The sequence below is a fragment of the Schistocerca nitens genome, chromosome 3 (genome assembly GCF_023898315.1).
Source record: "Schistocerca nitens isolate TAMUIC-IGC-003100 chromosome 3, iqSchNite1.1, whole genome shotgun sequence".
Classification (NCBI taxonomy): Eukaryota; Metazoa; Arthropoda; class Insecta; order Orthoptera; family Acrididae; genus Schistocerca; species Schistocerca nitens.
Genome location: NC_064616.1, coordinates 199,650,024 through 199,794,202, shown reverse-complemented (window position 1 = coordinate 199,794,202; position 144,179 = coordinate 199,650,024).

Here is a 144,179-nt window from a genome sequence, read left to right as displayed (position 1 = left end):
GGTCATAAGTCCCCTAGAACTACTTAAACCTAACTAACCTAAGTACAGCACACAACACCCAGCCATCACGAGGCAGAGAAAATCCCTGACCCCGCCGGGAATCGAACCCGGGAACCCGGGCGTGGGAAGCGAGAACGCTACCGCACGACCACGAGATGCGGGCTGTATCATCAAGAGCGATGTTCTACAATTATGAATTAAAGATAAGTATTCCAGAAGCTACGTACTTTTCTTTATAGCATTCATTACGTAACCTGTTTCAGACCTCACGCCATCCTGCGTGAGCTTATAGCGTGCATTTCGGTCTCCTCAAACCACACGGTGTCGGCACTTCTGCCGACACATCATATTGGCGACGAGGATGCGAACGCGCCTTTCGCCAGTTGAAATCGGCGTTGCTTTCTAATACTTGCCTTACGCCATTCGATCCCCGGAAACCCCTTTTGTTGATGGTAGATGCATCGAATTTCGGGATCGGTGCTGTGCTTGGGCACAAAGATGGATCGCATGATCGCCCTATTGCCTTTGCGTCAAACTTGCTCTCGTCTGCGCAAAGAAATTATTCACAGATCGAGAAAGAAGCTTTGGCTCTCGTCTTTGGTGTTACAAAGTTTCATGATATCTTGTATGGTCGTCCCTTTACCATCATCACAGACCACAAACCTTTGACGTCGCTTTTTCATCCGAACAAGCCTGTACCTCCACGTACAGCGCAGATATTCATTCGCTGGTCTATTTTCCTCTCGCTGTACCGCTACGATATCTTGTATCGGTCCACTGCTAAGCACGGAAACGCCGATGCGTTGTCCCGTTTGCCTGTTGCTGAGGATAGAGCATTTGATTCTTCCGAACTTGCTTGCATGTTCATTGATTCGGAAACCGATGACGTGGCCGAATCGTTTCCGATTGATTTTCGTCGTGTAGCTGCAGCCACAGCTGCTGACCCTGTCCTTGCTACTGTTTTGCGTTTTGTTGCTACGCAATGGCCCTTGTCCAAGTCACGGATCGAGGATCCGTTGGTTCGCCGATTTTTTGCTCACAAGGAGAGACTTTTTGTACGACGTGGTGTTTTGCTGTTGCGTTCTGATAATGATCAGTCCAGAGTCGTGGTCCCACGTTCGTTACCGTCCTCTGTCTTACGGCTTCTCCACCAAGGACATTGGAGTATAGTGCGAACGAAACGACTTGCTCGTCAGCACTGTACTTGGTTCGGAATCAATGCTGCGATTACGCATATGTTCTCTTCTTGCATGGCGTGTGCCGAACAACACACCGCACCGCCGCGGAAATTCTTTGCATGGCCACAAGCCACTTCCCCTTAGCAACGCTTACACATCGATTTTGCTGGTCCATACTGGAATGCTCGATGGTTGGTTGTGGTAGATTCATTCAGTAATTTCCCTTTTGTTGTCCGGATGTCTTCCACGACATCTTCTGCCACCATCCAAGCGTTATCGGCTATCTTTTGCATTGAATGTCTTCCACAGACTATTGTTTCCGACAATGGCCCACAATTCATGTCCGCAGAATTTCAGTCATTCTGCAAGGCCAATGGTATTCAACATCTGACATCCGCGCCGTTTTCGCCTCAGTCAAACGGTGCCGCTGAACGATTGGTCCGGACTTTCAAGTCACAGATGTTGAAGTTGAAACAGTCGCATTCTCAGGAGGACGCGTAATTGATCTTTTTGTCTTCGTATCGCTCTCAGCCCCGCGATGGTCGCTCGCCGGCTGAGTTGTTGCACGGTCGTCCTCATCGAACCTGGATGTCTTTGCTGCATCCGCCGCATCAGGTTCCTGTGTAGCGGCAGCCACCTGCTTTTGCTCCAGGCGACGTTGTATTCTATCGCAACTATCGAGGTTCACGGCGTTGGCTCGCAGGGCGCTTTCTTCGCTGCCTCGGCCGCGCTATGTATCTGGTTTTGGGGGCCTCGGGTGAGGTGCGTCGGCATCTCAATCAGCTGCGCCTCTGTCGTCGCACGGGTTCTGCCGCTCCCCGTCTGCTTTCAGCGACGGTGCCGTCCGGTCAGCGCCCTGGGGACCCATCTACTGGCTCGCCTTATCCCCAGGTGTTACCGACGCTGCCTTCCATTTTGCCCCATGGCGACGCGCCGCCGCCGCCGCCGCCGCCGCCGCCTGTTCTCCCGCCGGCGCCGCCTGCAGTGGACGCTTCGCTGCAGCCGCCGGGCGCCTCCCTGGGTCACGCGCCGCCGATCGCTTCCCGTGACCAGCTGTCCTCCGACATGGAACTCTTGCCCGCTCCGGACCAGATGTCGTCTTCGCCTGTCGGCTGCCCCGCCCCGATGGAGGTCGAATCTTCGGCCCCTCCTGTCTCTTTACGGGCGCATACACCGAATGTTGACGTGCACCCTGGACTAGGTTTTCAGGCGTTTCCTAGCTCCCCTCGGACCGAATGGCCGGGTGCGGGTGGCACAGCCTCGCCTGTTGTTAGGCTCCCCACCTCGTCGCATACGTCAACATGGGGTCCTCCCCACGGCGGGCGGAAGCCTTATAACACAACCGTCCGCCGATTTGCGGGGGAGGAATGTGGTGTCACCGCCAGACACCACACTTGCTAGGTGGTAGCCTTTAAATCGGCCGCGGTCCATTAGTATACGTCGGAGCCGTGTGTCGCCACTGTCAGTAATTGCAGACCGAGCGCCACCATACGGCAGGTCTAGAGAGACGTCCTGGCACTCGCCCCAGTTGTACAGCCGACGTAGCTAGCCACAGACACTGACGAAGACTTTCTCATTTGCCGAGAAGATAGTTAGCATAGCCTTCCGCTAAGTCAATTGCTACGACCTAGCAAGGCGCCGTATTCAATTGCTATAATACTTCTGTATCATCAAGAGCGATGTTCTACAATTATGAATTAAAGTTAAGTATTCCAGAAGCTACGTACTTTTCTCTATAGCATTCATTACGTATCCTGTTTCAGACCTCACGCCATCCTGCGTGAGCTTATAGCGTGCATTTCGGTCTTCTCAAACCACACGGTGTCGGCACTTCTGCCGACACATCAATTACTACATGGACAATATGTAATATACTCTGATTCAGTCTGGAACAAATGAGAGCTTAAGAAAATAGTGTAATATAAAACCTTGCAAAAGAAAAACCTTTAATCTGATGTCTTAAATAAATCTAGTCGCCGAGAAGCGTGGTTTCTTTACTAGTAAATGGTTCGTTTTAGCTATTTTAATTTATTTAACGAAACTCGTTTCAGAAATCTGGAGTTTGTCCCACAGCTCTGATTTTTCCTCGTAGAAACGACGTTTTCAACATAATAGCGGTTACTTACCTTTTCCTGCTGCTGTTAATGAAGATTCGAGATGATCAGTTGTAAGCTACTCACTTAACAGTAGTTATTTGACCCAGCTGTCATAACGGGAACTGTGAAATCAATCCATGCCGACGTTAATAAATGAAGAGTGGAAATGGAAAACATTCTACATGCCATTATTTCACACAACGCTTTTTCTTTGCTACCGTGTTCGCGGGACTCTGCATTTCTCTAGACTTGATGCAGGTGCCAAACCATGGGGACAGTCTTTCAAATATGCTTTAGTAGGTGGTGCAATGTCTTTCTGACAAACTGGCCTTCTCTCAGGAATTTCAAAATGTGAAGCATATGAGAAGTGGTTTTTACTGGCTGCAGTTCTACCAGCTAAAATCTTAATGCTGTGTATCTGCATTTGTGTTACAGCAGATAAAACGTAGGGCTTCAGCATTAAGGGCACCTGAACAAATACTTTCTTCCCACTATTTTGTCGAAAAATGACAGTATTGAGACAGTGGTTGTGAACAGAATACAAGTTGATTCATGCAGTGAGCAGAATGGTAACCAGCTACTTTCCATGTCCGCAGCTCGTGGTCGTGAGGTAGCGTTCTCGCTTCCCGCGATCGCGTTCCCGGGGTTCGATTCCCGACGGGGTCAGGGATTTTTCTCTGCCTCGTGATGACTGGGTGTTGTGTGATGTCCTTAGGTTGGTTAGGTTTAAGTAGTTCTAAGTTCTAGGGGACTGATGACCTCAGATGTTAAGTCCCATAGTGGTCAGAGCCATTTGAACCAAGCTACTTTCCATGTACGCAAATAGCGCCTTATCGTTTTAGAATCGACAGGTTCACCTTCCGACGGCTGCTCACTTTTATATTACATTGGTTGTTGTTTACATTAGCTGTTGAAAAAAAACCTAATGTAAACAACACCAAATTTAATATAATCGGGAACCGCCGTGTGATGATGAATCCGTCGGTTCCAAACCGGTAACAACGCCACATGCGTAAATAGTGCTTGCTGTTTTCTGCTTTGCAAGAATCAACTTGTTGGCACTTATAATTGTCTCCTTTTTGCAATGATGCGGTGAACAGTATAATTCAGTACAATCAGAATACATTCTCAAATTTTTGGCACTTAGAAAATTTTCTATTTCCACTCTCCAAATGCTTGTTGAGTGAAAATTAGGGATTATCGTCAACACAAAAGATATTTTTCGAAACATTTTGCTCACATTTCTAACGCCGAAGTTTCAAAACGTTGCTCTACCTTAGGAACATGTGCGCTTGTGGAGCACACTTCTTCAATAGAAACCTCTAAATATACTGTAGTGGTTAATGCATGACCAGCAGCACGATAGTCCCAAAACAGCAGCAGCCGGAAAGCTGGCCACACTTTCCCATTATAAATTTTCTATGAACCCCTCGTTGGTCCTGGTCCGTCCCCAGGCCTGTACAGTCCTTAAGCGACCGTCAGGTTTACTGAGGACGGAACAGTTAAGCCCCCCCACCTCGGCAAGGTCTGGGGTCCATAGGGGGGGACCAGTAAGCCGCCCAAAATCCAAGAGCCCACGTCCCTACCTTATGCTCCAAGCATATGTAGAGACGTATGCTCTTTGGACCATTCGCAGTTTACTGGCGACCAAATGCCAAACTCTAACTAAAGTGTGCAAATACATGTTGACGACACCAGCAATTACTGGCTACCAAATGAATGAACCTACAAACAGAAACTTGAAGGAGGAGAAGTGTTTAATGCCTTTTGGGTGAGGTGTGTGCATCTTTCTGTGCCTCCCAGTCTGATAATAAAAGAACCGTGAAGCATGGAGATATCTACAATACAGTATGTACACTAGGAAGGAATGTCTGATGAATCGCATATAAGCGACACTATCGAGATGTGAAATGCAAAATAAATCGACAACATTTAAACGACGAAGTTATTAACAAGGCATTTGGTCTTTATGACCTCTTACATTTATTTTAAATTCTCTCTTCGCTGTACCATGTCGGCACTTATCGATAGTCACATCACAGAGCAATGACCTATCTTCGGGCTGGGAGGCTGTGGGAGGCTCTCTGGTACGATGGTCGGCGGCGAGAGAGGTGGTTGTCTGGAGTGGGGCAAGCCGGAAGCGTGGCTGGTAGGTTCGGAGAACTGACCGGGGAAAATGGTGTACCTGGAGCCATGCTCAGACAGTGTTAATGCAGAAGTATCATCGCTTGATCGTAAAACGTGACAGCTGAATTTTGTGCTGATTTAAGAACGTACGAAGCTGACGTTTGAATTAAGGTTAATGAAACCAGTGTTTAAGTACTATGTATATGAGGGCACAGTCTGTGCCGATGAACGCCATGTGATGTTACTTCTGTAAAAGGAAAAAAACGCTATATACACGTCCTATGCTGCTGAATTATTGGATAGGATAGAGGCAGCTCTTCTGGCGTGTTGCAACAGAAGGGAAGCCTCAGGTTGTATTCACTATAGATTTCTTACTTCTGAAAAGGGTGTTCACCTACTGGGTTCTAACCTGGATAGAAAAACTCATGTATTCCATGATTATGATTTGTTCAGGGACAAATCTAGATGGTTGTTCGGTGGTTTCATTAAAATAATAATTTTGGATTTTGTGTTTGCTGTTTTTAAAAACTCTGATCTTAACATCTTGTTGTCTTAGATTATTAGAAACTATACAAAGTATTACGGAAGGTAAAGGCTCGAAACAGTGTTTTGATAAGATTTTGCTGCAGCAGTTCACTTTTTAGTAGCTTCATCCTGTTAGTCATTCTTATATTAACTCACAGTCGTTACGTTGTATGCTATTTATACATGAGATCACTATTGTGTAATTTGATGAAAAAATGTGACCTTGTATTGTATATTCAATCAGTCGACTCCACGAGTAATTGTTTTGGGCCACAACTCCCTGCTTCCAAAACACTTTAATAGCGGACTGTGGATGACTGATTGAGGTGTAATTATTGTAGTTACAGTAATATATTTATTCCGCGTACTGTTGCTTGTAGAAATAAGATCGACCGTAGTGATTTCAGTATGTCCGTGGATGGGACTTGTTTGTGGGGGGTGAGCTGATCTGTGAGTTGCAAAGAACGAGTATTCAAGCGGAAGGTACTGTTCGGGAACTGATGGAAGCATTACGTCAAAATACCATATACCACCCGCACGTATGATTTCGGACCCCAAGAAGGTATGTCTCACAGCCGAATTTAAACAAGACCTTGATGAATCATTAGCAGAACATGTGGAAGGCGTTAGAAAGTGTGTGGTAACCTTTGCTCTCCAGTATATGGAGGATCAGATGGGAACGCATATGTTAGGGGGATTAAACCCCGATACCATGCAACGAGCTGTATTTTTTGTAATTCCGAAAAGGTTGACTTAATTAGAAGAGATGTTAAGACAAGTACAGGCCAGCGAATTTCTCTACACCCAGGGGTAGGCATAGGCTCACAGGGTAGACACGGAACAGAGAGTGTGAATCAGAACAGGCGTGTGAAACGAAGCGCTATGGTAGCGCACGGAATCGCTGACCACGCTCTAGAATTGGGTTAAGGAGTGCGTAATGGGGTCTGCTGGGGTTGTGGTAAGCAGGGACACACAAAGAAAGAGTGCACAGAGACGCAAAGGGCGCAGCAAGTATTTTGAAAGATTATGAGTGCGATTCGCGAAAAGACGGGTTCGCGGTTACTGTTTATATGTGCCGCCCTTAACGGAACGGGGAAACTATGTGTGGACTGTTGCACATACACTTTGTCATTTCGTGGTAATTAAGACTGTTTTGTCAAATGTAAGTGTATATGCACATGGGGACGGTTAGGGCGAGAGCCAGGAGAGTACTGAACGGCAAATAAATTTAAGAGTGAATGGTTGTGTTAAATTAAAATCAGTGTTGGGAAATTGTCTGGAAGATGGGTATGAAGGCGATAGAAAATTTAGCTGCCAGTTATATCCTCGGAGCCGATTGGGTTGCTAAGGCAGGATTAATTCTCCACTGGTCTCGTGGCCATTCTTATTTTAAATTAATTGTTGTCCTTATGCGCACATGAACAGAAGTCCGTCGTGTTTGCCTCAATTGGGGCACAGAAGGGCGAAAAGGAAGACGAAGTTAAGGTCCAACTATTTGAAGAACAAATGGCTCACTTGGTTGAATCATTAAGGGAGCAAATCAAAGGACTGTGCTCAGAGTCCTCCTGCAGTACGGATAACGTGGGTGGTGGGGGGATGTACGGGCGCCGCAACTGGAGACAAACTCCAAAGTTGAAGTACGCTGGACTGTAAGATTCTTGTGAGCGAAAGTCTCAATTGCACAGATTGGCCGTGATATTATGGCGGTATTTGGACCAAATGAGAAATGGTGTCAACAATGTGACCCAGGTCCCTCTGACGTGGGTCATTCTCGTCGGGCAGGAAGGCCATCGACATCGACCATAGACGACAATGTCCAGGTATCGAGGGAGAACACCAGGAGGAAAGAGATTTTCAACAAGCAAGACGTTCAGACAGCAGTTCTCGAATGGTTTCGTCACCAAGGAGTGGATTTCTATTGTCGACCAACTACACAGTTGGAAAAACGTACTGCCCTTTATTTATAGAGACTTGGTGACTATGTTGAACGACAGCATCTAGGTCACTATGCACTGTAGTGCAGCGTTCAAGAAAACTTACTTGGTCTGTCATAATAATGTGTAACATAGTTTTTGAAGCTACCTCGTTTAATTTTGTCAACACAAGTAGCTATTGGTGGGAAACGGAGAGCGGGACGAATGTCATCCACGTCCCAAGGGATACAGTGGGAAACACTGAGTGGAGGCCACCCAAGCCCGCTCTAGCACGGTGAGCATCTCAAAAGATCTACTGCCGCCACTGCATTTGTTAGTAATTACATCGAGGAGTTCACAGAAGCAGGGTCTGTGACGTAGTCCGTACATCTGGGTAAGATTACCCATCAATACGGGCCCATCGCGTAATAGAAAGTGGTCGAAATTCGTTTGAAAGAAGAGTGGTCTTAAGGGCAGAGGGAAAAAGTACCAAGGCAAGTGTCAACGAAAAAAAAGAATGCACGAGAGTATGGATGACTAGTAAGAGCACTAGTGGGTTTCTTGCTGTCTACGACGTGTCATGCAAGGGTAGGTTGTGTTAGTAGTGGGTCTAAGTCGTCTTGTATCTTCCTACAATCACTCAATTTCGAAACCTTACCGTACATTACAGCAAACAATCGAAGACTGCTGCCAACCCTGTCTCCCAAATCATTTATGTCCATAGAGAACATCAGCAGTCCTATCACAGTTCCCTGGGGCACTCCTGACGATACCATTATCTCTGATAAACACTTGCAGTCGAGTTAGTTCTTCATCTCATAGTTTGCCTGCTTAGCAGGGTCTTCTGCTGCTGCTGTGTCTTTCCAGATCCCGGCAGCTGTTCCCGCCCTCCCACTGGCGGCTGGTCCTCCCCACAACTGATGGGACATTCCAGCCACTCAGGGGAAGGGGGTGCAGGGCAGCAGTTGCTGACAGCTGGCGTCGTCATCTTCCCTCCCTCCCGTGCAAGTGGGCCTGGGTTCGATTCACAGCCGAATTGGAGATTTTCTCCGTTCGTGGACTGGATGTTGTGTTGTCCTCATTATTTCATCCTCATCACTGACGTGCAAGTCACACAGTGTGGCGTCGAATGAAATAAGACTTGCACTTGGTGACCGAACTTCCCTGAATGGGGCCTCCTGTCCAACGATAGCATACACTCATTTCCATTTCATCTCATACTTTGAATACTGCAGGCTGTTCATCAGCGGCAGTCCAAGTGGCTTGGGGCATTTCCTGAGGAGTGGATGTCTGCCTGGAAGCGACCTTCACCTACGATGCTAATGGGGCAGTGGCAGGGGCAGGTACCCCTCTGCCTACTCGAAAGTCGCTAGCAAACTCTGGATGCAGTCCTTTCGTGTACCCAGGATGACTAAGAACGCAGTCCTCTCTGTGCCATGGCGGCTTGGTTGGCCGTAGTCGTTCCACAGACGTTAATGTGCATTGTCCCGAGCATGTGGATGGTCTTCTGCTGCTGCCGTGTCTTTCCAGATCCCGGCTGTTGTTCCCTCCCTCCCACTGGCGGCTGGTCCTCCCCACAACTGGTGGGACATTCCAGCCACTCAGGGGCAGGGGGAGGGGGGCAGCGATTGCTGATTGCTGGCGTCGTCTTCTTCTCCTGCCTCCCGTGCCAAGTGGGTGCGGGTTCGATTCCCGGTCGAATTCGATATTTTCTCCAATCAAGGACTGGGTGTTGTGTTCTCCTCTTCATTTCATCCTCATCAGCGGCGTGCGAGTCGCTCAGTGTGGCGTCGAATGAAATAAGTCTTGCACTTGATGGCCCAACTTCCCTAAATGGGGCCTCCTGTCCAACAATAGCATACACTCATTTCCATTTCATCTCGTACTTTGAATACTGGAGATTGTTCGTCAGGGGCAGTCCCAGTGGCTTGGAGCATTGCCTGAAAAGTGGATGTCTGTCAGACGGCGACCTTCTCCTACTGCTGGGGCAGTGATAGGTGCAGGTACCCCTCTGCCTGCTCGAAAGTCGCTAGCAAACTCTGGGCGCAATTCCTTCTGTGTAGCCAGGGTGGCCAAGAACGTAGTCCTCTCTGATGGGCAGAGGGTCATAGTTGTTCCACAGACATTCATGTGCATTGTTCCGAGCATGTGGATGGTCTTCTGCTGCTGCTGTTTGTTTCCAGATCCTGGCTGCTGTTCCCGCCCTCCCACTGGCGGCTGGTCCTCCCCAAAACTGGTTTGACATTCCAGCCACTCAGGGGTAGGGGTAGGGGGGCAGCGATTGCTGATTGCTGGCGTCGTCTTCTTCTCCTGCCTCCCATGCGAGTCGGCGCGGGTTCGATTCCCGGCCGAGCTGGAGATTTCCTCTGGTCGTGGACTGGGTGTTGTGTTGTCATCAACATTTTATCCTCATCACTGGCGCGCGAGTCGCCCAGTGCGGCGTCAAATGAAATAAAATTTGCACTTAGTGGCTAAACCTCCCTGAATGGGGTCTCCTGGCCGACGATAACATACACTCATTTCCATTTCATCTCATACTTTGAATATTGCAGACTGTTCGTCTGGGCCAGTCCCAGAGGCTTGGGGCATTGCCTGATGAGTGGATGTCCACCTGGCGGCGACCTTCACCTACGACGCTGCTGGGGAAGTGGCAGGAGCAGGTACCACTCTACCTGCTCCAGAGTCGCTAGCAAACTATGGACACAGTCCTTCTGTGTAGCCATGGTGGCTAAGAACGCAGTCCTCTCTGTGCCATGACGGCTTGGAGGGCTGTAGTCGTTCCTCAGACGTTAATGCGCATTGTCACGAGAATGTGGACGGTCTTCTGCTGCTGCTGTGTGTTTCCAGATCCCGGCTGCTGTTCACACCCGCCCACTGGAGGCTGGTACACCCCACAACCAGTGGGACATTACAGCCACTCAGGGGAAAGGGGGGGGGGGGGGTACAGTGGTTGCTGATGGCTGGTGTCGCCGTCTTTCCCTGCGTCTGCGTGTGCTGATTCCGGGGCCGCCACTTCGCATCGGCTTGGCTGCGGCCAGAGATGGCCGGGCATCAACAACATTTGGCGACACGGTGCATGGCACATCGAGCACCCGCGCCCTCCATGTGTCTCCTCGTAGCGGGGCTGTCATGGCCGCCTGAGCCTCCGACGCATCTCGGTGTGTTGCGACAGTACTTTGCCTCATGACCCTCTCCCCGGCAGCTGAAGCAACTTCGCTTAGGGTCCAAGACCGGATGGAAAGCTTCCGCCTTAACGGGGAAGACTTGGTCGTCTTCCCACATTGAATTGGCGGCGGCTTTGTCTTCTTTGCTAGTGTCTCGACATTTAGGCGACCACAGGCTCTTTAGCGCCCTGTGGTCGGCCATGCTCGCTGATCGCAGCTCGACAGTAGTGTCAGAATCAGCAGACTCGACACCCACATTGTGCTTGCAGCAGCAGAATATATCATTGTACAGCACTGTCCGTGCTCTACCTCTGAGACGGATGTGCAGAGGCAAGACAGGTGCGCGATCTTCTTCTTCTTAAAAAGTAAAGTCAGTTATCCGTTTTTTTTTCGAAAATAATCTTCTACTAAATTTCAAGCGCTTTAATTTGTTGGAACTGGTTCTCCTTTATTTTCCAGTTAATACAATGAATGCACATCCATAAAATTTTTCATCGTAGATTTAAGACAGTAGAGGGCGGCAGATCTACACTGATTCGTCTGCTGCCCCCTTTATCAATCTTCATTATTATCCGAGAACAAATATTTCTTTTAGGGCATGTAAAACTATTTAAATTATTGCAGTCCTGTTAAGAAATGTAAATGTATGTTATCACTTGACATATTTTCACGTAGTACTCTTGGACTTTGCAACACACGTAGATCAGCTGAGATTATCACACAATCCTTGGAACTTCCAACACGCACAGATCAGCCGAAAGAGTGTATCGTGACACGCGTTTCTTACAAGCATTCCATCCTTTGTCACTGTCTCTGATTTTGTGGTCAGGTAAACAGTCCATCCAGCATATTACGATGAATCAAAACCTTCTTGTATTCCGAATGGAATATATGCAAGAAACTCTTTCTGTTGCATTATTAAACTGGCTTCCTGTGGAATTATTCTTTGATATTTGTAAACTAAACGAATGGAAAAGCTTAATTACTTCGTGCTGTCTCTTGAATGTTCTTCTTATCGACTTCTTTTCTTGATGCATTCATTCTGCTTCCTGTTCAGTTGTCTGTCTTTCTTCAGTTGTTCTTACGAAGCAGTCTGTTACGCCATTCGTTGTGATACAATAATAGTTTTTTTGCTAAAATAGATGACTTTTATAAAATCAAACACATTCGTCAGGATCCATGCACCGCTTTTAGAAACATCACATTCAGCTTACATAACTTGCACATTTCGAGACGATACTGCAGACAATTTTTTCTGTTCAGCACAGATCACAAGTTCTGGTCGCGAAATGGGAAACAATGTGCAATACATCCCATTAATTGACACGCCATTCGTAGTTAAAAAAGAGACTGTATAACAGTACTTGACATTGGTGTGCAGATAGGTGAGCTTCAAACTGGCCCAGTTACTCAACCCACTCCTCTTTGTCCTCTTGAAATGGCGAAACGGAAGCGCTAAGGATGGCTGTCTAAGCTGTGGCGCTGCCGTTATTGGTGGCGCCTGACGGTGATTCTCATTGGCTGCCGTCTGCGTCTGAATGAAGCCCTTCATAAGCTCAGTAAGCTGCGTCATTTGTGGCATCTCTATCTGAAGAAGCTGTGTTAGATCGAGCGTTAGTGCCAAAGGCGCTTGCAATTGTGGCACCGCTAACTGCGAGGCAGGGTAGCTTGGGGCGATGCGGTAGCCATGGCAAAGCAAAAACTGCTAAAGCTAAATAAATATGTGGCAGCACATACAAATAAAATGAGAGCAAATGGTTAAAAAAATGGCTCCAAGCACTACGGGACTTAACAACTGATGTCATTAGTTGCCTAGAGTTAGAGCTACTTAAACCTAACTAACCTAAGGACATCACACACATCCATGCCCGAGGCAGGATTCGAACCTGCGACCGTAGCAGCAGCGCGATTCCGGAGTGAAGTGCCTAGAACCGCTCGGTCACAGCAGCCTGCAGAGCAAATGGCATGCACGTATCTGAAGCAGATATATCGAGAAGCACAAATGGTAAAAACGGAAGATAAAATATCCAGAAAGCGATAATAAAAGTAGGCGTCAAGGTAAGCTAAGTGATGCGTGCGTCTATGTACAGCGAATGTTTGCCCGTAGAGCTAGCTATCAACAGCTCGATCTAATGTTCAACACCATCTAGTAACACGGGACTAATCTCGAACTGGACGCCTGGTGCCGAGGTGGCAGCCGTTTGTAACACCGTCCTGGTAGTGTTCATTAGTCGGCGGCGTGGATGTTCTTCATTGGTCAGGTCGTCCTATTGGTGACAATATTCAAAGCGCCGCTCGCTGTGCCCGAAGCAATTTTCTTCGAGACGCCAGCTCTGGCAGTATCGATAAGTTGCGACACTACACTCCTCCCCTCAAACCTCCTCTCCATTGTGCAGTGTAGTGACGATTACTGCCCCAATTGCGGGGCGGGAGGCGTGGATGCAGGAAGAGACGAGGAGGCAGGAAGTTGTGGCTGGTGCCGAGCTCCTGTCCAAGCCCCAGCATTCGCATTGAGGCTGTCTGGAACGCCCGCCGAGAAACGAGACGGAATGTGCATCTCTGCATCCACCAAAAGTGTGAGTTCTTCTGGTGGTCGAACCGATACGGTGTCTTGAATTGGTGCGTCGACCCCCTGGCCGACCGTCAAGTGGAGAGGACCAACGCCTTTGGACGTCTACTGTCCGCTAGGCGCCAGATGACCTATAGGTTCCAGGACCATAGGTTCATGGCGAGGTGCTGGCGACGCAGAGCCCCAGGTAGCCAGAGGAGATACAGGTCGCATCACCCGGTCTGGCAATGAATCTGTGAACAAAGAGTCAATAGCAGGATAACGCAATTTACAGGAGCGAATTTGATTGAGGTGCCGCCGCTGCAATCCGCCTGGATCCTCTATCAAAAACATGCAATTGCTAAGCAACCTTAAAGCGAAGCCGCGTTCCCAGCACTTCCGATCGCTACATGACCTCAAAAAAACTAGGCTATTAGTTTGATCCATAGCTTGAGGGGGTGGAGTAGGCACCGGCCACCGCGGAGGGCGAAGCAACTGGAGCAAGCTGCGGTGGCGCCGTCTACATCTACATATACATTTATACTCCGCAAGTCACCCAACAGTGTATGGCGGAGGGCACTTTACGTGCCACTGTCATTACCTCCCTTTCCTGTTCCAGTCGTGTATGGTTCGCGGGAAGAACGACTGCCGGAAAGCCTCCGTGCGCGCTCGAATCTGTCTAATTTTACATTCGTGATCTCCACGGGAGGCACAAGTGGGGGAAGCAACATATTCGATACCTCATCCAGAAACGCACCCTCTCGAAACCTGGACAGCAAGCTACACCGCGATGCAGAGCGCCTCTCTTGCAGAGTCTGCCACTTAAGTTTGCTAAACATCTCCGTAATGCTATCACGCTTACCAAATAACCCTGTGACGAAACGCGCCGCTCTACTTTGGATCTTCTCTATCGCCCCTGTCAACCCGACCTGGTACGGATCCCACACTGATGAGCAATACTCAAGTATAGGTCGAACGAGTGTTTTGCAAGCCACCTCCTTTGTTGATGGACTACATTTTCTAAGGACTCTCCCAATGAATCTCAACCTGGCACCCGCCTTACTAACGATTAATTTTATATGATCATTCCACTTCAAATCGTCCCGCACGCATACTCCCAGATATTTTACAGAAGTAACTGCTACCAGTGTCTGTTCGACTATCATATAATCATACAATAAAGGATCCTTCTTTCTATGTATTCGCCATACATTACATTTGTCTATGTTAAGGGTCAGTTGCCACTCACTGCACCAAGTGCCTATCCGCTGTAGATCTTCCTGCATTCGCTGCAATTTTCGAATGCTGCAACCTCTCTGTATACTACAGCATCATCCCCGAAAAGCCGCATGGAACTTCCGACACTATCTACTAGGTCGTTTATATATATTGTAAAAAGCAATGGTCCCATAACACTCCCCTGTGGCACGCCAGAGGTTACTTTGACGTCTGTAGACGTCTCTCCATTGAGAACAACATGCTGTGTTCTGTTTGCTAAAAACTCTTCAATGCAGCCACACAGCTGGTCTGATATTCCGTCTGCTCTTACTTTGTTTATCAGGCGACAGTGCGGAACTGTATCGAACGCCTTCCGGAAGTCAAGGAAAATGGCATCTACCTGGGAGCCTGTATCTAATATTTTCTGGGTGTCATGAACAAATAAAGCGAGTTGGGTCTCACACGATCGCTGTTTCCGGAATCTATGTTGATTACTACAGAGTAGATTCTGGGTTTCCAGAAATTCTGCAACAGATCGATGTCAGAGATATAGGTCTATAGTTTTGCGCATCTGCTCGACGACCCTTCTTGAAGACTGGCACTACCTGTGCTCTTTTCCAATCATTTGGAATCTTCTGTTCCTCTAGAGACTTGCGGTACACGGCTGTTAGAAGGGGGGCAAGTTCTTTCGCGTACTTTGTGTGGAATCGAATTGGTATCCCGTCAGGTCCAGTGGACCTTCCTCTGTTGTGTGATTTCAGTTGCTTTTCTATTCCTTGGACACTTATTCCGATGTCAGCCATTTTTTCGTTCGTGCGGTGATTTAGAGAAGGAACTGCAGTGCGGTCTTCCTCTGTGAAACAGCTTTGGAAAAAGGTGTTTAGTATTTCAGCTTTACGCGTGTCATCCTCTGTTTCAATGCCATCATCATCCCAGAGTGTCTGGATATGCTCTTTCGAGGCACTTTCTGATTTAACGTAAGACCACAACTTCCTAGCATTTTCTGTCAAGTCGGTACATAGAATTTTACTTTCGAATTCACTGAACGCTTCACGCATAGCCCTCCTTACGCTAAATCTGACATCGTTTAGCTTCTGTTTGTCTGAGAGGTTTGGCTGCGTTTAAAGTTGCAGTGAAGCTCTCTTTGCTTTCGCAGTAGTTTCCTAACTTTGTTGTTGAACCACGGTGGGTTTTTGCCGTCCCTCGCAGTTTTATTCGGCACGTACCTGTCTAAAACGCATTTTACAATTGCCTTGAACTTTTTCCGTAAACACTCAACATTGTCAGTGTCGGAACAGAAATTTTCGTTTTGATCTGTTAGGTAGTCTGAAATCTGCCTTCTATTACTCTTGCTGAACAAATAAACCTTCCTCCCTTTTTTTTTTCCTATTTACTTCCATATACAGGGATGCTGCAACGGCCTTATAATCACTGATTCCCTGTACTGCGCTTACAGAGTCGACAATTTCGGGTCTGTTTGTAATCAGTATGTCTAAGATGTTATCTCCACGAGTCGGTTCTCTGTTTAATTGCTCAAGGTAATTTTCGGATAAAGCGATTTCACCAGTGATGCGCCGTTGCGACGCGGGGAATGGCAGGACAACAAGAAGAGCAACAAAGCTTCATCCCGCGTCTCGTGGGTGCGTAGTTCATCCATCAGCTGCTTCTATGCGCGCCGGCAGGTATCTTCATCGATGCACCAGCTCCGGCACAATCGGTTAGCTGACAGACTACAGATAATGTGGCATACGGTATCTTTCATGTATCGAAGCCATTGCTTCCTTCTTATGTTGAGGGATACTGATCATCAACTACTTCTTAAGAAATTGTATACCTACCGTAGCAAGAAACTCGAACATTTTTTCTTTCTAGAAGATGAAGCAACATAGCTAGAAGCTCTTTCACTTTATGGCATTACGATATACCTTCGGTATTAGAACTTATTTCTGAAGACCTAAGTCATGCTAGAGGCCAGCTAGGGCCCTCTTCGGCGATTTTTGTGGTCTCAAGATAGAGAGGATAGATGAAATCTTTATTTCTTAAATACGAAAGACACTCTTGCAAAAGTTATTCACCGATGTTTTGCGAAGCATTTCGGAAATTTAACGAGAAATAGCAACAAGAAATAATTTTGATCTAGTATAGCCTGTGAAACGTGGAGTTTATTAGAAATTGTTTTCGAATATTTTTGCTCAATTTCGAGATGAATAAAAGTTGCGAGAAGTGAAAAATTATCATTGTGTTCTCAGTTGTCTATCTTCCTCATACGTTTCCATTGATTTGCAGATCCGCTAAAAATTATAGATGCTATATTAATATTTTCCAGTGGTTTAAAATGATGACGCAAGTTGGTAAGCGTAGGATACAAGATGATGTTGCTTTGCTAAAACATATGTAATTTCTGTCGTATTCCATGGTTGACAAACAAGTACTGCGATCGCTTTCTTTAACGCTTTCATGCTCTGTGATTAATACCGTTTTTCGTTAGTGAAATTATAGTTCTTTTTCCACTGAACAGTATCATCAGTTGCACATCTTTTGAAGATAGAAGTTTTGCACTGTCAGTCACGCGAAAATTTAATTGAATGATAATGCATGTACATCGTCATCTCTTTTTTCACTTTGTCAGTAAATGAAATTCGTGTCATTATTGCTTGTTTGCAGTTTATCGGACGTATGATATACTGTGCCCTTTGATATCTGTCTAGTTGAAGCCATGTACATTGTTATCTCTTAGCTTGAAGTTTCTCTCTTCATTGGCAACTCTTCCGTTGATGTTCCTTTTCATTGGCAACTCTTGCGCTGGTGTCTCAGATTATGCTTAAACAGTCATTTGGTACTTCCGGTCGCTACTGCTGAAAGAAAATGCGTCATGTTATCTACGTGTACCATTTATCACAGTTTGCTGCAATATATGCTACGACAGTAAATTGACTTCAATGAAAAACCTCTCTCCTGTGCCAGCCGCCGTGGTCGAGCGGTTCTAGGCGCTACAGTCTGGAACCGCGCGACCACTACGGTCACAGGCTCGAGTACTGCCTCGGGCATGAATGTGTGTGATGTCCTTAGATTAGTTAGGTTTAAGTAGTTCTAAGTTCTAGGGGACTGATGATCTTGGAAGTTAAGTCCCATAATGCTCATAGCCATTTGAACCATTTTTCTCTTTCCTGTCTCTTTCATACTACCATTTTTTCTTTGACTGTAAATTTACCTCACGCTCGCATTTTATTAATCGTGTTTTCCTTAAGGCTTCCAATCTAGTACGGAATTTCATTACTATTTCATATCTACTTCCCATAGTCGACATTGTTGCACCATTATTCAATAACATGAGTGGCTATGTTAGCATTTTGAAGGTTTTGTTTCGTCCGAAAGCCCATGTTCACGTCTAATTTCACTTCTGTAATACCAACTTCTATACGCATACAGATATATCTTTGCAACATCATTAAAATATTTTCATCATTAAGCTGAATATTAAAATGTTTGAACTTTTTTCTGTTAATATGTATTTGTTTTTATCAACTACTTTCAAGGAATGTGGTTTCTATGAAACAGAGATGTGGCAGCTGAATGGAAAGCTTCCATTGTCGCTACCAAGAACCGACGGAAAATTCAGTTAACATGAAGTTTCTATTGTTGTAATTCTGACGTTATCCTCTTCTTCACTTTCCATGAGAGTAAATTCTTTTCACATATTATTTTGCAATCTTCAGTTAATTTAACTCTCCGTGGATGAGTGTCTGCGCCTCCGATTTTCACAGCTACTGAAGTTTCATCGTCTTGCATCAGAATTCCATCTTCTTCAGCTCGCGTACTTAAATGTTATCTGCCTTATGAAAGCATGAGACTCGCTCGAGGAGAAATGCGTGAACTGTATTGCAATCACACTGGCAAATACTCCTGTGCCTTCTCAAAGATGATAAAATGGAGAATCGTTACAAGATTCAGTACAATTCCGCTACATAGCATTCACTCGGTAATTTTGTTGTTAAATAGAAGCCTTTAGTCAACGCACTTCTTTTTTCTGGAAGTCGGAGGTTCTGTTTGTACGACAACGGGATAGTTCTGAGAATTATTCGTTATAAATTTATACTCCTTACTGGTTAATCCCCCCCACCCTCTCCATGAACCACTGAGCTTGCCGTTGGTGGGGAGGCTTGCGTGACTCAGTGATACAGATAACCGTACAGTAGGTGCAACCACAACGGAGGGGTATCTGATGAGAGGCCAGACAAACGTGTGGTTCCTGAAGAGGGGCAGCAGCCTTTTCAGTAGCTGCAGGGGCAACAGTCTGGATAATTGACTGGTCCCGTCTTGTAATATTAACGAAAACGGCCTTGCTGTGCTGCTCCTGCGAAAGGCTGAGAGCAAGGGAAAACTACAGCCGCAATTTTTCCCGTGGGCATGCAGCTCCACTGTATAGTTAAATGACGATGGCGTCCTCTTGGGTAAAATATTCCGGAGGTTAAATACTTCCACATTCGGATCTCCGGGCCGACACTACTCAGGAGAACGTCGTTATCAGGAGAAACAAAACTGGTGATCTGTGGATCGGAGCGTGGAATGTCAGATCCCTTAATCGGGGTTAAAGTTAGATATAGTGGGAATTAGAGAAGTTCGGTGGCAGGAGGAACAAGACTCCTAGTCAGGTGAATACAGGGCTATGAATACAAAATCAAATAGGTGTTGTGCAGGAGCAGGTTTAATAATAAATAAATAATAGGAGCGCGGGTAAGCTACTACGAACAGCATAGTGAACGCATTATTGTAGCCAAGATAGACACGAAGCCGACGCCTACCATAGTAGTACAAGTATATATGCCAACTAGGTCTGCAGATGACGAAGAGATTGAAGAAGGTATGATGAGATAAAAGAAATTATTAGGTAGTGAAGGGAGACGAAAATCTAATAGTCATGAGGGATTGCAATTCGATAGTAGGAAAAGGAAGAGAAGGAAAAGTAGTAGGTGAAAATGGAATGGGGGTAACGAATGAAAGAGGAATCCGCCTGGTAGAATTTTCCATAGAGCATAACTTAATAGTAGCTAACACTCCGTTTACGAATCATGAAAGATGGTTGTACACATGGAAGAAGCCTGGAGATACTGGAAGGTCTCACACAGATAATATAATGGTAAGACAGAGATTTATTAACCCGGTTTTAAATTCTAAGACATTTTCAGTGGCAGATGTGGACTCTGACCACAATCTATTGGTTATGAACTGTAGATGAAAACTGAAGAAACTGCAAAAAGGGGGCGATTTAGGGAGGTGGGACCCGGATAAACTGAAAGAACCACAGGTTGTAGAGAGTTTCAGAGAGAGCATTAGGGGACGATTGACAAGAACGGGGGGAAGAAGTACAGTAGAAGAAGAATGAGTAGCTTTGAGTGATGAAGTAGTGAAGGCAGCAGAGGATTAAGTAGGTAAAAAGACGAGGGCTAGTAGAAATCCTTGGGTAACAGAAGAGATGTTGAATTTAACTGACGGAAGGAGAAAGTATAAAAATGCAGAAAATGAAGCAGACAAAAAGGAATACAAACGTCTCAAAAATAAGATCGAGAGGAAGTGCAAAATGTCTAAGCAGGGGTGGCTAGAGGATATATGTAAGGATGTAGAGGCATATATCACTAAGGGTAAGATAGATACTGCCTACAGGAAAATAAAAGAGACTTTTGGAGAAAAGAGAACCACATGTATGAATATCAAGAGCTCAGAAGGAAACTCAGTTCTAAGCAAAGAAGGGACAGCAGACAGGTGGAAGGAGTATATAGAGGGTCGATACAAGGGTCGATGTTCTTGAGGGCAATATTATGGAAATTGAAGAGGATGTAGATGAAGATGAAATGGGAGATATGATACTGCGTGAAGAGTTTGACAGAGCACTGACAGACCTAAGTCGAAAAAAGGTCCTGGGAGTGGACAATATCCCATTTGAACCACTGATAGGCTTGGGAGAGCCAGCCCTGACAGAACTCTACCATCTGGTGAGCAAGATCTATGAGACAGGCGAAATATCCTCAGATTTAAAGAAGAACATAATAATTCCAATCCCAAAGACAGCAGGTGTTGACAAGCGTGAAAATTACCGAACTACAGTTTAATAAGTCACGGCTGCAAAATACTAACAGGAATTCTTTACAGACGAATGGAAAAACTGCTAATAAGTTACGAGGTTTGCTATTTGGGGAGCAAAACAACTAATGATGGTCGAATGGAGAGGATATAAAATGTAGACTGGCAATAGCAAGGAAAGCGTTTCTGAAGAAGTGAAATTTGTTAACATCGAGTATAGATTTTAGTGTCAGGAAGTCTCTTCTGAAAGTTTTCGTATGAAAGTGAAACATGGACAATAAATAGTTAACACAATAAATGAATAGAAGCTTTCGAAATGTGGTGCTACAGAAGCATGCTGAAGATTAGATGGGTAGAGCACGTAGCTAAGGACGAGGTACTGAATCGAATTTGGGTGAAGAGGAATTTCTGGCACAAGTTGACTAGAAGAAGGGATCGGTTGGTAGGAAGTGTTCTGAGGCATTAAGGGATTTTTTTTATGGGACTTAACTTCAAATGGCTCTGAGCACTATGGGACTTAACATCTATGGTCATCAGTCCCCTAGAACTTAGAACTACTTAAACCTAACTAACCTAAGGACAGCACACAACACCCAGCCATCACGAGGCAGAGGAAATCCCTGACCCCGCCGGGAATCGAACCCGAGAACCCGGGCGTGGGAAGCGAGAACGCTACCGCACGACCACGAGATGCGGGCATATGGGACTTATCTGCTAAGGTCATCAGTCTCTAAGCTTACACACTACTTAACCCAAATTATCCTAAGGACAAACACACACACCCATGCCCGAGGGAGGACTCGAACCTCCGCCGGGACCAGCCACACAGGTCATGACTGCAGAGTCTAAAACCGCTCGGCTAATCCCGCGCGGCGTTAAGGGATCACCTATTTAGTACTGGAGAGCAGTGTGGATGGTAAAAATCGTAGAGGGAGACGAAGGGATGAATACACTAAGCAGATTCAGAAGGATGTAGGTTTCAGTAGTACCTGGAACTGAAGAAGCTTTCACAGGATGGAGTAGTATAGAGAGCTGCATCAAACCAGTCTCTGGACTGCAGACCACAACAACAAAAACAAAAACAACTGGTCAATCTGAATTGTGAGGCTGAGTTATACTTTAATAGTTGCAATTTACGGTGATGAACCAAAACATTGTGACTACCTGTTTAATAGCGTGTTGGTCCACTTTTCAAACACATACAAGAGTACAGCAGCGATGGATTCTACAAGTCATTGATAGGTTTCCAGAAACATGTGACATCAGATGGCTACTCATAAGTCTCTAAATTTTCGCAAATTACGGGACCATAGTTTGTGGGCACGCAGGTGGCGCCCGATATACACTACTGGTCATTAAAATTGCAACACCACGAAGATGACGTGCTACAAACGCGAAATTTAACTGACAGGAAGAAGATGCTGTGATATGCAAATGATTACCTTTTTAGAGCATTGACACAAGGTAGGCGGCGGTGGTGACACCTACAACGTGACGACATGAGGAAACTTTCCAGCCGATTTCTCATACACAAACAGCAGTTGACCGGCGTTGCCTGGTGAAACGTTGTTGTGATGCCTCGTGTAAGGAGGAGAAATGCGTACCATCACGTTTCCGACTTTGATAAAGGTCGGATTGTAGCCTATCGCGATTGCGGGTTTATCGTATCGCGGCACTGCTGTTCGCGTTGGTCGATATTCAATGACTGTTAGCAGAATATGGATTCGGTGGGTTCAGGAGGGTAATACGGAACGCCGTGCTGGATCCCAACGGCCTCGTATCACTAGCAGTCGAGATGAATCCAGGTTCTGTCTACAGCATCATGATGGTCGCATCCGTGTCTGGCGACATCGCGGTGAACGCACATTGGAAGTGTGTATTCGTCATCGCCATACTGGCATATCACCCGGCATGATGGTATGGGGTGCCATTGGTTACATGTCTCGGTCACCTCTTGTTCGCATTGACGGCACTTTGAACAGTGGACGTTACATTTCAGATGTGTTACGGCCCGTGGCTCTACCCTTCATTCGATCCCTGCGAAACCCTACATTTCAGCAATATAATGCACGACCGCGTGTTGCAGGCCCTGTACGGGCCTTTCTGGATACAGAAAATGTTCGACTGGCGCCCTGGCCAGCACATTCTCCAGATCTCTCACCAATTGAAAACGTATGGTCAATTGTGGCCGAGCAACGGGCTCGTCACAATATGCCAGTCACTATTCTTGATGAACTGCGGTATCGTGTCGAAGCTGCATGGGCAGCTGTACCTGTACACGCCGTCCAAGCTGTTTGACTCAATGCCCAGGCGTATCAAGGCCGTTATTACGGGCAGGGGTGGTTGTTATAGGTACTGATTTCTCAGGATCTATGCACCCAAATTGCGTGAAAATGTAATCACATGTCAGTTCTAGTATAATACACTCCTGGAAATGGAAAAAAGAACACATTGACACCGGTGTGTCAGACCCACCATACGTGCTCCGGACACTGCGAGAGGGCTGTACAAGCAATGATCACACGCACGGCACAGCGGACACACCAGGAACCGCGGTGTTGGCCGTCGAATGGCGCTAGCTGCGCAGCATTTGTGCACCGCCGCCGTCAGTGTCAGCCAGTTTGCCGTGGCATACGGAGCTCCATCGCAGTCTTTAACACTGGTAGCATGCCGCGACAGCGTGGACGTGAACCGTATGTGCAGTTGACGGACTTTGAGCGAGGGCGTATAGTGGGCATGCGGGAGGCCGGGTGGACGTACCGCCGAATTGCCCAACACGTGGGGCGTGAGGTCTCCACAGTACATCGATGTTGTCGCCAGTGGTCGGCGGAAGGTGCACGTGCCCGTCGACCTGGGACCGGACCGCAGCGACGCACGGATGCACGCCAAGACCGTAGGATCCTACGCAGTGCCGTAGGGGACCGCACCGCCACTTCCCAGCAAATTAGGGACACTGTTGCTCCTGGGGTATCGGCGAGGACCATTCGCAACCGTCTCCATGAAGCTGGGCTACGGTCCCGCACACCGTTAGGCCGTCTTCCGCTCACGCCCCAACATCGTGCAGCCCGCCTCCAGTGGTGTCGCGACAGGCGTGAATGGAGGGACGAATGGAGACGTGTCGTCTTCAGCGATGAGAGTCGCTTCTGCCTTGGTGCCAATGATGGTCGTATGCGTGTTTGGCGCCGTGCAGGTGAGCGCCACAATCAGGACTGCATACGACCGAGGCACACAGGGCCAACACCCGGCATCATGGTGTGGGGAGCGATCTCCTACACTGGCCGTACACCACTGGTGATCGTCGAGGGGACACTGAATAGTGCACGGTACATCCAAACCGTCATCGAACCCATCGTTCTACCATTCCTAGACCGGCAAGGGAACTTGCTGTTCCAACAGGACAATGCACGTCCGCATGTATCCCGTGCCACCCAACGTGCTCTAGAAAGTGTAAGTCAACTACCCTGGCCAGCAAGATCTCCGGATCTGTCCCCCATTGAGCATGTTTGGGACTGGATGAAGCGTCGTCTCACGCGGTCTGCACGTCCAGCACGAACGCTGGTCCAACTGAGGCGCCAGGTGGAAATGGCATGGCAAGCCGTTCCACAGGACTACATCCAGCATCTCTACGATCGTCTCCATGGGAGAATAGCAGCCTGCATTGCTGCGAAAGGTGGATATACACTGTACTAGTGCCGACATTGTGCATGCTCTGTTGCCTGTGTCTATGTGCCTGTGGTTCTGCCAGTGTGATCATGTGATGTATCTGACCCCAGGAATGTGTCAATAAAGTTTCCCCTTCCTGGGACAATGAATTCACGGTGTTCTTACTTCAATTTCCAGGAGTGTATATTTGTCCAATGAATACCTGTTTATCATCTGCATTTTCTTCTTGGTGTAGCAATTTTAATGGCCAGTAGTGTATGTTCCGATGGGTACAGGTCAGGGGCATTTGCTAGCTAAGACATCAATGTGAGTTCACTATCATACTCGTCAAACCACTGCAGCATGATCTAGACCTTCTATCATGGAGAGTTATCCTGCTGAAAGATGTCATCGCCACTAGAGTAGACTTCAACCATGATAGGATGCAGGTGGTCCGCAATAATGTTCACATAGTTCACTGCTGCCATGGTCTCTTCGAGTACTACCATATGTCTCATAGAATCCCAGCTCAGTGTACCCCATAGCATAATTCTGCTCTCACCGGCCTACATCTGTGGCGCAATGCACGTTTGAAGCAGCCATTCACCTTTTCGACGCCGTGTAAGAACCCAGCCATCGAGCTGGCGTAACAAGAAATGCAACTCATTCGACAGGCGAAACCTATCTACTGATCCACTGTGAAAAGCCAGTGATGCTGTGCCCACTGCAGTCGTAACTGACGTAGGAGAAGTGTGATGTGGAGCTCGGTGTTCAACAATGGCCGTTGAACGGTGTGCTCCGAAACACTTGTGCCTGCACCAGCACTGTACTATGACGTCATATCTGCCACAGATCGTGGATGGCACAGTGGGGGATCCTCCGACCTCTACGTTTTGTACTGAGACGCGGACATCCAGTACCATACGGGCCACGCGCTGTTCCACCATCGTTCAACTATTTCCCTAGGTACTCACGACAGCAGTACGCAAACAGCCGACCACCTTCGTCGTTTCAGAGGTTCTCGTTTCCACTCGCAGCGTCACAACAATTTGCCCTTAGTCAAAACCGCTTATATCAGTGGATTTACGCATTTGCGGACCGCATCTTTGCTATAATGACTGCCCATTCGTCTCTTCGGCTTACATATTTTCCTTACTGTGTCACATGCCCACAACACCACCAGGACCCCTCCAACCCAGAATAGGCAGTAGTAATAATGTCCCGTAGATGAATGAATTTTCACTCTGCAGCGGAGCGTGCGCTGATATGAAGATTCCTTTCTTTCAGGAGTGCTAGTTCTACAAGGTTCGCAGGAGAGCTTCTGTAAAGTTTGGAAGGTAGGAGACGAGGTACTGGCAGAAGTAAAGTTGTGAGGACGGGGCGTGAGTCGTCCTTGGGTAGCTCAGTTGGTAGAGCACTTGCCCTCGAAAGGCAAAGGTCCCGAGTCCGTGTGTTGGTCCTGTACACAGTTTTAATCTGCCGGGAAGTTTCATCCCGTACATTTTTGCCATAGACTAACTTGCATTACGCCAAATACGGTGGATGATGTTTATCCTTGTGAGACTATTGTTTTACAAATGTGCTCCCAGTCTCAAATTTAGTTTCTTCCATTTAGTCTTACCGTTCTAAATGGGCTTAAACACCTCACCAATATCAGTTATGTGCATTTGCTGGCGGAAATTATACCGTATTTCGTGTTCTGATATAATAATCGGCACTGAACCTACTAAACATGCTACTTCTTTTTACATCGATGAAGTACGGAAACAGGATATTACTAGTAAACGAACTCTTCTGTTCTTCTTAAGTGATATTTACCGAACGGCGTCACGTTCTTTTCTCGAAAATCGTTTAGAACTCTAATTTAGAGTTTCTGTCACAATTTTGCAGTTAAAGTACTACGATTTTCCAAATGCATAACCCAGTTGTAACGCTTTTCTTATGTTTCATTTCAGTTAACAAATTCAGAATATGTAGGGAGGAAGACTGGGAGGCCGGCAGGAGTGGCCGAGCGGTTCTAGGCGCTACAGTCTGGAAACGCTTGACCGCTACGATCGCAGGTTCGAATCCTGCCTCGGGCATGGATGTGTGTGATGTCCTTAGTTTAGTTAGGTTTAAGTAGTTCTAAGTTCTAGGGGACTGATGACTTCAGAAGTTAAGTCCCATAGTGCTCAGAGCCATTTGAACCATTTGAAGCCAGACTGGAAAATTATTACGTGGCCGCCTGTTTTCATATCAAACATAGTCATGCTGTATGATTTTTCCTAATGCCACTCATCACTCACCCCCTGCAAGAGTTTTTTTACTTCGATACTGGAGTGTTGTTATCCCATTTGGAATTATTGCAACCTCCCTTCGTTGGAAAATGCTTTTTATTAATTTTGGGTATAAAAAAATGACACTCAGGAAACGGGTGAGGAATTATGGTTTATCGTGTACCTGTAACGAAGTAAGTGGTGAACCTCTTTTATTTTGGATAAGATGCAGGATTGTCGTCAGTACTGTACGCGTTCCTTTTCCAGAAGACACCGCATTATCGTAGCACTGCCCTTGTGCGCAGAGAGGTTTGCGTATTAATGTCAAGCTGAGGGCTATGCTGGTAGTAGCGTAACTACAGGTCGGGTCTCCCAAGCCGGTCAGGTCTCAGCGGATGAACCAGAGAAAGTATGTCTCACAACGCCCCATCCCCTTCCGCATCCCTTTCCATAGTGCTTTTCCCTAACATCCTAGAACTCAACAGCGAAGCGGATAGAAGAGGAAGATCTCACACCCGAGTTTCCCAATGGTCGTGTAGGCGGAAGAGGTCATGCCACACGAACTGGCTGTAAACGCGCTGCTCTACTGTCTTTGAGCTCGCTGCACTTCGCTGCAGTTCTGGTGTCTGAAATCACATGTCTCATACCCACGTGCCGCAATGAATTGTTCCAGAATCATAGTGAGCGGGTTACTTCCTCATAAGCTGAGATCTCCTTTAAACGAAGACACGCGATTGGCAGTTTCTCCTCCCATCTTCCTTAAAGGCCAGTGGCTATGGGATAAAGACGGTGGTAGGAGGCGTGAGTAAGGCCGAAAGCTACTGGTCTGGACCTGCATACTAGCGGTAGGTGTGTGATGGTCGCCTTCCTGAGAACTCATGTGACTACTCAGGCACCTGGTCATTCGTCTGCGACTGGGCAGGTCTATTTAGGATAACTGCTGCCCGCCCTGAATGGGCAAGGCCCTAGAAAAGGCTGATTAAACATCTGGCTGGGAATCCTCACCCAGATGGTTACTCCTAATTTGCAGACGAAAACCAAGGAGGAACAATATGATAATGACTACTGGAACATGGGATGTCAGGACTCTTCTGGATTTAAATGGTAACAGACCAGAAAGAAGAACAGCTCTTATCATCCACGAGCTAGCTAGATTAGATGTAGACGTTGCTGCCTCAAATGAAACCAGACTATCAGGAGAAGGAAACCTTAGTGAGGCTAGCTCAGGGTACACAATATTTTGGAAAGGAAACGATGCAGGAGAACCACGTACCCGTGGTGTAGGATTAGTAGTAAAAACAAAAAAAGAGAAAGAAAATCAATTAACCACTATTCGTGTCAATGAAATAGTTGTGACTCTTCGATTTCCCATTTCTGGAGACAGCTTTGTCACGCTCATCTCCGCCTATGCTCCCACATTAGGCGGTGAGAAGGACACAAAGAATCAGTTCTCCCATCAGCGGAGCAATGTTTTCATCAAGATATCAACCGCAAATAAACTCTTGTTACTAGGCGACTTCAGTTCTAGAGTGGAAAGAGAGAATCGTTTTTGGGGTAATAAGGGGTAATCAAAGTGTCGGAAACTTCACTGCAAATGGACTGCTACTCCTAGGTCTCTGAGGTGAGCATGAGTTTTGTATCACCAACGTGCATTTACGCTTACCTAATCATTATAAGACAACATGGATTCATCCATGCTCAAAACAATGGCATCTCAGTGACTATGTCAGCACTCTCCAGTATGTCAAGAAAGTCCTCCTGACCACAAAATCGCAAACAACGATCCTTCTTCTTAAATCCTTCCAGGAAGAAATTCAACATCAACGTCCTCCAGAATGAAATGGTTCGTGCTCCCTTGCAAGACACACTTTTGGAACGACTTAGCAATATCCCAGGTAACACAACAGATGTTGAACAGGAATGGTCCACTTAAAAAAAAAAAAAAAAAAATGCGTCATGATGGCTGCAGAGGTAATCAGGGTCTTGATTCGAAGAAGACAAATGACTGATTTTATGACAACAATGAAGTGAAGAGCCACGATGCCTTACAAGAGAATTCGTCGTCGTTCTAAACAGACAGTCTATAAAACTATCGAGAACTTCGAGTTCGCCAAAACAGCTGGGGACAAGAAGAACCGCATACCAGTTAAGAGTGTTGCTGCTACTGCACTTGTCGACGGACCTTGTGTTTTCTGTGGTTGTAGACTTAATTTTAGTATTGACATTAATGATACATTCTCATATGGTAATGGTTGGCTCACTGTAGCCATTGTACGTGGAGGTACCGGAGTTCCTAATGTACCTGGACTTGAAAGTTTTGTTGATAGAGACATTATAGCTTACCGTACCTACCATATGGCAGAACTTTCAAATAAAGACTTTGGTAAATCTGCATATATGTCACCTTCTGCATTGTCTTTGTATACTCGTAATAGGAGAAAAATATCTGTAAATGAGTCTGTATTCATTTGGGTTAAAGGTACCGGAGTTCCTAACGTACCTGGACTTGAAAGTTTTGTTGCTAGAGACATCATTGCCTCATATGTAAATAGTGGGATATATTCCTATGTATTGCTCAAGATCCATCCTACCTGGAAAAGAAAACACACTTTCAAGAGGTCAAGCAGAAACGTCAAAGTAAAATAAGAACAATCAAGAACCACTGGTGACAACATAAAGCCAAGAAATTCAAAGTCTGTCAGATGCCGGGGACTTGCCGAGTTTTTATGCTGGAATAAAAATGTATATTGGCCTGTTCGTTCCTCATCAGGAATCCTGAAAGCCACCGACAGCATGGCCATCCTCACTGACAATCACAGGACATCTTAAACCGCTGGAAAGAGCTTTACAACTCACTTTTAAACCGTAGTTCTACTGCTGCTGCCGACTTTCTCGGACATGTCCCACAACATCCAGTACAACCTTGCATAGCAGTCCCACCGATATCTCATCAACTCAACATGGCTCTAGATAGTATGAAACCGAGAAAGACACCTAGACCTGACAGCATCCCCCTGGAGACCATTCAAAATGGTGGCTTTCCTCTAAAAACCAGACTATTCTCCCTGATTCTTCTAATGTGAGAAACGCGTAAGGTACCAGCTGACATGAAAAACTCCACAATTGCCACCATTTTTAAAATAGGCGACGGAACCGTAAGTGACAGTTACCATGACATATCCTTGGTCTTCGTGACTGGTAAAATATTTTCTGCACTTTGTTGAATCACCTCCAGACTCTTTCTGAGACACTACTTCCTGGATCTCAGTACGGATTTCGCCTCTCTAGAGGATCAACTTATATGACAGCTCCAGGAGAGGGGCAGGGCATTACTTAGGCCTTTACTACTTGTGTTCTATGATCTAGAAAAGGCCTTTGATACAATGCTCAGATAAGCATTGTGGAAGATCTTAAAACCTTTCGGCTGCCCTCAACACTTTGGTCAAACGACTCAACCTTTCCATGATGACATATCTGAGCTGTGCTTTACGTGACGTCGTCTGTAAACAACTTTGGAGTAGAACTTAAATACAGATTTGACCCAGGGCTATTTAATCAGTCCAGACTGCACTCTAAAAGGTTCACAAGTCTCACTCAAACAACTCAACTGCAGTATGCCGACGACAATGTTTCTCCAGCTCACAAACCCACAGTGCCGCAACTGCCTGTAAATTGTTTCGATACCGCACATAAACGGTTTAGCCTTACCATCAGCATCCAGAAAACAAAGATTTAGCAGAGCCAGCTCCTGGAACGGCCTTTCAGGATTTCAATATCTCTATTTGCAGTACACCTTTGGAAAAAACAGAGCACTTCCTCTATCTAGGAAGTATATTATCAACTAACTGCTCATCGGAAAACGACGTGAAGAACAGACTACATGCTACGCATGTTGCTTTTGGACGTCTCCTACATCGGGTCTCTCTGAATGAAGATCTTTCATTATTGACAAAACTGATGGTGTATCGAGCAGTTGTTCTTTTTACCCTGCTCTATGGCTGCGAAACCTGGACACTATATCGTCGTGATCTTAAGAAACTAGAACACTTCAACAAACAGAAACTTAGGTACATCATTAACACCAAATGAAATGACTTCGTATCAGACACTATGGTTCTCGAGAAGGCCAAGGTGTATACAATAGAAGCCACCGCTACTAGTCACCAACTGAGATGGATTGGTCATGTTCAGCGGATGAGAAACAGCAGACTTTAAATGTGAACATTTTAGGCTAGGCTTTACCGTGACTGTTATTGACATTAAATGAAACAACAAGTTTACTGTTACCAGTCACTATTTATTTATCTCCACGACGCGTTTCAAAGGTTTAAACCTCCATCATCGGTGGTTAGTATGACACTTGCGTGTTACGATTTTCTGGAGGAACTTGTTGCACTGTCTAGTGGAGAAACAAAACACTATTTCGTAACATGGTTTTGGGTTTCTTTCGACAAAAAGCTAAACGTATATCTAACAGTAAAAATAAAATAGGTAAAGTAGAGTACCTACAGTGGTCACAGGTTCCTTTCACTATCATAACACATCACATGTATACTGTCATATTTTGTAAGGAAATATGTCGTCTGGAAACTATGAGGTGCAAGGATCGTATAGCAGAAGAGAAAGCATTAGCAGAGTACAAAGAATATACATCGTAGAACCGAAAACATTATTACAAAGAATATACATCGTAACAACATCATTACAGAATAAATTTTTAAGGGATTTTGGAGATGTTTGTTTTGAGGTGTCGAATGCATGCGTTGGAATAAATATTTCTGGTGGCATATACAAACATATTTTGACAAGTTAATACAGCTTAAACTCCATACTCGTTTATTCAATCCGGTGGCATGTTACAAACTTTAAATACAAAAATTATGTTGGCTACAGTGGAAAAATTATACACAAATAACAATTTTGGTTGGGATTCACAGTTAGGCTGGAGGCAGTGGGAGAGGAAGAGAAAGAGAAAGTGAGAGGGAGGGAGAGGATGGAACGTGTGATTGTTTGAGAGCAAACTTTACAAAGCATGGCTCTTAAGATTACATCTGTTACATGTAATAGCTGCCTAAAGGTTGGGGTAATACATTGGTTAATGCTTTAAAATTTTCAGGTGGATGTACAATTTTTGCCAGTAGTTGACGCACTTATAATTTCAAGCTGACAGGGGGTAAAAGAAAACCTTGGATTACTGAATATATACTAGATTTATTATATCACAGAAACCACTATAATACGGTAAATACAAAAGAAATCCAAATGCAATACAGAACAATACTGAATGTCATTGTGACAGAATGTAAATGGGACAAAGAAGAATGGATGAAGGAAGTTAGGCGAAGTACAGAGAATGATGTAGAGGAGGAAGAACAGATAAATCATGTAGCGCGATAAAGCCACTGCAGTACATACTTAAACAAGGAAGTACTACGATAAAAGATACGAATGGACAATTACTTGCCGGCCGGTGTGTGGCCGAGCGGTTCTAGGCGCTACAGTCTGGAACCGCGCGACTGCTGCGGTCGCAGGTTCGAATCCTGCCTCGGGCATGGATGTGTGTGATGTCCTTAGGTTAGTTAGGTTTAAGTAGTTCTAAGTTCTAGGGGACTGATGACCACAGATGTTAAGTCCCATAGTGCTCAGAGCCATTTGCACCATTTGACAATTACTTATTGACAGGGAAAATATGACATACCGTTGGAAGGTAGGTTTTGAAGACTTGTACTACAATGAGGAAGTGTTGGAAATTACAAACATCTCTAATCTGAACATATGGTGGAAGAAGATAATAAAAGAACGATAATCATACGAGAAGAATTTGTTCCAGTAGTTCAAGAACAAGAATGCAACTGGAGCAGACGACATCCCAACAGCACTTCTGAAGGGAAAGGGAGAAAAAGTGAAACAAAAACTGTACAACATCATTGTACGAAGTTATTACAATGGATAAATCCCGGAAGACTTTTGCTGAAAATAGGAAAAAATTTGGAAATTTGTCGTAAGGACTCTGGGACCAAACTGCTGAGGTCATCGATCCCTAGGCTTAAGCACTACTTAATCTAACTTAAACTAACTTACGCTAAGGACAACACTCACAACTATACCCGAGGGAGAGGCAGCCGTGCGAACCGTGACAAGACGCCCATGACCGCACGGCTACCCCCGCGGCTGAAAATATGAGTCACCTACTGAAGGAAGGAAATGTCAGTGAGTGTTCTGACTATAGAAAACTAATATTGTTGTCACATGCATCAAATAACATTGTTCAATGTAATTAAGAACAGGATTAATAAGGAAATTGAATTAAAATTTCTCGGGTTTCCAGCCGCGTCAAGTAATTAAAATCACACGATCTTTCCGCCAAGCACTTGTTGGTCATTGTCAAGTGGTATGCCTGCCTGTGGGATGCTGGTACGACCCTTACATACACCAGCTGCCGGCTGTGACGTCACTAGTGCCCGCGGCATCGCCATATACGGGCATATGTTGTCTCGGCGTCCGAAGGAACATTGCATCGTAATTCGCGAACTGCTACATCGTATTTATCGGCCGACATCGGGCAAGCGAGTTCCAAGTAAACTGTCTCCCTTGTACAGGAACATACATAATAAATGTACGGCTACAGGTTGTAGACACATGGCTGACGAGATATGGAAATTGGGATCTGGCTGTGAGTCGTGCTCGTATAGCCTATTGGTAAGGCGACTGTTCGCGATAAGCGGGAAATCCAGATTCAGATCACGGTCCGGCACAAATTTTCATAGTGATCATTCCATTAAATAGCTCATGGTTATCCATACTCACAACTGAAAATACATTTCATGTATAACATACAAGCTGGCGTAATACTTGGCCAATCCCCTAACTACAGATATGGGACACTCAAACATCATACTAAAGATTCAGCAGATTTTGACAAAAGAGTTAACCGTCTTCGACTTAGTGAGGGTGACATTATGGTTAGTACTGATGTGGTGTCGCTGTTTACGAATGTGCCTCTTAAAGACTGGTTTGACCTAATATCCCAGTGCTTTGTAAGTGAAGTGGTCGAGCTACAGGGTGGGACAATTAAAAGTGGCCCGGAGAACAGAGTTCCTGGGTACAAAGGAACACACCAGAGGAAAGGAAAGACACATGGTTGATAACATATGGATGTTTGAGTCGTGCTCTTATAGCCTTATCCATAGGCGACGGCTCGAGATAAGCGGGAAACCCATGTTCGAGTGTTGGTCAAGCACAAATTTTCATAGTCGTCATGCCATTATACAGCTGATGGTAGTCAGTATACGCAACTGCGAATATATTTCATGTGGATCTAAGGAATGTGCTGTGATGTGTAGCATTAGCACTAAAGGTAACAAAATTAAACATGAACACTTGAAAAACCAAAGTAATGACCATTAAAAAACCCAATGAAAAGACAAACAAATATCAAGATAGAACATGAACCTTTACAACAATGGATTCAGTTGTGCTAGACAGAAGGTTTTGTCACTCAAGACAGTAGGTACACCGCGGAAAAAACGGCCTTCAGTAACAAGAGTATTGGGACAATCTGTGTACGACCCCAAAGTACTGTTACCCAAGAGTGCGGCAATTACGTCATCCAAAATAGCGGCGATGACGTCATCCAAGATGACGGCTCTGACGTTAATCAAGATGGCGGATTTTGGGGCAAGTTTGAATTTTGGCGGGAAAGTGCCACGCCCCCTCCCCAACCCAGTAAAAATGGTGGGAAGTTCAAATTCCAACAGGATAATGCACCACAACCCGGTTATCTCTACTAAGCAAAGAAAATCGCGGGTAGATAGCTCATTTGGCCTACCTTTACTAACGTAAGTCACCCGACCTCCACCTCCTCCTACAAACTGGTGCCAAGTTTGAATTTTTGAGGGAAAACAAAGGTCACTTGTGGTTTCGCTGGTAAGGTAAGAACATGGCGCGAAAGAAAGGACCTCAGTCGCCCGACCGCCACCTCCCCCTAGGGAATCGTGGGAAAGAAGAACTTGTAGATAAGTCTTTATTATTTAACTAATTTCATGCTGATGTGCTCGCCATGAAGTCCAGAGCCCCACTGCCTTCACATCGCCACAAGCAGAGGGCGCTCTCATCTGAGACATAATCCAAGATGGCAGCACCCAATGTGTTCACCACGAGGTCCAGAGCCCAACAGACTTAGTACATTTTGTTGCCACTGGACAGTGCCACCATGACGTCAGATGATGACGCAAGTACAGTTATCCAAAATGGCGTCAAACAGTGTTCTCACCACAAGGTCTGGAGATAGTACTCAATACCACAAGCAGAGTTCGCTGTCGTCCATTTTGAGATATAATCCAATATGGTGGTGGGGAATGGTGGGAAAATGACTCTGGACACAAGTCTCTATTTTGCAAGCAATGTCTCCACCACGAGATCTAGACTCCAAATGACCTAGTACACATTACTGCCTCCAGAGGGTACTGTCATCCCTCCTGTGACCACATCCCAGATGGTGGTCTGTAGGGGGAAAATGGCGCAAAAAGACGCAGCCTGCTCTGGGCTGCTGTGTAGAGTAAGGAAGGAGTGCACTCTATTTATTTTGAAACAATTTATTTAGGGAATGAGTATATTTATCACACTAACGCAAAACACTAGCCTTTATGTGCTTGGGGTCACAATACACAGTCTGCAGACACGCAAACACCTCCTAAGTTAAAGAAATAATTAAAGTACAGACCTGTAAACTGCCCCTAAATAGCGCAGTACACAGATAGGAAAACACGAAATCAACTCCTCATTTACGAGAGTACAGTCACAGTTATACCAGTGTCACAGAACTCCAAGGCGCATTCACGTCTGTCTCATACTCGAGACACGTCAAGGCAGCACTTGTCTTTACCACTGATGACAGAATAGCACAGGCTGCTTTCACCTCAGCATTTGTAACGGACCATGCATGACATGTTCAGCCATGCCTACCCGCCCCCAGAGGGGCTCACACCTTGCCTCGCCATGAAAGGCCTGCCTGCCGACTCGCCATCTAAAATGTTCTCAATCTTATTCTTATGTCACATGGCTTTGTAAAAAATAACAGCCAAGTCGAGCCTTTGGAAATTTTATAGTGTTCCAGAAATAGTTAATGCTCGCTTTATTGATGTCTCAGCTTGTATGCACGGAAATTCATACCCTAAGAGAACCTGTATACGAAAATAATGCCAAATGCAGTCTTCCTCGCTGACCTAACGTGATAGTCTTCATACTCTCAATATAGCAAATGTTCTCAACGCTATGTAGAGGCTCCTATATCCCAGCACAAAGGTCGTCAATGAATCGAGCACCATGAATATCTCTTATCGAATTGATCCGCTGAATTACTGATTCCTCTAATATCGAAGCACTGACCGCCTTTTTCCTTCTGCAGATGCAGCTTTCAGCGGTTATTTTACACAGATCGCCATATTGGTCAGACAATTAAATCATACAAACTACCATTCATATCATCAAATGCTGAAAAACTCTTACGATAAGACACACAGTCATCCTCTCTACTCATGCCATAACATGAACCATACTAACTTTACAATGCAGTATATATATATATATATATATATATATATATATATATATATATATATATATATATATATATACATTTTACACAAGGTAAGCCACAGTAACTTTACAATGCAATAGATACACATTTTACACAAACAGTGCAGTTATCTTTTATATCTGTACAGCAACAGAAAAAATTATGGAATGCCTACACTCACACCGACAATATGTCACGATGCTCCCCAGTCCTAGGGACGCACCGTCAGCCTTTTCTTTCTTTCTACAGACGTGATATTCAGTGGCATACAAAATTATCACTTTTACATCAGAGCACCCTTATCGGACCGAATTCGATGTCACAGATCTTCTGCAAATTCGAGATCCTTTCCCCTCGGCACAAACGCGATACTGTTTCTGCTATGAAGTTGCTTGCTTTTCTACAGACATCTCTAGACTCGGCGATTACAAGAACACACGTATTTTCGGATTGTTCTTCATAATATTATACCATTTTCGCGGTACATCTCGATATCAAGCTCTAGGCAGAATCCTACCGATCACTAGCGCAACATAATTCCCAAGATATAGACTCGAAATTATTTCTCTACAAACCCCAAACTTTAGTGAGGTGCACTGTGCTGTAAACCACTCAGTACCTAGAAACAAATAGAGGGAACTCATATTTGCTCTCTCGAATACCGAAGTCGGTGATGTAACAATTTCCAAAACTTCCCTATAATTTACAAGCCTACTAAGGTCTTTCCCATGTCTAGAGAACAGACAAACGTTTCTCCCACATGCTATATGCACACACCACAATCCATCTTCCTTCAATTAAGTAAAAGCACGAAATGTGCACAAGCAGTCAACCGAACAATTTACATGGGAGGGAATAACGCTCCATCTCAGACGCACCTCCATACACAGTCCCCACAAATTTCCACTTGATCATGAAAGTCGCCCAACACATACTAAGTATTAGTTCACTATTAGGTCGTCTAGACGGTTCTAGGCGCTCCAGCCTGGAACCGCGCGACCGCTACGGTCGCAGGTTCGAATTCTGCCTCGGGCATGGATGTGTGTGATGTCCTTAGGTTGGTTAGGTTTAAGTAGTTCTAAGTTCTAGGGGACTGATGACTTCAGACGTTAAGTCCCATAGTGCTCAGAGCCATTTGAGCCATTTTTGAGACGAGGGCAAAGTTAACTCAAATACACTCCTACACTCCAACAGAACTCTGCATTCAGACGGCTGCTGCGGTTAACATCAAAACATGAATCATAACCACCACAGGCCATGCATACATGGAATCATTCTGGGAAACAGGTCACATATATCGTTTATCATTATACTTACAATTAAATGTTATGATCATGGGCTCAATAGAACGGCATTCAACAATGAGCGAAGTATCGGAAATACACCCTGGTGAAGGCTGTGGCTCTGGAAATGGAAATATCTGTACCTTCCTTACAACAGAACGTTCTCTTCCCTATGCTATCACAGTACTCCAAGTCAAATCCATACCCTCCTTACGAGTGGACATAGCCATTTCCTTTCCACAAACACATACTTTGTAAACCTGATGGTCAAATGCGAACATATCATGCTCCCACCACAACTAATAAGTATAATAATTGGTCAAAAACTGATTACCTACCATACGAAATAATACTGCTCAAAATTAGCTATTTGTGGACATGTCTCATAAGTTTTATTCTTTCGAATCCTACCACCGTGTCCTAGAAAGAGAGACGTAATCGACTAGATGTTAAAAAAACTCGAACGCAACAACTACTGCATGTTACTGTCACAAGCAGTTTTGGTTGTACAGCTGCACACAAGTTTCCATGTTAAAAGCTATACCCCCTTTACAAATGAAGATACGACATTATCTCTGAATGAGGTGTTTTTTTTTTTTTTTTTTTCCCTGGACAAATACCGTGACGGTGATCCTAGGAATGTGTATTATGAGCCCACTATGCAACCTCGCTATAAAGCCACTGAACTTTGAAAGTGATTCGGCTAAGGAACGTAGTATGTAAGCTATATTTGAGACTCCATCACACCACCCCAGCTAGATAATTGTTTAGAATTTGTAGCACATTCAGTCTCCAGAACATATCAGCGATTGAGCGATATATGCACTGACTTATATGCGATGACTGATTGGGAAGGAGCACAAACAGTAGTAGTAGATGATGTGTCGATTGAGGTCGTAAGAAAATGTAGACTAGCTTCTCAGATCTCTAGTATTATGCTATGCGCTTGAAATGATGGCCATGATTTGGAATCAGCACGTTCCATTCAAGTACATGCATGCATTGGACCCTATTGACAATTCATTTAATGATTACAACCACTACTCAGTCATACTTCTGGCACTCCCATATCTCGAAAAGAGTCACCTTTGCCGAGCCTAGTTGCTACAGTAAAATTCCAACGTGGTTTTAGTCACCCGCTGCGCATCTTCCAACTGGTCCCATTTACACAGCTTTCGGCATGTGATCGTTCCATTTTAAGTCGGAACTGAGCAGAAGTCGGAGAAAGAGATATTTACCACCTTCTGCAACCCGTGTAGAATCAGAACGACCTGCGTGCAACAGAACCGTGTATTGACCATTCGGCGGAAATGCGTGCAATGTGGTACGTCCCCAAACTAGATACAAGCAATTCAGATCCGTGTCCATTCAAATCAATGAGCCCAACATGCTATCATCATTATTCTCTACGCCCTCAACAGAGAAAAATTACCAACTATAAAAGCTCATCCCATTTAGAAGTCACCTAGGCACCGATGCGGGCCCAATGATCCATAGCTGTAGTGCGGTCCAGTGTGGAGAAAGAGATTACACAATACTTCACAGAATACCGCCGCGTGCAGCCATCCAAGCATTCCTAACGGTTTACCAAGTCCCTCACCGAATTTACACCTTAAACTGCTACTGCTACTGCCGCCTATTAATTATACAGGCGCTACAGAAACCACTTAATGTTTGATCACATATACTCCGTGTGAATGATCGTATCCCACAGACTATACTAAATCCCTCTGGTCCTGTTTAGATGTTTCAAACACTATTTTCTAACACGCTTTTGTACAATGCTAAACATGTCCTTTTTTTTCTGCCACGACGTCGAGGCCTGTGTCAGGTTCTAAACTGACATTAAGAAGTTCTGATCCATGGCCATTCACCGGAAACTAGACTTTGCACGGTGTAAATCATATTCTTCCGGTGGATAGCATAACACACTACACATCCGTTGGATTTAAATAAAAGACAATTAAAATATAAGCAAAATGGAAGAGTTTTACGGCGTTGGTGTACGTCTCCAAACTACTACGAGCTCTACATTTACACTCGTCTCTCACACTGATGGAATAGCCGACGACTCTGCGTTCCCTTTCGACTTATTCCTCATATTGCACTCATGTACGCGATCACTGTTTCGCTGCTAGCAATCCCCAGAAGTTGTCACACATAAACAGAACTCATTCTCCAACTCAAACAATCGTTGTCAGTCAATTATTATGTGGTAACCAACAGCATACCAAGGCATGGATGGGATGGAAAAGACACCATCGATGTGCTCTAATAATAAATATCACAGTTGATAGCGGGAACAATTTTAGCAGTTTTACAGTACCTTCAACACTGACCAGTGATGTGACAGCATATTTCCCTAATTTCAGTATCATAGCTAAACCACCCCTACTCCACTTTGCGAGTATCAGTGCGAACATGGATAGATGACTGCTCAGTACATCTATTCATTGTTAATTATCGAACACATAAATCATCAAAGTATATCAGACAGTGCTTCACATATTTCTATCAGCTCGAGCATAGTGCCTAGTTTACGATCTATCTCTCTGCGTATGGGAGTCACAGAGTATTCTCGATATCTTAGGATAAAAGACCCTCCTCACATTGTCATTGACCAACCCGCCCTGCAGCACCGTTACCGAATTAATCTGCAACCGACCAGAAGAAGACCGCTACACTCCACGTCTCGTGAATGCGGATCCACAATATGTTCTTCTTAACTGTCTGCTATTACATGACGGCACTTAGATATCTGTTACTATACGTCGAAAAGGAATGCTAAGCTCCTCGACATGGTCGCATCTCGAGAAATCTCGTGCACTTGGACGGCTTAGGACTTGGAAAGCTCAATTCGTTCAAGAGACGTGTGTCGTCTTCTGATCGGTTGCAGATTAATTCGGTAACGGTGCTGCAGGGCGGGTTGGTCAATGACAATATGAGGAGGGTCTTTTATCCTAAGAGAGCTAGAATGCTCTGTGACTCCCACACGCAGACCGTGTTATGCTATCCACCGTAAGATATGTTTTACACTGTGCAAAATCTAGTTGCCCTTGAAAGGCCGTGGATCAGAACTTCTTAGTGTCAATTTAGAACCTGACACAGGCCTCGAAGTCGTGGCAGAAAAAAAAGACATTTTTGGCATTGTACAAAAGCGTGTTAGAAAATAGTGTTGGAAACATCTAGACAGGACCAGAGGGATTTAGTATAGCATGTGGGATACGATCATTTTAAGTGGCTTCTGCAGCGCCTGTATATTTAATAGGCGGCAGTAGCAGTAGTAGTTTGAGGTGTAAATTCGGTGAGGGACTTGGTAAACCGTTAGGAATGCTTGGATGGCTGCACACTGCGGTATTCAGGGAAGTATTGTGTAATCTCTTTCTCCGCACTGGACCGCACTACAGCTATGGATCATTGGGCTCGTATCGGCGCCTAGGTAACTTCTAAATGGGATGAGCTTTTATAGTTGGTAATTTTTCTCTGTTGAGGGCGTAGAGAATAATGATGATAGCATGTTGGGCTCATTGATTTGAATGGACACGGATCTGTAGTACTTGTATCCAGTTTGGGGACGTACCACATTGCACGCAATTCCGCCGAATGGTCAAAACACGGTCCTGTTGCACTAACTCAGGTCGTTCAATTTCTAGACGGTTTGCAGAAGGTGATGAATATGTCCTTCTTCCACTTCTGCTCAGTTCCGACTTAAAATGGAACGATCACATGTGGAAAGCTGTATAAATGGAACCAGTTGCAAGGTGCGCAGGGGGTGATTAAAACCACGTTGGAATTTTACCGTAGCAACTAGGCTCGGTAAAGGTGATTCATTTCGAGATACGGGATTGCCAGAAATATGACTGAGTAGTGGTTGTAATCATTAAATGAATTGTCAATAGGGTCCAATGCATTAATGTACTTGAATGGAAAGAGCCGATTCCAACTCATGGACATCATTTATAGCAAATAGTGTATCTCTAGAGATCTGAGAAGCTAGGCTATGTTTTCCTACAACCTCAATCGACACACGATCTACTACTACAGTTTGTAATCCTTCTCAAGCAGTCATCGCCTATAACTCAGTGGATATATAGCGGAAGCCCTGATATGGTCTGGAGACAGAATGCGCTACAAATACTAAAGAATTATCTAGCTGGGATGGTGTGATGCAGCATATATTCCACGTTCCTTAGCTGAATCACTTTCAAAGTTCAGTGATTTTATAGCAAGGTTGCATCGCGGGCTCATAATACACATTCTTACGATCACTGTCATGGTATTTGTCCAGAGAAAAAACCTCATTCAGAGATAATGTCGTATCTCGATTCGTAAAGGGGCTATAGCTTTTAACATGGATACTTGTGTGCACCTGTAATACCAAAACCGCTTGTGACAGTAACCTGCAGTAGTTGTTGCGATCGAGTTTTTTTAACATCTGGTCGATTACGTCTCTCTTTCTAGGACACGGTAGTAGTATTCTAAAGAGTAAAACTTAGGAGACACGTCCACAAATAGCTAATTTCTGTAGTATTATTTCGTATGGTAGGTAATCAGTTGTTGACGAAGTATTATACTTAGAAGTAGTGGTTGGAGCAAATAGAAGAGTATGTCGAGCTGTAAGGAAGTTACAGATATTTCCATTTCCAGAGCCACAGCCTTCAGCAGGGTGTATTTCCGATACTTCGCTCACTGTTGAATGCCGTTCAAATGAGCCAACAATCATAAGATACTTAATATGTGTGGGGCGGCTTTCGTGATAAAGTGGAAATTTGAGAAGCCTGTGTATGGAGGTGTGTTTACGATGGAGTCTTATTCCCTCCCATGTTAATTGTTCGGTTGACTGCTTGTGCACAATTCGCGCTTTTATTTAGTTGAGGGAAGATGGATTGTGGTGTGTACATATATCATGTGGAAGACGCGTTTGTCTGTTCTCTAGACATGGGAAAGACCTTAGTTGGCTTGTAAATTATAGGGAAGATTAGGAAATTGTTACATCACCGACTTCGGTATTCGAGAGAGCAAATATGAGTTCCCTCTATTTGTTTCTAGTTATTCAGTGGTTTACAGCACACTGCACCTCGCTAAAGTTTGGGGTTTGTAGAGAAATAATTTCGAGTCTATATTTTGGAAATTTCGTTGCCCTAGCGATCGGTAGTTGCTGCCTAGTGCTTGATATCGAGAAGTACCGCGAAAATGGTATAATATTATGAAGAACAATGCGAAAATACGTGTGCTCTTGTAATCGCCGAGTCTGGAGATGTCTATAGAAAAGCGAGCAGGTTCGGAGCAGAAACAGTAACGCGTTTGTGCCGAGGGGAAAGAATCTCGAATTTGCAGAGGGGATCTGACATCGACTTCGGTCTGCTGAGGGTGCTCTAATATAAAAGGGGTCCTTTTGTATGGCACATCTTTAGAGAGAAAGATAAAGCTGACGGTGCTTCCCTAGGACTGGGGAATTTCGTGACATATAGCCGGTGTGAGTGTAGGTATACCATAATTTTTTTTGGGTGCTGTACAGATATAAAAGATAACTGCACTGTTAGTGTAAAATGTGTATATATTGTATTGTAAAGTTACTTTGGCTTACCTTGTGTAAAATGTGTATATATATTGCATTGTAAAGTTAGTATGGTTCATGTTATGGCATGAGTAGAGAGGATGACTGTGTGTCCTATCGTAAGAGTTTTTCAGTATTGGACGATATGAATGGTAGTTTGTATGATTTAATTGTCTGTGCGATATGGCGATCTGTGTAAAATAAACACTGAAATCCTTGTCTGCAGAAGGAAAACAGATGGACAGTGCTTCGATATCAGCGGTATCAGTAATTCGGGTGGTAAATTCGATAAGAGATAACCATAATGCTCGATTCATTGACGTCCTTTGTACTGGGATGCAGCAGCCTCTACATAGCGTTGAGAAGACTTCCGTATGTTGAGAGCAGGAAGGCTATCACGTTAGGTCAGCGAGGAAGACTGCATTTGGCGTTATTTTCGTATACAGGTTCTCTTAGGGTAAGCATTTTCTTGCATACAAGCTGAGACATCAAGAAAGCAAGCATTAACTATTTCTGGGACACTATATAATTCCCAAACGGTCGACTTGGCTGTTATTTTTTACAAAAGCCAGAGAACATTTTAAATGGCGACTCGCCACACAGACGTTTCGCGGTGAGGAGAGGTGTGAGCCATGCTGGGGTTGGTAGGCATGGCTGAACATGTCACGCATGGTACATTACAAACGTTAAGGGGAAAGAAACCTGTGCTATTCTGCCATCAGCGGTAAAGACAAGTGCTGCCTTGAGGTGTCTCGAGTATGAGACAGACGTAAACGCACCTTTGAGTTCTGTGACGTTGGTATAACTGTGACTGTATACTCGGAAATAAAGACAACTTTCCCCTGCGTCCAGCAGTGGTTCGTGGCTGTGACAGTGCGTGCAGTCATGAATGGACGTCTGTATGTGCTTTGACTGCTGATGGCTGCGTTACTTCGCGGGTGCTGTGGTGTGCGTTGAATGCAAGTCTGTAGCATTATTTTGGGAGCAGGCCTGTAGGCTGTGCTATGCGCTATTTCGACAGTGTAGGAGTTGATTTCATGTCTTCACATCTGTGTACTGCATTATTTAGGAGCAGTTTACAAGTCTGTACTGAAATTATTTCATTAATTTAGTAGTTGTTTGCATGCCTGCAGACTGTGTATTGTGACCCCAAGCACATCAGTGCTAGTGTTTTCTGTCACTGTGATAAATATACTCATTCCCTAAATAAATTGTTTCAAAATAAATATAGTGCACTCCTTCCTTAGTCTATACAGCAGCCCAGCGCAGGCTGAGTCATTTTCGCTCCATTTTCCCCCTACAGACCACCATCTGTGATTTGGTCACAGGAGGGATGTCAGTACCCTCTGGTGGCAGTAATGTGTACTAGGTCAGTTGGAGTCTAGATCTCGTGGTGCAGGCATTGCTCGAAAAATAAAGACTTGTATCCAGAATCGGTTTCCCGCCATTTACCCCCACCATCTTGGATTACATCACAAAATGGGCGACAGCGCCCTCTGCTGGTTGTATTGAGTACTAGCTCCAGAACTTGTGATGAACACACTGTTTGACGCCTTTTTGGATAACTCTACTTGCATCTTCACTAGACGTCATGGTGGCGCTCTGGTGGCAACGAAATGTACTAAGTCTGTTGGGCTCTGGACCTCGTGGTGAACACATTGGGTGCTGCCATCTTGGATTATGTCTCAGATGAGAGCGCCCTCTTCTTGTGGCGGTGTGAGGGCAGTTGGGCTCTGGACTTCATGGCGAGCACATCAGCATGAAATTAGTTAAATAATAAATACTTATCTACAAGTCCTTTTTCTGACGATGGCGGTCGGGCGACTGAGGTTAGTATAAGTGTCCTTTCTTTCGCGCCATTTTCTTACCCTACCAGCGAAACCACAAATGACCTTTGTTTTCCCTCAAATATTCAAACTTGGCACCAGTTCGTAGGAGGAGGTGGCGATCGGGTGACTTACGTTAGTGAAGGTAGGCCAAATGAGCAATCTCCGCGCGATTTTCTTTGCTTAATAGAGGTAACCGGGTTGTGGTGCATTATCCTATTGGAATTTGAAATTCCCATCATTTTTTTCTGGTTTGGGGGGGGGGGGGTCTTGGCACTTTCCCGCCAAAATTCAAACTTACCGCCAAAATCCGCCATCTTGATTAACGTCACAGCCTCCATCTCGAATGATGTCATCGCGCCATCTTGAATGACGTCACCTCCGACATCTTGAATAACTGTACTTTGGGGTCATACACAGGTTTTCCCAACACTAACAAGAAGTAGCTTCTGACTAGCAGGCAAACATGCATTAAAATTAGGAAAGTATTCGTGAAGAAGGTTGTCTGGAGTGTTTTGTTATATGACTATGAAAAATGGGTCCTAATGAATCGTAATATACGGCACTTGGATGGAATGGAAATATTACTCTGCAGATGGAGGCTGAAAACAAACTGGAGTGAGAAAAAACGGAACGAGTGGGCCCTCAAGGAAGTAAACTCGCCAGGAGAATTCATTGCTACCGTAGAAAAGAATTCTTGACCAAAAAAAAGGTAAGAAAGGAAGAGAAATATCGCAGAAGAATCATAAAAATTCTGTGTGATGGACCTAATTCGGTCAGTACACTGTGTTGCAGCGCTCAGCAGAGAAAAGACAAATAAGGTTGTAATGTGAAGGCTTAGCTTTTACAAGAAGAAGAAGAAGAAGAGAAGGTGGTGGTGATGGTGATGGTGATGATGGTGATAGTGATGGTGGTGATGCCGATGGTGATGGTGATGTTCGTGACGATGGTGATGACAGTGGTGGTGGTGGTGGTTGTGGCGATGATGCTCCCTTGCAGTGCTACTAGACAAGATACAACACAGAAGACATTGTTGAGTTAGAAACCATAATTGAGAAGTCGCAGCAGAGTTTAGCTGGTATTAAGTTCCTAGTGAATGAGTGGACATCTCGTGGTGTGAAATATTGTCTACAGAATGTAGAGCTCTAGGTCTGACTTCAGCCTCAGAGATCGGTTTAGTGGACAATGTAGTGCTAGCGTAACGCTGCATTCAAGATGAGTCGACGCGCTTTGATACTGAGCTTCTTACACTATTAATGTCTTAATACTCACAACGACCAACGGTCCTTCTTATTTCGCACAGGTGAACGACTTCGTACTTTCACATCGTCATAAGCGTGCAACTACACCAAACAATAGTGCCGATTCTGATTCCCAGATGACGATTTACCCCCGATGCCAACTGGACTAGAAGGGCCAACACCCTCCACCGAGGTGGCAAGATTGTCAGGCGTTGCAGATCTTGTGGTCAGGCAATTCATCGGACATCCAAGTTTCTGTATCGTCGCTACAAAGCCCAAAGCTACTGTAGCTCACCGTTAACACCGCGTTTGTTTCCCTGTGTCACTATAGCACTGTTATCCGTCTTCCGCTGCCCACCCCATCACCCTTCCCGTCGCTGGACTCAATCCGGAACCGCTGGGAGGTCAGACGGTGAACTACCGGCTGTCGCCACACAATGCCTAAGGTGGCGTCACAGTCCCGGACATCTGCACTGAGTGTTGATACTAGGCCACTGGATTCTTATCCACTTTATACAGGCAGAAGCAGCCGTCCTCCCCCGTTTCACCAGCAGTGCTCTCAGTCGACAAATAAAGGAGTGAAGTCAGTTCACGTTTATTCACCATAACCGATAAAAAAGTGATTTTATGTTTGCACTTTTTTGTTAAATATACCCCATACCGAGATTTGTTCCACTTTCTTTCATCAGAGTTCTGTGTATTTACACTGAGGAAAACGGAAAATTGAAAATGTTACACCATGAACATTTTGATCGAACGTTGCCATACTGCTTTTTCAGTGTTTACATGTTTGTGGGACATACTGATTACGATTTCGCCTTCATGAGGGCATAATTTCATTAATTTCAGCGTAGAAAAAAAAATTTTTTTTTACGGATGAAGCATGTTGTGAGCATAACAAGTCTATTTGGTGTGTCTAACGTTACTGAAACGTTACAGGTAGCAATCACAACACAGCATGCATAAAGGACGATACGCTCAGCTTACTTTCGGACTACATAACGAGGAGATCGTAGCACTGTATAACCGGCTCTGACTAATAGACGGATGACAACAGTTGAAATGAGAGCATTAATTACAGGCAGAATACCATCACGTGCTGTCTGGAACAGATTACTAAAAGCTGGGATTGAGATGTCTAGTTCTTGTGCGTGTCTAACCCTTGACAACCATATCAGAGACAATCGAGACTTTATAGTCTAGAGCGAGAGTCAAATGGGACATAAAGTGACATTCTGTGGTGGTGAGCAATGCGTCTCAATTCTATGGGCTGTCAGTAAGACGGCAATGTATCCTTAGACGATCTGGTGAGAGACCACAGGAGATGGCGATGCTCGAGACCCATACCACGCAGTCACAGAAAATCAAGGTGTGGATATCTATTGAATGACAACAGGAATGATTTTGTAATAATTAAAGGGAATTTACATGTTCGCCAGTATGTGGCAAGAATGTATAGCCAGTTGGCATACCCTTTATGACCAGGGTACCAAATGGCATTTTGCAGAAGGATAATGCAATACCCCAAATTGCAGTTCACCTGATAAACATCTTGACAAATGGTCTGTGTGGTCTTCTGATTAGTCGCTCTTGCAGAGTGTCTGGGATGCAATGGAAAGAAATATACTCTCATACCAGCATCTAGACAGCAACCTTTAGGAATCGACACAGCATGTGTTTCCTGCATGGCAAGAAATTGCTCACGATGACAATTGGAAGATGTTTGCTTCCATGCCTCAACGAATACAAGAGTGTATTCGTGCCCATGGAGGTCACACCTCATACTGATGTTGCTAAAATTACACTCTATTAAAGGAGGAAAAGAAAAGGAAAAGGAAAAGAAAATTGAAGATGTGTTAGATGAGGATCATTTTAGCTTTAGGAGAGGCAATTCTGACGTTGCGGTTGATGATGGAAGTAAGAATAAAGAAAAATCAAGAAACGTTCATAGGAATTGTCGACCTGGAAAAAGCGTTCGGCAAGTAAAATGGTGCAAGATGTTAGAAATTCTGAGAAAAATAGGGATAAGCTATAGGGAGAGACGGGTAATATAAAATATGTACAAGGGCCAAGAGGACGAGACCACGAACGAAGTGCTCGGATCGAGACAGGGACGTAGTCTTTTGTCCCTACTGCTCAATCTGTACATCGAAGAAGCAATGATGGAAATAAATGAAAGGTTCAGGAGTGGGATTAAAATTAAAGATGAAAGGATATCAATGATACGATTCGTTGATGACATTACTATACTGAGTGAAAGTGAAGAAGAATTACATGATCTGCTGAATGAATGAACAGTCTAATGAGTACAGAATATGGATTGAGAGTAAACCGAAGAAAGAAGAAAGTAATGAGAAGTAGCAGAAACGACAACAGCAAGAAACTTAACATCAGGCTTGATGTTCACGACATAGATAAAGTTAAGGAATTCTGCATCTTAGGCTGCAAAATAACCAATGACGAACGGAGCAAGGAGGACGTCAAAAACACACTAGCACTGGCAAAAAGGCATTCCTGGCAAACAGGATTCTACTAGTATCCGACATAGGCCTTAATTTGAGGAAGGAATTTCTGAGAATTTTCGTTTGGAGCACAGCGTTGTATGGTAGTGAAAACTGGACTGTAGGAAAACTGGAACAGAAGGGAGTCGAAGCATTTGAGATGTGGGTACTACATACTAATGTTGAAAATTAGGTGGACTGATAAGATAAGGAATGAGGAGGTTCTGCGCAGAATCTGAGAGGAAATGAATATGTGGAAAACACTTACAAGGAGACTGGGACAGGATGATAGGAGATCTGTTAAGACATCAGGGAGTGACTTCCATGGTACTAGAGAGAGCTGTAGAGGGCAAAAACTGTAGAAAAAGACAGATTGGAATACATCCAGCAAATAACTGAGGACATAGATTGCAAGTGCTATATCTGACTGATGCCTCATGCTCTAACAGTTTCCATTTCTATCAGCACGTGTCGTGAGGATGACTGATGAGTGCTTGTGCTGCTCATCTGAAAACTTTTTACTGCAGCCGGATGAACTGCTCCAAGGGTGGTGTGCACTGCCTGCTTAGATTCTAGGGAAACAGAGATTCAAAATGTGGTGTCACAGCCAGACACCACACGTGCTAGGTGGTAGCTTAAATCGGCCGCGGTCCTGTAGTACATGTCGCCACTGTGTGATCGCAAACCTAGCGCCACCACAAGGCCGGTCTCGAGAGACTGACTCGAACTCAGCCCAGTTGTACGGACGACAGAGCTAGCGACTAGACATACGAAGCCTTTCTCTCTCATTAGCCGAGAGACAGAATAGCCTTCAGCTAAGTTAATGGCTACGAACTAGCAAGGCGCCATTAGCCTTACAGTGATTGTAATTAGAGTCTCACTTGTGTTCACCATAGAGATGTACAAGAAGACATTAAAGATAAGTATATGAGAAGCTCCGTTCTTTTCTTCATAGCATTAATTACGTATCCTGTTCCAGTACTTCACGCCCGTCTGCGTTAGTCTCGCGTGCCCTTTAAGCCACCTCTATCTACAAGGTGTTGGCCCAGCTGCCGACACATCACATGGCGACGAGTCTACAAAGGCTCTTGTGTTTTCCTTTGCCCTAATTTCTTTGTGTCATGGCTTCGCCACAATCTCCAGATGTACTGTCCGAATTTTATCGCTTGCAGAATCAGCAGACGCAGGCGTTATTGGATGCTCTTGGACAGCTCGTCCAGGGTCAACGTGCGCTGCACACCGATGCGGCCGCCGCCGCTTCATCGCTACCGCCGCCACAACATGCTGTTGCACCTCAATTCAGACCCTTTGACGCAACCCACGAGTCATGGCACGAGTGGTCCCGTCAGTTCGACTTCCACCTAGCAGCCTACAGAATTCAAGGTAATGAGCGGCAGCCGTTTTTGCTTTCTTGTGTCGGTGTGTCCACCTACCGAGTGATAGTGAAGTTGTATCCCCGGCGCGACGTAGCAACTCTGTCCTACGAAGAACTTTTGTCTGCTTTAGATGCCTATTTCAAGGAAACAGTAAATGTCGTTGCAAAAAGGTATACGTTCTTTCGTACAAAACGTACGGCCGGTCAGACTAATAGGGAGTGGGTTGCGACATTGCAAGGACTTACTAGGGAGTGTGCGTTTGAATGCGAATGTGGACTTCCTTATTCAGATACTATGGTGCGTGATGCAATAGCACAGAACGTTTCTGATGTTCGCATACGGGAACAGATTTTGAAACTAGTTAATCCCTCCCTTCCACAAGTGATAGACATATTGGACAGGCAAGACACACTTGACTTTGCTCAGGACTCATTTGCAACTTCGCCGGCAGTGTGTCACATTAACCGGCCCGCCGGGCCCGCTGCACGGGACGCTAGGCGGCCCTCGCGCCCGTCAGTGCAGCGGCAGCCTAGCTCGCAAACACGTGCGCCGCGTAAGCAAGCTAATGCAGTGCAATCATGCCCGCGGTGTGCAACTAGACATTCGCGTGAAAATTGCCCGTCACGCCAAGCCATTTGCTTTTACTGTCATAGGAAAGGACATGTCCAAAGTGTTTGCCAGAAAAAGCTCAGATCAGACACTCACACCAATTCCAGGCCCTTTGCTTCGCGCCGGAATCGAACCAAGGAAACTCAGGCTCGTGAACCTTCGCCCATGGATATTCATGTAGTTCATTCCACCCCGTCCGGTGACAGTGTTCATTCCACAAAAAGTGTGCGTCGACGTCGACGGAAGTCCCGTCACGTCGCACGTGATTCTGTCCCAGTGTCTGTTCCAGTTGCGCAAAACAGTCGCTTTTGTCGTCAGCAGGACAATAAACTTTTTGTAGACTTCGACTTTGCAGGCAAAGTGATACCATTCCAGCTCGATACCGGAGCTGCAGTTTCATTGCTCAATCACGACACGTACAACCAACTGGGCAAACCTCCGTTGCGTGCCGCAAATGTTCAGCTCAATAGTTACTCAGGCCAGAACATACCAGTGTTAGGACAGTGCAGCCTTCTTGCAACATACAAGGGACAAACAAAACTTGTGTCATTTTACGTTCTTCGTTCTTCTACTGCAGTGAACTTGTTTGGTTTAGATTTATTTCAGTTGTTTAACATGTCAATCGTAAATCAGGTCCTATCAGTGAATCAGACTGTGCCTTCCGCCAGTGTTTCTAGTCTATGTGAGGAATTTGCAGACATTTTTGCACCGGGCCTTGGTTGCGCTAAGAACTATGCAGCACATTTGGAACTGAAAGGGAACGCGCAACCGAAATTTTTCAGAGCGCGCAATGTTCCCCACGCATTGCGTGATGAGGTCGCAAGAACATTACACGATTTAGAATCTCAAGGTGTAATTGAACGTGTGCAGGCTTCTCTCTGGGCCTCACCCTTAGTAATTTTGCCAAAACCTTCCGGAAAATTGAGACTTTGTGTGGACTTCAAAGCTACTGTGAATCCACAACTTGTGACTGCTACTTTTCCTTTGCCCCGCCCGGAAGATCTTTTTGACAAACTGCGCCCGGGAAAATATTTTTCAAAGTTGGACCTAGCAGATGCGTACTTGCAAATACCGGTGGACGACGAATCCCAGCGCGTCTTGGTGGTAAACACGCATCTTGGTTTGTATCGCTTCAAAAGACTGCCATTCGGGTGTGCATCCGCCCCTGCATTGTTTCAGCAATATTTACAAACTGTTTGTGCGTCGGTCCCTACTGCTGCGAACTATCTGGACGATATTGTGATCTCCGGAAAGACAGAAGCCGAACATTTGCAAAATCTCCGAACATTATTTCAGGTCTTGCGACAAAATGGTCTTCGCTTGAGGAAGGACAAATGTGTGTTTTTTGCTCGGGATTTACCCTACCTGGGCCATGAAATAAATGCCCAGGGAATACATCCGAGTCCAGAGCACCTCCGTGCCATACAGGATTTGCCGTCACCGCAGGACTTGAAACAGCTACAGAGTGTGCTGGGTAAAATAAATTATTATCATAAATTTCTGCGCAATGCTTCTTCCATTTCAGCTCCGCTTCATCGCTTACGCCGTAAAGGTGTTCCATTCGTCTGGACGACGGAATGCGAACGCGCCTTTCGCCAGTTGAAATCGGCGTTGCTTTCAAATACTTGCCTTACGCCGTTCGATCCCCAGAAACCCCTTTTGTTGATGGTAGATGCATCGGATTTCGGGATCGGTGCTGTGCTTGCGCACAAAGATGGATCGCATGATCGCCCTATTGCCTTTGCGTCAAAATTGCTCTCATCTGCGCAAAGAAATTATTCCCAGATAGAGAAAGAAGCTTTGGCTCTCGTATTTGGTGTTACAAAGTTTCATGATTTCTTGTATGGTCGTCACTTTACCATCATCACGGACCACAAACCTTTGACATCGCTTTTTCATCCGAACAAGCCGGTACCTCCGCGTACAGCGCAGAAATTCATTCGCTGGTCTATTTTTCTCTCGCAGTAACGCTACGATATCTTGTATCGGTCCACTGCTAAGCACGGAAACGCTGATGCGTTGTCCCGTTTGCCTGTTGCTGAGGATAAAGCATTCGATTCTTCCGAAGTTGCTTGCATGTTCATTGATGCGGAAACCGATGACGTGGTCGCATCGTTTCCGATTGATTTTCGTCGTGTAGCTACGGCCACAGCTGCTGACCCTGTCCTTGCTACTGTTTTGTTGCTACGCAATGGCCCTTGTCCAAGTCACGGATCGAGGATCCGCTGGTTCGCCGATTTTTTGCTCACAAGGAGAGACTTTTTGTACGACGTGGTGTTTTGTTGTTGCGTTCTGATAATGATCAGTCCCGAGTCGTGGTCCCACGTTCGTTACAGTCCTCTGTCTTACGGCTTCTTCACCACGGACATTGGGGTATAGTGCGTACGAAACAACTTGCTCGTCAGCACTGTACTTGGTTCGGAATCGATGCTGCGATTACGAATATGTGCTCCTCTTGCGTGGAGTGTGCCGAACAACACTCCGCACCGCCGCGGAAATTCTTTGCATGGCCGAAAGCCACTTCCCCTTGGCAACGCTTGCATATCGATTTTGCTGGTCCATTCTGGAATGCTCGTTGGTTGGTTGTGGTCGATGCTTTCAGTAATTTTCCTTTTGTTGTCCGGATGTCTTCCACGACGTCTTCTGCCACAATCCAAGCCTTGTCTGCTATCTTTTGCATTGAAGGTCTTCCGCAGACTCTTGTTTCCGACAATGGCCCACAATTCATGTCCGCAGAATTTCAGTCCTTCTGCAAGGCCAATGGTATTCAACATCTGACGTCCGCGCCGTTTTCGCCTCAATCAAACGATGCCGCGGAACGATTGGTCCGGACTTTCAAGTCACAGATGTTGAAATTGAAAGAGTCGCATTCTCGGGAGGACGCATTATTGCTCTTTTTGTCCTCGTATCGCTCTCAGCCCCGCGATGGTCGCTCGCCGGCTGAGTTGCTCCATGGTCGTTCTCATCACACCTTGATGTCTTTGCTGCATCCGCCGCATCAGGTTCCTGTGCAGCGGCAGACTCCTGCTTTTGCTCCTGGCGACGTTGTCTTCTATCGCACCTATCGCGGTTCGCGGCGTTGGCTCGCAGGGCGCATTCTTCGCTGCCTCGGCCGCGCGATGTATTTGGTTTTGGGGGTCTCTGGTGAGGTGCGTCGGCATCTCAATCAGCTGCGCCTCTGTCGTCGCACGGGTTCTGCCGCTCCCCGTCTGCTTTCAGCGACGGGGCCGTCAGGTCAGCACCCTGGGGACCCATCTACTGGCTCGCCTCATCCCCAGGTGTTACCGACGCTGCCTTCCATTTTGCCTCATGGCGTCGCGCCGCCGCCGCAGCCGCCGCAGCCGCCGCAGCCGCCGCAGCCGCCTCCGGCGCCGCCCGCAGTGGACGCTTCGCTGCAGCCGCCACGCGCCTCCCTGGGTCACGCGCCGCCGATCGCTTCCCGTGACCAGCTGTCCTCCGCCATGGAACTCTTGCCCACTCCGGACCAGATGTCGTCATCGCGCGTCGGATTCTCCGACCACATGGAGGTCGACCCTTCGGCCCCTCCTGTCTCTTTACGGGCGCATACACCGCATGTTTACGTGCACCCTGGACTAGGTTTTCAGGCGTTTCCTAGCTCCCCTCGGACCGAATGGCCGGGTGCGGGTGGCACAGCCTCGCCTGTTGTTAGGCTCCCCACCTCATCGCATACGTCAACATGGGGTCCTCCCCACGGCGGGCGGAAGCCTTATCTCACGACCGTTCGCCGATTTGCGAGGGAGGAATGTGGTGTCACAGCCAGACACCACACGTGCTAGGTGGTAGCTTAAATCGGCCGCGGTCCTGTAGTACATGTCGCACCCGCGTGTCGCCACTGTGTGATCGCAAACCTAGCGCCACCACAAGGCCGGTCTCGAGAGACTGACTCGAACTCAGCCCAGTTGTACGGACGACAGAGCTAGCGACTAGACGTACGAAGCCTTTCTCTCTCATTAGCCGAGAGACAGAATAGCCTTCAGCTAAGTTAATGGCTACGAACTAGCAAGGTGCCATTAGCCTTACAGTGATTGTAATTAGAGTCTCACTTGTGTTCACCATAGAGATGTACAAGAAGACATTAAAGATAAGTATATGAGAAGCTCCGTTCTTTTCTTCATAGCATTAATTACGTATCCTGTTCCAGTACTTCACGCCCGTCTGCGTTAGTCTCGCGTGCCCTTTAAGCCACCTCTATCTACAAGGTGTTGGCCCAGCTGCCGACACATCACAAAATATAGTAAATGCAGGTATGGTTTGTCGGGGGCACATCGGCTGTTATAATTGACATACAGATAAAACTGTTACAAGTCACCTAAAATTTGGTTTTATGACCGATTTCGACCGCCAGACTGGAGCATCATCAGACAATCGTTTCCCACAGATGCTTGCGTTTGAATGGCGAAACAGGGATAAAATCTGGTTGTATGTGACCTGTAGCTGGTTTATTTGTATATTAGGGAATGAAAACACAAGCCTTTTGAAACTGCGAAAAGTTCATTCGAATGTGCACTTCTGTGAAATCAATCTGTTGCTGGGTGAAACTTCAGTATCGTTTTCATCCGCCCCAATCATTGCAAAATGAGTATATCCTCCTTGAAATACTGTCCACAACGTGCACAGATGTTACTGCTCAACTATGTCCCATTCTTCGACACTCTTATGACGGTATACAGTGTGAGAGGAGGGTTCTTGCGAAGACACGCTGCGCGTTTTAAATGGTATCCTTCAAATTACCCTCGAAAGCGATGAGTGGCTTCCGACATCCGTACGTCTTACCGCCCAGAAAACGACTGACCCACCTCCATGCTGAACCTGATGGACAGGCATTGATACCTGTCCACCACCACAGTCTTCACTGACGGTCATCAAGTTCAAAAAATGGCTCTGAGCACTATGGGACTTAACATCTGAGGTCATCAGTCCCCTATAACTTAGAACTACTTAAACATGACTAACCTAAGGACATTCCGGGCGGGAAGGAGCGCCTGGTCCCCGGCACGAATCCGCCCGGCGGATTTGTGTCGAGGTCCCGTGAACCGGCCAGTCTGTGGATGGTTTTTAGGCGATTTTCCATCTGCCTCTGCGAATGCGGGCTGGTTCCCCTTATTCCACCTCAGTTACACTATGAAGGCATGAAGGCGATTGCTGCGCAAAAAAGTTCTACACGTACGCGTACACTGCCATTACTCTACCACGCAAACACAGGGGTTACACTCGTCTGGTGTGAGACGTTCCCTGGGGGAGTCCACCGGGGGCCGAATCGCACAATAACCCTGGGTTCGGTGTGGGGCGACGGAGGGGTGAATTGGACTGCAGTAGTCGTCGTGGGGTTGTGGACCACTGCAGTAGTCGTCGTAGGGTTGTGGACCACTGCGTCTGCGGCGGGGACGGAGCCTCTCCGTCGTTCCTAGGTCCCCGGTTAACATACAATACAATACAACCTAAGGACATCACACACATACATGCCCGAGGCAGGATTCGAACCTGCGACCGTTGCGGTCGCGTGGTTCCTGACTGAAACGCCTAGAACCGCTTGGCCACGCCGGCCGGCGGGTTATCAGGTGTCACACAAATACCGTACTCGTCGGTCAAGATAACTCGACGTCATTATTCCAGTTTTCATTCGAAATGTTCTCTTGCCGAAGTACTTCGTGTATCGCGGTGTTCGGGTGCTTGTACTATTTCTCGTAATGGACGTTTAGGGCAAAACAGATTGTGTGGAGACGATTTCGTGTTGTTTGAATCGCAAATTGTACGTAGTGGTTGTCACTGATCACTAAGAGGCAGAATTTTAATATTTTGAGTCTCAGGACAGTGGTGCAACTACAGAGTGACGTAGCTGCGATGAACACCAGTTTATGACCATCTGCCTTCCGTGAAGTGGCAATGGGCGCCTGAACTTAAGCGTGGTGTAATCCTTCGAGCCACGTTGACAAACCGAACAGTGTTCCCACTCACAATTGGAGGCCATCTGCTGAGTAAGATACTTTACATCTATCTCAGTAACACAGGTGGTTGACATTGTGATTTCCTAGAGTTAAGACAGTATTGAGGCAAGTTTCCTCTGTGAAAAAAACACAAACTATGAAAACCGTTATGTTGATTCAGAACTGGCATTGTGTAGTTTATTGGAACTATCTTCTTGAGCAGCCAAGGGACAGGAAATGGTGAAGTGACGTAATCCAGGGGTGTCCAAACTTTTTAGTCCGCGGGCCACATTGACTCCTCCACGAAGTCATAAGGACCAAGATCTACCTAGTGGGATTAAAGCACCCTAGCACTCCACGATCACAGTAATGTAAGGCTAAAGAAAAGATGAAATCGCAAAAATCTAAGGTTGTGGGAATAGCTAGCACTGAAACGAACTACGACTTTTATTTAATTACATAATTTTGATTGGTGGACCTACCTGACCGAAATTCTGGCGTATTTTATTCTGGCGAATTTCACCGACAAAAAAGTATGTCACTGCACATTCTTCACGAAAGCGTTCTGCAAAGTTAACGAAATCTCAAAATCATTGTTAGCAACACTATTACTGCAAGATGACCGAGCGAGGTGGCGCAGTGGTTAGACACTGGACTCGCATTCGGGAGGACGACGGTTCAATCCCGCGTCCGGCCATCCTGATTTAGGTTTTCCGTGATTTCCCTAAATCAGTCCAGGCAAATGCTGGGATGGTTCCTCTGAAAGGGCACGGCCGACTTGCTTCCCCATCCTTCCCTAATCCGATGAGACCGATGACCACGCAGTCTGGTCTCCTTCCCCAAACCAACCAACTGCAAGATGTATCAGTGGTAGAGTATGTCAACGCATTGTTATTTCAAGTGGTGCAACAATAAGTTTAGTTATGTAGTCTTGTAGCTAGTAGCAGAGCCAATGTCGCGTTGTATTGGTCTGGATAGGCCTGGAAACTCAATTGTAGGCAGTATAGGTATAGTCTGTAGCGCCGCTGTTGTTCATGTGCACTGCTGATTCTTGTCCGTTTTTATCCCTATATGTGTAGGAAGTAGATAACACAACAGAAATCGCCTCTAGTGACACGATCTCAAAGTAAAAACTCATTTACAAAATATAAACAGAAAGGTCTTACTATATTTTTTCAACAGGCTTACGTCCTGAACGTCAGTTAATCGTATTAACGGCAATCCCATAGCTGCCGTTATGGATGCATTGCTGAGCATGTCATTACTCCATATTACACATTTCAGATCAAAAGTATCCGGAGACACCTATGTTATGTGATACTGACCACTAGATACCACGAGAGGAGAACTAACCAACATAAACTCTGAGAAAATGGGACGGAAATGGCTGGAATTACTATTCCAAAAAAGTTGGACGATTTATTCAAGAGAAAGAGCTTCAGAAACTGAGCAAATCAGGAACGTGTTGGTCCACATCTGGGCCTTATGCAAGCAGTTGTTCGTCTTGGCATTGACTGATAGAATTGTTGGAAGTCCTCCTGAGGGATACCGTCTCATATTATGTCCAACTGGTGCGTAAGAGCGCCAAAATCCTGAGCAAGTTGGGAGGCCTTGCCCGTAATGCTCCAAACTTTCTTAACTGTGGAATTAAAAAAAAAATGTCGTGTGACGATGGCCCCCCGTCGGGTAGACCGTTCGCCTGGTGCAAGTCTTTCGATTTGACGCCACTTCGGCGACTTGCGCGTCGATGGGGATGAAATGATGATGATTAGGACAACACAACACCCAGTAGTGAGCGGAGAAAATCTCCGACCCAGCCGGGAATCGAAGCCGGGCACTTATGATTGACAGTCTATCGCGCTGACCACTTTTTTTTTTTTAATCTCATTTTGATGGATTTGTTCGTGGCGGACGTCCGATGACACCCGTTCAGGTTCTTTGTTGATCCGTTCACTCAGTTTTTTATTACAGAGGGTAGCTAACCCTCTGACCGAGCACGCTGAGCTACCGTGCCGGCTTTATTTTGTTCGTTTTCGTCCGAAGCAACTGCTCGGGGCGACGTCGCAAGACACCCGTTTCAGTTCGAAGTTGATCCATCAACTCAGTTTCTTTAATTACAGAGGGCGGGTAACCCTCTGACCGAACGCGCTGAACCACTCAGCTACCGGGGGTGGACTTATTTGTGGAGAGATCTGGTGACCTTACTGGCAAAGGTAATGTTTGGCAAGCATGAAGACAGGCAATAGACCCTCTCGCCGTGTGTGGGTGGGCATTAGCTTGCTGAAACGTAAGCCCAGGATCGCTTGCCATGAAGAGCAACAAAACAGGAAATACTATATCGTGACGGACCGCTGTGCTGTAAGAGTGGTGCAGATACCAACCGAAGATGTCATGCTGTGGAAAGAATGGCACGCCAGAGCGTCACTCATGGTTGTCGGACAGCACGGTGGGCTACAGTCTGGTTGGTATCTGACTTCCATCCGTGGGGTCTCGAGACATGTCTTCGGCCTGTAATCTCATCGACTGAGTGGCATTGTCTTCAATGATGAGTCCCGCTTCGAACTGAGCCTTGATGAACTGCGAGGACGCGTTTGGAGATGCCCCAGACAGCAGTGGGATACCGACCTGACTGTCGCCTTCCTTACAGCCCGACAGCCAGGAACGATGGTCTGGGGTCCTTTTCTTTTCATAGCAAGACTCCTTCAGTTGCCACCCGTGGTACTCTTACAGCACAGCGGTAAGCAGACGGTTTTATACGCCCCGTTTTGTTGCCCTTCATGGCAAGTGATCCTGGGCTTACATTTCAGCAAGCTAACACAGCGAGAGTTTCTGCTGCTGGTCTTCATACTTTCCAAACCCTACTGATTTCCGTCCCACTCGGATAATTCCTTCGGGGCTGTCTTTTTTTTCCCTTACTTAGGGTGTAAAAGGAGGCGGGGAGTATTGTATTGTCAGGAGAAAAGCACTGACAGCAGAATGGATTCTTCTGGAGAGCTCAGTGACTTCGAACATCGACTACTCATTGAATGTCACCTGAGTAACAAATCAAATGGTTCAAATGGCTCTGAGCACTATGCGACTTCTGAGGTCATCAGTCGCCTAGAACTTAGAACTAATTAAACGTAACTAACCTAAGGACATCACACACAACCATGCCCTAGGCAGGATTCCAACCGGCGACCGTAGTGTTCGCTCGGCTCCAGACTGTAGCGCCTAGAACTGCACGGCCACTCCGGCCGGCTAGTAACAAATCAATCAGGGACATTTTATCCCTGTTAAAGCTTTCCAAGTCGATTGACTGCGAAGTAGAAACGTGAAGGAACAATCACAACTAATCCATGACAAGGGAGACCTAATGCACTGACGGAAGTGATCGTTAAGAATTATGGAAGGTACTTGTAAAGAAACGCATGCAATCAGCGGGAGGAACCACTCGTCACTTGCAAAATGCTACAACCAGGGAAACTGGCACAATCACTGTGTGTTGTAAGTTAAAAAGAATGGGGTAAGATAGTCAGGCAGCTTCTCATAAGCCACTCATTCTTGCAATCAATGCCAACGGGTGTTAGATTGGTGCCAGTGGACAATGGATGGCGGGAAATCAGTAACTTGATGTTATGAATCACGCTGTATGTGACAATCCGATGAAACGGTTTCGGTTCGCGAGTGTCCGGAGAAAGTTACCTGGCAGCATGTGTAGTGGGAGCAGTGAAGGAAGGAGGATAGGGTGTTACGGTGTGGGGCTGTTTTTCGTGGTTATGGGATTGGTTTCCTTACTGGGCCTAAGAAAACCGTAAATGCGGAAGGGTATGAGCATATTTAACAGCACTGCGTTGCGCTTATAGTATTGGAACCGTTCTGAGACGATGATGATTGGTTTCAGCATGACAATCCAACCTGTCATAAAGCAGCATCTGTGAGGCGATGGTTTGTGGACAACAACCTTCCTGAAATGGACAGTGCTGCCCAGAGTTCAGACTTTAAGTCAATGAAACACCAATTCAATGAGTTAAAACGTTGACTTTGCTCCGGGCCCCAGTGCTCAGCAATACTACCTTCTCTAGTTTTTGACCTTGCGGAAGAAAAGGCTGCCATTCCCTACAGACGTTTAGTCGCTTCACTGAAAAGTGTCTTCAGCAGAGTTGAAGTTGTTGAAAGGGCGATGGACGGACACATCCCATCATGTCCATTAATAATACTTTAGATGAGACAGTTTACATCAGCAACGTTTATCTGCAAGTCTTTAGCTGAAAAACTTCGATATACCCGAAATTAGATAGAATAAAACCTAAGTTCTTTGCTGATTCTATACAAGAATCTTCAAACTGTTGACTAGACGACAGCTTACAGCGTCTGAGATTTCCACAAATTGTTCACCTTAGCTTCCGATCTATCTTGCGTCCTGTTTGTTTATTTCGAAGTTCATTTTACACCATATCAACTATAAACTGTTACGTGAATCAGTATCTATATGCTATGCAATCTAAAATCCATTTTGTTTTTAGTGAGAATCTAATAGTAACTAGGAAATATTTTAATGCATCATGCTTTACGCAGCCATCGAATATAAACTGAGCTAACAGCATGCGAACGAGTATGAACAACAATAATTGTTTCTTGTGCTCAGTATTAACAGCAATTAGAATTTTTAATTTATACAATCGTTCTCGCTATTGCTGGCTTCAGCCGTGAGTCCCATAAGTAACAAATCACTTTTTTTGTACTCGAATCAGTAATTAATGTTCAAACATCTGTGAATTCCTAAGGGACCAAACTGCTGAAGTTACCGGTCCCTAGACTTTGACACTACTTAAACTAACTTATGCTAAGAACAACACACACACCCATGCCCGAGGGAGGACTCGAACCTCCGTCGGGGGAGGGGGGGGGGTGCAATCCGTGACATGGCGCCTCAAACCACTCCGGCAGTAATTAATATATGAAGTGTTAGCTGTTTGCATTTGTTAAGAAGCAGAGTGATAACAGATATATTGTTTTCTTTTTTGCTTTAAACAAGGATTTATTATATGTAGTGTTTACTGTTTGCATTTCTTCGGGAAGAAATGAAAAAACGTAACAGCGACCCAATTTTTCTATATATAATGCTAGTCATTCCCCTAAGAGACAAGAAAGCTCCTGACACTGTGTATCTGGTGTGATACGAATGAAAATGATTCATTTTGCATGAATTACTTCACAGCACAAACAAGAGGAAAGTTCAACATAATTATTATCTGAAAGTTACCAAGTCGTGACCTCAAAAATTTTTCTAAAATGACACATTTTGATATATGGCGAGTCGAATGCCCCTGGCTGCTCTCTTTTTATTTGCACATAGTAGCCTCTAAACTTAAACTGACTTTTCGCAACTTGGCCATGCAAACAGCACACCTTTTGATACACTTGTCATAAACAGTATTCATTACCTTATAATGTTAATTATTTACTTCTATAATCTCATATTCGTTATTTAAATGTACCTGAAATCATTTCGTCGATTACTTTCTGTCAGTTTGAATGACTCACCCAGTAGTGGCAATTTTAAAACCCACAAAAACTCACACTTAGGGCAAGGAGAGACTCCAGACAGGACATTTTTTAAATACATATTATTATAAGAAAGACAGCATTTACCACAACTAGGAAACCGTCAGTCTAGCAAATGGCGAGTTATTTACAAAAAATCATGTAGCTGTGTAGATAAATAGCTCTTCCGTGATCTTAAGGGGGGTAGGACGTCAAATGGGCCGTCTTCGAGAAGGAGAGGCACCGCGAGACATTTTAATTTGCACTGTCTATACTTTTATAAATACATTCATAAAACTTTATCAGCATGACCAGGAAGGATTCAGGATTCACATTCGTAGTAGTGGAAGTTCAAAAACACGAAACAATAATATTTTTTAAATGTGAAATTTCATGATTTTTTTCACTTACTGTTGGCAGCATTTGTTGCTATAGGACACTTTTCTTCATAAGTAAGAGAGATTCTTCGATTAATTTTGCACAGCTTACAAACCATACTTACAGGTGTATGAAACTCTAGAATTTATTTAATCTATGGAAAAATGAATGGGCTGTTACGATTTAAGCTTCATGTTTAGAGATAACTCGAATTTTATAGTTAATTATCTCAATTTTTACCACAGTTTTTAACAGATTTGGGAAGTTCTAGAGTTTCATACACCTGTAAGTATGGTTTGTATGCTGTGCAAAATTTATCGAAGAATATCTCTTACTTATGAAGAAAAGAGTACCTACAGCAACAAATGCAGCTAATACCAAGTGAAAAAATGATGAAATTTCACATGTAAAAAAATTTGTTTTGTTATGTTTTTGAACTTCCTCTAGCATGAGTGTGAATCCTGAATCCCTCCTGGTCATTCTAACAAAGTTTTATGAATTTATTTGTAAATTTATAGACAGTGTAAATTAAAATCTCCGGTGGTGCCTCTCCTGCTCCAAGTCGGCCCGTTTCACGTCCTACCCCCCTTAATAAATCAAAAAATTGGTCACTTTTCCGCTCCGACAGTTCGATTAAGACTTCGAAGTGAAAAACTACGCAAAAATTATTTTTGAGATACGTTTTTGCATATCGAAAGTGAAAACATCATCCCTTCAATATGATTTCCTTGCCGACTATTTTCTTTTAGCTTTAAAGAGTTGCAATACATTGTTAAAGTGCCTGTCAAGTCATAAGTGCTACAAGTTCGGTCGAATTTGCTTCTAGCTTCTACGGTAAACGAAGACCGTACCACGGTTTTGCTGCTGCAAGCTAGAAGTCAGCCTAATTTTATGCACCAAATAGAAAATCTACCTGAAATCTTTAGCAACTATATTTCCACGAAAGAAACGACCTGAAGCTACGCAAAGATGAATTAGAATTGAATGTGAGAAGTGCGTTCTGTCGGGCAGACTTGTGAGCTGCGGGTGTGGCTTACCTGCAGAGCTGCGCGAGCAAGGCGTCTGGCCGCGGCTGCTGCTGGCTGCAGACTCCACCCCTTCGCAGGCTGCCGCGCCCTCAGTAGCCGTCCGCACCGGCGTAACCATGGAGACAGCCACCTGTTCCACCCACGCTCACCCCGCCGGCCGAGGCCAGCCATATGGGAGGTATTGATCGTTCTCGTCGTCCCTCCGACACCTCCCGCTCCGTGAAAAATTGTAGGAAACCCGGAGCGTCATTGGGCTGTAACGAGCCGATAGCAGAGCAGTGATAGAACAGGATCACGTTCTAAATACTTCTGTTCGTATGATAGCAGTTCCTCCCCAAGCACAGCTTTCTTAGTTTAAGGAGTCCGTATAACCAGGCTTTGCTAAGGTATACGAATACTTAGTATTATTTTTCTGGAGGTTGACACCTATTAACTGTGTTGCTCTCATAGGTTTCCGAAATAACACCGTAAACGATATTTTGTTTATAGAAGTCGATTTGTACGAAGTTCTTTCTCAGTGGTGAAGGAGGCTACTTGGTGTGGATGTATGTAACATAGATATGGCATCCAGTTAGTCTCCGTGGATCAGAACAGGATTGCTGCCTATGAAGCAAAGGTCGTGGGTTCAAGTTACGCGTTGGCCACGGCGATGAGTTTTTAAGGTTGTAACGTCCCCTTTGAAATTTTATAAATGACTGTGTTAATAAACGTCTTACGTTATTTGATTTTCAAACAGCTGAGCAAAAGTGAACGTACTCAGACATTTCTCACTTTACTTATTATGATCATCACTAAACTGACACACAATATTTTTTTTTTAGCGCAACGCAGTCTGACTTCCGTTAATCCCTACAAAAGAATGGCCCTAACTAACAATAACCTATACCTTTCGTGAATGACTGCCAGCTAAATTAAAGATTCTAACTACTGTAGGCACTAACTACTGATAGGCATAGTTAGCAAATGAAAGATTTTGATAGAGAACAAACAATGTATTTACCTTAATAGTGTTCAAAAGTCATAATATATATATATATCAGTTCATGACATCCAGTCTTACAAATTTCCTTTTTCTGACGGACACACGTCCAGATCGTCCGCTCTCAAAACTCTGCCATCACTTTCCCCACATCCACCACTTCTGGCGGCTCACTTCCAACTGCGCAACGCTACGCGCTGTTCCCATCCAGCTGCCCAACACTACAATAGTGAATATTCCAACAATGCCACCCAGCCACAGACTGCACACAGCACAGTCAGTGATTTTCATACAGAGCGCTACGTGGCGTTACCAACATAAAAACGTCAACAGCCTACTTAACAAGGTGTCGATACTGGACACATACTACGCACATGTGAAATCAAATGAAACAAAGATTACGTCGTACAAATTAAAAATGTTTTGTAAATAAATTTCATCATAATCTGTAACATGGTTAGGATTGAAAACTCACGTCTCGGAGCTGGCATAATAGATGAAAACAAATGACGGTGTGAAAAAAAAGAGGGAGGAGGGCATTAAACGATGACTTTACTCGCCCGGCTCTCTCTCTTTCTTCTTTTTTCCGAACGTACACGGCTACATTGGTCTTGCATGTCGGTTTCTCTAAAACTAATGTATATTAAACGTTAATCACAGCTTTACTCGAACTTTGTCTACCGAGACACGAACCCTCCCAGTTCTCCCCACAAATCGCTCTCAATGTACCCAGTTAATCTCTGCGGCGTGTTTGATTCCGGGCAGATTCGATCCGTACTAAGATAGCTCTTACTGAAGAGAGCAGAGACTTTACTGAGAATGGCAAATGTCTGCCACAAACGTATGATTGGTCGTAAATATCACGATATTTAACATGTTACAAAAGATTTTACTTGCTCGCCCATGTGTTACCAGGAGGGGAAGACAGGCAGACTATCGACGGCCAGTAGACTCTCAGAGTTGAATATGGCACTTACCCACCTCATTAGCCAAGGTCGCTGGTGCACTCCTCTGCGCTGTTTTTCGACTCGGCTCTGAGCGCTATGGGACTCAACTGCAGTGGTCATCAGTCCCCTAGAACTTAGAACTACTTAAACCTAACTAACCTAAGGACATCAGACACATCTATGCCCGAGGCAGGATTCGAACCTGCGACCGTAGCGGTCACGCGGTTCCAGACTGTAGCTCCTAGAACCGCACGGCCACCCCGGCCGGCTTTCGACTCGGAAATAATCTAGTTCGAATCCTGGTGGTAGATAAAATTTTTGCTGCAGTATTTGACAGGGGTGGTGCTGTAAAGTTCCTGATCACTAGACCTCGATTAAACTCCAAAGTTCTCTGCAGCATTTCATAAATATTATTGACTATGCGTATGAAGACACATTTTTGTAGAATATAATACGACTGCGCTATTAAAATGTTCAGTGCTTATTTGTATCTTTTGGCCATCGGACTTCGCTTACATTTTAATTGTAGCTGCAGGCGGCGGTCTCCGAAAACACCTGCGCTTGTCGCAATCAAGTGAATCCTCCTTATATGCCCTTCTCTTCACTTCAATAAATAAAAAAATATTTGATACTGTTGTTCAGTATATTATTCACGCACACATACGATACATGGAGCTCGCAATACTTCATATCTAAAATCGCACATCTTCATCGTCCTCCTACCTACGAGTGAGTGTAAAAGTAAAAAACAAAAAAAAAAACAAAAAAACAATAAAAACTGTACAAAAATTGAATTTTTTTTCTTTCATTTGTCTGCGCCTTACCGCGCATTCAAAATTAACGTCTTGAACAACTCTGTTGTCGTTCGGTGTTTCATTTTTTGTTTGTTTTTGTTTTTTAATAAATCTTAATTTTACGGCTTCTTGGGGCCTTTCATCATGTACCTATACAATTGCCCACACACTGTTCGTTGACATGGTATGAAGAGGTACAGTGTTTTTTTTTTGTATTTACATTTTCCGATAGGGGTCGGTGAACTTTATTGTCATCTTCCTTTTTTATTTAATGAATGTATCAGCTTATCCTATGTATGTTAGAATTCCACAAGAAGTTAAAAGATTATACACATAATATAACAGTCCACTACGTATTTGAATTTAGCGCACTAACAATAATGGTCAGTTTGCTTCATAGATATGATGCTAACAAGTACCGCCCAGTCTCACTTTTGACAGCTTTATCCAAAATTCTTGAAGAAGTAATGTATTCAAGAGTAGCATCACATATTTGTAAAAATGAAGTACTAACAAAATGTCAGTTTGGTTTTCAGAAAGGCTTTTCTACAGAAAATGCTATATATGCTTTCACTGATCAAACATTAAATGCACTGAATAACCGAACATCACCCATTGGGATTTTTTGTGATCTCTCAAAGGCTTTTGATTGTGTGAATCATGAAATTCTTCTAGATAAGCTTAAGTTTCGTGGTATGAGTGGAACAGTACACGAATGGTTTAATTTATACTTAACTGGAAGAATGCAGAAGGTTGAAATTAACAGTACAGATAGTCTGAAAAAACCAGCAGAGTCCCCTAACTGGGGAGATAACAAGTATGGTGTCCCACAGGTTTCAGTCTTGGGGTCCCTTATTGTTCTTAATATATATTAACAACTTGTCACTCTATATTCATGAAGATGCAAAGTTAGTTCCTTTTTGCTAATGATACAAGTAGAGTAATCACACCCAACAAGCAACAATCAGCTGAGAACATTGCAAATAATGTCTTTCAGAAACTTATTAAGTGGTTCTCTGCAAATGAACTCTCACTAAATTTTGAAAAAACCACAGTTTAAACAATTCTGTTCAGTAAATGTCATAACACCATTGATAAATATAGACTATGAACAGAAGTCTGTTGCTAAGGCGAAATACTCAAAATTTCTGGGTGTGTGCATTGATGAGAAATTGGATTGAATGAAACACATAGATAATCTGCTGAAACGGTTAGGTTCAGCTACTTATGCTATTAGGGTTATTACTTGGTGATAAACATATCGGTAAATTAGCCTACTATGCCTATTTTCATTCACTGCTTTCATATGGCATCATATTTGGGACAAATCGTCATTAAGAGAGAAAGCATTCATTGCACAAAAGCGTGTAATCAGAATAATAGCTGGAGCTCACCCAGTATCACCTTGCAGACATTTATTTAAGAAACTCCGGATATTCACAGTACCTTCGCAATACATCTATTCACTTATGAAATTTGTTATTAATAACCCATCAAAATTCAAAACTAAAAGCGAAGTGCATAGCTACAACACTAGAAGAAAGGACGATCTTCACTATTCTGCCTGCCACTGTGGCTGAGCGGTTCTAGGCGCTTCAGTCCGGAACCGCGCTGCTGCTATGGTCGCAGGTTCGAATCCTACCTCCGGCATGCATGTGTGTGATGTCCTTAGGTTAGTTAGTTTTAAGTAGTTCTAAGTATAGGGGACTGATGACCTCAGATGTTAAGTCCCATAGTGCTTAGAGCCATTTTCTTCACTATTCTGGATTAAATCTCAGTTTGGCACAGAAGGGGTGAATTATGCTGCCACAAAAATCTTTGGTCATTTGCCAAATAGTATTAAAAGTCTGACAATAGTCAACGAACATTTAAAAGCAAATTAAAAGAATTCCTGAATTGCAACTGCAACTCAATAGACGAATTCTTAGATATGAAGTACTAACTGTAAAAAAAAAAATTAATTATGTTGTGTGAAGAAAACTTATGTTAAAGTGACAGGTTCAACATCATTACGAAATGTCGTATTCATGATCTATGGAACAAGGATTAATGTATGTATGTATGTATTCTCGCTGCCTGGTTTCGCGCTGGCGCACTGGCCGATTTGGAGGCTAAGAGCTAGACGCTAACGGTCAACATGCTAGAAGCTACCGTCGCACTTGCGTACAATCGCTTTCTTAGTGTTGATTTCACAATGAGTACCACAGTTTCACCTGAGTCTCACCTATCGAAGAATTGCTGTGGCGGTTGTCTTCATGCATTGTGCAGCGTATGTGTGCTTATTGTTCAAAATCCGACTCTGTGGCAGAAGATCTCCATTTTTACGGCTCGGGCGTCATTATTATCCGTCGCACTCGCAAAAAAGTGGTTCAAATGGCTCTGAGCACGATGGGACTTAACATGTGAGGTTATCAGTCCCCTAGAACTTAGAACTACTTAAACCTAACTAACTCCTTTCTCAGCCAGGTAGCACACCCATGTATTGTTTCGTTCGTATTTTGACAAAACAATACCCATACTCTAGACTTATGTCTGTAATACAGGGTGATTCAAAAAGAATACCACAAATTTAAAAATGTGTATTTAATGAAAGAAACATAATATAACCTTCTGTTATACATCATTACAAAGAGTATTTAAAAAGGTTTTTTTTCACTCAAAAACAAGTTCAGAGATGTTCAATATGGCCCCCTCCAGACACACGAGCGATATCAACCAGATACTCCAACTCGTTCCACACTCTCTCCAGCATATCAGGCGTAACAGTTTGGATAGCTGATGTTATTTCTCGTTTCAAATCATCAATGGTGGCTGGGAGAGGTGGCCGAAACACCATATCCTTAACATACCCCCATAAGAAAAAATCGCAGGGGGTAAGAACAGGGCTTCTTGGAGGCCAGTGATGAAGTGCTCTGTCACGGGCTGCCTGGCGGCCGATCCATCGCCTGGGGTAGTTGACGTTCAGGTAGTTACGGACAGCTAAGTGCCAATGTGGTGGCGCTCCATCCTGCTGAAATATGAATTGTTGTGATTCTTGTTCGAGCTGAGGGAACAGCCAATTCTCTAACATCTCCAGATACTGTAGTCCAGTTACAGTACCACCTTCGAAGAAAAAGGGACCAAAAACTTTATTGGCTGAAATGGCACAGAAAACGTTCACCTTAGGCGAGTCACGTTCACTAAATGAAACTTTATAGCTCCCTTAATTCGCCGACAGATAGTGCTTTGCTCTGCCTTTTGTCGTTGCAGAGTTTTAAATTCCTAAAGTTGTGGTATTCTTTTTGAATCACCCTGTATAACGCTTATGCGATCTCTGTAGTAGTAGTAAACGACTCAGGAGGAAGAGATTAGTTTTTAATGTCTCGTAGACAACGAGGTGCCCGCATCTCGTGGTCGTGCGGTAGCGTTCTCGCTTCCCACGCCCTGGTTCCCGGGCTCGATTCCCGGCGGGGTCAGGGATTTTCTCTGCCTCGTGATGGCTGGGTGTTGTGTGCTGTCCTTAGGTTAGTTAGGTTTAAGTAGTTCTAAGTTCTAGGAGACTGATGACCATAGACGTTAAGTTCCATAGTGCTCAGAGACATTTGAACCATTTGAACAACGAGGTGATTAGAGACGGAGCACAAGCTAGGATTAGGGAAGGGTGGTGGAGGCAAGCGACTGTGCCCTTTCGAAGGAACCATCCCGGCGTTTGCTTAAGTGATTTTGGGAAACCACGAAAAACCTAAATCAGGATGGCCAGACCCAGGTATGAACTATCATCCTCCCGATGCGAGTCCAGAGCTTCTCACAGTCTTGGAGAGTGGTTGGTGGATGTTGCGTGACACAAACCCTCTCCCCAGTGCATCCCAGACATGCTCTATGGAATTCAAATCGGGAGAGCGAGCAGGCTGAGCCATGCGTGCAATATCTTCCGTTTCCAAGGAAACCTCAACCACCCGTCCTCTGTAATGTCGACCATTATCGTCCATCAGTGCGAAGTCTGGGCCCACAGTACCTAGCATCAACCGCAAATGGGGTCCTAAGATCATCACGATGCCTGACAACAGTTAAACCTTGCCGATTCATCATCATCATCATCATCAGTGTTCTGCCTAAAGGCAGGTTTTCACATGGTAGTTCTCCAGGCTGTCCGTCTTCTGCCATCCTCTTCAGGTCTGCATAATTTCCGCTTCTCTTTATGTCGTCTATCACCTTCTTCCTCTCAGTCTTCTCCCACAAACTAATCCTTCCAAAGCCGATTCACACGTACAATTTCATGAATAGGGTTTCGAGTGGTAAACATAATCCCTGCCAACACCATTAGGGACCCTCCTCGATATCGGTCTCTTTCCACATTGTTTGGGTCCCGAAATTGTGTTCCACGTTCCCTCCAGATGCAAAGCCATCCAGGTTCTCTGCCTACCAGACTCTCTGCGGTGGATGGCCATAGAAAGAACGGAAGCAGGGCAGTCGCAAACTGATGTGGCCCGATGGCTTGATGTGAATCGTTCTGTTGTTTCTCGGACGTGTAAATGCTGATATCTCCTGTATGAGCGTTTAATATCCAGATTATTTACCGAATTTTTGAGCCTTCCTGTATTTTTGACATTTATCCATTTTTCCGTGTGTATGGTTCAAATGGTTCAAATGGCTCTGAGCACTATGGGACTCAACATCTTAGGTCATCAGTCCCCTAGAACTTAGAACTACTTAAACCTAACTAAACTAAGGACATCACACACATCCATGCCCGAGGCAGGATTCGAACCTGCGTCCATAGTGGTCGCGCGGTTCCAGACTGAGCAGCCAGGGTGTATACTTAGTCTTCCGAAGTCCTCCAGATGGCAAATCTAAGTGCCATTACCAACAGTAGAAACACACACACACACACACACACACACACGTAAATGGGTTGTTTTTGCAGATAGTGCGTTGTAGTTATTCTGCTGTAAACACACAGTTATGCCAGTTTGCGTAGTGGTTTCCAGCAGGTATCGCCACTCCTTCCCTCCACCGACGACGAAGGCGTCTAGAGAAACAAGACGAAATTTTCATACTCCCATAGTTGTACGCGTGTGTGAGGGAACGGTAGTGTTACTTTAACTTGAACGCTGTGGCATTCTGCAAGCCAATACATGCTAGTTGCAGGCGGTATGTATTTTTTCCGCCCCCGGTAGCTGAGTGGTCAGCGCGACAGACTGTCAATCCAAAGGGCCCGGGTTCGGTTCCCGGCTGGGTCGGAGATTTTCTCCGCCCAGGGACTGGGTGTTGTGTCGTCCTAATCATCATCATTTCATCCCCATCGACGCGCAAGTCGCCGAAGTGGCGTCAAATCGAAAGACTTGCACCAGGCGAACGGTCTACCCGATGGGAGGCCTTCGTCACACGACTTAATTAATTAATCGGAAAAATAGTTGGATGCAGTATAAACTGGTGTCATTTCAGAATCAAAACACATTGATAGCGTGTTGACGTTACTATGGTCTAATCATGAGAAGTTTGCTAACAAAGGACAAAAGAAAGGCACTCTGTGGGCAACATGTATAGCATTAGTTTGATATATAATACATGACTTAGCTCCTAATATTACTGTTTGGCGTTTGTCTATTTTTTAAACCCATTTATCGTAAATTTAACCTTTTCATACAGTGTTCTCTCAGTTGTATCAACTGTGTCAAATTTACTGCTGTCGAGACATATACGATGAAGTGTCTTGGTGGAGAGCGGAAGTGTGTCGGCGAAGGATAGTTTAAGGCGCCGTCGGCGTCGATACTGCTTCATGTCTCATTGCTACAGCGCTGTGTGGCTGGATAGTCTGAATTTAATCGTTCGGGTCACCTCGATTGCTGTATATGTCTGCTTGTGACCTCCCGTGTCCATTCTGTCTCACATTTTACCGTCATGTGTTATTATAATTAAAATAAGCAATTACTCTCTTGCTATAAAGTGGGTAAAGTGTCTGTAAAGTGAATTTCCTCCTCTAGTATGCCGCTATGCACACTGAAAATAATCTCGCATCCACCCTGCCCTTAGCCGTGGTGTATTCTTGTAAAAGTGCTGTCATCTGGAGTCTCTACTCACATGTTTTTGTTATGAATATGGATAATCAATTAACTGAGTTTGACGTGTACAAGGTATTACCTATCTGTCTATAATTTTAATTTGGAAATCGATTACACAATCTCGTGCTTGTGGTGCAAGCTCGTATAAAAATGTATTCCGAGCCGTTGAAGACTACTACAGTAGTTGCGTAAATACTGGACTAAGGATTGCCAAGGGGGGCGGGGATGCTACTTTTTGCTCACTTCTTGAAGATATTGTAATATAGTCAGTTATTTTACATTCTAAATTTTGAAAAAATATTTTTTTAAGGAATCTGCTACGGTATTCCATACACATCTTATATTATTCTGTTAACGTTAATACAAAAATTTAAGTCTCAATTGCAGATCTCACTTTCACCAACAAATGTTGTATTGAATACTACCTGGTTCAGGGCGTTGCTTGCTCAACAATATCTCCTTAAAAAGTATGTTTAGAGTAAAAGTTAACAACAATAAATTTGCATTTCTAAATTCTTTTTGTGGTGGTCACGATGTGGCTAGCGCTTATTGTTGAACGTGCACTGATATTGCTAAGAGTGTGCTGAACTGTATTTTCAGTTTCTGGACCTTACTTTCAGATCAGTAGCTCTTTAAAATACACGTTGCTAATACAAGTCAACAATTAACGAATTTAGTTTTTATTTTAATTTTTTCCGGGTGGGCATCAAGTACGTCCCAGACCACTTGGTAATGCGCGTTATGAAAATATCTTGATACTGATAGGTTTAAGTCTAAATTATGCGTAATATTTCATCAAAATACACGTCTTAGCCCCACGTAAAACTGTATGAAAGTCATCCATATACTACAACGATTATCAGGTTATTCTGTACGGTTGTCAGGCTTGGGAACTGTATCTCACATTTGTATAGACATCTGGGCTGATACTTTAATAAATACAGACCGCTAAGTATCCATTTTTGGTGTGCAGAGGAGCACTAAGCATGTTCCTCGTCGTTGCTGGACTCCACGCCCCTATCCCACGAGTCTTGGCTGTCCATGTCACAGCACACGCAATATAGTGAGAATTCAATCACATGTACAAGATCATGTGACGGTACGTCTCACCATCATGACTTACACCCGATGGCTTTTTGCTGCTACAGTGAATAGTCACCGTCAGTAAAAAGCATTAGCTGTTGGTGGTCATATTGTCACGCTATGACGCAATTCAGTGTTTGTGTACCACTTTCACGATACTAACGCAGACTGCCAGGGGAATGCATTCTCAGCAACGTGATCCCATACTCGCCATACGTATTCTTGTAAAAGTGCTGTCATCTGGAGTATCTACTCACATGTTTTTGTTGTAAACATGGTTTTGTGGTGAAGGATTCCATTCCTCCATTAACGCTGTCGACATCTGATGGATGTTTCCACAATGAGATTTTCACTCTGCAGCGGAGTGTGCGCTGATATGAAACTTCTTGGCAGATTAAAACTTTGTGCCTGGCCGAGACTCGAACTCAGGACCTTTTCCTTTCGTGGGCAAGTGCTCTACCAACTGAGCTACCCAAGCACGACTCACGCCCCGTCCTCACAGCTTTACTTCTGCCACTATCTCGTCTCCTACCTTCCAAACTTAACAGAAGCTCTTCTCCGAAGAGCATTTGCCCGCGAAAGGCAAAGGTCCCGAGTTCGAGTCTCGGCCCGGCACACAGTTTTAATCTGCCAGGAAGTTTCAACTGATGGATGGTTGTTGGTACATGTGTACGTGCTGCAGTGCGTGTTCATTTCCCCAACGCATACTACACATCCTCGATGGCATTCAAGTTGGGCGAATGGGCAATGCAGTGCAGGATCCAATACCATATCTCGATACTATACTTGAAAAAAGATAATCGGACAATCGGAACCTATAATGGCTCATAATAAGATAGGTGCTGTATGCCTATAGTTTTAACGTGGAAATCGATGACACAAAACAATTATACTTGCACCTTTTTTGGAATGGTGGAGCCGGCCGAAGTGGCCGTGCGGTTAAAGGCGCTGCAGTCTGGAACCGCAAGACCGCTACGGTCGCAGGTTCGAATCCTGCCTCGGGCATGGATGTTTGTGATGTCCTTAGGTTAGTTAGGTTTAACTAGTTCTAAGTTCTAGGGGACTAATGACCTCAGCAGTTGAGTCCCATAGTGCTCAGAGCCATTTGAACCATTTGAATGGTGGAATTTCCACATAACATGGTCTTCTCCTCTAGAACCAAGACTCCGAACTGGCTTTACATGCTCTCGCAGTTATAGCTGGCGGAAGCGTCGTCTTTTCAGATGTCATGGTCCCACTACACAGTCCTTATGTCAGTGTGGTGTTACCTACGATCAGTCTTCAATTCGATAATTCTTTATCGCGTACGTGACATGTTTAGGATTGCCGTGGTGTGTCACCACAAACTACAAGATTTTATAGATAGTCTAAGACGCTCACCATGTTGGTTTATCGGATGTGGGCTATATGTACCGCAAGACAAGTTCCACAGAAGCCTATTTTACTGACTGTCCAGTGCTTACGTATGTATGATCCCAAACAAAATCTCTCTCTCTCTCTCTCTCTCTCTCTCTCTCTTTCACACACACACACACACGCACACGCGCGCGCGCACGCACACACAGTATAGGCGCCTCTCACAAAAAACGGTGCTAGGGAGATGATCGCTCTATTTTCTCTTATCGTATCTTACGTTGATTCTGAATGTCGGTTCTCAGTTGTGTTTTCGAGCATGTTGACTGACGGTATCAGTAACAAGTCCAGCATTAAGTTACTGGTTTTATGGAGAATTCATCCGCTTAGTAGGTGATCACGAACGTACGACGAGTTTCATACCGTACGATGGGGGGGGGGGGGGGGGGGGGAAGGGGAGCTGTGGTATTAGCACCAGACTTTGATATATTCACCGACGTCTTGAGATGTGTTTGCCGTTATGAACGAGGGCGGGAGATCTATCATCCAGAACTGATTTAGCAGCAGTATCAGGCACCAGACAGGTGTGCATTATATCGCAAGTTTATTGACCATTGCTGGACACTGTATCCATAAGCATCGGCGTTCGCGACTACACAGCCACACGTCGCAGTCTGAGGAGAGGGCTACTCTGCAGACGACGTGATTTTCGCTGGGGTGGTTACGTATTTTGCAGCGCTGTGCTACAAATACAGCAGGCCTTTATTTGGTTGGTGACATCAGGATTTTTCTATGATGTCACACAAACCTGTTATGTAGTGTGATATCTCTTACACAATGTCTTTGGTAAGAAAGCGGTAGTGCTTATAGAATTCTCTATGACGTCATCGACATGACATCTATTTCTACCAATGTGTTCGTTTCTAACACCATGACGTCACACACTGGTAATGGAGTGGTGGCTTAGCAATGAACATAAATGTGGACAATGCTGAGAGCATCATCACATCTAAGCGACAGGGTGGACGTCATGATGCTACGTGGTGATGGGACGTCGTGACACAATGTTGGCACACACAGTTCGGGTAATATGGTAAAATTGTGGAAATATGAGAATAATTACATATCTGGCTGAGTGTGCTGTCTGCTGGTGCCTCAAAATATTAGTTTGTTATTAACAAATAGACCTCTAGTGAGCTAATTTGTTATTAACAAAAACACAACCTACAACCTGTGGTACACACTCAGGTGTCCCAGTTATAAAAGATGGAGGTTGGAACGTGTGTCTCAATATCACTAACATCAAATTCAGGCACTTAAGGCGTTGAGGTTGTCTGGGAGCATCATGACGTCAGGAACAGACGGTGGATCTGGCATAATTGGACAAAATACTAAAATGGGCGCAAATGTGTAAAATGCGCTAAAATATGGAATTACGAGAGTACTTACACATCTGCCTAGGTGTGGTATCTGCTGGTGCTACATAGTACCAAATTATTATTAATAAATGGATCTAGAGTGACGTAATTTGTTGTTAAATTATAGACTCGACCTCTCCTTATTCATTCCAGCTTCAGAGCGTCCTCCCCAGTTAGCAAAAAGGACAAAATACTAAAATGGGCGAAAATGTGTAAAATGCGCTAAAATATGGAATCTGTTGTCCAGCTACAGAGTAACTCTTCCCACTGAAGTGTCCCCATTGTCATTGGTCCAGAGGGAAGGGAATGGAGGGAAAGGGCAGGAAAGGGGAGGGGGGAGAGGGGAGGGAAAGGGTGTTCCGCCTTTTTTATGACAGGTGACTATTATATAATTACGTCATGGCCTTGAATAAAGTTGCACAACGGCTTCGGTGATTCCCCAGGGTGACCTTGATCAATTCCCGATGGTTCTCCAGGGGACAAAGAGTGGGGGCATCAAGGAGCCCAACCGTGTGACCAGAAACCGCATGTGGAACATGACACTGAATCGTTATCTCGGCTTGCACCAGCCATGCTATCCCACTAACGTACCTCACATTTAGAGCAGAAAATGCTGTTCTCTGTGGAACTCGCAAGACTGTTTGGCTAAGGTACTCTTTACCATAATGACGACGGTAGTCGAAAAAATTACTTTCATTAGTCTTCTTTGAAGTCACCATTTACTAAAATATGACTGAATTAAGTTGGGGCATAATTATCAGATCGTGTGCCTTTAATGTGAAATATCTGCGGTATTACTTAATGTAAAATATAGAGCATATACTTGGCGCTGCTAACGCTAAATACGACGGCGTGCTGAAAAGTAATGCATAGGAATATTTTATGTGAAAAATCTAAATGCTTTCTAAATAAAACAAACGTTATTAACATGCTACATCTTTATTCTTCACGTCTACATATTTATTTCTCAACATAGTCACCCTGGTGATGAACACATTTCTCCCAACGAGAGACCAGTTTGTTAATACCGTCACTAAAAAAAAAGGTTTGACTTTGTTAACACGACGACAACATCACCTCTGCTTGCACCGATTCATCACTGCCAAAGTAAAGGCCCCCAAGGTGTCCTTTAAGTTTCGGAAACAGATGAAAATCGGATGGGGCCAAATCGTCACTGTATGGTGGATGATCGGTGACAGTGAACTCAAAGCGTCGGTGTTGCAGATGTCGAAGCACTCGCGCGTGGTCTGGTATTATCATCCTTGAGGGAGGGGGTGCTCTGTGTGTGGACGAACTCTTCGAATTCATACTTTCGATTACAGCATTCTGTTTCTCACACACCCCCATGCACTGAGGTGACAAAAGTCATGCAGTACCCCCTAATATCGTGTCGGACATCCTTATTGCCGGCATAGAGAAAAAATCGACGTCGCGTGCACTGAAGAAGGCGTTGGAAGTCCCATGCACATATTTATTGAGGCATGCTGCCTCTACAGGGTGTTACAAAAAGGTACGGCCAACCTTTCAGCAAACATTCCTCACACACAAAGAAAGAAAATATGTTATGTGTACATGTGTCCGGAAACGCTTACTTTCCATGTTAGAGCTCATGTTATTACTTCTCTTCAAATCACATTAATCATGGAATGGAAACACACAGCAACAGAACGTACCAGCGTGACTTCAAACACTTTGTTACAGGAAATGTTCAAAATGTCCTCCGTGAGCGAGGATACATGCAATCACCCTCCGTCGCATGGAATCTCTGATGCGCTGATGCAGCCCTGGAGAATGGCGTATTGTATCACAGCCGTCCACAATACGAGCACGAAGAGTCTCTACATTTGGTACCGGGGTTGCGTAGACAAGAGCTTTCAAATGCCCCCATAAATGAAAGTCGAGAGGGTTGAGGTCAGGAGAGCGTGGAGGCCATGGAATTGGTCCGCCTCTACCAATCCATCGGTCACCGAATCTGTTGTTCAGAAGCGTACAAACACTTCGACTGAAATGTGCAGGAGCTCCATCGTGCATGAACCACATGTTGTGCCGTACTTGTAAAGGCACATGTTCTAGCAGCACAGGTAGAGTATCCCGTATGAAATCATGACAACGTGCTCCATTGAGCGTAGGTGGAAGAACATGGGACCCAATCAAGACATCACCAACAATGCCTGCCCAAACGTTCACAGAAAATCTGTGTTGATGACGTGATTGCACAATTGCGTGCGGATTCTCGTCAGCCCACACATGTTGATTGCGAAAATTTACAATTTGATCACGTTGGAATGAAGCCTCATCCGTAAAGAGAACATTTGCACTGAAATGAGCATTGGCACATTGTTGGATGAACCATTCGCAGAAGTGTACCCGTGGAGGCCAATCAGCTGCTGATAGTGCCTGCACACGCTGTACATGGTACGGAAAAAACTGGTTCTCCCGTAGCACTCTCCATACAGTGACGTCGTCAACGTTACCTTGGACAGCAGCAACTTCTCTGACGCTGACATTAGGGTTACCGTCAACTGCACGAAGAATTGCCTCGTCCATTGCAGGTGTCCTCGTCGTTCTAGGTCTTCCCCAGTCGCGAGTCATAGGTTGGAATGTTCCGTGCTCCCTAAGACGCCGATCAATTGCTTCGAACGTCTTCCTGTCAGGAAGTACATCTCCGACTATCTCCTTCCTCTCGCTTTCCTGCCTCTGCTGCCCCGGTCCTATGCATTCGTTCTCAGTTACGTTCTTTCCATAAACCCTTTTTTCTTTTGTTAAATTAGCTTTTTTTTTAAATTTCGGATTGCATGTAAGTTTCAACGTGATACAGCTAGATTACAATGTGATGGTATACTGCTGACCATCAACATTGCAATACCAGAAATGATACCAATTAACGAACTGTTATTCATTCTGCGTGTACAGTGCTGTAGGAAGAATAAATGATTCAAATGGGTGATGATTTGGTGGCACACAATTTGCGAAATGTAGTTCAGAGCAAACACTTCTCACGCCAACATAGGCTCCAACTCTAAATGAGCTTCGATGACAGATACAGGTACATCATTCCATGCCAGTTCAACTCTATGCCACGGTTAATCAATTGTAGTACCTCGTGAGTGATGTTGTGCCAGTCTTTGAACAACCCATGACCAGATACCTTCAGTGGGTCACAGCTGTGGAGAAAGTGCTAGCCAGGTCAACAGTTTTACACCGTCTGTATCTAAGTAGTGCGTTGCGCAGTTCCTTTCTGCTGTTTGCCTGCACCTACCTGTGAACTCGTTGCAGCAGATCGCCGGTAGGAAAGCGGAGCGGAAACCTAACGAAGCGCAAATCGCACCAGGCTGCATACAACGTAACTGTTCGGTAAATCGGGAAAAGGTCTTAATTTTGAATGAAAGGTGGAAATACTAGCAAAACTTCGGTTTATTCTGAAGTCGAGAATCAAAAGTTCACTGCCAAGCCCGTGCTAATCCTAACACAATCATGCATAAACCCTTTCATTCACGTTATCATGTTTATGGTAAAGTATTTCCCGAAATCTGAACAGCTACTAAGCACGGATTGTTCTTAAGTGAAAATGCTCGTCACACTATTAAATTTACCGGTGTCTAATGCACTCAAGTTTTTAGTCACCAATATGCTCAATATGCCACGCGGAATTAGTCTTTTTTCATATACAAAATTATTTAAAAATCCCTACTTTCCACAAAAAACACAACGGAATAAATATGCCTTCACTTTAAAGCACTTTTGAGGCATGCAGCACAACTAAAACCGGCAAACTGTAACTTCCTTTTGAGCTCATACTACACACGATCGTACCATTGAAAAGGTGGGCTCCGACTACTTTAAACTACTATAATCATTCTATATCTCCAAGAGAACAGAGTCGCGAAGAATACTCCGTTCTGACTGGTCAGTTTTCCTTAAGGCCAATAGAAAGACACTATTCTCCCGCGGTAGTCCGCGCTTCTTATAACTAACCAATCAACAAATAATACACTTTCGAACTGTATTTTCTCCCGAAATAAATATTTAACATTCTGATATTTTGTTTGTGCTTTACGTTACTAAATATTTTCATTTGCGCTCGAATTAGCCTTCCTTTTACCATAAACTTACTTAACATATTATGAAAGAAAATTCCCTGTCGTCTGCATTCATGCTGTTTTAAAACTTTCTCACACTACAGCGTTCATTAGTAGAACAATGATCTACATATTTATTTTAGACCACATTGACGCATCATTCACACCACTAAAAGCAAATACAATATTGTACAAACGTAAATAAATAAAAAAAGCCTTCGAGAAATAAACAGAACAACTCGCAAAAACATTATCTTGACCTATTTCTTGAATGTCTCTGTCCGCTACTGTACTCTGGTGGATGAAAATAAGAACTACGTACTCGACTGAACTCGCTTCAGACCACCTATCGTTGTGCACGCATGAGTCTTTCTTCTGATCACAGGCTTTAAACAGGTGCAATATAAAGCGCCACTCCGTGGTAGGTCAGTAAATCATGGGCAACATTAAGGCATAGCCACTGGCGCCAAAACATCACAAATATAGCGCCCACTGTCCACATTACAAACTATGAAAACCAGAGGAAATCATGTAGTGCATCCAGTGTTACTCCATACCACGCTAGGTACTAGGCGCTTTTGACGATAACGAATGCAATATGGCAAGGTTCGTTCTAATCGGAGCTTTCCACAATCACACGTGTAAGCTGATGTACGCAGAATCGAGACTCATCTATAGTGATGAGATGATGCGTCGCCTGTGTCCAATTTTGTCTCTGGCTACACCATGTCAACGTGCCTCTCTCTTCAACCACATCAAGTGAATCTGCGACAATGGTGGCCGTGCTTACAATCCGTGCTGCTGCAGATATCGTGGAGTTGATATAACAATTGTTGTTGTTGTTGTGGTCTTCAGTCCTGAGACTGGTTTGATGCAGCTCTCCATGCTACTCTATCCTGTGCAAGCTTCTTCATCTCCCAATACCTACTGCTGCCTACATCCTTCTGAATCTGCTTAGTGTACTCATCTCTTGGTCTCCCTCTACGATTTTTACCCTCCACGCTGCCCTCCAGTACTATATTGGTGATCCCTTGATGCCTCAGAACATGTCCTACCAACCGATCCCTTGTTCTAGTCAAGTTGTCCCACAAACTCCTCTTCTCGCCAATTCTATTCAATATCTCCTCATTACTTATGTGATCTACCCATCTAATCTTCAGCATTCTTCTGTAGCACCACATTTCAAAAGCTTCTATTCTCTTCTTGTCCAAACTATTTATCGTCCACGTTTCACTTCCATACTTGTCTACACTCCATACAAATACTTTCAGAAACGACTTCCTAACACTTAAATCAATACTCGATGTTAATAAATTTATCTTCTTCAGAAACGCTTTCCTTGCCTTTCCCAGTCTACATTTTATATCCTCTCTACTTCAACCATCATCAGTTATTTTGCTCCCCAAATAGCAAAACTCCTTTACCTTTACGTGTCTCATTTCCTAGTCTAATTCCCTCAGCATCACCCGACTTAATTCGACTACATTGCATTATCCTCGTTTTGCTTTTGTTGATGTTCATCTTATACCCTCCTTTCGAGACACTGTCATTCCGTTCAACTGCTCTTTCAAGTCCTTTGCTGTTTCTGACAGAATTACAATGTCATCGGCAAACCTCAAAGTTTTTATTTCTTCCCCATGGATTTTAATACCTACTCCGAACTTTTCTTTTGTTTCCTTTACTGCTTGCTCAGTATACAGATTGAATAGCATTGGGGAGAGGTTACAACCCTGTCTCACTCCCTTCCCAACCACTGCTTCCCTTTCATGTCCCTCGAATTTTATAACTGCCATCTGGTTTCTGTACAAATTGTAAATAGCCTTTCGCTACCTGTATTTTACCCCCGACACCTTCAGAATTTGAAAGAGAGTATTCCAGTCGACATTGTCAAAAGCTTTCTCTAAGTCTACAAATGCTAGAAACGTAGGTTTGCCTTTCCTTAATCTTTCTTCTAAGCTAAGTCGTAGGGTCAGTATTGCTGCACGTGTTCCAACAGTTCTAGACGTGGCTTAAATTCAAAGAAGTAGTATTGACAGCAATTGAGAGATTTATATAAAATAATTTTATAAACGATTGACTGATCCCGCATGATACACAAAACAGGTCGGAAGACACTTGCAGAAGTAACGAAAACCGGTAGGCAGAATTAAAAGATCGCAAAATCTCCAAGAATGGTGACATTTTACAGAACCTCGAACTTTAGTGCTGACCTCAATGTAAGATGCTTTTAATAGTTTTCACCACGAATCTGCCTCGAAATCTGGCAGAAGATCGAAAGAGATTTTGATGTAAAGTGTACCAGAGGCAAGGAACGATCAGTACCATCACTGCGTGCGGTGAGCGTACTTTAAGACTTTCAGTACACACCCCATCAGATTATTTGACTTGTCGCTCTAACGAAGTAGGCGAGTGTCAGCAATATGTCTCGTGGTCTTATCGTGGCGTGTTTACCTTCTGCCGTTAGGTCAGACGATAGAAATGCCACTTGCACACTTAGAGTAGCAGATTGACGGTGACCAACTTCAAACAGAACTTGATTAATTTTCACACGCATTTATTAAAATAGTAATAAGCATAAAAATTAGTTAACTTGGTTCTGGATGCTATTTACAATCGACAATCTGTAGTTCCTTTGGTACTGGTATGTTAATCTTATTCTCACATATATCTCTGATACTTGACAAAAGTGTCTATACATTTATCTTAATGGCTATGTACAGGAATATGGTAATCTTATTAGGCGCAGACTGAAACTTGACTATAGACTGGTACAGACTAATGCAGATTGATACAGACTGGTGCAGACAAATGCAGACTGACTAATTGGAGGTCTGTACACTCGTTATAATACCTCGTGCGTTCATGTATCACTGCGCGAGTGTGATCCGCGAGGAGAAAAGGTTCTACGTAAGCAACAATCTCATTGGCTGCGTTACATATTAATACGCGGATTGTCGGAAGCAGAATTTGGTCTGTCTCTATGGCAGCGCCATCTCTTACTGTGGAGACGGACGAGCGCTGCGCCTGCGCTGTTGTGCTTAGCGGGGCGCGCTCTAGTGGGAAAGTTGTGTACGCGCTGACTACGGGCAACTATGTACACAACACTGCGCATTAACAATGGTATTGGAACCGGCGACTTCAACTAAGGAGGAGTTACTTGACACGGTTTTCAGAAATTCCTTCGCCAAGGAAGGAGAAATAAATATTCCGGCATTCTAGTCAAGTGCAGTTGCAAAAATTAGAAGTCGATATCTTCGATGTAGCAAATGATCCATACTTAGCAGTCATATATAACCGTTTACTTGATGATAGGTCCTTACCTAAAGAGTGGAAACTTACGCAGGTCAAACCAATACTGAAAAAAGGAAAATATTTATAATCAGCTGAATTATAGACTCGTATCACTGACGTCGATTTGCAGTAGGATTTTGGAACATATATTGCGTTCGAACATTATGAATTACCTCGAAGAAAACTATCGAAACATGGCACGGATTCAGAAAATATCGTTCTTGTGAAACACAACTGGCTGTTTATTCACACGAAACAGTGAATGAATGCTATCGACAGGGGCTCTCAAATAGATTACATTTGATTAGATTTCCAGAAGGCTTTAGGCACCGTGCTTCAGTCAAAGCGCTTGCATGCGAAGTATCGCCTCCGTTTTGCGAGTGGGTTCCTACCACGAGACCCTCTAGCTGGTGCTGTGCAGCTCTACGAGCTCCGCCGGCCGCGGTGGTCTAGCGGTTCTGGCGCTGCAGTCCGGAACCGCGGGACTGCTACGGTCGCAGGTTCGAATCCTGCCTCGGGCATGGGTGTGTGTGATGTCCTTAGGTTAGTTAGGTTTAAGTAGTTCTAAGTTCTAGGGGACTTATGACCTAAGATGTTGAGTCCCATAGTGCTCAGAGCCATTTGAACCATTTGAACCATTCTACGAGCTCCACTACAGATTCTGCCCATTTCATCAGGTGCAGCCAGCCAGGACACTTCGCTTCAGCTTCGCACCACCTTGCAAGTTATGTAATATGTTTGCATATGTTTATCCACTAGTAAAGGTGATTTTAACAGTCTCGGCAGTACCGAGAGATTAGTACCTTTTCCTGTTCCTGTTCCTTACCCACGCGCCGCCTCCCAGGCGGGATACAAAAGTCATCGTATTCAGTAATTGACGGAAAGTCTCTAGTAAAATGGAAATGATACCTGGCGTTCCCCGAGGTAGTCTTATAGGCCCTCTTTCATTTTTAATCCATTCAAAAGATTTAGGAGACGATCTGAGCGCCACACTGATATTGTTTGCTGATGACGCTGTTGTTTACCGTGTAGTAAAGTCATAAGTCATCAGAAAATCAAAATCAATTGAAATAATGATTTAGAGAAGCTATCGGTATGGGGAGAAAAGTGACAGTTGACGAAAAGTGAGAGTCAACCACATGAGTCCTGAAAGTAATCCGTTAAATTTCGGTTACACCGTAAATTACACAAATGTAAAGCCTGTCAATTCAACTCAATACCTAGGGACCATAATTGCGAAAACTTAAATTGGAACGTCAGGCACTTAGGTATGAATTGAGTCAGTCATGCAGGCGTACGCAGAAAGTACGGCATGGCCGTTCTCAAACTTACGAATCCATATTCGCAAGGCGGTCGCTGAATACTCATCAACGTGAGTAGCATTATGGTGGGACAATAACCTACTGTGCTGACGGGCCACGATCCTCGTGCTGTCCAACTCCGACTCAATCTGATAGACGTTTCTTCTTAATACGTGAAGCATAACGCAATCTTCTTACAAGCAATCAGTATTCAAATGCTGCGTATCAGAGAGAATGCGGCTGCATAATCTTTCCTATTACAGAGATTGTACATGGTGTTACACCAATATAACTTCTGTGGTGTCTCTGAAATGCTAAACATTTGCATATCCGAGCATGTGGTATAATCTGTTCCTGGCGACGTAACGACAAACGCCGGCACGAAGATGAAGAACGCAAGAGCAGAGCAGGCTGTGAGACGACGTCAGCCAGTAGTCCGCTGACAAGGACCGCACCACGACAGGAGCGGCCTCTACAAGAAGAGAATATAAGCGCCGCTCCTGCGAGCCTCGCCCACACAGTAGAAGACGGACACTAGTAGAGATGTTACTTGTGATCCATATCCATTACTTGCATGGACGTTGTATATAGCAAAGGACGCTGATTGTTTGCAGGTCAATTGCTTGCGAGGCGTTCTTGTAAATCAAAATTAAGCATTGTCAATCTACATTAAATTCATAAAAACTATCAATGTGATTTTCTTGAATTGTTTTATAGCTATCGGAGAAGGCAGCATTTCTTAGGCACCGTATAAGAGACGAGTGCGCAGGACCCCACATAATCCACACCGATTTGAAGTTCACTGCGTGTCGCCTTCTTGGTGTTGGAATTGCATTGTCCTGAAATAAAATTTCATGTGGAAAGAAGTTAATTGAAGCGCGGTATGTACGGTGGTGTGATTCGTAACGTGACAAAATAATGGGCACTTAAAGTTTTTCCCAGTCTTACGCCAACCCTGCACTACATCACACTGACCATCATACTTAAATAAACACATATAACAGGAAATACAGAGCTGACACAATAACTCTCATAAACATTAAAGCTCGTATTCGAATGAACATACACTGTATACTTATTACACTGATGAAAATAGCGTAATGAAACAACATACACTACCGGCCATTAAAATTGCTACACCAGGAAGATGACGTGCTACAGACGCGAAATTTAACCGACACGAAGAAGATGCTGTGATATGCAAAGGATTAGCTTTTCAGAGCATTCACACAAGGTTGGCGCCGATGGCGACACCTACAACGTGCTGACACGGGGAAAGTTTCCAACCGATTTCCCAAACAGCACTTGACCGGCGTTGCCTGGTGAAACGTTGTTGTGATACCTCGCGTGAGGACGACAAATGCGCACCATCACGTTTCCGACTTTGATAAAGGTCGGATTGTAGCCTATCGCGATTGCGGTTTATCGTATTGCTGCATTGCTGCTCGCGTTGGTGGAGATCCAATGACTGTTAGCAGAATATAGAATCGGTGGGTTCAGGAGGGTAATACGGAACGCCGTGCTGGATCCCAACGGTCTCGTATCACTAGCAGTCGAGATGACAGGCATCTTATCCGCATGGCTGTAACGTATCGGCAGCCACGTCTCGATGCCTGAGTCAACAGATGGGAACGTTGGCAAGACAACAACCATCTGCACGAACAGTTCGACGACGTTTGCAGCAGCATGGATACCATGGCTGCGGTTACCCTTGATGCTGCATCACAGACAGGAGCGCCTGCGATAGTATACCCAACGACGAACCTGGGTGCACGAATGACAAAACGTCATTTTTTTCGGATAAATCCAGGTTCTGTTTACAGCATCATTATGGTCGCATCCGTGTATGGCGACATCGCAGTGAACGCACATTGGAAGCGTGTATTCGTCATCGCAATACTGGCGTATCACCTCGCGTGATGGTATGGGGTGCCATTGGTTACACGTCTCGGTCACTACTCGTTTGCATTGACGGTGCTTTGAACAGTGGAAGTTACATTTCAGATGTGTTACGACCCGTGGCTCTACCCTTCATTCGATCCCTCGAAACCCTACATTTCAGCAGGATAATGCACGACAGCATGTTGCAGGTCCTGTGCGGGCCTTTTAGGATACAGATAATGTTCGACTGCTGCCCTGGTCAGCACATTCCAGAGTTCTCACCAATTGAAAACGCCTGGTCAATGGTGGCCGAGCAACTGGCTCGTCACAGTACGCCAGTCACTACTCTTGATGAACTGTGGTATTGTGTTGAAGCTGCATGGGCAACAGTACCTCTACACGCCATCCAAGCTCTGTTTGACCCAATGCCCGGCGTATCAAGGCCGTTATTACGGCCGGAGGTGGTTGTTCTGGGAACTGATCTTTCAGGATCTATGCACCCAAATTGCGTGAAAATGTGATCACATGTCAGTTCTAGTATAATAAATTTGTTCAATCAATACCCGTTTATCATCTGCATTTCTTCGTCGTATAGCAATTTTAATGGCCAGTAGTGTACGTTGAGGTAACGACGTGAGCAAGCGGTGTGACACATTGATTAACACGCTAGAATCGTATTCGGGAGAAGCCGGTCGTAATCCTAGTACGGCCATTCAGATTTAGGTTTCCGTGATTTCCCTAAATCGCTTAAGGATAATGTCTGTGCGGTTCCTTTGAAATGTGTGCGGATAATTTCTTTCTCCATCCTGCCCATTGACGACGGGACGTTACTCTCTAATCTTCCTTTCTGTTTCAGCGACATCGTCAACCGCGAGTTCAGTGGATACGGGATCTTCGATATTTTACCGGGGATCAACGGAAACGTGTCTCTGGGGTCGGGTGATTCACGTCTTTTGTAACACCATGTTGATGCTCGTGTCCAGATATATCGTCATCCAGAGGATCGTCTACTCTAAATATGCATCGCGTCTCGGGAGCAGGGCGGTGGGGGTAGTATTATGCTAAGAGCGACATTACCTGGACTTCAGTGGGACTGGTGTTAGCAATCGCAGCTTCCATGACAGCCGTGGACTAAATGAACATTACTGTAGAATACCTGCATCCTTTAATGCTACATGTGTTCCCAGACGACTATGACATCTTCCAGGAGAACAGCTTTCCGCGTCACAAGACCAGAATCAGTGGTTTGAGGAGCACGAAGGCAGAGCTGTTCCAATGTCTTGGCCACAAGATTCGCCTGATATAAACCAGATGGAATACGTGTGAAACTCTACTGGGTGCCAGTTCAGTGCCTACAAACAACTGGGTTAGAATTTATGGGAATTTCGTGAGCTGGCGGTAGACATCTGGTGCCTCATACACTATATGATCAAAAGTATCCGGACACATCCAAAAACATATGTTTTTCGTGTTAGGTGCATTGTCCTGACGCCTACTGCCAGGTACTCCACATCAGCGATCTCAGTAGTCATTGGGCATCATGAGAGAGCAGAATGGGCCCTCTGCGGAACTCACGAACTTCGAACGTGGTCAGGTGACAGGGTGCCACTTGTGTCCCATGTCTCTACGCGAGATTTAGACAGTCCTAAACATCCCTACGTCCACTGTTTCCGATGAGATAGTGAAGTGGAAACGTGAAGGGACACGTACAGCAAAAAGCGAAGCCACGTCACGCAGAAAAGCTGATGTACCGCATTATAAAGCTGGACTAACGCGCTGTGACGGTCACCGCGATTTGGCTCCTCAATGTGTGTGTACCAACAATGTTCGTTGTTACCCATGAAGCATAATTGACGTTAAATGTTATGCTGTTCGGGAAAGTGCACCTGTTCTGAAGAGTATATGTTCTCAAAAAATGTAAAATTTAAAGTTCATTTTAGGTAAATGTCTTTGACCTTTTAAGCGTAATTACCACAGTTTCTATGGAAAAGCATAGTTACGTATTGTGTATAGGGCAAGGAACAGTAACGTTCTCCCGTATTAGTTAAGCAATATGTACACTTTTGTCATTACTTTAAACCCTATACCCGTATTTAATGAGTAAGGTACATTAATTTCTATAGTAAATTCAGAGAATACAGTTGCCTTTGCTTGACATGTATATTTCCCATTGTAGTCGATATATGCCTGTGTCGTCTGTGAATTTCCAAGCTCGTACATTCGGACTGCTTCATGTTTGGGTGATGAATCGTTGTAGTGGTACTGTTTTTTTGCCCATTATCCCTACTGCGTTAAGGTTTTGCTTGATTCAAAATTCCTCGGCAAAGATACAATAAAATTACTACATGGACAATATGTAATATACTCTGATTCAGTCTGGAACAATTCAGAGCTTAAGAAAATAGTGTAATATAAAACCTTGCAAAAGAAAAACCTTTAATCTGATGTCTTAAATAAATCTAGTCGCCGAGAAGCGTGGTTTCTTTACTAGTAAATGGTTCGTTTTAGCTATTTTAATTTATTTAACGAAACTCGTTTCAGAACTCTGGAGTTTGTCCCACAGCTCTGATTTTTCCTCGTAGAAACGACGTTTTCAACGTAATAGCGGTTACTTACCTTTTCCTCCTGCTCTTAATGAAGATTCGAGATGATCAATTTTAAGCTACTCACTTAACAGCAATTATTTGAGCTAGCTGTCATAACAGGAACTGTGAAATCAATCCATGCCGACGTTAATAAATGAAGAGTGGAAATGGAAAACATTTTACATGCCATTATTTCACACAACGCTTTTTCTTTGCTACCGTGTTCGCGGGACTCTGCATTTCTCTAGACTTGATGCAGGTGCCAAACCATGGGGACAGTCTTTCAAATATGCTTTAGTAGGTGGTGCAAGGTCTTTCTAACAAGCTGGCCTTCTCTCTGGAATTTCAAAATGTGAAACATATGACAAATGGTTTTTACTGGCTGCAGTTCTAGCAGCTAAAATCTTAATGCTGTGTATCTGCATTTGTGTTACAGCAGATAAAACGTAGGGCTTCAGCATTAAGGGCACCTGAACAAATACTTTCTTCCCACTATTTTGTCGAAAAATGACAGTATTGAGACAGTGGTTGTGAACAGAATACAAGTTGATTCATGCAGTGAGCAGAAGGTAACCAGCTACTTTCCATGTCCGCAGCTCGTGGTCGTGAGGTAGCGTTCTCGCTTCCCGCGATCGCGTTCCCGGGGTTCGATTCCCGACGGGGTCAGGGATTTTTCTCTGCCTCGTGATGACTGGGTGTTGTGTGATGTCCTTAGGTTGGTTAGGTTTAAGTAGTTCTAAGTTCTAGGGGACTGATGACCTCAGATGTTAAGTCCCATAGTGGTCAGAGCCATTTGAACCAAGCTACTTTCCATGTACGCAAATATCGCCTTATCGTTTTAGAATCGACAGGTTCACCTTCCGACGGCTGCTCACTTTTATATTACATTGGTTGTTGTTTACATTAGCTGTTGAAAAAAAACCTAATGTAAACAACACCAAATTTAATATAATCGTGAACAGCCGTGTGAAGATGAATCCGTCGGTTCCAAACCGGTAACAACGCCACATGCGTAAATAGTGCTTGCTGTTTTCTGCTTTGCAAGAATCAACTTGTTGGCACTTATAATTGTCTCCTTTTTGCGATGATGCGGTGAACAGTATAATTCAGTACAATGAGAATACATTCTCAAATTTTTGGAACTTAGAAAATTTTCTATTTCCACTCTCCAAATGCTTGTTGAGTGAAAATTAGGGATTATCGTCGACACAAAAGATATTTTTCGAAACATTTTGCTCACATTTCTATTGCCGAAGTTTCAAAACGTTGCTCTACCTTAGCAACATGTGCGCTTGTGGAGCACGCTTCTTCAATAGAAACCTCTAAATATACTGTAGTGGTTAATGCATGACCAGCAGCACGATAGTCCCAAAACAGCAGCAGCCGGAAAGCTGGCCACACTTTGCCTATACAGATTTTCTCTGAACCCCTCGTTGGTCCTGGTCCGTCCCCAGGCCTGTACAGTCCTTAAGAGACTGTCAGGTTTATTGAGGACGGAACAGTTAAGCCCCCCCACCTCGGCAAGGTCTGGGGTCCATAGGGGGGGACCAGTAAGCCGCCCAAAATCCAAGAGCCAACGTCCCTACCTTATGCTCCAAGCATATGTAGAGACGTATGCTCTTTGGACCATTCGCAGTTTACTGGCGACCAAATGCCAAACTCAAACTAACGTGTGCAAATACATGTTGACGACACCAGCAATTACTGGCTATCAAAGGAATGAATCTACAAACAGAAACTTGATGGAGGAGAAGTGTTTAATGCCTTTTGGGTGAAGTGTGTGCATCTTTCTGTGCCTCCCAGTCTGATAATAAAAGAACCGTGAAGCATGGAGATATCTACAATACAGTATGTACACTAGGAAGGAATGTCTGATGAATCGCATATAAGCTACACTATCGAGATGTGAAATGCAAAATAAAACGACAGCATCTAAAACGACGAAGTTATTGACAAGGCATTTGGTCTTTATGACCTCTTACACTTATTTTAAATTCTCTCTTCGCTGTATCATATCTGCACTTATCGATAGTCGCATCACGGAGCAATGACCTATCTTTGGGCTGGGAGGCCGTGGGAGGGTCTGTGGCACGATGGTCGGTGGCGAGAGAGGTGGTTGTCTGGAGTGGGGCAAGCCGGAAGCGTGGCTGGTAGGTTCGGGGAACTGACCGGGGACAATGGTGTACCTGGAGCCATGCTCAGACAGTGTTAATGCAGAAGTATCAGAGCTTGATCGTCAAACGTGACAGCTGAATTTTGTGCTGATTTAAGAACGTACGAAGCTGACGTTTGAATTAAGGTTAATGAAACCAGCGTTTAAGTACTATGTATATGAGGGCACAGTCTGTGCCGATGAACACCATGTGATGTTGCTTCTGTAAAAGGAAAAAAAAACGCTATATACACGTCCTATGCTGCTGAATTACTGGATAGGATAGAGGCAGCTCTGCTGGCGTGTTGCAACAGAAGGGAAGCCTCAGGTTGTATTCACTATAGATTTCTTACTTCTGAAAAGGGTGTTCACCTACTGGGTTCTAACATGGATAGAAAAACTCATGGATTCCATGATTATGATTTGTTCAGGGACAAATCTAGATGGTTGTTCGGTGGTTTCATTAAAATAATAATTTTGGATTTTGTGTTTGCTGTTTTTAAAAACTCTGATCTTAACATCTTGTTGTCTTAGATTATTAGAAACTATACAAAGTATTACGGAAGGTAAAGGCTCGAAACAGTGTTTTGATAAGATTTTGCTGCAGCAGTTCACTTTTTAGTAGCTTCATCCTGTTAGTCATTCTTATATTAACTCACAGTCGTTACGTTGTACGCTATTTATACATGAGATCACTATTGTGTAATTTGATGAAAAAATTTGACCTTGTATTGTATACTCAATCAGTCGACTCCACGAGTAATTGTTTTGGGCCACAACTCCTTGCTTCCAAAACACTTTAATAGCGGACTGTGGATGACTGATTGAGGTGTAATTATTGTAGTTACAGTAATATATTTATTCCTCGTACTGTTGCTTGTAGAAATAAGATCGACCGTTGTGATTTCAGTATGTCCGGGGATGGGACTTGTTTGTGGCGGGTAAGCTGATCTGTGAGTTGCAAAGAACGAGTATTCAAGCGGAAGGTACTGTTCGGGAACTGATGGAAGCATTACGTCAAAATACCATATACCACCAGCACGTAAGATTTCGGACCCCAAGAAGGTAAGTCTCACAGCCGAATTTAAACAAGACCTTGATGAATCATTAGCAGAACATGTGGAAGGCGTTAGAAAGTGTGTGGTAACCTTTGCTCTCCAGTATATGGAGGAGCAGATGGGAACGCATATGTTAGGGGGATTAAACCCCGAAACCATGCAACGAGCTGTATTTTGTGTAATTCCGAAAAGGTTGACTTAACTAGAAGACATGATAAGACAAGTACAGACCAGCGAATTTCTCTACACCCAGTGGGAGGCACAGGCTCACAGGGAACACACGGAACAGAGAGTGTGAATCAGAACAGGCGTGTGAAAAGAAGCGCTATGGTAGCGCACGGAATCGCTGACCACGCTCTAGAATTGGGTTAAGGAGTGCGTAATGGGGTCTGCTGGGGTTGTGGTAAGCAGGAACACACAAAGAAAGAGTGCGCAGAGACGCAAAGGGCGCAGCAAGTGTTTTGAAAGATTATGAGTGCGATTCGCGAAAAGACGGGTTCGCGGTTACTGTTTATATGTGCCGCCCTTAACGGAACGGGGAACCTATGTGTGGACTGTTGCACATACGCTTTGTCATTTCGTGGTAATTAAGACTGTTTTGTCAAATGTAAGTGTATATGCACATGGGGACGGTTAAGGCGAGAGCCAGGAGAGTACTGAACGGCAAATAAATTTAAGAGTGAATGGTTGTGTTAAATTTAAATCAGTGTTGGGAATTTGTCTGGAAGATGCGTATCAAGGCGATAGAAAATTTAGCTGCCAGTTATATCATCGGAGCCGATTGGATTGCTAAGGCAGGATTAATTCTCCACTGGTCTCGTGGCCATTCTTATTTTAAATTTCGTCCCCAAAGAAAGTTGTTCTTATGCGCACATGAACAGAAGTCCGTCGTGTTTGCCTCAAGTGGGGCACAGAAGGGCGAAAAAGAAGACGAGGTTAAGGTCGAACTATTTGAAGAACAAATGGCTCACTTGGTTGAAGCATTAAGGGAGCAAATCAAAGGACTGTGCTCAGAGCCCTCCTGCAGTACGGATAATGTGGGTGGTGGGTGGATGTAAGGGCTCGGCAACTGGAGACAAACTCCAAAGTTTAAGTACGCTGGACTGTAAGATTCTTGTGAGCAAAAGTCTAAATTGCACAGATTCACCGTGATATTATGGCGCTATTTGCACCAAATGAGAAATGGTGTCAACAATTTGACCCAGGTCCCTCTGACGTGGGTCATTCTCGTCGGGCAGGAAGGCAATCGACATCGACCATAGACGACAATGTCCAGGTATCGAGGGAGAACACCAGGGGGAAAGAGATTTTCAACGATCAAGACGTTCAGAAAGCAGTTCTCGAATGGTTTCGTCACCAAGGAGTGGATTTCTATTGTCGACCAACTAAACACTTGGAAAAACGTCCCGCCCGTTATTTATAGAGACTTGGTGACTATGTTGAACGACAGTATCTACATCAGTTTGCAGTGTAGTGCAGCATTCAAGAAAAGTTACTTGGTCTGTCATAATAATGTGTAACATAGTTTTTGAAGTTCCCTCGTATAATTTTGTCAACACAAGTAGCATTTGGTGGGAAAGGAAGAGCGGGACGAATCTCATCCACGTCCCAAGGGATACAGTGTGAAACAGAGGAGAGGCCCCCCCATACCCGCTCTAGCATGGTGAACATCTCAAAAGATCTACTGCCGCCTCTGCATTTGTTAGTAATTACATCGAGGAGTTCACAGAAGCAGGGTCTGTGACGTTGTCCGTCCATCTGGGTAAGATTACCCATCAATACGGGCCCATCGCGTGATAGAAAGTGGTCGAAATTCGTTTGAAAGAAGAGTGGTCTTAAGGGCAGTGGGAAAAAAGTACCAAGGCAAGTGTCAAGGGAAAAAAGAATGCACGAGAGTATGGATGACTAGTAAGAGCACTAGTGGGTTTCTTGCTGTCTACGACGTGTCATGCAAGGGTAGGTTGTGTTAGTAGTGGGTCTAAGTCGTCTTGTATCTTCCTACAATCACTCAATTTCGAAACCTTACCGTACATTACAGCAAACAATCGAAGACTGCTGCCAACCCTGTCTCCCAAATCATTTATGTCCATAGAGAACATCAGCAGTCCTATCACAGTTCCCTGGGGCACTCCTGACGATACCATTATCTCTGATAAACACTTGCAGTCGAGTTAGTTCTTCATCTCATAGTTTGCCTGCTTAGCAGGGTCTTCTGCTGCTGCTGTGTCTTTCCAGATCCCGGCAGCTGTTCCCGCCCTCCCACTGGCGGCTGGTCCTCCCCACAACTGATGGGACATTCCAGCCACTCAGGGGAAGGGGATGCAGGGCAGCAGTTGCTGACAGCTGGCGTCGTCACCTTCCCTGCCTCCTGTGCAAGTGGGCCTGGGTTCGATTCCCAGCCGAATTGGAGATTTTCTCCGTTCGTGGACTGGATGTTGTGTTGTCCTCATCATTTCATCCTCATCACTGACGTGCAAGTCACACAGTGTGGCGTCGAATGAAATAAGACTTGCACTTGGTGACCGAACTTCCCTGAATGGGGCTTCCTGTCCAACGATAGCATACACTCATTTCCATTTCATCTCATACTTTAAATACTGCAGGCTGTTCATCAGGGGCAGTCCAAGTGGCTTGGGTCATTGCCTGAGGAGTGGATGTCTGCCTGGAAGCGACCTTCACCTACGATGCTAATGGAGCAGTGGCAGGTTCCCCTCTGCCTACTCGAAAGTCGCTAGCAAACTCTGGATGCAGTCCTTTTGTGTACCCAGGATGACTAAGAACGCAGTCCTGTCTGTGCCATGGCGTCTTGGTGGGCCATAGTCGTTCCACAGACGTTAATGTGCATTGTCCCGAGCATGTGGATGGTCTTCTGCTGCTGCCGTGTCTTTCCAGATCCCGGATGTTGTTCCTCCTGCCCTCCCACTGGCGGCTGGTCCTCCCCACAACTGGTGGGACATTCCAGCCACTCAGGGGCAGGGGAGGGGGGCAGCGATTGCTGATTGCTGGCGTCGTCTTCTTCTCCTGCCTCCCATGCCAAGTGGGTGCGGGTTCGATTCCCGGTCGAATTCGATATTTTCTCCAATCGTGGACTGGGTGTTGTGTTGTCCTCTTCATTTCATCCTCATCAGCGGCGTGCGAGTCGCTCAGTGTGGCGTCGAATGAAATAAGTCTTGCACTTGATGGCCGAACTTCCCTAAATGGGGCCTCCTGTCCAACAATAGCATACACTCATTTCCATTTCATCTCGTACTTTGAATACTGGAGATTGTTCGTCAGGGGCAGTCCCAGTGGCTTGGAGCATTGCCTGAAAACTGGATGTCTGTCAGACGGCGACCTTCTCCTACGACGCTGCTGGGGCAGTGATAGGCGCAGGTACCCCTCTGCCTGCTCGAAAGTCGCTAGCAAACTCTGGACGCAATTCCTTCTGTGTAGCCAGGGTGGCTAAGAACGTAGTCCTCTCTGATGGGCAGAGGGTCATAGTCGTTCCACAGACTTTCATGTGCATTGTTCCGAGCATGTGGATGGTCTTCTGCTGCTGCTGTTTGTTTCCAGATCCTGGCTGCTGTTCACACCCGCCCACTGGAGGCTGGTACACCCCACAACCAGTGGGACATTACAGCCACTCAGGGGAAGGGGGGTGGGGTAGAGTGGTTGCTGATGGCTGGTGTCGCCGTCTTTCCCTGCGTCTGCGTGTGCTGAGTCCGGGGCCGCCACTTCGCATCGGCTTGGCTGCGGCCAGAGATGGCCGGGCATCAACAACATTTGGCGACACGGTGCATGGCACATAGAGCACCCGCGCCCTCCGTGTGTCGCCTCGTAGCGGGGCTGTCATGGTCGCCTGAGCCTCTGACGCATCTCGGTGTGTTGCGACAGTACTTTGCCTCATGGTCCTCTCCCCGGCAGCTGAAGCAATGTGGCTTAGGGTCCAAGACCGGATGGAAAGCTTCCGCCTTAACGGGGAAGACTTGGTCGTCTTCCCACATTGAATTGGCGGCGGCTTTGTCTCCTTTGCTAGTGTCTCGACATTTAGGCGACCACAGGCTCTTTAGCGCCCTGTGGTCGGCCATGCTCGCTGATCGCAGCTCGACAGTAATGTCAGAATCAGCAGACTCGACACCCACATTGTGCTTGCAGCAGCCGAATATATCATTGTACAGCACTTTCCGTGCTCTACCTCTGAGACGGATGTGCAGAGGCAAGACAGGTGCGCGATCTTCTTCTTCTTAAAAAGTAAAGTCAGTTATCCGTTTTTTATTTCGATCATAATCTTCTACTAAATTTCAAGCGCTTTAATTTGTTGGAACTGGTTCTCCTTTATTTTCCAGTTAATACAATGAATGCAAATCCATAAAATTTTTCATCGTAGATTTAAGACAGTAGAGGGCGGCAGATCTACACTGATTCGTCTGCTGCCCCCTTTATCAATCTTCATTATTATCCGAGAACAAATATTTCTTTTAGGGCATGTAAAACTATTTAAATTATTGCAGTCCTGTTAAGAAATGTAAATGTATGTTATCACTTGACATATTTTCACGTAGTGCTCTTGGACTCTGCAACACACGTAGATCAGCTGAGATGATCACACAATCCTTGGAACTTCGAACACACACAGATCAGCCGAAAGAGTGTAACGTGACACGCATTTCTTACAAACATTCCATCCTTTCTGTCACTGTCTCTCGGGATTTGGTGGTCAGGTAAACAGTCCATCCAGCATATTACGATGAATCAAAACCTTCTTGTATTCCGATTGGACTATATGCAGGAAACTCTTTCTGTTGCATTATTAAACTGGCTTCCTGTGGAAGTATTCTTTTATATTTGTAAACTAAACGAATGGAAAAGCTTAATTACTTCGTGCTGTCTCTTGAATGTTCTTCTTATCGACTTCTTTTCTTGATGCCTTTATTCTTCTTCCTGTTCAGTTGTCTGTCTTTCTTCAGTTGTTCTTACGAAGCAGTCTGTTACGCCATTCGTTGTGATACAATAATAGTTTTTTTGCTAAAATAGATGACTTTTATAAAATCAAACACATTCGTCAGGATCCATGCACCGCTTTTAGAAACATCACATTCAGCTTACATAACTTGCACATTTCGAGACGATACTGCAGACAATTTTTTCTGTTCAGCACAGATCACAAGTTCTGGTCGCGAAATGGGAAAAAATGTGCAATACATCCCATTAATTGACACGCCATTCGTAGTTAAAAAAGAGACTGTATAACAGTACTTGACATAGGTGTGCAGATAGATGAGCTTCAAACTGGCCCAGTTACTCAACCCACTCCTCTTTGTCCTCTTGAAATGGCGAAACGGAAGCGCTAAGGATGGCTGTCTAAGCTGTGGCGCTGCCGTTATTGGTGGCGCCTGACGGTGATTCTCATTGGCTGCCGTCTGCGTCTGAATGAAGCCCTTCATAAGCTCAGTAAGCTGCGTCATTTGTGGCATCTCTATCTGAAGAAGCTGTGTTAGATCGAGCGTTAGTGCCAAAGGCGCTTGCAATTGTGGCACCGCTAACTGCGAGGCAGGCTAGCTTTGGGAGATGCGGTAGTCATGGCAAAGCAAAAACTGCTAAAGCTAAATAAATATGTGGCAGCACATACAAATAAAATGAGAGCAAATGGTTAAAAAATGGCTCCAAGCATTACGGGACTTAACAACTGATGTCATTAGTTGCCTAGAGTTAGAGCTACTTAAACCTAACTAACCTAAGGACATCACACGCATCCATGCCCGAGGCAGGATTCGAACCTGCGACCGTAGCAGCAGCGCGATTCCGGAGTGAAGTGCCTAGAACCGCTCGGCCACAGCGGCCTGCAGAGCAAATGGCATGCACGGATATGAAGCAGATATATCGAGAAGCACAAATGGCAAAAACGGTAGACAAAATACACAGAAAGCGATAATAAAAGTAGGCGTCAAGGGAAGCAAAGTGACGCGTGCGTCTATGTACAGCGAATGTTTGCCCGTAGAGCTAGCTATCAGCAGCTCGATCTAATGTTCGGCACCATCTAGTAACACGGGACTAATCTCGAACTGGACGCCTGGTGCCGAGGTGGCAGCCGTTTGTAACACCGTCCTGGTAGTGTTCATTAGTCGGCGGCGTGGATGTTCTTCATTGGTCAGGTCGTACTATTGGTGACAATATTCAAAGCGCCGCTCGCTGTGCCCGAAGAAATTTTCATCGAGACGCCAGCTCTGGCAGTATCGATAAGTTGCGACACTACACTCCTCCCCTCAAACCTCCTCTCCATTGTGTAGTGTAGTGACGATTACTGCCCCAATTGCGGGTCGGGAGGCGTGGATGCAGGAAGAGACGAGGAGGCAGGAAGTTGCGGCTGGTGCCGAGCTCCTGTCCAAGCCCCAGCATTCGCTTTGAGGCTGTCTGGAACGCCAGCCGAGAAACGAGACGGAATGTGCATCTCTGCATCCACCAAAAGTGTGAGTTCTTCTGGTGGTCGAACCGATACGGTGTCTTGAATTGGTGCGTCGACCCCCTGGCCGACCGTCAAGTGGAGAGGACCAACGCCTTTGGACGTCTACTGTCTGCTAGGCGCCAGATGACCTATAGGTTCCAGGACCATAGGTTCATGGCGAGGTGCTGGCGACGCAGAGCCCCAGGTAGCCAGAGGAGATACAGGTCGCATCACCCGGTCTGGCAATGAATCTGTGAACAAAGAGTCAATAGCAGGATAACGCAATTTACAGGAGCGAATTTGATTGAGGTGCCGCCGCTGCAATCCGCCTGGACCCTCTATCAAAAACATGCAATTGCTAAGCAACCTTAAAGCGAAGCCGCGTTCCCAGCACTTCCGATCGCTACATGACCTCAAAAAAACTAGGTTATTAGTTTGATCCATAGCTTGAGGGGGTGGAGTAGGCACCGGCCACCGCGGAGGGCGCAGCAACTGGAGCAAGCTGCGGTGGCGCCGTCTACATCTACATATACATTTATACTCCGCAAGCCACCCAACAGTGTGTGGCGGAGGGCACTTTACGTGCCACTGTCATTACCTCCCTTTCCTGTTCCAGTCGCGTATGGTTCGCGGGAAGAACGACTGCCGGAAAGCCTCCGTGCGCGCTCGAATCTGTCTAATTTTACATTCGTGATCTCCACGGGAGGCACAAGTGAGGGAAGCAACATATTCGATACTTCATCCAGAAACGCACCCTCTCGAAACCTGGACAGCAAGCTACACCGCGATGCAGAGCGCCTCTCTTGCAGAGTCTGCCACTTAAGTTTGCTAAATATCTCCGTAATGCTATCACGCTTACCAAATAACCCTGTGACGAAACGCGCCGCTCTACTTTGGATCTTTCTGTGTATTCGCAATACATTACATTTGTCTATGTTAAGGGTCAGTTGCCACTCACTGCACCAAGTGCCTATCCGCTGCAGATCTTCCTGCATTCGCTGCAATTTTCTAATGCTGCAACCTCTCTGTATACTACAGCATCATCCCCGAAAAGACGCATGGAACTTCCGACACTATCTACTAGGTCATTTATATATATTGTGAAAAGCAATGGTCCCATAACACTCCCCTGTGGCACGCCAGAGGTTACTTTGACGTCTGTAGACGTCTCTCCATTGATAACAACATGCTGTGTTCTGTTTGCTAAAAACTCTTCAATCCAGCCACATAGCTGGTCTGATATTCCGTCTGCTCTTACTTTGTTTATCAGGCTACAGTGCGGAACTGTATCGAACGCCTTCCGGAAGTCAAGGAAAATGGCATCTACCTGGGAGCCTGTATCTAATATTTTCTGGGTGTCATGAACAAATAAAGCGAGTTGGGTCTCACACGATCGTTGTTTCCGGAATCCATGTTGATTCCTACAGAGTAGATTCTGGGTTTCCAGAAATGATATTATACGCCAGCAAAAAAAAGAAAATGTTCTAAAATTCTAAAACAGATCGATGTCAGAGATATAGGTCTATAGTTTTGCGCATCTGCTCGACGACCCTTCTTGAAGACTGGCACTACCTGTGCTCTTTTCCAATCATTTGGAATCTTCTGTTCCTCTAGAGACTTGCGGTACACGGCTGTTAGAAGGGGGTCAAGTTCTTTCGCGTACTTTGTGTGGAATCGAATTGGTATCCCGTCAGGTCCAGTGGACCTTCCTCTGTTGAGTGATTTCAGTTGCTTTTCTATTCCTTGGACACTTATTTCGATGTCAGCCATTTTTTCGTTCGTGCGGTGATTTAGAGAAGGAACTGCAGTGCTGTCTTCCTCTGTGAAACAGCTTTGGAAAAAGGTGTTTAGTATTTCAGCTTTACGCGTCTCATCCTCTGTTTCAATGCCATCATCATCCCAGAGTGTCTGGATATGCTCTTTCGAGGCACTTTCTGATTTAACGTAAGACCACAACTTCCTAGAATTTTCTGTCAAGTCGGTACATAGAATTTTACTTTCGAATTCACTGAACGCTTCACGCATAGCCCTCCTTACGCTAAATGTGACATCGATTAGCTTCTGTTTGTCCGAGAGGTTTGGCTGCGTTTAAAGTTGCAGTGAAGCTCTCTTTGCTTTCGCAGTAGTTTCCTAACTTTGTTGTTGAACCACGGTGGGTTTTTCCCGTCCCTCGCAGTTTTACACGGCACGTACCTGTCTAAAACGCAGTTTACAATTGCCTTGAACTTTTTCCATAAACACTCAACATTGTCAGTGTCGGAACAGAAATTTTCGTTTTGATCTGTTAGGTAGTCTGAAATCTGCCTTCTATTACTCTTGCTGAACAGATAAACCTTCCTACCTTTTTTTATATTCCTATTTACTTCCATATACAGGGATGCTGGAACGGCCTTATGATCACTGATTCCCTGTACTGCGCTTACAGAGTCGAAAATTTCGGGTCTGTTTGTTATCAGTATGTCTAAGATGTTATCTCCACGAGTCGGTTCTCTGTTTAATTGCTCGAGGTAATTTTCGGATAAAGCGATTTCACCAGTGATGCGCCGTTGCGACGCGGGGAATGGCAGGACAACAAGAAGAGCAACAAAGCTTCATCCCGCGTCTCGTAGTTCATCCATCAGCTGCTTCTAAGCGCGCCGGCAGGTATCTTCATCGATGCACCAGCTCCGGCACGATCGGTTAGCTGACAGACTACAGATAATGTGGCATACGGTATCTTTCATGTATCGAAGCCATTGCTTCCTTCTTATGTTGAGGGATACTGATCATCAACTACTTCTTAAGAAATTGTATACCTACCGTAGCAAGAAACTCGAACATTTTTTCTTTCTAGAAGATGAAGCAACATAGCAAGAAGCTCTTTCACTTTATGGCATTATGATATACCTTCGGTATTAGAATTTGTTTCTGAAGACCTAAGTAATGCTAGAGGCCAGCTAGGGCCCTCTTCGGCGATTTTTGTGGTCTCAAGATAGAGAGGATAGACGAAATCTTTATTTCTTAAATACGAAAGACACTCTTGCAAAGGTTATTCACCGATGTTTTGCGAAGCATTTCGGAAATTTAACGAGAAATAGCAACAAGAAATAATTTTGATCTAGTATAGCCTGTGAAACGTGGAGTTTATTAGAAATTGTTTTCGAATATTTTTGCTCAATTTCGAGATGAATAAAAGTTGCGAGAAGTAAAAAATTATCATTGTGTTCACAGTTGTCTATCTTCCTCATACGTTTCCATTGTTTTGCAGATCCGCTAAAAATTATAGATGCTATATTAATATTTCCCGGTGGTTTAAAATGAAGACGCAAGTTGGTAAGCGTAGGATACAAGATGATGTTGCTTTGCTAAAACATATGTAATTTCTGTCGTATTCCATGGTTGACAGACAAATACTGCGATCGCTTTCTTTAACGCTTTCATGCTCTGTGGTTAATACCGTTTTTCCTTAGTGAAATTATAGTTCTTTTTCCACTGAACAGTATCATCAGTTGAACAACTTTTGAAGATAGAAGCTTTGCACTGTCAGTCACGCGAAAATTTAATTGAATGATAATGCATGTACATCGTCATCTCTTTTTTCACTTTGTCAGTAAATGAAATCTGTGTCACTATCGCTTGTTTGCAGTTTATCGGACGTATGATATACTGTGCCCTTTGATATCTGTCTAGTTGAAGTCATGTGCATTGTTATTTATTAGCTTGAAGTTTCTCTCTTCATTGGCAACTCTTTCGCTGATGTTCCTTTTCATTGGCAACTCTTTCGCTGGTGTCTCAGATTATACTTAAAACAGTCATTTGGTACTTTCGGTTGCTACTGCTGAAAGAAAATGCGTCATGTTATCTACGTGTACCATTTATCACAGTTTGCTGCAATATGTGCAACGACAGTAAATTGACTTAAATGAAAAACCTCTTTCCTGTGCCGGCCGACGTGGCCGAGCGGTTCTAGGCGCTACAGTCTAGAAGCGCGCGACCACTACGGTCGCAGGCTCGAAGCCTGCCTCAGGCATGGATGTGTGTGATGTCCTTAGATTAGTTAGGTTTAAATAGTTCTAAGTTCTAGGGGACTGATGATCTTAGAAGTTAAGTCCTATAATGCTCAGAGCCATTTGAACCATTTTTCTCTTTCCTGTCTCTTTCATACTACAATTTTTTCTTTGACTGTAAGTTTACCTCACGCTCGCATTTTATTAATCGTGTTTTCCTTAAGGCTTCCAATCTAGTACGGAATTTCATTACTATTTCATATCTACTTCCCATAGTCGACATTGTTGCACCATTATTCAATAACATGAGTGGCTATGTTAGCATTTTGAAGGTTTTGTTTCGTCCGAAAGCCCATGTTCACGTCTAATTTCACTTCTGTAATACCAATTTCTATACGCATACAGATATATCTTTGCAACATCATTAAAATATTTTCATCATTAAGCTGAATATTAAAATGTTTGAACTTTTTTCTGTTAATATGTATTTGTTTTTATCAACTACTTTCAAGGAATGTGGTTTCTATGAAACAGAGATGTGGCAGCTGAATGGAAAGCTTCCATTGTCGCTACCAAGAACCGACGGAAAATTCAGTTAACATGAAGTTTCTATTGTTGTAATTCTGACGTTATCCTCTTCTTCACTTTCCATGAGAGTAAATTCTTTTCACATATTATTTTGCAATCTTCAGTTAATTTAACTCTCCGTGGATGAGTGTCTGCGCCTCCGATTTTCACAGCTACTGAAGTTTCATCGTCTTGCATCAGAATTCCATCTTCTTCAGCTCGCGTACTTAAATGTTATCTGCCTTATGAAAGCATGAGACTCGCTCGAGGAGAAATGCGTGAATTGTATGTAATCACTCCGGCAAATACTCCTGTGCCTTCTCAAAGATGATAAAATGGAGAATCGTTACAAGATTCAGTACAATTCCGCTACATAGCATTCACTCTGTAATTTTGTTGTTAAATACACTCCTGGAAATTGAAATAAGAACACCGTGAATTCATTGTCGCAGGAAGGGGAAACTTTATTGACACATTCCTGGGGTCAGATACATCACATGATCACACTGACAGAACCACAGGCACATAGACACAGGCAACAGAGCATGCACAATGTCGGCACTAGTACAGTGTATATCCACCTTTCGCAGCAATGCAGGCTGCTATTCTTCCATGGAGACGATCGTACAGATGCTGGATGTAGTCCTGTGGAACGGCTTGCCATGCCATTTCCACCTGGCGCCTCAGTTGGACCAGCGTTCGTGCTGGACGTGCAGACCGCGTGAGACGACGCTTCATCCAGTCCCAAACATGCTCAATGGGGGACAGATCCTGAGATCTTGCTGGCCAGGGTAGTTGACTTACACCTTCTAGAGCACGTTGGGTGGCACGGGATACATGCGGACGTGCATTGTCCTGTTGGAACAGCAAGTTCCCTTGCCGGTCTAGGAATGGTAGAACGATGGGTTCGATGACGGTTTGGATGTACCGTGCACTATTCATTGTCCCCTCGACGATCACCAGTGGTGTACGGCCAGTGTAGGAGATCGCTCCCCACACCATGATGCCGGGTGTTGGCCCTGTGTGCCTCGGTCGTATGCAGTCCTGATTGTGGCGCTCACCTGCACGGCGCCAAACACGCATACGACCATCATTCGCACCAAGGCAGAAGCGACTCTCATCGCTGAAGACGACACGTCTCCATTCGTCCCTCCATTCACGCCTGTCGCGACACCACTGGAGGCGGGCTGCACGATGTTTGGGGCGTGAGCGGAAGACGGCCTAACGGTGTGCGGGACCGTAGCCCAGCTTCATGGAGACGGTTGCGAATGGTCCTCGCCGATACCCCAGGAGCAACAGTGTCCCTAATTTGCTGGGAAGTGGCGGTGCTGTCCCCTACGGCACTGCGTAGGATCCTACGGTCTTGGCGTGCATCCGTGCGTCGCTGCGGTCCGGTCCCAGGTCGACGGGCACGTGCACCTTCCGCCGGCCACTGGCGACAGCATCGATGTACTGTGGAGACCTCACGCCCCACGTGTTGAGCAATTCGGCGGTACGTCCACCCGGCCTCCCGCATGCCCACTATACGCCCTCGCTCAAAGTCCGTCAACTGCACATACGGTTCACGTCCACGCTGTCGCGGCATGCTACCAGTGTTAAAGACTGCGATGGAGCTCCGTATGCCACGGCAAACTGGCTGACACTGACGGCGGCGGTGCACAAATGCTGCGCAGCTAGCGCCATTCGACGGCCAACACCGCGGTTCCTGGTGTGTCCGCTGTGCCGTGCGTGTGATCATTGCTTGTACAGCCCTCTCGCAGTGTCCGGAGCAAGTATGGTGAGTCTGACACACCGGTGTCAATGTGTTCTTTTTTCCATTTCCAGGAGTGTAGAAGCCTTTAGTCAATGCACTTCTTTTTTCTGGAAGTCGGTGGTTCTGTTTGTACGACAACGGGATAGTTCTGAGAATTATTCGTTATAAATTTATACTCCTTACTGGTTAATCCCCCCCTCCCCCCTCTCCATGAACCACTGAGCTTGCCGTTGGTGGGGAGGCTTGCGTGACTCAGTGATACAGATAACCGTACAGTAGGTGCAACAACAACGGAGGGGTATCTGATGAGAGGCCAGACAAACGTGTGGTTCCTGAAGAGGGGCAGCAGCCTTTTCAGTAGCTGCAGGGGCAACAGTCTGGATAATTGACTGGTCCCGTCTTGTAATATTAACGAAAACGGCCTTGCTGTGCTGGTACTGCGAAAGGCTGAGAGCAAGGGAAAACTACAGCCGCAATTTTTCCCGTGGGCATGCAGCTCCACTGTATAGTTAAATGATGATGGCGTCCTCTTGGGTAAAATATTCCGGAGGTTAAATACTTCCACATTCGGATCTCCGGGCCGACACTACTCAGGAGGACGTCGTTATCAGGAGAAACAAAACTGGTGATCTGTGGATCGGAGCGTGGAATGTCAGATCCCTTAATCGGGGTTAAAGTTAGATGTAGTGGGAATTAGAGAAGTTCGGTGGCAGGAGGAACAAGACTCCTGGTCAGGTGAATACAGGGCTATAAATACAAAATCAAATAGGTGCAGTGCAGGACAGGTTTAATAATAAATAAATAATAGGAGCGCGGGTAAGCTACTACAAACAGCATAGTGAACGCATTATTGTGGCCAAGATAGACACGAAGCCCACGCCTATCGTAGTAGTACAAGTATATATGCCAACTAGGTCCGCAGATGACGAAGAGATTGAAGAACGTATGATGAGATAAAAGAAATTATTAGGTAGTGAAGGGAGACGAAAATCTAATAGTCATGAGGAATTGCAATTCGATAGTAGGAAAAGGAGGAGAAGGAAAATTAGTAGGTGAAAATGGAATGGGGGTAAGGAATGAAAGAGGAAGCCGCCTGGTAGAATTTTGCATAGAGCATAACTTAATCGTAGCTAACACACCGTTTACGAATCATGAAAGATGGTTGTCCACATGGAAGAAGCCTGGAGATAATGGAAGGTTTCACACAGATAATATAATGGTAAGACAGAGATTTATTAACCCGGTTTTAAATTCTAAGACATTTTCAGTGGCAGATGTGGACTCTGACCACTATCTATTGGCTATGAACTGTAGATTAAAACTGAAGAAACTGCAAAAAGGTGGCGATTTAAAGAGGTGGGACCCGGATCAACTGAAAGAACCACAGGTTGTAGCGAGTTTCAGAGAGAGCATTAGGGAACGATTGACAAGAACGGGGGAAAGAAGTACAGTAGAAGAAGAATGGGTAGCTTAGAGAGATGAAGTAGTGAAGGCAGGAGAGGATTAAGTAGGCAAAAAGACGAGGGCTAGTAGAAATCCTTGGGTAACAGAAGAGATGTTGAATTTAACTGATGGAAGGAGAAAGTATAAAAATGCAGAAAATGAAGCAGACAAAAAGGAATACAAACGTCTCAAAAATGAGATCGAGAGGAAGTGCAAAATGTCTAAGCAGAGATGGCTAGAGGATAAATGTAAGGATGTAGAGGCATATATCACTAAGGGTAAGATATATACTGCCTACAGGAAAATTAAAGAGACTTTTGGAGAAAAGAGAACCATTGTATGAATATCAAGAGCTCAGAAGGAAACCCAGTTCTAAGCAAAGAAGGGACAGCAGACAGGTGGAAGGAGTATATAGAGGGTCTATACAAGGTCGATGTTCTTGAGGGCAATATTACGGAAATGGAAGAGGATGTAGATGAAGATGAAATGGGAGATATGATACTGCGTGAGGAGTTTGACAGAGCACTGACAGACCTAAGTCGAAAAAAGGTCCTGGGAGTGGACAATATCCCATTTGAACCACTGATAGCCTTGGGAGAGCCAGCCCTGACAGAACTCTACCATCTGGTGAGCAAGATCTATGAGACAGGCGAAATATCCTCAGATTTAAAGAAGAACATAATAATTCCAATCCAAAAGACAGCAGGTGTTGACAAGCGTGAAAATTACCGAATTATCAGTTTAATAAGTCATGGCTGCAAAATACTAACGCGAATTCTTTACAGACGAATGGAAAAACTGCTAATAAGTCACGAGCTTTGCTATTTAGGGAGCAAAACAACTAATGATGGTCGAATGGAGAGGATATAAAATGTAGACTGTCAATGGCAAGGAAAGCGTTTCTGAAGAAGAGAAATTTGTTAACATCGAGTATAGATTTTAGTGTCAGGAAGTCTCTTCTGAAAGTATTCGTATGGAAGTGAAACATGGACAATAAATTGTTAACACAATAAATGAATAGAAGCTTTCGAAATGTGGTGCTACAGAAGCATGCTGAAGATTAGATGGGTAGAGCACGTAGCTAAGGACGAGGTACTGAATCGAATTGGAGTGAAGAGGAATTTGTGGCACAAGTTGACTAAAAGAAGGGATCGGTTGGTAGGACGTGTTCTGAGGCATTAAGGGATTTTTTTATGGGACAACTGCTAAGGTTACGCACTACTTAACCTAAATTATCCTAAGGACAAACACACACACCCATGCCCGAGGGAGGACTCGAACCTTCGCCGGGACCAGCCGCACAGGCCATGACTGCAGCGCCTAAGGCCGCTCGGCTAATCCCGCGCGGGGTTAAGGGATCACAAATTTAGTACTTGAGGGCAGCGTGGATGGTAAAAATCGTAGAGGGAGACGAAGGGATGAATACACTAAGCAGATTGAGAAGGATGTAGGTTTCAATAGTACCTGGAGTTGAAGAAGCTTTCACAGGATAGAGTAGTATAGAGAGCTGCATCAAACCAGTCTCTGGACTGCAGACCACAACAACAACAACAAAAACAACTGGTCAATCTGAATTGTGAGGCTGAGTTATACTTTAATAGTTGCAATTTACACCGATGAACCAAAACATTGTGACTATCTGTTTAATAGCGTGTTGGTCCATTTATCAAACACATACAAGAGAACAGCAGCGATGGATTCTACAAGTCATTGATAGGTTTCCAAAAACATGTGGCATCAGATGGCTAATCATAAGTCTCTAAATTTTCGCAAATTACAGGACAGGATAGTTTGTGGGCACGCTGCTGGCGCCCGATATACACTACTGGCCATTAAAATTGCTACACCACGAAGATGACGTGCTACAGACGCGAAATTTAACTGACAGGAAGAAGATGCTGTGATATGCAAATGATTAGCTTTTTAGAGCATTCACACAAGGTAGGCGGCGGTGGTGACACCTACAACGTGCTGACATGAGGAAAGTTTCCAGCCGATTTCTCATACACAAACAGCACTTGACCGGCGTTGCCTGGTGAAACGCTGTTGTGATGCCTCGTGTAAGGAGGAGAAATGCGTACCATCACGTTTCCGACTTTGATAAAGGTCGGATTGTAGCCTATCGCGACTGCGGTTTATCGTGTCGCGGCATTGCTGTTCGCGTTGGTCGAGATTCAATGACTGTTAGCAGAATATGGATTCGGTGGGTTCAGGAGGGTAATACGGAACGCCGTGCTGGATCCCAACGGCCTCGTATCACTAGCAGTCGAGATGAATCCAGGTACTGTCTACAGCATCATGATGGTCGCATCGGTGTCAGGCGACATCGCGGTGAACGCACATTGGAAGTGTGTATTCGTCATCGCCATACTGGCGTATCACCCGGCATGATGGTATGGGGTGCCATTGGTTACACGTCTCGGTCACCTCTCTTGTTCGCATTGACGGCACTTTGAACAGTGGACGTTACATTTCAGATGTGTTACGGCCCGTGGCTCCACCCTTCATTCGATCCCTGCGAAACCCTACATTTCAGCAGGATAATGCACGACCGCGTGTTGCAGGTCCTGTACGGGCCTTTCTGGATACAGAAAATATTCGACTGCTGCCATGGCCAGCACATTCTCCAGATCTCTCACCAATTGAAAACGTCTGGTCAATGGTGGCCGAGCAACGGGCTCGTCACAATATGCCAGTCACTACTCTTGATGAACTGTGGTATCGTGTCGAAGCTGCATGGGCAGCTGTACCTGTACACGCCGTCCAAGCTGTTTGACTCAATGCCCAGGCGTATCAAGGCCGTTATTACGGGCAGGGGTGGTTGTTCTCGGTACTGATTTCTCAGGATCTATGCACCCAAATTGCGTGAAAATGTAATCACATGTCAGTTCTAGTATAATATATTTGTCCAATGAATACCTGTTTATCATCTGCATTTTCTTCTTGGTGTAGCAATTTTAATGGCCAGTAGTGTATGTTCCGATGGGTATAGGTCAGGGGCATTTGCTAGCTAAGACATCAATGTCAGTTCACTATCATACTCGTCAAACCACTGCAGGATGATCTAGACCTTGTATCATGGAGAGTTATCATGCTGAAAGATGTCATCGCCACTAGAGTAGACTTCAACCATGAAAGGATGCAGGTGGTCCGCAATAATGTTGACGTAGTTCACTGCTGCCATGGTCTCTTCGAGTACTACCATATGTCTCATAGAATCCCAGCTCAGTGTACCCCATAGCATAATCCTGCTCTCACCGGCCTACATCTGTGGCACAATCCACGTTTCAAGCAGCCATTCACCTTTTTCACGCCGTGTAAGAACCCAGCCATCGAGCTGGCGTAACAAGAAATGCAACTCATTCGACAGGCGAAACATATCTACTGATCCACTGTGAAAACCCAGTGATGCTGTGCCCACAGCAGTCGTAACTGACGTAGGAGAAGTGTGATGTGGAGCTCTGTGTTCAACAATGGCCGTTGAACGGTGTGCTCCGAAACACTTGTGCCTGCACCAGCATTGTACTATGACGTCATATCTGCCACAGATGGTGGATGGCACAGTGGGGGATCCTCCGACCTCTACGTTTTGTACTGAGACGCGGACATCCAGTACCATACGGGCCACGCGCTGTTCCACCATCGTTCAACTACTTCCCTAGGTACTCACGACAGCAGTACGCAAACAGCCGACCAGCTTCGTCGTTTCAGAGGTTCTCGTTTCCACTCGCAGCGTCACAACAATTTTCCCTTAGTCAAAACCGCTTATATCAGTGGATTTACGCATTTGCGGCCCGCATCTTTGTAATAATGACTGCCCATTCGTCTCTTCGGCTTACATATTTTCCTTACTGTGTCACGTGCCCACAACACCACCAGGACCCCTCCAACCCAGAATAGGCAGTAGTAATAATGTCCCGTACATGAATGAATTTTCACTCTGCAGCGGAGCGTGCGCTGATATGAAACTTCCTGGCAAATTAAAACTGTGTGCCGGACCGAGACACGAACTCGGGACCTTTGCCTTTCGCGGGCAAGTGCTCTACCAACTGAGCTACCCAAGCACGACTCACGCCGCGTCCTCACAGCTTTACTTCTGCCAGTACCTCGTCTCCTACCTTCCAAACTTTACAGAAACTCTCCTGCGAACCTTGCAGAACTAGCACTCCTGAAAGAAAGGATATTGCGGAGACATGGCTTAGCCACAGCCTGGGGGATGTTTCCAGAATGATTTTTCACTCTGCAGCGGAGTGTGCGCTGATATGAAACTTCCTTTCTTTCAGGAGTGCTAATTCTACAAGGTTCGCAGGAGAGCTTCTGTAAAGTTTGGAAGGTAGGAGACGAGGTACTGGCAGAAGTAAAGTTGTGAGGACGGGGCGTGAGTCGTCCTTGGGTAGCTCAGTTGGTAGAGCACTTGCCCTCGAAAGGCAAAGGTCCCGAGTCCGTGTCTTGGTCCTGTACACAGTTTTAATCTGCCGGGAAGTTTCATCCCGTACATTTTTACCATAGACTAACTTGAATTACGCCAAATACGGTGGATGATGTTCATCCTTGTGAGATTATTGTTTTACAAATGTGCTCCCAGTCTCAAATTTAGTTTCTTCCATTTAGTCTTACCGTTCTAAATGGGCTTAAACACCTCACCAATATCAGTTATGTGCATTTGCTGGCGGAAATTATACCGTATTTCGTGTTCTGATATAATAATCGGCACTGAACCTACTAAACATGCTTCTTCTTTTTACATCGATGAAGTACGGAAACAGGATATTACTAGTAAACGAACTCTTCTGTTCTTCTTAAGTGATATTTACCGAACGGCGTCACGTTCTTTTCTCGAAAATCGTTTAGAGCTCTAATTTAGAGTTTCTGTCACAATTTTGCAGTTAAAGTACTACGATCTTCCAAATGCATAAGCCAGTTGTAACGCTTTTCTTATGTTTCATTTCAGTTAAAAATTTCAGAATATGTAGGGAGGCAGATTGGGAGGCCGGCAGGATTGGCCGAGTGGTTCTAGACGCTACAGTCTGGAAACGCGCGACCGCTACGGTCGCAGGCTCGAATCCTGCCTCGGGCATGGATGTGTGTGATGTCCTTAGTTTAGCTAGGTTTAAGTAGTTCTAAGTTCTAGGGGACTGATGACCTCAGAAGTTAAGTCCCATAGTGCTCAGAGCCATTTGAACCATTTGAAGCCAGACTGGAAAATTAATACGTGGCCGCCTGTTTTCATATCAAACATAGTCATGCTGCATGATTTTTCCTAATGCCACTCATCACTCACCCCCTGCAAGAGTTCTTTTACTTCGATACTGGAGTGTTGTTATCCCATTTGGAATTATTGCAACCTCCCTTCGTTGGAAAATGCTTTTTATTAATTGTGGGTATAAAAAAATGACACTCAGGAAACGGGTGAGGAATTATGGTTTATCGTGTACCTGTAACGAAGTAAGTGGTGAACCTCTTTTATTTTGGATAAGATGCCGGATTGTCGTCAGTACTGTACGCGTTCCTTTTCCAGAAGACACCGCATTATCGTAGCACTGCCCTTGTGCGCAGAGAGGTTTGCGTGTTAATGTCAAGCTGAGGGCTATGCTGGTAGTAGCGTAACTACAGGTCGGGTCTCCCAAGCCGGACAGGTCTCAGCGGATGAAACAGAGAAAGTGTGTCCCACTACGCCCCATCCCTTTCCGAATCCCTTTCCATAATGCTTTTCCCTAACATCCTAGAACCCAACAGTGAAGCGGATAGAAGAGGAACATCTCACACCCGAGTTTCCCAATGGTCGTGTAGGTGGAAGAGGTCATGTCACACGAACTGGCTGTAAACGCGCTGCTCTACTGTCTTTGAGCTCGCTGCACTTCGCTGCAGTTCTGGTGTCTGAAATCACATGTCTCATACCCACATGCCGCGATGAATTGTTCCAGAATCATAGTGAGCGGGTTACTTCTTCATAAGCTGAGATCTCCTTTAAACGGAGACACGCGATTGGCAGTGTCTCCTCCCATCTTCCTTAAAGGCCAGTGGCTATGGGATAAAGACGGCGGAAGGAGGCGTGAGTAAGGCCGAAAGCTACTGGTCTGGACCTGCATACTAGCGGTAGGTGTGTGATGGTCGCCTTCCTGAGAACTCATGTGACTACTCAGGTACCTGGCCATTCGTCTGCGACTGGGCAGGCCTATTTAGGATAACTGCTGCCCGCCCTGAATGGGCAAGGCCCTAGAAAAGGCTGATTAAACATCTGGCTGGGAATCCTCACCCAGATGGTTACTCCTAATTTGCAGACGAAAACCAAGGAGGAACAATATGATAATGACTACTGGAACATGGGATGTCAGGACTCTTCTGGATTTAAATGGTAACAGACCAGAAAGAAGAACAGCTCTTATCATCCACGAGCTAGCTAGATTAGATGTAGACGTTGCTGCCTCAAATGAAACCAGACTATCAGGAGAAGGAAACCTTAGTGAGGCTAGCTCAGGGTACACAATATTTTGGAAAGGAAACGATGCAGGAGAACCACGTACCCGTGGTGTAGGATTTGTAGTAAAAACAAAAAAAGAGAAAGAAAATCAATTAACCCCTATTCGTGTCAATGAAATAGTTGTGACTCTTCGAATTCCCATTTCTGGAGACAGCTTTGTCACGCTCATCTCCGCCTATGCTCCCACATTAGGCGGTGAGAAGGACACAAAGAATCAGTTCTCCCATCAGCGGAGCAATGTTTTCATCAAGATATCAACCGCAAATAAACTCTTGTTACTAGGCGACTTCAGTTCTAGAGTGGAAAGAGAGAATCGTTTTTGGGGTAATAAGGGGTAATCAAAGTGTCGGAAACTTCACTGCAAATGGACTGCTACTCCTAGGTCTCTGAGGTGAGCATGAGTTTTGTATCACCAACGTGCATTTCCGCTTACCTAATCGTTATAAGACAACATGGATTCATCCATGCTCAAAACAATGGCATCTCAGTGACTATGTCAGCACTCTCCAGCATGACAAGAAAGTCGTCCTGACCACAAAAAAAAAACAACTCGAATCATCGATGATTGCTGGACCGATCACAAACTGCTGGTTAGCCATCTGAGGATCCTTGTCCATCGCAAACAACGATCCTTCTTCTTAAATCCTTCCAGGAAGAAATTCAACATCAACGTCCTCCACAATGAAACGGTTCGTGCTCCCTTGCAAGACACACTTTTGGAACGACTTAGCAATATCCCAGGTAACACAACAGATGTTGAACAGGAATGGTCCACCTAAAAAAAAAAAAAAAAAAAAAAAAAAAAAGCGTCATGATGGCTGCAGAGGTAATCAAGGTCTTGATTCGAAGAAGACAAATGGCTGATTTTATGACAACAATGAAGTGAAGAGCCACGATGCCTTACAAGAGAATTCGTCGTCGTTCTAAACAGACAGTCTATAAAACTATCGAGAACTTCGAGTTCGCCAAAACAGCTGGGGACAAGAAGAACCGCAGTTGCTGCTACTGCACTTGTCGACGGACCTTGTGTCTTCTGTGGTTGTAGACTTAATTTTAGTATTGACATTAATGATACATTCTCATATGGTAATGGTTGGCTCACTGTAGCCATTGTACGTGGAGGTACCGGAGTTCCTAACGTACCTGGACTTGAAAGTTTTGTTGCTAGAGACATCATTGCCTCATATGTAAATAGTGGGATATATTCCTATGTATTGCTCAAGATCCATCCTACCTGGAAAAGAAAACACACTTTCAAGAGGTCAAGCAGAAACGTCAAAGTGAAATAAGAACAATCAAGAACCACTGGTGACAACATAAAGCCAAGAAACTTCAAAGTCTGTCAGATGCCGGGGACTTGCCGAGTTTTTATGCTGGAATAAAAAAGTATATGGGCCTGTTCGTTCCTCATCAGGAATCCTGAAAGCCACCGACAGCATGGCCATCCTCACTGACAATCACAGGACATCTTAAACCGCTGGAAAGAGCTTTACAACTCACTTTTAAACCGTAGTTCTACTGCTGCTGCCGACTTTCTCGGACATGTCCCACAACATCCAGTACAACCTTGCATAGCAGTCCCACCGATATCTCATCAACTCAACATGGCTCTAGATAGTATGAAACCGAGAAAGACACATAGACCTGACAGCATCCCCCTGGAGACCATTCAAAATGGTGGCTTTCCTCTAAAAACCAGACTATTCTCTCTGATTCTTCTAATGTGATAAACGCGTAAGGTACCAGCTGACATGAAAAACTCCACAATTGCCACCATTTTTAAAATAGGCGACGGAACCGTAAGTGACAATTGCCATGACATATCCTTGGTCTTCGTGTCTGGTAAAATATTTTCTGCACTTTGTTGAATCACCTCCAGACTCTTTCTGAGACACTACTTCCTGGATCTCAGTACGGATTTCGCCTCTCTAGAGGATCAACTTATATGACAGCTCCAGGAGAGGCGCAGGGCATAACTTAGGCCTTTACTACTTGTGTTCTATGATCTAGAAAAGGCCTTTGATACAATGCTCAGATAAGCATTGTGGAAGATCTTAAAACCTTTCGGCTGCCCTCAACACATTGGTCAAACGACTCAACCTTTCCATGATGACATATCTGAGCTGTGCTTTACGTGACGTCGTCTGTAAACAACTTTGGAGTAGAACTTAAATACAGATTTGACCCAGGGCTATATAATCAGTCCAGACTGCACTCTAAAAGGTTCACAAGTCTCACTCAAACAACTCTACTGCAGTACGCCGACGACAATGTTTCTCCAGCTCACAAACCCACAGTGCCGCAACTGCCTGTAAATTGTTTCGGTACCGCACATAAACGGTTTAGCCTTACCATCAGCATCCAGAAAACAAAGATTTAGCAGAGCCAGCTCCTGGAACGGCCTTTCGGGATTTCAATATCTCTATTTGCAGTACACCTTTGGAACAAACAGAGCACTTCCTCTATCTAGGAAGTATATTATCAACTAACTGCTCATCGGAAAACGACGTGAAGAACAGACTACATGCTACGCATGTTGCTTTTGGACGTCTCCTACATCGGGTCTCCCTGAATGAAGATCTTTCATTATTGACAAAACTGATGGTGTATCGAGCAGTTGTTCTTTTTACCCTGCTCTATGGCTGCGAAACCTGGACACTATATCGTCGTGATCTTAAGAAGCTAGAACACTTCAACGAACAGAAACTTAGGTACATCATTAACACCAAATGAAATGACTTCGTATCAGACACTATGGTTCTCGAGAAGGCCAAGGTGTATACAATAGAAGCCACCGCTACTGGTCACCAACTGAGATGGATGCGGATGAGAAACAGCAGACTTTAAATGTGAACATTTTAGGCTAGGCTTTACCGTGACTGTTATTGACATTAAATGAAACAACAAGTTCACTGTTACCAGTCACTATTTATTTATCTCCACGACGCGTTTCAAAGGTTTAAACCTCCATCATCGGTGGTTAGTATGACACTTGCGTGTGTGTTGTGTTACGATTTTCTGGAGGAACTTGTTGCACTGTCTAGTGGAGAAACAAAACACTATTTCGTAACATGGTTTTGGGTTTCTTTCGACAAAAAGCTAAACGTATATTTAACAGTAAAAATAAAATAGGTAAAGTAGAGTACCTACAGTGGTCACAGGTTCCTTTCACTATCATAACACATCACATGTATACTGTCATATTTTGTAAGGAAATATGTCGTCTGGAAACTATGAGGTGCAAGGATCGTATAGCAGAAGAGAAAGCATTAGCAGAGTACAAAGAATATACATCGTAGAACCGAAAACATTATTACAAAGAATATACATCGTAACAACATTATTACAGAATAAATTTTTAAAGGATTTTAGTGATGTTTGTTTTGAGGTGTCGAATGCATGCGTTGGAATAAATATTTCTGGTGGCATATACAGCATATTTTGACAAGTTAATACAGCTTAAACTCCATACTCGTTTATTCAATCAGGTGGCATGTTACAAACTTTAAATACAAAAATTATGTTGGCTACAGTGGAAAAATTATACACAAATAACAATTTTGGTTGGGATTCACAGTTAGGCTGGAGGCAGTGGGAGAGGAAGAGAAAGAGAAAGTGAGAGGGAGGGAGAGGATGGAACGTGTGATTGTATGAGAGCAAACTTTACAAAGCATGGCTCTTAAGATTACATCTGTTACATGTAATAGCTGCCTAAAGGTTGGGGTAATACATTGGTTAATGCTTTAAAATTCTCAGGTGGATGTACAACTTTTGCCAGTAGTTGACGCACTTATAATTTCAAGCTGACAGGTGGTAAAAGAAAACCTTGGATTACTGAATATATACTAGATTTATTATATCACAGAAACCACTATAATACGGTAAATACAAAAGAAATCCAAATGCAATACAGAACAATACTGAATGTCATTGTGACAGAATGTAAATGGGACAAAGAAGAATGGATGAAAGAAGTTAGGCGAAGTACAGAGAATGATGTAGAGGAGGAAGAACAGATAAATCATGTAGCGCGATAAAGCCACTGCAGTACATACTTAAACAAGGAAGTACTACGATAAAAGATATGAATGGACAATTACTTGCCGGCCGGTGTGTGGCCGAGCGGTTCTAGGCGCTACAGTCTGGAACCGCGTGACTGCTGCGGTCGCAGGTTCGAATCCTGCCTCGGGCATGGATGTGTGTGATGTCCTTAGGTTAGTTAGGTTTAAGTAGGTCTAAGTTGTAGGGGACTGATGACCACAGATGTTAAGTCCCATAGTGCTCAGAGCCATTTGCACCATTTGACAATTACTTATTGACAGGGAAAATATGACATACCGTTGGAAGGTAGGTTTTGAAGACTTGTACTACAATGAGGAAGTGTTGGAAATTACAAACATCTCTAATATGAACATATGGTGGAAGAAGATAATAAAAGAACGATAATCATACGAGAAGTATTTGATCCAGTAGTTCAAGAACAAGAATGCAACAGGAGCAGACGACATCCCAACAGCACTTCTGAAGGGAAAGGGAGAAACGGTGAAACAAAAACTGTACAACATCATTGTACGAAGTTATTACAATGGACAAATCCCGGAAGACTTTTGCTGAAAATAGGAAAAAATTTGGAAATTTGTCGTAAGGACTATGGGACCAAACTGCTGAGGTCATCGATCCCTAGGCTTAAGCACTACTTAATCTAACGTAAACTAACTTACGCTAAGGACAACACTCACAACTATGCCCGAGGGAGAGGCAGCCGTGCGAACCGTGACAAGACGCCCATGACCGCACGGCTACCCCCGCGGCTGAAAATATGAGTCACCTACTAAGGAAGGAAATGTCAGTGAGTGTTCTGACTATAGAAAACTAATATTGTTGTCACATGCATCAAATAACATTGTTCAATGTATTTAAGAACAGGATTAATAAGGAAATTGAATTAAAATTTCTCGGGTTTCCAGCCGCGTCAAGTAATTAAAATCACACGATCTTTCCGCCAAGCACTTGTTGGTCATTGTCAAGTGGTATGCCTGCCTGTGGGATGCTGGTACGACCCTTACATACACCAGCTGCCGGCTGTGACGTCACTAGTGCCCGCGGCATCGCCATATACGGGCATATGTTGTCTCGGCGTCCGAAGGAACATTGCATCGTAATTCGCGAACTGCTACATCGTAGCCGGCCGAAGTGGCCGTGCGGTTAAAGGCGCTGCAGTCTGGAACCGCAAGACCGCTACGGTCGCAGGTTCGAATCCTGCCTTGGGCATGGATGTTTGTGATGTCCTTAGGTTAGTTAGGTTTAACTAGTTCTAAGTTCTAGGGGACTAATAACCTCAGCAGTTGAGTCCCATAGTGCTCAGAGCCATTTGAACCATTTGAGCTACATCGTATTTATCGGCCGACATCGGGCAAGCGAGTTCCAAGTAAACTGTCTCCCTTGTACAGGAACATACATAATAAATGTACGGCTACAGGTTGTAGACACATGGCTGACGATATATGGAAATTGGGATCTGGCTGTGAGTCGTACTCGTATAGCCTAATGGTAAGGCGACTGTTCGCGATAAGCGGGAAATCCAGATTCAGATCACGGTCCGGCACAAATTTTCATAGTGATCATTCCATTAAATAGCTCATGGTTATCCATACTCACAACTGAAAATACATTTCATGTATAACATACAAGCTGGCGTAATACTTGGCCAATCCCCTAACTACAGATATGGGACACTCAAACATCATACTAAAGATTCAGCAGATTTTGACAAAAGAGTTAACCGTCTTCGACTAGGTGAAGGTGACATTATGGTTAGTACTGATGTAGTGTCGCTGTTTACAAATGTGCCTCTCAAAGACTGGTTTGACCTAATATCCCAGTGCTTTGTAAGTGAAGTGGTCGAGCTACAGGGTGGGGCAATTAAAAGTTGCCCGGAGAACAGAGTTCCTGGGTACAAAGGAACACACCAGAGGAAAGGAAAGACACATGGTTGATAACATATGGAAGTTGAGTCGTGCTCTTATAGCCTTATCCATAGGCGACAGCTCGAGATAAGCGGGAAACCCATGCTCGAGTGTTGGTCAAGCACAAATTTTCATAGTCCGTATACGCAACTGCGAATATATTTCATGTGGATCTAACGAATGTGCTGTGATGTGTAGCATTAGCACTAAAGGTAACAAAATTAAACATGAACACTTGAAAAACCAAACTAATGACCATTAAAAAATCCAATGAAAAGACAAACAAATATCAAGATAGGACATGAACCTATACAACAATGGATTCAGTTATGCTAGACAGAAGGTTTTGTCACTCAAGACAGTAGGTACACCGCGGAAAAAACGGCCTTCGGTAACAAGAGTATTAGGACAATCTGTGTACGACCCCAAAGTACTGTTACCCAAGAGTGCGGCAATTACGTCATCCAAAATAGCGGCGATGACGTCATCCAAGATGACGGCTGTGACGTTAATCAAGATGGCGGATTTTGGGGCAAGTTTGAATTTTGGCGGGAAAGTGCCACGCCCCCTCCCCAACCCAGAAAAAATGGTGGGAAGTTCAAATTCCAACAGGATAATGCACCACAACCCGGTTATTTCTACTAAGCAAAGAAAATCGCGGGTAGATAGCTCATTTGGCCTATCTTCACTAACGTAAGTCACCCGACCGCCACCTCCTCCTACAAACTGGTGCCAAGTTTGAACTTTTGAGGGAAAACAAAGGTCACTTGTGGTTTCGCTGGTAAGGTAAGAACACGGGACGAAAGAAAGGCCACCTATACTAACCTCAGTCGCCCGACCGCCACCTCCCCCTAGGGAATCGTGGGAAAAAAGGACTTGTAGATAAGTCTTTATTATTTAACTAATTTCATGCTGATGTGCTCGCCATGAAGTCCAGAGCCCCACTGCCTTCACATCGCCACAAGCAGAGGGCGCTCTCATCTGAGACATAATCCAAGATGGCAGCACCCAATGTGTTCACCACGAGGTCCAGTGCCCAACAGACTTAGTACATTTTGTTGCCACTGGACAGTGTCACCATGACGTCAGATGATGACGTAAGTACAGTTATCCAAAATGGCGTCAAACAGTGTTCTCACCACAAGGTCTGGAGATAGTACTCAATACCACAAGCAGAGTTCGCTGTCGTCAATTTTGAGATATAATCCAACATGGTGGTGGGGAATGGTGGGAAAATGACTCTGGACACAAGTCTTTATTTTGCAAGCAATGTCTCCACCACGAGATCTAGACTCCAAATGACCTAATACACATTACTGCCTCCAGAGGGTACTGTCATCCCTCCTGTGCCCAAATCCCAGATGGTGGTCTGTAGGGGGAAAATGGCGCAAAAAAACTCAGCCTGCTCTGGGCTGCTGTGTAGAGTAAGGAAGAAGTGCACTCTATTTATTTTGAAACAATTTATTTAGGGAATGAGTATATTTATCACATAAACGCAAAACACTAGCCTTTATGTGCTTGGGGTCACAATACACAGTCTGCAGACACGCAAACACCTCCTAAGTTAAAGAAATAATTAAAGTACAGACCTGTAAACTGCCCCTAAATAGCGCAGTACACAGATAGGAAGACACGAAATCAACTCCTGAACTGTCCAAATAGCGCACAGCACAGCCTACAGGCCTGCTTCCAAAATAATGTAACAGACATGCATTCAACCCACGCCACAGCCCTCGTGAAGTGATGCGGCCGTCAGCTGTCAAAGCACACACAGACGTCTGTTCAGGACCGCATGCACCATCACAGCCGCGACCTGCCGCCGGATGCAGGGGAAAGTTGTCTTTATTTACGAGAGTACAATCACAGTTATACCAGTGTCACAGAACTCCAAGGCGCATTCACGTCTGTCTCATACTCGAGACACGTCAAGGCAGCACTTGTCTTTACCACTGATGACAGAATAGCACAGGCTGCTTTCACCTCAGCATTTGTAACGGACCATGCATGACATGTTCAGCCATGCCTACCCGCCCCCAGCGGGGCTCACACCTCTCCTCACCGCGAAACGTCTGTGTGGCGAGTCGCCATTTAAAATGTTCTCAATCTTATTCTTATGTCACATGGCTTTGCAAAAATAACAGCCAAGTCGACCCTTTGGGAATTTTATAGTGTTCCAGAAATAGCTAATGCTCGCTTTATTGATATCTCAGCTTGTATGCACGGAAATTCATACCCTAAGAGAACCTGTATACGAAAATAATGCCAAATGCAGTCTTCCTCGCTGACCTACCGTGATAGCCTTCATACTCTCAATATAGCAAATGTTCTCAACGCTATGTAGAGGCTCCTATATCCCAGCACAAAGGTCGTCAATGAATCGAGCACCATGAATATCTCTTATCGAATTTACCCGCTGAATTACTGATTCCTCTAATATCGAAGCACTGACCGCCTTTTTCCTTCCGCAGATGCAGCTTTCAGCGGTTATTTTACACAGATCGCCATATTGGTCAGACAATTAAATCATACAAACTACCATTCATATCATCAAATGCTGAAAAACTCTTACGATAAGACACACAGTCATCCTCTCTACTCATGCCATAACATGAACCATACTAACTTTACAATGCAGTATATATATATATATATATATATATATATATATATATATATATATATATATATATATATATATATATATATAAGGTAAGCCAAAGTAACTTTACAATACAATATATACACATTTTACACAAACAGTGCAGTTACCTTTTATATCTGTACAGCAACAGAAAAAATTATGGAATGCCTACACTCACACCGACTATATGTCACGATGCTCCCCAGTCCTAGGGACGCACCGTCAGCCTTTTCTTTCTTTCTACAGGCGTGATATTCAGCGCTCTACAAAATAATCCCTTTTACATCAGAGCACCCTTAGCGGACCGAAGTCGATGTCAGAGCTCTTCTGCAAATTCGAGATCCTTTCCCCTCGGCACAAACGCGATACTGTTTCTGCTATGAAGTTGCTTGCTTTTCTACAGACATCTCCAGACTCCGAGATTACAATAACATACGTATTTTCGCATGGTTCACCACAATCTTATACTATTTTCGCGGTACTTCTCGATATCAAGCTCTAGGCAGCATCCTACCGATCACTAGCGCAACATAATTCCCAAGATATAGACTCGAAATTATTTCTCTACAAACTCCAAACTTTAGTGAGGTGCAGTGCGCTGTAACCACTCAGTACCTAGAAACAAACAGAGGAAATTCACATTTGCTCTCTCGAATACCGAAGTCGGTGATGTAACAAATTCCAAAACTTCCCTATAATTTACAAGCCTACTAAGGTCTTTCCCATGTCTAGAGAACAGACAAACGTTTCTCCCACATGCTGTATGCACACACCACAATCCATCTTCCCTCAACTAAGTAAAAGCGCGAAATGTGCACAAGCAGTCAACCGAACAATTTACATGGGAGGGAATAACGCTCCATCTCAGACGCACCTCCATACACAGTCCCCACAAATTTCCACTTGATCATGAAAGTCGCCCAACACATACTAAGTATTAGTTCACTATTAGGTCGTCTAGACGAGGGCAGCCGGCCGGAGAGGCCGAGCGGTTCTAGGCGCTCCAGTCTGGAACCGCGCGACCGCTACGGTCGCAGGTTCGAATCCTGCCTCGGGCATGGATGTGTGTGATGTCCTTAGGTTAGTTAGGTTTAAGTAGTTCTAAGTTCTAGGGGACTGATGACTTCTGATGTTAAGTCCCATAGTGCTCAGAGCCATTTAAGCCATTTTTGAGACGAGGGCAAAATTAACTCAAATACACTCCTACACTCCAACAGAACTCTGCATTCGGACGGCTGCTGCTGTTAACATCAAAACATGAATCATAACCACCACAGACCATGCATACATGGAATCATTCTGGGAAACAGGTCACATATATCGTTTATCATTATACTTACAATTAAATGTTATGATCATGGGCTCAATAGAACGGCATTCAACAATGAGCGAAGTATCGGAAATACACCCTGGTGAAGGCTGTGGCTCTGGAAATGGAAATATCTGTACCTTCCTTACAACAGAACGTTCTCTTCCCTATGCTATCACAGTACTCCAAGTCAAATCCTTACGAGTGGACATAGTCATTTCTTTTCCACAAACACATACTTTGTAAACCTGATGGTCAAATGCGAACATATCATGCTCCCACCACAACTAATAAGTATAATAATTCGTCAAAAACTGATTACCTACCATACGAAATAATACTGCTCAAAATTAGCTATTTGTGGACATGTCTCATAAGTTTTATGCTTTCGAATCCTACCACCGTGTCGTAGAAAGAGAGACGTAATCGACTAGATGTTAAAAAAACTCGATCGCAATACTACTGCATGTTACTGTCACAAGCAGTTTAGGTTGTACAGGTGCACACAAGTTTCCATGTTAAAAGCTATACCCCCTTTACAAATGAAGATACATTATCTCTGAATGAGGTGTTTTTTTTTTTTCCTGGACAAATACCGTGACGGTGATCCTAGGAATGTGTATTATGAGCCCACTATGCAACCTCGCTATAAGCCACTGAACTTTGAAAGTGATTCGGCTAAGGAACGTAGTATGTAAGCTATATTTGCGACTCCATCACACCACCCCAGCTAGATAATTGTTTAGAATTTGTAGCACATTCAGTCTCCAGAACATATCAGGGATTGAGCGATATATGCACTGACTTATATGCGATGACTGATTGGGAAGGAGCACAAACAGTAGTAGTAGATGATGTGTCGATTGAGGTTGTAAGAAAATGAAGACTAGCTTCTCAGCTCTCTAGTGTTATGCTATGCTCTTGAAATGATGTCCATGAATTGGAATCGGCTCTTTCCATTCAAGTACATACATGCGTTGGACCCTATTGACAATTCATTTAATGATTACAACCACTACTCATTCATATTTCTGGCACTCCCATATCTCGAAACGAGTCACCTTTGCCGAGCCTAGTTGCTACAGTAAAATTCCAACGTGGTTTTAGTCACCCGCTGCGCATCTTCCAACTGGTCCCATTTACACAGCTTTCGGCATGTGATCGTTCCATTTTAAGTCGGAACTGAGCAGAAGTCGGACAAAGATATATTCACCACCTTCTGCAACCCGTGTAGAATCAGAACGACCTGAGTTAGTGCAACAGAACCGTGTATTGACCATTCGGCGGAAATGCGTGCAATGTGGTGCGTCCCCAAACTAGATACAAGCAATACAGATCCGTGTCCATTCAAATCAATGAGCCCAACGTGCTATCATCATTATTCTCTACGCCCTCAACAGAGAAAAATTACCAACTATAAAAGCTCATCCCATTTAGAAGTTACCTAGGCGCCGATGCGGGCCCAATGATCCATAGCTGTAGTGCGGTCCAGCGCGGAGAAAGAGATTACACAATACTTCACAGAATACCGCAGTGTACAGCCATCCAAGCATTCCTAACGGTTTACCAAGTCCCTCACCGAATTTACACCTCAAACTGCTACTGCTACTGCCGCCTGTTAATTATACAGGCTCTACAGAAACCAGTTAAAGTTTGATGACATATACTCTGTGTGAATGATCGTATCCCACAGGCTATACTAAATCCCTGTGGTCCTGTTTAGATCTTTCAAACACTATTTTCTAACACGCTTTTGTACAATGCTAAATATGTCTTTTTTTTCTGCCACAACGTCAAGGCCTGTGTCAGGTTCTAAACCGACATTAAGAAGTTCTGATCCATGGCCATTCACCGGAAACTAGACTTTGCACGGTGTAAATCATATTCTTCCGGTGGATAGCATAACACACTACACATCCGTTGGATTTAAATAAAAGACAATTAAAATATAAGCAAAATGGAAGAGTTTTACGGCGTTGGTGTACGTCTCCAAACTACTACGAGCTCTACATTTGCACTCGTCCCTCACACTGATGGAATAGCCGACGACTCTGCGTTCCCTTTCGACTTATTCCTCATATTGCACTCATGTACGCGATCACTGTTTCGCTGCTAGCAACCCTCAGAAGTTGTCACACATAAACAGAACTCATTCTCCAACTCAAACAATCGTTGTCAGTCAATTATTATGTGGTAACCAACAGCATACCAAGGCATGGATGGGATGGAAAAGACACCATCGATGTGCTCTAATAATAAATATCACAGTTGATAGCGGGAACAATTTTAGCAGTTTTACAGTACCTTCAACACTGACCAGTGATGTGACAGCATATTTCCCTAATTTCAGTATCAAAGCTAAACCACCCCTACTCCACTTTGCGAGTACCAGTGCGAACATGGATAGATGACTGCTCAGTACATCTATTCATTGTTAATTATCGAACACATAAATCATCAAAGTATATCAGACAGCGCTTCACATATTTCTATCACCTCGAGCATAGTGCCTAGTTTACGATCTATCTCTCTGCGTATGGGAATCACAGAGTATTCTCGATATCTTAGGGTAAAAGACCCTCCTCACATTGTCATTGACCAACCCGCCCTGCAGCACCGTTACCGAATTAATCTGCAACCGACCAGAAGAAGACCGCTACACTCCACGTATCGTGAATGCGGATCCACAATATGTTCTTCTTAACTGTCTGCTATTACATGACGGCACTTTGAAATCTGTTACTATACGTCGAAAAGGAATTCTAAGCTCCTCGACATGGTCGCATCTCGAGAAATCTCGTGCACTTGGACGGCTTAGGACTTGGAAAGCTCAATTCGTTCAAGAGACGTGTGTCTTCTTCTGATCGGTTGCAGATTAATTCGGTAACGGTGCTGCAGGGCGGGTTTGTCAATGACAATATGAGGAGGGTCTTTTATCCTAAGAGAGCTAGAATGCTCTGTGACTCCCACACGCAGAGCGTGTTATGTTATCCACCGTAAAATATGTTTTACACTGTGCAAAATCTAGTTGCCCGTGAAAGGCCGTGGATCAGAACTTCTTAGTGTCAATTTAGAACCTGACACAGGCCTCGAAGTCGTGGCAGAAAAAAAAGACATGTTTGGCATTGTACAAAAGCGTGTTAGAAAATAGTGTTTGAAACATCTAAACAGGACCAGAGGGATTTAGTATAGCCTGTGGGATACGATCATTTTAAGTGGCTTCTGCAGCGCCTGTATATTTAATAGGCGGCAGTAGCAGTAGTAGTTTGAGGTGTAAATTCGGTGAGGGACTTGGTAAACCGTTAGGAATGCTTGGATGGCTGCACACTGAGGTATTCAGGGAAGTATTGTGTAATCTCTTTCTCCGCACTGGACCGCACTACAGCCATGGATCATTGGGCCCGCATCGGCGCCTAGGTAACTTCTAAATGGGATGAGCTTTTATAGTTGGTAATTTTTCTCTGTTGAGGGCGTAGAGAATAATGATGATAGCATGTTGGGCTCATTTATTTGAATGGACGCGGATCTGTAGTACTTGTATCCAGTTTAGGGACGTACCACATTGCACGCATTTCCGCCGAATGGTCTAAACACGGTCCTGTTGCACTAACTCAGGTCGTTCAATTTCTAGACGGTTTGCAGAAGGTGATGAATATGTCCTTCTTCCACTTCTGCTCAGTTCCGACTTAAAATGGAACGATCACATGTGGAAAGCTGTATAAATGGAACCAGTTGCATGGTGCGCAGGGGGTGATTAAAACCACGTTGGAATTTTACCGTAGCAACTAGGCTCGGTAAAGGTGATTCATTTCGAGATACGGGATTGCAAGAAATATGACTGAGTAGTGGTTGTAATCATTAAATGAATTGTCAATAGGGTCCAATGCATTAATGTACTTGAATGGAAAGAGCCGATTCCAACTCATGGACATCATTTATAGCAAATAGTGTAACTCTAGAGATCTGAGAAGCTAGTCTACGTTTTCCTACAACCTCAATCGACACACGATCTACTACTACAGTTTGTGATCCTTCTCAATCAGTCATCGCCTATAACTCAGTGGATATATAGCGGAAACCCTGATATGGTCTGGAGACAGAATGCGCTACAAATACTAAAGAATTATCTAGCTGGGATGGTGTGATGCAGCATACATTCCACGTTCCTTAGCTGAATCACTTTCAAAGTTCAGTGATTTTATAGCAAGGTTGCATCGCGGGCTCATAATACACATTCTTACGGTCATTGTCATGGTATTTGTACAGAGAAAAAACCTCATTCAGAGATAATGTCGTATCTCGATTCGTAAAGGGGCTATAGCTTTTAACATGGATACTTGTGTGCACCTGTAATACCAAAACCGCTTGTGACAGTAACCTGCAGTAGTTGTTGCGATCGAGTTTTTTTAACATCTGGTCGATTACGTCTCTCTTTCTAGGACACGGTGGTAGTATTCTAAAGAGTAAAACTTAGGAGACACGTCCACAAATAGCTAATTTTGGGTAGTATTATTTCGTATGGTAGGTAATCAGTTATTGACGAAGTATTATACTTAGTAGTAGTGCTGGGAGCAAATAGAAGAGTATGTCCAGCTGTAAGAAAGTTACAGATATTTCCATTTCAAGAGCTACAGCCTTCAGCAGGGTGTGTTTCCGATACTTCGCTCACTGTTGAATGCCGTTCAATTGAGCCAACAATCATAAGATTTAATTATAAGTATAATGACAAACGATATATGTGACCAGTTTTCCAGAATGATTCCATGTATGCATGGCCTGTGGTGGTTATGATTCATGTTTTGCTGTTAACGGCAGCAACCGTCCGAGTAAGTATAATGATAAAAGATATATGTGACCAGTTTTCCAGACTGATTCCATGAATGCATGGCCTGCGGTGGTTATGACTCATGTTTTGCTGTTAACGGCAGCAACCGTCCGAATGCAGAGGTCTGTTGGGGTGTAGGAATGTATTTGAGTTAACTTTGCACTCGCCTAGACGACCAAAAAGCGAACTAATACTTAATATGTGTGGGGCGGCTTTCGTGATAAAGTGGAAATTTGAGGAGCCTGTGTGTGGAGGTGTGTTTACGATGGAGCCTTATTCCCTCCCATGTAAATTATTCGGTTGACTGCTTGTGCACAATTCGCGCTTTTATTTAGTTGAGGGAAGATGGATTGTGGTGTGTACATATATCATGTGGAAGACGCGTTTGACTGTTCTCTAGACATGGGAAAGACCTTAGTTGGCTTGTAAATAATAGGGAAGATTAGGAAATTGTTACATCACCGACTTCGGTATTCGAGAGAGCAAATATGAGTTCCCTCTATTTGTTTCTAGTTACTGAGTGGTTTACAGCACACTGCACCTCACTAAAGTTTGGGGTTTGTAGAGAAATAATTTCGAGTATATATTTTGGAAGTTTCGTTGCCCTAGCGATCGGTAGTTGCTGCCTAGAGCTTGATATCGAGAAGTACCGCGAAAACGGTATAATATTATGAAGAACAATGCGAAAATACGTGTGCTCTTGTAATCGCCGAGTCTGGAGATGTCTATAGAAAAGCGAACAGGTTCGGAGCAGAAACAGTAACGCGTTTGTGCCGAGGGGATAGAATCTCGAATTTGCAGAGGGGATCTGACATCGACTTCGGTCTGCTGAGGGCGCTCTAATATAAAAGGGGTGCTTTTGTATTTCACATCGTTAGAGAGAAAGATAAAGCTGACGGTGCTTCCCTAGGACTGGGGAATTTCGTGACATATAGCCGGTGTGAGTGTAGGTATACCATAATTTTTTTTGGGTGCTGTACGGATATAAAAGATAACTGCATTGTTTGTGTAAAATGTGTATATATTGTATTGTAAAGTTACTGTGGCTTACCTTGTGTAAAATGTGTATATATATTGCATTGTAAAGTTAGTATGGTTCATGTTATGGTATGAGTAGAGAGGATGACTGTGTGCCCTATAGTAAGAGTTTTTCAGTATTTAATTGTCTGTGCGATATGGCGATCTGTGTAAAATAAACACTGAAATCCTTGTCTGCAGAAGGAAAACAGATGGACAGTGCTTCGATATCAGCGGTATTAGTAATTCGGGTGGTAAGTTCGATAAGAGATAACCATAATGCTCGATTCATTGACGTCCTTTGTACTGGGATGCAGCAGCCTCTACATAGCGTTGAGAACACTTCCGTGTGTTGAGAGCAGGAAGGCTATCACGTTAGGTCAGCGAGGAAGACTGCCTTTGGTGTTATTTTCGTATACAGGTTCTCTTAGGGTAAGCATTTTCTTGCATACCAGCTGAGACATCAAGAAAGCAAGCATTAACTATTTCTGGGACACTATATAATTCCCAAAGGGTCGACTTGGCTGTTATTTTTTACAAAAGCCATGTGACATAAGAATAACATTGAGAACATTTTAAATGGTGACTCGCCACACAGACGTTTCGCGGTGAGGAGAGGTGTGAGCCATGCAGGGGTTGGGTAGGCATGGCTGAACATGTCACGCATGGTACATTACAAACGTTAAGGGGAAAGAAACCTGTGCTATTCTGCCATCAGCGGTAAAGACAAGTGCTGCCTTGAGGTGTCTCAAGTATGAGACAGACGTAAACGAAACTTTGAGTTCTGTGACGTTGGTATAACTGTGACTGTATACTCGGAAATAAAGACAACTTTCCCCTGCGTCCAGCAGTGGTTCGTGGCTGTGACAGTGCGTGCAGTCATGAATGGACGTCTGTGTGTGCTTTGACTGCTGACGGCTGCGTTACTTCGCGGGTGCTGTGGTGTGCGTTAAATGCATGTCTGTTGCATTATTTTGGGAGCAGGCCTGTAGGCTGTGCTATGCGCTATTTGGACAGTGTAGGAGTTGATTTCGTGTCTTCACATCTGTTTACTGCATTATTTAGGAGCAGTTTACAAGTCTGTACTGAAATTATTTCATTAATTTAGTAGTTGTTTGCATGCCTGCAGACTCTGTGTTGCGACCCCAAGCACATCAGTGCTAGTGTTTTCTGTCACTGTGATAAATATACTCATTCCCTAAATAAATTGTTTCAAAATAATTGGAGTGCACTCCTTCCTTAGTCTATACAACAGCCCAGCGCAGGCTGAGTCATTTTCACTCCATTTTCCCCCTACACCACCATCTGGGATTTGGTCACAGGAGGGATGACAGTACCCTCTGGTGGCAGTAATGTGTACTAGGTCAGTTGGAGTCTAGATCTCGTGGTGCAGGCATTGCTTGCAAAATAAAGACTTGTATCCAGAATCGTTTTCCCGCCATTTACCCTCACCATCTTGGATTACATCACAAAATGGGCGACAGCGCCCTCTGCTGGTTGTATTGAGTACTAGCTCCAGAACTTGTGATGAACACACTGTCTGACGCCTTTTTGGATAACTGTACTTGCATCTTCACCAGATGTCATGGTGGCGCTCTGGTGGCAACGAAATGTACTAAGTCTGTTGGGCTCTGGACCTCGTGGTGAACACATTGGGTGCTGCCATCTTGGATTATGTCTCAGATGAGAGCGCCCTCTGCTTGTGACGGTGTGAAGGCAGTTGGGCTCTGGACTTCATGGCGAGCACATCAGCATGAAATTAGTTAAATAATAAAGACTTATCTACAAGTCCTTTTTCCCACAATGGCGGTCGGGTGACTGAGGTTAGTATAAGTGTCCTTTCTTTCGCGCCATTTTATTACCTTACCAGCAAAACCACAAGTGACCTTTGTTTTCCCTCAAAAATTCAAACTTGGCACCAGTTCGTAGGAGGAGGTGGCGATCGGGTGACTTACGTTAGTGAAGGTAGGCCAAATGAGCTATCTCCGCGCGATTTTCTTTGCTTAGTAGAGGTAACCAGGTTGTGGTGCATTATCCTGTTGGAATTTGAACTTCCCATCATTTTTTTCTGCGTTGGGGGGGGGGGGTCTTGGCACTTTCCCGCCAAAATTCAAACTTACCGCCAAAATCCGCCATCTTGATTAACGTCACAGCCGCCATCTCGAATGATGTCATCGCGCCATCTTGAATGACGTCATCTCCGCCATCTTGCATAACTGTACTTTGGGGTCGTACACAGGTTTTCCCAACACTAACAAGAAGTAGCTTCTGACTAGCAGGCACACATGCATTAAAATTAGGAAAGTATTCGTGAAGAAGGTTGTCTGGAGTGTTTTGTTATATGACTATGAAAAATGGGTCCTAATGAATCGTAATATACGACACTAGGATGGAATGGAAATATTACTCTGCAGATGGAGGCTGAAAACAAACTGGAGTGAGAAAAAACGGAGCGAGTGAGCCCTCAAGGAAGTAAACTCGACAGGAGAATTCATTGCTACCGTAGAAAAGAATCTTGACCAAAAAAAAAAGGTAAGAAAGGAAGAGAAAGATCGCAGAAGAATCATAAAAATTCTGTGTGATGGACCTAATTCGGACAGTACACTGTGTTGCAGCGCTCAGCAGAGAGAAGACAAATAAGGTTGCAATGTGAAGGCTTAGCTTTTACAAGAAGAAGAAGAAGAAGAAGAAGAAGAAGAAGAAGAGAAGGTGGTGGTGATGGTGATGGTGATGATGGTGATGGTGATGGTGATGGTGGTGATGCTGGTGGTGATGGTGATGTTGGTGATGGTGGTGATGACAGTGGTGGTGGTGGTTGTGGCGATGATGCTCCCTTGCAGTGCCACTAGACAACATACAACACAGAAAACATTGTTGAGTTGGAAACCATAATTGAGAAGTCGCAGCAGAGTTTAGCTGGTATTAAGTTCCTAGTGAATGAGTGGACATCTCATGGTGTGAAATATTGTCTACAGAATGTAGAGCTCTAGGTCTGACTTCAGCCTCAGAGATCGGTTTAGTGGACAATGCAGTGCTAGCGTAACGCTGCATTCAAGATGAGTCGACGCGCTTTGATACTGAGTTTCTTACACTATTAATGTCTTAATACTCACAACGACCAACGGTCCTTCTTATTTCGCACAGGTGAACGACTTCGTACTTTCACATCGTCATAAGCGTGCAACTACACCAAACAATAGTGCCGATTCTGATTCCCAGATGACGATTTACCCCCGATGCCAACTGGACTAGAAGGGCCAACACCCTCCACCGAGGTGGCAAGCCCGCATCTCGTGGTCGTGCGGTAGCGTTCTCGCTTCCCACGCCCGGGTTCCCGGGTTCGATTCCCGGCGGGGTCAGGGATTTTCTCTGCCTCGTGATGGCTGGGTGTTGTGTGCTGTCCTTAGGTTAGTTAGGTTTAAGTAGTTCTAAGTTCTAGGGGACTGATGACCATAGATGTTAAGTCCCATAGTGCTCAGAGCCATTTAAAAAAAAAGCCGAGGTGGCAAGATTGTCAGGCGTTGCAGATCTTGCGGTCAGGCAATTCATCGGACATCCAAGTTTCTGTATCGTCGCTACAAAGCCCAAAGCTACTGTAGCTCACCGTTAACACCGCGTTTGTTTCCCTGTGTCACTATAGCACTGTTATCCGTCTCCCGCTGCCCACCCCATCACCCTTCCCGTCGCTGGACTCAAGCCAGAACCGCTGGGAGGTCAGACGGTGAACTACCGGCTGTCGCCACACAATGCCTAAGGTGGCGTCACAGTCCCGGACATCTGCACTGAGTGTTGATACTCGGCCATTGGGTTCTTATCCACTTTATACAGGCAGAAGCAGCCGTCCTCCCCCGTTTCACCAGCAGTGCTCTCAGTCGACAAGTAAAGGAGTGAAGTCAGTTCATGTTTATTCACCATAACCGATAAAAAAGTGATTTTATGTTTGCACTTTTTTGTTAAATATATCCCATACCGAGATTTGTTCCACTTTCTTTCATCAGAGTTCTGTGTATTTACACTGAGGAAAACGGAAAATTGAAAGTGTTACACCATGAACATTTTGACCGAACGTTGCCATACTGCTTTTTCAGTGTTTACATGTTTGTGGGACATACTGATTACGATTTCGCCTTCATGGAGGGCATAATTTTATTAATTTCAGCGTAGAAAAAAATTTTTTTTTTACGGATGAAGCATGTTGTGAGCATAACAAGTCTATTTGGTGTGTCTAACGTTACTGAAACGTTACAGGTAGCAATCACAACACAGCATGCATAAAGGACGATACGCTCAGCTTACTTTCGGACTACATAACGAGGAGATCGTAGCACTGTATAACCGGCTCTGACTAATAGACGGATGACAACAGTTGAAATGAGAGCATTAATTACAGGCAGAATACCATCACGTGCTGTCTGGAACAGATTACTAAAAGCTGGGATTGAGATGTCTAGTTCTTGTGCGTGTCTAACCCTTGACAACCATATCAGAGACAATCGAGACTTATATAGTCTAGAGCGAGAGTCAAATGGGACATAAAGTGACATTCTGTGGTGGTGAGCATTGCGTCTCAATTCTATGGGCTGTCAGTAAGACGGCAATGTATCCTTAGACGATCTAGTGAGAGACCACAGGGGATGGCGATGCTCGAGACCCATACCACGCAGTCACAGAAAATCAAGGTGTGGATATCTATTGAATGACAACAGGACTGATTTTGTAATAATTAAAGGGAAGTTACATGTTCGCCAGTATGTGGCAAGAATGTATACCCAGTTGGCATACCCTTTATGACCAGGGTACCAAATTGCATTTTGCAGAAGGATAATGCAATACCCCAAATTGCAGTTCACCTGATAAACATCTTGACAAATGGTCTGTGTGGTCTTCTGATTAGTCGCTCTTGCAGAGTGTCTGGGATGCAATGGAAAGAAATATACTCTCATACCAGCATCTAGACAGCAACCTTTAGGAATCGACACAGCATGTGTTTCCTGCATGGCAAGAAATTGCTCACGATTACAATTGGAAGATGTTTGCTTCCATGCCTCAACGAATACAAGAGTGTATTCGTGCCCATGGAGGTCACACCTCATACTGATGTTGCTAAAATTACAATCTATTAAAGGAGGAAAAGAAAAGGAAAAGGAAAAGAAAATTGAAGATGTGTTAGATGAGGATGATTTTAGCTTTAGGAGAGGCAATTCTGACGTTGCGGTTGATGATGGAAGTAAGAATAAAGAAAAATCAAGAAACGTTCATAGGAATTGTCGACCTGGAAAAAACGTTCGGCAAGTAAAATGGTGCAAGATGTTCGAAATTCTGAGAAAAATAGGGATAAGCTATAGGAAGAGACGGGTAATATAAAATATGTACAAGGGCCAAGAGGACGAGACCACGAACGAAGTGCTCGGATCGAGACAGGGATGTAGTCTTTTGTCCCTACTGCTCAATCTGTACATCAAAGAAGCAATGATGGAAATAAATGAAAGGTTCAGGAATGGGATTAAAATTAAAGATGAAAGGATATCAATGATACGATTCGTTGATGACATTACTATACTGAGTGAAAGTGAAGAAGAATTACATGATCTGCTGAATGAATGAACAGTCTAATGAGTACAGAATATGGATTGAGAGTAAACCGAAGAAAGAAGAAAGTAATGAGAAGTAGCAGAAACGACAACAGCAAGAAACTTAACATCAGGCTTGATGTTCACGACATAGATAAAGTTAAGGAATTCTGCATCTTAGGCTGCAAAATAACCAATGACGAACGGAGCAAGGAGGACGTCAAAAACACACTAGCACTGGCAAAAAGGCATTCCTGGCAAACAGGATTCTACTAGTATCAGACATAGGCCTTAATTTGAGGAAGGAATTTCTGAGAATGTTCGTTTGGAGCACAGCGTTGTATGGTAATGAAAACTGGTCTGTAGGAAAACTGGAACAGAAGGGAGTCGAAGCATTTGAGATGTGGTACTACATACTAATGTTGAAAATTAGGTGGACTGATAAGGAATGAGGAGGTTCTGCGCAGAATCGGAGAGGAAATGAATATGTGGAAAACACTTACAAGGGGACTGGGACAGGATGATAGGAGATCTGTTAAGACATCAGGGAGTGACTTCCATGGTACTAGAGAGAGCTGTAGAGGGCAAAAACTGTAGAAAAAGACAGATTGGAATACATCCAGCAAATAACTGAGGACGTAGATTGCAAGTGCTATATCTGACTGATGCCTCATGCTCTTACAGTTTCCATTTCTATCAGCACATGTCGTGAGGATGACTGATGAGTGCTTGTGCTGCTCATCTGAAAAAACTTTTTACTGCAGCCGGATGAACTGCTCCAAGGGTGGTGTGCACTGCCTGCTTGGATTCTAGGGAAACAGAGATTCAAAATATAGTAAATGCAGGTATGGCTTGTCGGGGGCACATCGGCTGTTATAAATGACATACAGATAAAACTGTTACAAGTCACCTAAAATTTGGTTTTATGACCGATTTCGGCCGCCAGACTGGAGCATCATCAGACAATCGTTTCCCACAGATGCTTGCGTTTGAATGGCGAAACAGGGATAAAATCTGGTTGTATGTGACCTGTAGCTGGTTTATTTGTATATTAGGGAATGAAAACACAAGCCTTTTGAAACTGCGAAAAGTTCATTCGAATGTGCACTTCTGTGAAATCAATCTGTTGCTGGGTGAAACTTCAGTATCGTTTTCATCCGCCCCAATCATTGCAAAATGAGTATATCCTCCTTGAAATACTGTCCACAACGTGCACAGATGTTACTGCTCAACTATGTCCCATTCTTCGACACTCTTATGACGGTATACAGTGTGAGAGGAGGGTTCTTGCGAATACACGCTGCGCGTTTTAAATGGTATCCTTCAAATTACCCTCGAAAGCGATGAGTGGCTTCCGACATCCGTACGTCTTACCGCCCAGAAAACGACTGACCCACTTCCATGCTGAACCTGATGGACAGGCATTGATACCTGTCCACCACCACAGTCTTCACTGACGGTCATCAAGTTCAAAAAATGGCTCTGAGCACTATGGGACTTAACATCTGAGGTCATCAGTCCCCTATAACTTAGAACTACTTAAACATGACTAACCTAAGGACATTCCGGGCGGGAAGGAGCGCCTGGTCCCCGGCACGAATCCGCCCGGCGGATTTGTGTCGAGGTCCCGTGAACCGGCCAGTCTGTGGATGGTTTTTAGGCGATTTTCCATCTGCCTCGGCGAATGCGGGCTGGTTCCCCTTATTCCACCTCAGTTACACTATGAAGGCATGAAGGCGATTGCTGCGCAAAAAAGTTCTACACGTACGCGTACACTGCCATTACTCTACCACGCAAACACAGGGGTTACACTCGTCTGGTGTGAGACGTTCCCTGGGAGAGTCCACCGGGGGCCGAATCGCACAATAACCCTGGGTTCTGTGTGGGGCGACGGAGGGGTGAATTGGACTGCAGTAGTCGTCGTGGGGTTGTGGACCACTGCAGTAGTCGTCGTAGGGTTGTGGACCACTGCGTCTGCGGCGGGGACGGAGCCTCTCCGTCGTTTCTAGGTCCCCGGTTAACATACAATACAATACAACCTAAGGACATCACATACATACATGCCCGAGGCAGGATTCGAAACTGCGACCGTTGCGGTCGCGCGGTTCCTGACTGAAACGCCTAGAACCACTTGGCCACGCCGGCCGGCGGGTTATCAGGTGTCACACAAATACCGTACTCGTCGGTCAAGATAACTCGACGTCATTATTCCAATTTTCATTCGAAATGTTCTCTTGCCGAAGTACTTCGTGTATCGCGGTGTTCGGGTGCTTGTACTATTTCTCGTAATGGACGTTTAGGGCAAAACAGATTGTGTGGAGACGATTTCGTGTTGTTTGAATCGCAATTTGTACGTAGTGGTTGTCACTGATCACTAAGAGGCAGAATTTTAATATTTTGAGTCTCAGGACAGTGGTGCAACTATAGAGTGACGTAGCTGCGATGAACACCAGTTTATGACCATCTGCCTTCCGTGAAGTGGCAATGGGCGCCTGAACTTAAGCGTGGTGTAATCCTTCGAGCCACGTTGACAAACCGAACAGTGTTCCCACTCACAATTGGAGGCCATCTGCTGAGTAAGATACTTTACATCTATCTCAGTAACACAGGTGGTTGACATTGTGATTTCCTAGAGTTAAGACAGTATTGAGGCAAGTTTCCTCTGTGAAAAAAACACAAACTATGAAAACCGTTATGTTGATTCAGAACTGTCATTGTGTAGTTTATTGGAACTATCTTCTTGAGCAGCCAAGGGACAGGAAATGGTGAAGTGACGTAATCCAGGGGTGTCCAAACTTTTTAGTCCGCGGGCCACATTGACTCCTCCACGAAGTCATAAGGGCCAAGATCTACCTAGTGGGATTAAAGCACCCTAGCACTCCACGATCACAGTAATGTAAGGCTAAAGAAAAGATGAAATCGCAAAAATCTAAGGTTGTGGGAATAGCTAGCACTGAAACGAACTACGACTTTTATTTAATTACATAATTTTGATTGGTGGACCTACCTGACCGAAATTCTGGCGTATTTTATTCTGGCGAATTTCACCGACAAAAAAGTATGTCACTGCACATCTTCACGAAAGCGTTCTGCAAAGTTAACGAAATCTCAAAATCATTGTTAGCAACACTATTACTGCAAGATGACCGAGCGAGGTGGCGCAGTGGTTAGACACTGGACTCGCATTCGGGAGGACGACGGTTCAATCCCACGTCCGGCCATCCTGATTTAGGTTTTCCGTGATTTCCCTAAATCAGTCCAGGCAAATGCCGGGATGGTTCCTCTGAAAGGGCACGGCCGACTTGCTTCCCCATCCTTCCCTAATCCGATGAGACCGATGACCACGCAGTCTGGTCTCCTTCCCCAAACCAACCAACCAACCAACTGCAAGATGTATCAGTGGTAGAGTATGTCAACGCATTGTTATTTCAAGCGGTGCAACAATAAGTTTAGTTATGTAGTTTTGTAGCTAGTAGCAGAGCCAATGTCGCGGTGTATTGGTCGGGATAGGCCTGGAAACTCAATTGTAGGCAGTATAGGTATAGTCTGTAGCGCCGCTGTTGTTCATGTGCACTGCTGATTCTTGTCCGTTTTTATCCCTATATGTGTAGGAAGTAGATAACACAACAGAAATCGCCTCTAGTGACACGATCTCAAAGTAAAAACTCATTTACAAAATATAAACAGAAAGGTCTTACTATATTTTTTCAACAGGCTTACGTCCTGAACGTCAGTTAATCGTATTAACGGCAATCCCATAGCTGCCGTTATGGATGCATTGCTGAGCATGTCATTACTCCATATTACACATTTCAGATCAAAAGTATCCGGAGACACCTACGTTATGTGGTACTGACCACTAGATACCACGAGAGGAGAACTAACCAACATAAACTCTGAGAAAATGGGACGGAAATCGCTGGAATTACTATTTCAAAAAAGTTGGACGATTTATTCAAGAGAAAGAGCTTCAGAAACTGAGCAAATCAGGAACGTGTTGGTCCACATCTGGGCCTTATGCAAGTAGTTATTCGTCTTGGCATTGACTGATAGAATTGTTGGATGTCCTCCTGAGGGATACCGTCTCATATTATGTCCAACTGGTGCGTAAGAGCGCCAAAATCCTGAGCAAGTTGGGAGGCCTTGCCCGTAATGCTAAAAACTTTCTTAACTGTGGAATTAAAAAAAAAAAAAAATGTGTGACGATGGCCTCCCGTCGGGTAGACCGTTCGCCTGGTGCAAGTCTTTCGATTTGACGCCACTTCGGCGACTTGCGCGTCGATGGGGATGAAATGATGATGATTAGGACAACACAACACCCAGTAGTGAGCGAAGAAAATCTCCGACCCAGCCGGGAATCGAACCCGGGCACTTATGATTGACAGTCTATCGCGCTGACCACTTTTTTTTTTTTTAATCTCATTTTGTTGGATTTGTTCGTGGCGGACGTCCGATGACACCCGTTCAGGTTCTTTGTTGATCTGTTCACTCAGTTTTTTATTACAGAGGGTAGCTAACCCTCTGACCGAGCACGCTGAGCTACCGTGCCGGCTTTATTTTGTTCGTTTTCGTCCGAAGCAACTGCTCGCGGCGACGTCGCAAGACACCCGTTTCAGTTCGAAGTTGATCCATCAACTCAGTTTCTTTAATTACAGAGGGCGGGTAACCCTCTGACCGAAAACGCTGAACCACTCAGCTACCGGGGGTGGACTTATTTGTGGAGAGATCTGGCGACCTTACTGGCAAAGGTAATGTTTGGCAAGCATGAAGACAGGCAATAGACCCTCTCGCCGTGTGTGGGTGGGCATTAGCTTGCTGAAACGTAAGCCCAGGATCGCTTGCCATGAAGAGCAACAAAACAGGAAATACTATATCGTGACGGACCGCTGTGCTGTAAGAGTGGTGCAGATACCAACCGAAGATGTCATGCTGTGGAAAGAATGGCACGCCAGAGCGTCACTCATGGTTGTCGGACAGCATGGTGGGCTACAGTCTGGTTGGTATCTGACTTCCATCCGTGGGGTCTCGAGACATGTCTTCGGCCTGTAATCTCATCGACTGAGTGGCATTGTCTTCAGTGTTGAGTCCCGCTTCGAACTGAGCCTTGATGAACTGCGAGGACGAGTTTGGAGATGCCCCAGACAGCAGTGGGATACCGACTTGACTGTCGCCTTCCTTACAGCTTGACAGCCAGGAACGATGGTCTGGGGTCCTTTTCTTTTCATAGCAAGACTCCTTCAGTTGCCACCCGTGGTACTCTTACAGCACAGCGGTAAGCAGACGGTTTTCTACGCCCCGTTTTGTTGCCCTTCATGGCAAGTGATACTGGGCTTACATTTCAGCAAGCTAACACAGCGAGAGTTTCTGCTGCTGGTCTTCATACTTTCCAAACCCTACTGATTTCCGTCCCACTCGGATAATTCCTTCGGGGCTGTCTTTTTTTTTCCCTTACTTAGGGTGTAAAAGGAGGCGGGGAGTATTGTATTGTCAGGAGAAAAGCACTGACAGCAGAATGGATTCTTCTGGAGAGCTCAGTGACTTCGAACATCGACTACTCATTGAATGTCACCTGAGTAACAAATCAAATGGTTCAAATGGCTCTGAGCACTATGCGACTTCTGAGGTCATCAGTCGCCTAGAACTTAGAACTAATTAAACGTAACTAACCTAAGGACATCACACACAACCATGCCCTAGGCAGGATTCCAACCGGCGACCGTAGTGTTCGCTCGGCTCCAGACTGTAGCGCCTAGAACTGCACGGCCACTCCGGCCGGCTAGTAACAAATCAATCAGGGACATTTTATCCCTGTTAAAGCTTTCCAAGTCGATTGACTGTGAAGTAGAAACGTGAAGGAACAATCACAACTAATCCATGACAAGGGAGACCTAATGCACTGACGGAAGTGATCGTTAAGAATTATGGAAGGTACTTGTAAAGAAACGCATGCAATCAGCGGGAGGAACCACTCGTCACTTGCAAAATGCTACAACCAGGGAAACTGGCACAATCACTGTGTGTTGTAAGTTAAAAAGAATGGGGTAAAATAGTCAGGCAGCTTCTCATAAGCCACTCATTCTTGCAATCAATGCCAACGAGTGTTAGATTGGTGCCAGTGGACAATGGATGGCGGGAAATCAGTAACTTGATGTCATGAATCACGCTGTATGTGACAATCCGATGAAACGGTTTCGCTTCGCGAGTGTCTGGAGAAAGTTACCTGGCAGCACGTGTAGTGGGAGCAGTGAAGGAAGGAGGATAGGGTGTTACGGTGTGGGGCTGTTTTTCGTGGTTATGGGATTGGTTTCCTTACTGGGCCTAAGAAAACCGTAAATGCGGAAGGGTATGAGCATATTTAACAGCACTGCGTTGCGCTTATAGTATTGGAACCGTTCTGAGACGATGATTATTGGTTTCAGCATGACAATCCAACCTGTCATAAAGCAGCATCTGTGAGGCGATGGTTTGTGGACAACCTTCCTGAAATGGATAGTGCTGCCCAGAGTTCAGACTTTAAGTCAATGAAACACCAATTCAGTGAGTTAAAACGTTGACTTTGCTCCGGGCCCCAGTGCTCAGCAATACTACCTTCTCTAGTTTTTGACCTTGCGGAAGAAAAGGCTGCCATTCCCTACAGACGTTAAGTCGCTTCACTGAAAAGTGTCCTTAGCAGCGTTAAAGTTGTTGAAAGGGCGATGGGCGGACACATCCCATCATGTCCACTAATAATACTTTAGATGAGACAGTTTATATCAGCAACGTTTATCTGCAAGTCTTTAGCTGAAAAACTTCGATATACCCGAAATTAGATAGAATAAAACCTAAGTTCTTTGCTGATTCTACACAAGAATCTTCAAACTGTTGACTAGACGACAGCTTACAACGTCTGAGATTTCCACAAATTGTTCACCTTAGCTTCCGATCTATCTTGCGTCCTGTTTGTTTATTTCGAAGTTCATTTTACACCATATCAACTATAAACTGTTACGTGAATCAGTATCTATATGTTATGCAGTCTAAAATCCATTTTGTTTTTAGTGAGAATCTAATAGTAACTAGGAAATATTTTAACGCATCATGCTTTACGCAGCCATGGAATATAAACTGAGCTAACAGCATGCGAACGAGTATGAACAACAATAATTGTTTCTTGTACTCAGTATTAACAGTAATTAGAATTTTTAATTTATACAATCGTTCTCGCTATTGCTGGCTTCAGCCGTGAGTCCCATAAGTAACAAATCACTTTTTTTGTATTCGAATCAGTAATTAATGTTCAAACATCTGTGAATTCCTAAGGGACCAAACTGCTGAGGTTATCGGTCCCTAGACTTAGACACTACTTAAACTAACTTATGCTAAGAACAACACACACACCCATGCCCGAGGGAGGACTCGAACCTCCGGTGGGAGGGGCCGCGCAATCCGCGACATGGCGCCTCAAACCACTCGGGCAGTAATTAATATATGAAGTGTTAGCTGTTTGCATTTGTTAAGAAGCAGAGTGATAACAGATATATTGTTTAGTTTTTGCTTTAAACAAGGATTTATTATATGAAGTGTATACTGTTTGCACTTCTTCGGGAAGAAATGAAAAACTAACATCGACCCAATTTTTCTACACTCCTGGAAATTGAAATAAGAACACCGTGAATTCATTGTCCCAGGAAGGGGAAACTTTATTGACACATTCCTGGGGTCAGATACATCACATGATCACACTGACAGAACCACAGGCACATAGACACAGGCAACAGAGCATGCACAATGTCGGCACTAGTACAGTGTATATCCACCTTTCGCAGCAATGCAGGCTGCTATTCTCCCATGGAGACGATCGTAGAGATGCTGGATGTAGTCCTGTGGAACGGCTTGCCATGCCATTTCCACCTGGCGCCTCAGTTGGACCAGCGTTCGTGCTGGACGTGCAGACCGCGTGAGACGACGCTTCATCCAGTCCCAAACATGCTCAATGGGGGACAGATCCGGAGATCTTGCTGGCCAGGGTAGTTGACTTACACCTTCTAGAGCACGTTGGGTGGCACGGGATACATGCGGACGTGCATTGTCCTGTTGGAACAGCAAGTTCCCTTGCCGGTCTAGGAATGGTAGAACGATGGGTCGATGATGGTTTGGATGTACCGTGCACTATTCAGTGTCCCCTCGACGATCACCAGTGGTGTACGGCCAGTGTAGGAGATCGCTCCCCACACCATGATGCCGGGTGTTGGCCCTGTGTGCCTCGGTCGTATGCAGTCCTGATTGTGGCGCTCACCTGCACGGCGCCAAACACGCATACGGCACCAAGGCAGAAGCGACTCTCATCGCTGAAGACGACACGTCTCCATTCGTCCCTCCATTCACGCCTGTCGCGACACCACTGGAGGCGGGCTGCACGATGTTGGGGCGTGAGCGGAAGACGGCCTAACGGTGTGCGGGACCGTAGCCCAGCTTCATGGAGACGGTTGCGAATGGTCCTCGCCGATACCCCAGGAGCAACAGTGTCCCTAATTTGCTGGGAAGTGGCGGTGCGGTCCCCTACGGCACTGCGTAGGATCCTACGGTCTTGGCGTGCATCCGTGCGTCGCTGCGGTCCGGTCCCAGGTCGACGGGCACGTGCACCTTCCGCCGACCACTGGCGACAACATCGATGTACTGTGGAGACTTCCCGCCCCACGTGTTGAGCAATTCGGCGGTACGTCCACCCGGCCTCCCGCATGCCCACTATACGCCCTCGCTCAAAGTCCGTCAACTGCACATACGGTTCACGTCCACGCTGTCTCGGCATGCTACCAGTGTTAAAGACTGCGATGGAGCTCCGTATGCCACGGCAAACTGGCTGACACTGACGGCGGCGGTGCACAAATGCTGCGCAGCTAGCGCCATTCGACGGCCAACACCGCGGTTCCTGGTGTGTCCGCTGTGCCGTGCGTGTGATCATTGCTTGCACAGCCCTCTCGCAGTGTCCGGAGCAAGTATGGTGGGTCTGACACACCGGTGTCAATGTGTTCTTTTTTCCATTTCCAGGAGTGTATATATAATGCTAGTCATTCCCCTAAGAGACAAGAAAGCTCCTGACACTGTGTATCTGGTGTGAAGCGCATTACATTACGAATGAAAATGATTAATATTGAGACTTTACAGCTGATTTTGGATGAATTACTTCACAGCACAAACAAGAGGAACGTTCAACATAATTATTATCTCAAAGTTACCAAGTCGTGAACTCAAAAATTTTTCTAATATGACACATTTTGATATATGGCGAGTCGAATGCCCTTGGCTGCTCTCTTTTTATTTGCACATAGTAGCTTCTAAACTTAAACTGACTTTTCGCAATTTGGCCATGCAAACTGCACACCTATTGATACACTTGTCATAAACAGTATTCATTACCTTATAATGTTAATTATTTACTTCTATAATCTCATATTCGTTATTTAAATGTACCTAAAATCATTTCCTCGATTACTTTCTGTCAGTTTGAATGACTCACCCAGTAGTGGCAATTTTAAAACCCACAAAAACTCACACTTTGGGCAAGGAGAGACTCCAGACAGGACATTTTTTAAATACATGTTTGAAAGACAGCATTTTCCACAACTAGGAAATCGTCAGTCTAGCAAATGGCGAGTTATTTACATAAA